The sequence below is a fragment of the Epinephelus fuscoguttatus genome, linkage group LG2 (assembly GCF_011397635.1).
Source record: "Epinephelus fuscoguttatus linkage group LG2, E.fuscoguttatus.final_Chr_v1".
NCBI classification, from domain to species: domain Eukaryota; kingdom Metazoa; phylum Chordata; class Actinopteri; order Perciformes; family Serranidae; genus Epinephelus; species Epinephelus fuscoguttatus.
Window position 1 is genome coordinate 25061459 of NC_064753.1, and position 125895 is coordinate 25187353.

Consider the following 125895-nt stretch of genomic DNA (forward strand, 5'->3'; position numbering starts at 1 on the left):
CCCCTGGTGTAGGAGAACTACAGTGGCCAATGTGAAAATGCGAATGGCCCTATTTAGAGCCTGTGTTTGATTTGTCTATGCTGGGCTACTGTAAAATATCATGGCAGAGTCCATGAGAGAGGACCCTCTTCATATGGCCATATAAATGCCTCATTCTAAGGTAATGAAAACATAACATTTTGTAGGTTCGGTGATTATTAATGAATGAAAATATAGTTATGAATATTACATACCATTTCTATCAATAGATGCCTCTAAATCCTACACACTGGACCTTTTAAAATATCGTGTGTTGTATAAAAGAAAGACGAAGGGATGGCGTGTTTGTGTTCAGTCATGATCCAGGGTCACGGATGCTTTTCTGGACAGGAGAACAAATTCAAAATTGAAGATTATTTCAGGCAAAAAAGTTACAGCACTATTCTCTCCACTCTGAGGACATCGATTAATGGAAGTTTGAATCACTTAATTTCCTCATCTTTTGGGGCTAAAACTATTCAAATGTAAACAATTCATTTAGTGTCTGAATTATCCTCTTTCCTGCAGCTATTACTGAAAGAAAGAAGATAAAACATCAGTATGAAAGGTTGTGTGTGTGTGTGTGTGTGTGTGTGTGTGTGTGTGTGTGTGTGTTAGTCAGCAGTATCTCAGTATTGATAAAAGGCAGGAGGAGGATTGGAATGCCGCTGACCACATTTCCCAACAATAACAACAACCGGCGCTCTGTTCAGTCGTTCTGGACCGACTCTCTGTCCTTGTGGTCGCTTAACTCTCTCTCTCCCTTTGATGACAATGTGAACACAGCCTCTTCCTGTGTCCACTCAGTCTGTACATCATTTTCCTTAATTTTATATCGGTCACGCTGGTCTGCCGCCGTTTATTCTCTGCTGAGGTTCAAATAAAATTCTAATTTACTTGTGATTTGGTGGTTTCATTCCAACATTTGACACAGTTGTCTTTTTGATGTGGTTGGGCGAGGTTGTTTGGTGTCTGTCCTGAAGCCCTGGGGTGTGTGAGCAGAGCTTTGGGATCAGCTGGCAGAGAGGACGCTCTGTCTGTCTGTCTGTCTGCCTGTGCATCTGTGCCATTTTGGCCACTCTGTCTGTCTGCTTTATCTGTCTTGCTGGATCCTTGCCCATTTGCCAGTGTCTTTATCTGGTCCCACTGTGTAGTAATGCTGAAGTAACAGTACAAACAGAAACATGAAAAACTCTGCTGAGGGGGTTTTGATGCAACAAGTGAATTGGCTTTTTTTAGTATCACGGATTAAATTTCAATCATTCTCATTCTCGGCAGAAAATACAGTTAGTATTTGTATTTACAAGTTGCATTATAATCTCTTACTATTGACTTGACAATACTGGATACAGTCCAACACAATGAGCAGTGCAATGATCAGCGTACTTATGCTAATCCAGTCGTGACTGATTAGATGATGTATTGAAGATGAAGGAGAAAACAGCAGAGTGCAGGGAATACAGAAAATAATGCAAAGCAAAACATCAAGAAAAAGAGTGAAGTGAGGAAACAAATTAGGAAGGGTTAAAGGAAGGAGGAAGGAAATGTATCTGGAAAGGCTGCGTGCTAACAGAAGTGAAACACTAGCTAATCTGTCAGGGATTAACATGTTAGAATGCTACCCGCCGTGGGCCACAACACACACACACACTGCACAGTAATCCCTCACTGTCCTAGTAGTGACCTAGTAGCTTCACAGTTAAACCACACATGCACTGACTCTGCAGCTTCAATGCAGCAAACACAGCTGGGCTGCTGAATCTGCAGCTCGTGCAGCACAGCACAGTGAAATGACTGAAACAGAAGCTGGCACGTTCTGTCACTCCTGTTCTCGTCCTCAGTTTCCTTTAATGTCTCTAAACAAACTCCCTCCACTCTGTTATAAACTTCATACACAATCACTGTACATCCCTTTTTTTAATTTTAGCTTTTATCTGAGTTTGAATAACCTCAAATGCCCCTCACATCTTCCAGAGTCTTCCTGAACGAGCATTCCTCAGGGAGCAAGGTGTGTGAGTCTTATACATCCATTTTCTTTGTGTTTGTGTGTGTGTGTGTTCACAGCTCTGTGAGTATGTTTCTTTGTCTTCTCTGTAAACCAACAATCAGACCTTTGACACACACACATGCACACACAAACACAGAAATGGTCACCAGTAGACTTGGCAGAGCTGAGACGCTGGTTCTTCAGGACCTACAGCGAGACGAGCTCTGGCCCTCCTCTGAAAGGACTGTTCTGTTTAATTATCAAGCAGTAGTTCTCAGGGAGCACAGGCTTTAATTTTTATTTGACAGTCCCTTATTGTCTCCAGAGATATAATGAATCAAAGATTTGAACCTCTATATGGAGTGGATCGTGGAAAAATGAGAGAACACAATGTCCTGAAACAACATTGTGGTGACAACTGTCGGATGCCGGCTTCGCTTGATCAGGGGAAAACGTTATCAATGAAGGTAATTTAATTATTGACATAGCATAATAATCTATTGGAGCTAACACTGCTTAGATTGGGATTATCTATAATGCGTCTGTAGAAAAAAGATGAGAAATATGAAGGAGACGAAGCACAAACATGTTCATAAACGTGAACTCTCGAGCTTAAAAATACTGTGTGTTGTCATTTAACATCACGCTGCAGAGACACACCTGTTAGCAGCTAACGTTTAGTACTGGGTTGTGCTATTGGTTAACTTACTGCCATATGTCACAACCTGTAGCTGGAGCAAGGTGACTAATGAAAGCTTATTGAGCCGTAGCATAAATTTAGCTGCTTGCTGGTGATCTTCACAGTGAGAGACATGCTACCAGGTGGCTAATTGTTATCGCTCTTTAATTAAGACCGATTAAAGAACAGCCGATGGAGCAGACTTTCTCTCAGCAGCAGACATTTTGATCTCCACATCTTCTTTTTGCTCTGACATTCTCCAAGGTTAAACTTAAAATCTTAAAAATCTCCTGCTGTTCCTAAAAGCTTTTTCAGCATTTTGGACACATCAGAGGAAAACAATCAGGTGTTGGTCAGGGAGTTGTGTGTGAGTGTCAGATTGACATGGCATGTTGATGGATAAATAAAGCAACATACAAATGGTTTGTAGACAAACACTAGGATTAACTTATTTAATGCTTTGGCTGAGAGAAATGACCTTCACTGTAGGAAAACTGCACCAATTACAGGATTAAGAGCAGATTCTGTGTCCTCAAATGACCAAAATACTTCATTTGAATTGTTAGGATGGAAGAAGAGTTTTAACGTGAAAACTTTCTGTGGAAACTTTAGAGACAAGATGTTTTTCTAGTGACTTTGTATAAGTGAATAAATGTAGATGACATGATTTTACATCAATATATTATTTCTCACTTCAGATCAAGTTCTATGAGAGAAACTGTGTTACTGCTCTGTAACATCTGTTTAAATAGACATACCTTCAATGCAGCCAGGCAGTCTGGGTTTTGTGTAAGCGGCACAACCCTCACTGCAAGCATGAGCACAACAAGCCCAGGCAGGCTGACAGAGAGGATGTCGAATGGTAATCTAGGTAGAAATCACAAGCAGGAGAGGTAGACAGGTACCATGACAAAACAAAAACAACCACACCTTTAAAATACGGTGAAATTTCTGGAATTCATAAATAAACATCACAGATGTTGTAGTGCATTGAGCTTCATATGAACAGCACAGATTCAGGTTTCTGTGCTGCAGTCTGTCAAACAAAACAAAAATACAAGGGGAAAAATCTGCACTAGGAACACTATCTGCTGTTCTGAGCAATCAGACATCATAGATTTGGGTTAGGCTACCTCTCTATGGGACATTTATTAGAAACACTGGAGACTTTGACAAATCGAAATTCCATTAGTGCTGCTCCAATCATTGGCAAAAATACCCATTACAGGTCAAACGTGTAGAATTTAGTGACATCTAGTGGTGAGCGTGCAGAATGCAACCAGCTGACACGTTTCCAGTACACTTAGTGTGTAGGAGAGCTACAGTGTGTGATGCAAAAATGTGAAAACATGAATGGCCCTATCTAGAGCCAGTGCTTGATTTGTCTGTTCCTGGCTACTGTAGAAACAACATGGTGGACTTAATGAAAGAGGAACTGCTCCATATTTAGATATAAACAGCTCATTCTAAGAGACCCTTTTATTGTTAGTAAACAGTATGATTTTGTTTTTGGTGGACAGGACTTAGCTGGATGCAAAACAATTCTCCACAGACATTAGCAAGTGCTTTTGGCTTATTTTAGACAGTGGAGGAAGATGATACAAGTGGTGCATTCAGAAATACCACAGGGCACTCTGGCACAAACTGGACTTTTCGTAAATTCGTAACCAACAGGACCAGACTGGCCCACCCCTATGCTCTCACTCAGTGGATGGATGATTGGGATGGCTGGCTTTGTGGTTGATTACTATACCAATCTTACAAAGGAGGACGACACGAACAGTTTCCTCCAGTTTGTTTTGCTATTGAAGCTAACGTTAGCTAATGTGCTAAAAAGTTACGGAGAAATCCAATATTATTCTTAATACTTCCCCAATTTCTGATTAGGTGATTATGATAACCCTTAATACACATAAAGTTATTCATCCCTATAACAGTAAATACTTTTTTCCCTAACCTGATATGAAGTGTGCGCTGCACACGCAAGCATTTTGATGATCGCCTCCGTCCAGTCCTTTTGGCTTATCGCATGTAGCCATAGTTATGATAGTTTTTGTAGATGGGCAGTGGCCTCTAGTATGCGATAACATTAAAGTTTTAAACTATGACTCCTTTTATTATGGCTCCCAAAAACACAACAAGGCGACATTTTAAGACTCCTATGTAGCCTACAGCTCTGTGGTGGAGAGTCATGTTTTGCCTCCAGCTTACAAACTGACGTCATTGTGATGACAGACCTAAAAGTGGTCTATAAAATGAAAACACAATAATTCTTAGTTTTAGGTGATTTAAGAATAATGAAAACATGGTGTATGAATATTACATACCATATCTGCCATTAAATGCACCTTAATCATACACAGTGGACCTTTAAGCTAAGAAAAAGGTTCCTTAAAGAAAACCAAATTAGTACCACTTTAATTTTGCCTAAACCTTTCCATAATGAATTCAGAAGTCATACTCTGTTTCAAAGCATCATCTGTACACAGTGTCTTGGAGGACTGTTCAGCAGAGTCTGAACTGAGTCCTGGCCATTCACTTTGCTGCACTGCTGCCTTTTAGATAGGGTATTAAGGTGGAATTAACTCCATGGCGGATATATTAAGTGTATAAAGGATTACAGTGCATCTGTGTCTGTGGTTGTTCGCTAGAGAGGCCAGACAACAGGCAGCTGTTGTCGTAATGATAATGACGTCACGTCTGTCTGAATGGACAGCAGAGCGAGAGAGAGGTGGAGTGGCTGTCTGATGGGTCAGCTCTCAGGATGCTGGAGTGAGTGACTGAGTGACTGAGTGAGTCTACCAGAATTTTAGAAATGCAGGTAGAGTGAACAGATCAGGCAGGTGCATTCTGTCAGTAACACTGTTCTGCAATTTCTAAGAGGTATGAAGAGAAATGACACAAGGTCAAAGCATCTGTACACTGGTCGCTATTCCAGGCACCTAGTTTACTGTCTAAGCTTTCAGTCCCACAGACCCACACAGTACAAGTAGTCTCACACACAGGGAGGTGGGATCATACATTTTTCATTAGCACACCTGAGGTGATAAAAGAAAGCCTTTTTAGGGTTCAGCACACTAAATAATATGACGAAACAATTGCTTTTAAATGTCAAAACATAGACCTTCAACCACAGAGACATTACATAAAAATGTAAACATGCCCAAGTACAAGAATAAGTAAAGATCCATGAAAGGCATTAGGCACAGATTAGGCACTGTGATTCACTGCCAGCCAACAAAGGCACTGCAGAACACCAGAGAGCCTCATGTGTTATCTGAGACAGAAAGGCCGAGCAGGGATGAAACCAGTCATGGCAAAAGGCAAAGTGAAATAATGCATTCCTTTATTACTGTAGTTCCTTGAGGGGGATTCACTCTGTTATTATGTTTTACACATTACACACACAGGCCAGAACAAGTACAAACCTATGCAGTAATGAGCGAGAGTGAGGGGGCTGCCAATGGAGGTTCTGTGTTTTGCTTAAAGGTCCAGTATGTAGAATTTAGGGAGATATATTGGCAGAAATGGAATATAATTTCATAGGTATGTTTTCTTTAGTGTATAATCACCTGAAAATAAGAACTGATGTGTTGAAGTACCTTAGAATGAGTTGTTAATAACTACACAGGGAGTGGGTCCTCATCTGCGGAGATCATTGCACCACCATGTTTCTACAGTAGCCCAGAATGGACAAACAAAACACTGGATCTGGATATGGCCATTCACATTTTTTGTGTCAGCCACTATAGTTAGTAGCTCCTCTGTGACAAGCAGCGTCAGAAAAACACTGTTTTATTCAGTTCAGTTTTAATCACCCGGTCCATTTGTTTTTGAGAGGAAAAGTCCTCTGCGGATAATTCGGCTCTCGGTAAAAATCTCCTGACCAATGAACACTGAAGGAATTCTAATCACGAGAAGTTTCAGCTGGTTAGAATGTGTAATCCTCACCGCTGGACACCACAAAATCTCCCTGAATCTCACACACAGCTCCTTCAAGGTCACCTTGGCAGTGCCCAGGAGGCAAAGTGGCACCTCGCCAGCTACCAGTCCGCACTCCGTACTGAGGCTGTTTGGCTGATAGATAGATAGATAGATAGATAGATAGATAGATAGATAACTCATTTGACCAATAACTGACACTGATATCGATATATCCACTTTTCCCCTTCCTAATTTTAGTGATCATCATCTTCTGTAGTGGAATTAACATCATATTTTGCATGAACACTCTTATTGTGATGGCCCACCAGCAGATGGAGACATGAAATACAATGATTTTCAATGTAAGTTATATTCATTCATAGATAAGAAATAAGAAAAAGCATTGTGGCCGATTCTGACAATTCATTTTAAAGTCAGTATTGGCCGATAACGATGACATGTTGATATTACTGTGCATCCCTACTTGTTTCTTCTAACCAATGGTCCAGAGCCCAACACAGTTTTAATTTGTATTTACACATTCCAGTATGTACAAACCTGCAAAGAACTCCCCTTCCATCTTCATACAGAGAGCAGACAATAAAGCCAGATGACAAACATGGTGCATATGTTCAGGTGTGGGCGACCCTGCCTGACATTCAAGTCAAGTTTGAATATAACACAGACACTGCAACAGCACCAAATACCTTCCTCCACTCCTGCCACACTTTGTCTCACAGATAACTTTGAACCCACTACTGTCACAGTCCTGAACTTTACCAGAGCTGTGTATAAAACCCCTAGAACTTCTTCAGAATCAAAGAAGCAGACGCTCGCAGCTTTCCCACTCCTTCCTGCCTTTCGAAGCCAAATGACTATTTAATTGAGAGCTTTAAAGAGCTTATGACTATGAGTCATTTTCTCACTAACACACATGGTACGGTTTGTAACTTTATAACTACCCTGAAACAGCCAGTGCTAAATTCCTCAGCAACTTACTTCCCTCTTCCTCTCTATGTCCCCCCTCCCCTCCCCCTCCCTAATTAGGCAGTCCCTCTCTTTCTCTTTCTTCCTCCTCCATCACTGAGTTTGCCTCCGAAGCGTCAGCAGGCCAGCCAATCACAAAAAAGAGGATGTGGCACTCACCCTCCCATGGCCACTCACCCTGTCCAACCAATGAGCTCAGAGATGGTGGGCAGGGTCGTGTTCTGGCCCTCCCTGCTTCTCTCTCCCTCTCACTGCCTCCTGCAGCTAGACTTGCTGTCTCACTCATGCTTCCTGGCTTCACTCACATGCTCAGAGAGGGAAGAGCTATAGAGAGTCTTAGCTGCACATGAAGAAGCTCTGTCTATTTTAAACCACACCGGATTGGACTCAGGATATTTGTATATCTCTTGCGGCGTGTGACAGATTGTATATACCAAGTACAGCCAGGGGCAGAGTTTGAGTTTCTTTGTTTTAGTTTTTTTATTTAGGATTTTTATCCATCTGACTTGAGGTGATCGTGTGTGTGACAGAGAAAGTGTGTTTGAGTCAGTCTGCATGTGTGTGTGATAGAGAAACAGGAGCAGGATGATTGCGGCCCAGCTACTAGCCTATTACTTCACTGAACTCAAGGATGATCAGGTCAAAAAGGTGAGTGATGTTCTTTACTTCTGCCTCCATTTTTTGACATTGTGATTGTGTGGATGAGAGAGACTGATGGGGAGACAAAGGAGAGGCTGAGAGGAGAGGAAAGGAGAGGAGAGGAGAGGACAGCATGTGCTGGTAGAGGTCAATGAGTTTACTCATACCGGCATCATCAGAACTTTGCTGTAAAGCTGGAGTTGTGCCGTAAAGTGTATATCAGGAAATCTTTGTTATAAGATACATCTCTTTCAGGAAATGATCAAAACGTGGAGCATGCCGGGAGAGAAGTGCGGTAGTCACCTCATGGCCACAAGGATTTGTTTTTATTGTAAGACATAAATCAGGCTGGCTTAGTGGGACGTGACAAACTGCACAGCGTAGTAAGATGTGTAGTCATGGCACATCAGTGTTGCCATGATGTAAGTTTTGGGAGGTGTGGCGAAGAAGAGAAATGAGGAAGTCAGAAGCAAAGATGAGCGGACAGATGAGCTGATGGAGGAGAAACTATAGAGCTTGACAAGAAAGAGCAAGAGTTATTTCAGGGGTCACCGGGTTTCCTTTATGTTCTCGTTAGAATGATACTTGAAACTTTAATTTCTCTCAGTCGAGCTCAACAGAGGACAAAGAGGAAAAAGAACTAAGCTGCTTTAATAAGTTAAAATATTCAGTAAATGTGCTGCCTGCCTTTCATTGTTTTATAGCAGCCTGTTAACAGCTGATCCTTTGACATGCTCATTGTGATTATAGTAAAACCAGGAATTTACTGTGTGTTTCGAGAGAAAAATCAACTAAGAAAGTGGCAGCAACACACATAGCGAAGATCCCTTATCTCCATATCTGCTTCTACCATATGTCCGTATGCTTTGGGTGCTGTCTAAAGTCTTCTGTAGCACTAATTGCTGTTTACCTAAAAGAATTAAAAGAGAACTAAAAGAGTCTTTTAGTAGGTTTTAAAGCATGATTGGATATGAAAAATTTCAAGGTGAAAGAGGGGAAGAGTGTCATGAGTTGAGCACCATGAATGTGTCTTTCATAGCTTCTCAGCTGAGCAGCCCACACCGTCAGTGTGACTGCTGGTGTAAAACTGACTGGACCAGTTTTAGTCGTCTGTAGAACTGTGTGTGTATGTGTGTGTGCTGAAGGAATTGATCTTATCCGCTCAGACAACACTGACAGTGTGAAGTACTTCCTGAGTAAATGTGTGATGAAATAATGTTGCCTGGCAACACACACAGTTCCATTCTGTAAAACTATCCCAGGTGGCCACCAGCGCTGTTAGACATTGGTTGCTGGTTGAATTAAGGTTGTGATGTAGGGCGACTAAATTCAGTGTCAGGACAACGTTTCATGCCAACATCGATTTGACACAGAATACTGACGACAGATGATGTTGATATTTTGTTGATTTCAAGTTGTGTTGTTAAGTTACCAAAATCCAGAGTCTTCCAAATGTACACAACGTGAAATTTTAACGTGAGACATTTAAAATATCGTCAATCAGATTTTCATTCCAACCTAAATTTAACCTCTGTACAAGGGGTCCAGTTGCTTTCTGACATCTCAATGACCTCCAGTGCAGGCAGGAATTGTAGTCCCATAAAGTAAAACTCAGTCAGAGGAAGTCTGTGACATCATAAATTTATTGCACCTTTTATAGAGAGCCTTTTAACTCTGTTTCCTATAGCCTGATATTTTTCATTGTTGGTGAACAATAACAACAAACTGCATTAGATATTCAACATGTCCAAGACTGCTGGACAGCAGCAGAACAACATGAGTCACGAGTAGTCAGGAAGGGCGGGCGATTACTAGAAAAGTTTCACATCCTTTATTCAGTGTATTTGAGCTGTTTCAGGCATGGTATAGGTTACCATCCCTTCAAACCACCTGGGCTGCTACCACTGTTGCACTGTTGAACAAACTGTGAACAAAAATGACTGCGAGGATGCTGCCTCTTATGATATGTAGAGCACTTTAATAATAGAGGATGAATAGGACTATAATAATGTTTGTTTATTTTAGTGCTGCTGCTGTTGTTGTTGTTGTTGTTGTTGTTAGTGTGATTATAATTGTCTCTTAATGTATCAGACAATCACTGTATGCTACATGATGACTTTCCAAAAGGACAACTAAATATCTATCTGTATTTGTCAGTATTAAATTCTTTTTCTACACCAGTGGAAATGTCTTAATTACATTTTGTTAAATTTGTATTTAATCCAAAGCCATGTCTCCACACGTGCTGTCAACATATGTTGCAGAGCCCCTTTAAGGTCGCTCCCTGATGATGTCATGTCATCACAAACTGCAGATTCTACATAAAATGCTGATCTTCTTCCTGTATAAGTGGAAAAAGTTCACAGCTGTCACGCTTCCGTCCTTCATTCCTCTGCCTGCCTGTCGCCACACTCTCAGTTCAGTTGAATTCAGCAGTCTTTATTCACTCGAGGCGATACACAGAGCTGCCATTACCAGGTGTGCCTCGTGTGCCAAAGTCAAATCAGTCTGTAAAGGTGAAATACATTTATCAGCAGCCAGGATCTGATGTAATACAACACATCTCCCTCCTTCTTTACTCCTGCTCTCTTCCTCTCCCTGCCTCCCTAAAATAGGCCAGCTTTGAGTCATGTGACCATAGGTGACAGGAGGAGAAGGCTTACACACAAATACACCCACACACACACACACTGCGCCAGGTGTGTAGCTATTGTGTATCTCTGCAAAGAGCAGGGCTTGTCTGGACCGAGACATCAGCCTCTCTTGTTGCGAAACATAGAGCTCAGGATTTAAGCAACCATGAGTGAAAGTGTGCAGATAATCTCATTACTAATGTATTTTCAGACAAACTGTGTGTAGCTGCAGCTGTCAAAGAGCTGCAATCAGCTGAGTGTGTCCTCACTTCATTCAGTCCACTGCAGTATCCTTGACTGTACTCTTTGACACACTGTGGGCTGTTAGCAGGCATCCAGAGCAGAGTGTGTTGAGGGGAAGGAGCAGGAGAGGGCAGCCAGTGTAGAGGACAGTATTTTTCCACATGGCAAGGCCGTGTGTGCACGACATCGTGCACACGTACATACACAATGGAGTCAGGTTTCAGTGCTTCCTCAAACCACCTCACGGTGACAAGGAGAACCACGCCATTGTTGAGGGGAGGAATGCAAACAGAGAGGCAAGAGAGAAGGAGAAAGAGGGGAAGAAAAGGGGTGGGAGGGAGTTTAGCTTAGCCTGAGGCACTGCCATAGAAAGCTGTGTGTCAGAGGTGTGTTTAAGGGAAAACATGGCCTTTACAGTTTCACGCATACAGACACACACCGCATAGGCCTCATGTGACCTTACTGGAAAATGTCACTTTGCTCAGCATCAGTGGAAAAACTGAAAACTCCTGTTTTGGTTAAAATACCCTAATAAATCTAATGAAGATGAATCATACTTGTTGTTCACAGTATTTGCTGTATTCATGTGAGGGGTGAGAATCCACAGCAGAGATCTGAGCTGTGATATCAGATGATGCCCTGCTTTAACAAAGTGCTTAGGCATGGTTTCTGTCTGCAGAATGCTGAGTCATAAATGCTAATTTCTTTCCTGCAGCAGGGACTGAATTTAATCTGAGTTCAGTGTGTTTCTCTTAGTCTGATGTAAAGAAATGTGGACAATGCCTGCATTTAATCCCCTTCTTTGTAACATAGCACGCCTGCTCATCCAGTAACACATTGTTATTCAAGTAGACTCTCCAAGGATGCATTCTCATTCAATTGGCTGATTAGAAATGCATTGAGAACCCAAGTTAGCTCAGTGTGTATATACTGTATATAAACTGGTTGGTTCATGTAGAATACAGTTATGTGACACTGGGATGTTCACATCATGTTGATTCATCTCAAGGCGAGGTGGTGAAAAGATCAGAATTTCTATTAAGAGTAATGAGTAGCAGCACTGGCAGGCAGCAGTGGTGTAGTAGCAGTTGGCATGAGCAGAATGGGTTGGCAGCTTAAATAAGTGTAACCTCAGTAGATCTGAGTACATCAGCTGACAGTTTGAGGGGTGCACATGACCTGCACTAAAGTAACTCGTGCTCATTCACAGACATAAATATCTGTTTTCAAGTTAATCACATTGGTGTGTACCACAGTGTCATGTAAAGTAGAATAAATCTCCACCCCCTCATATGCAATATAAACTTGTTAAATTTTATGGCTCTCAACAGGTATGCAAACACTCAGCTAATGATATGTGACATCACTTGAGGCAGTGTATTAGATTTTTATGCAGCTCCTTCTGGAGACACAAAAGGCTTCAAGCTTTTTCACATATAAAGTAGAACTCCGCATGAGCTGTTAACAGACTTAGATGTGTGAAAGAAAGTTTGGACTTTCACATCATTGGACAACTCAAGTTGCCAAATACAAGTTTTATTTTTAAAAGTTTTCTTTCAGTGATTATTAATATAATGTTGAGACATGATCTACTGTTTGACAGGCAAAGTTTGTCCTGTGGAGGTAAAAGGAAAAAGTGCTTTCCCTGATTGGTGTTAGGGTGTGGTTACTTTTGTCTCTAGCTGACCTGAGGCCTCATTTAGTGCGTTAACATGACATTAGAGAAAATTGATTTGTTGTGTTAGTTCGACTAAAATCAGACTTTTAAAATATATGATAACACGTTAGTCAGACTGAAATCATACTAAATTGAATTTCTCAAAGTTGGACTAACACACCCAGATAATGCAATCAGGAGTCGAATTACTCCTGCATGTATACAGTCAATCAAACCCAAACTGGCCAAGGCGCTTGGCGCATGTTCCACAGTTTCCGCCCCCGGCTTTGACCCAGAAGTCGAAAGCATTAAATGTGTAACAGAAGAAGAAGCTGGTAGTAATATGGTGACAGCCTTGTAAACTGTTGGCTAGTTGGTTTGTGTATGTTTCCATGACAACACATGGAGCCAACTATAAACAGGCAAGGGGCTGTTAGTCGTAAACTGCAGTAAAAATTGCAACTGAGATGCATATTTTGAATGCGCTATATACATGTGCAAAGAATGCTCCTAAAACCTGAATAGTATCGACATAACCCACATGTCTTACATGAAAAATGCTTAAATCGGAAAAAGGCCTAATTCAGGATGTACAAACAGACTACACTGTTTACATGACCTGTATCAAATTCAGAATATAGTCATATTTGGATTAATACTGTAATATTAGTGTGCATGTTAATGCTGTCAGTGTTTGTCCCTCACACACTTTAGCATTTAGCACATAGAGTTTAGAGAGAGCTGGATGAACTCAGTCACAAGGACCAGTCAAACAACACAGTGAGCTGTAGACTGCAAAGAGCTTCAGACTAGACTATTGATTCCCAATGGAATCACCAGTACTGGGAACCATTTCACATTACAGAGATGCATCACACATATCGATAAATGGAACTTTAACAAGATGCAATTTGAAGAGAAGTGCAAATGAGTCAGTACAGGATGTTGCCAAGTTTGGAGAAAGGCCAGAGCTTTCTTATCTACTCTGGATTCCTGCTCCTTATTCAGGCATAAGATTCTGTAGTGGTGAAGTTAAGTTGGGTGTGACTAGATAGATGGGTAGTTACACTCTGCTGTAAATTCCAATGGCTTTTATGGCAGTTAGGTGGGTATGCTGTAAACGGACGTTTGTGGGGTAGTAGCTCTTATTCAACTCTGCTTTCACTTCCTCAGATATGTCAGCTGACCCTGGGTCAAACAGAACACATGCAAATATATACATGTATACACACAAATACAACAGCATAAAATTGTGTGTTTGCGTTTCTAACCTGTTTGGTGCCTAAGGGGCGCAGTGTCAGGACAATAAGCAGGATGTTAGTTTACCAAGTTGACTTACAAATTCTGTGCTTGAAACAATCTTTTGTGTGTTTGACACTTTGTATTTGTCAACTCTATCCATCCAGTGTTTAACAAAACTGAAGTTGTTAAATTATTTGGTCAACCTGTTTGTTTACATATCTTGATATATGTAGATATTTCTGCAGAGTTCAGTTGTTGTCAAATAGTTCTTCTAAATACTAACATATTCTGAGTGTGTTTAGAGTGTGGTAGTAGCAGGTAGAAGGGGTAGTATTTGTGTGTAGGGAAAGTGAGAGCAGAGAGACATGTGGTTGTATTAGTGCATGACTGTAGTATAATTGAAATAACAGATGCTGAGGGTAAGCTGCAGCGTCATGAGGGGAGGGTGTCATCAAGCACCCACATGTCAGTGCTGTTTAAATGTCTCTTTTAACTGCCGACTAGACCTCAGGGTAAGACACAGCTGGGGGGGGGGGGTGTGTGTGTGGACCTGTTTGTGGTCCAGCAGGTTTACAGTCTAAATTTATTTTACTGAGCTTATGAAGGGGAAAGGTGACATTTAGTCAGCTGCCGGCTCCTGTATGACAGGGGTATGTGCTAATGAGCTTTCATCCCAGAAGCAGACTCCACATTTAGACAGAATATAGGGAATGTAACACCCACAGAGTAGTTAGCAGGTGGACAGTGCTCTTCTCATGTATGTGACCTAGCACACTCTGCGCCCGAGGAAAGCCAGGGGTAATAGAAAAATAAATAAAACAAAATAAAAATTAAATTAAAATTAAAATTAAAATTAAATGAATTAAATTGAATTGAATTAAATGTAGGGCGGCACGGTGGTGTGGTGGTTAGCACTCTTGCCTCACAGCAAGAGGGTTGCTGGTTCGATCCCGGGCGTGGGAGCCCTTCTGTGCGGAGTTTGCATGTTCTCCCCGTGTCAGCGTGGGTTCTCTCCGGGTACTCCAGCTTCCTCCCACAGTCCAAAGACATGCAGATTGGGGACTAGGTTAATTGATAACTCTAAATTGTCCATAGGTGTGAATGTGAGCGTGAATGGTTGTTTGTCTCTATGTGTCAGCCCTGCGATAGTCTGGCGACCTGTCCAGGGTGTACCCTGCCTCTCGCCCGATGTCAGCTGGGATAGCTCCAGCCCCCCCGCGACCCTCAAGAGGATGAAGCGGTTAGAAGATGAATGAATGAATGAATGAATTAAATGTATATCAAACAATGAGAGAATACTGTACAATGTAGCTTTCATTTTTTTTGTACCCTACTGCTCTGATCATGCACTCCACTCACCATTTCCCTCATCCTCAATGCTTTTTTTAATGTCCATAAAAGGGAAGACCCCCCCCCCCCCTTCCTTTAGTTAGCACCCAAGGCAACTGCCTATGTCACCTACAGGAAGATCCGCCACTTCTTGTTGACTCACAACTTTGTTTATACTATTCAAACATGAATTGTTGAACAGCATGTCATTACTCTTTGTCCACTTTAACATATGATCATTAAAGCCAAACTGACCCCTTAATATGGCAGACAAAGTCTTTTCACACTCTGTACCAACTCTTTTTTTAACTTGCTTAGACACCATTTTTTATTTCAATATGCATAATATCTGACATCAAATCCCAAATATGTACAATGAGGTAATTTTCTGCTGATTTTACCTTTCATATCAAAAACTATATTTGTCCTTTAGTGTCAGCACATATTGTCTCCAGTCTTGAGGAGAAGTTAACTTCACATTACTAGTTTAACTACAGTTTGTAATAGCTGGGTGTCAGTTTAAATATATTTAAATGTAAGCAGCTTTTTCTCTTGTTAAATACTTTGGGTCATGTAGTTAATGTAGTTAATTACAAACTACATATTCATCATATTCTCATGATATTTCTTGCCATACAGTATGATGCAACACCACAGCTCATTGGTCACAGTTGTCATGTGACAGTCACCTCCTATTTGACTCTGGTTTGCGACCACAACATCTGCCACTGAATACAAAGTATTTCACTAGAAGTTAAGCAATTTCCTGATTCCACCCACAAAACAGACCTTTTTTAAGGCATAAATTTTGACATGTGACTGTAGAAGAAGAAGCACAGATATATTAGATAGTGTGATATGAGATTTATTTTCTCTTACTTCACCCACAGCACTTTGATAGTTAATTCAGTAACTAGTAAGTTTATAGGTAAGAAATGAGACAGCTAAATTCCACTTTGGGGAAGGTCCTGGTCTTGTGCATGCTGGCCCACTGGATTAGCTGTCTGGCACACTTATTGTAACTGAGCCATCGTTAATGTCAGTCTCACCTGTGCTATTCCTACTATGACAAGCCAAAATGTTTGCCGTGAAAAAGGCCCATTGCTCCTTCTTCTCTCCTTAAAACACATCCTTACTTGGGCTGCCTAGGTGAAGATTGGCCTGCCATAGTCCCTAAATCAAACACGCCCACCCTGTCATCTCAGCTGTGGCAACATGAGATTCCAGACTCACATTGTGATCATATCCTGTAATATAGTTTGGATGTAGTTGAGTTAGTTTTTGAGAAGTTTAACTTTGACAAGCTGAAAATTTTGAGTAGAAAATATGTAGTTTAACTCCTTTTCAGTGATGAAGTAGCTAGGAGTTAGGTGAACTACAGTTTTAGTGTATTTTCCCCAACACTCATTTTCTCTACTCTAGCAGATGTGAAGTACATTCACACCCTAACTGACATTGTCCTGAACCTCTTACACCAGAGCTGTATAGGAAATACAGTTAATGTGTGACTTGTAAAACAGGAAGTCAGAACATTCCTTTCTGATGCCACTTACAATGAGTAGTACTAGTGAATTATCACACTGACGTCACAGTGCATACACGCATTGTGTATGACTCTTAAATCATGTGAGCACGTGTGTCTGATCTAGGCAGCAAAGTGTTTTGTATATTCCTCTGATTTTCTGGTAGTTATTTTTATGAAACTGATGATAATCCAGTTATGGGTTAATCCAGCTCTCTGTATTTTTAACATAAGAAGTCATTGTGAACATGACATTTAACCAGAGTAATGTGTCTGTACATTCTGTTCTTGGTGTGTAACACTTGTGAATAAAGTAGGTCTTTGCTGCATTAAAGAGTGTGATGCAACAATGGATTTCACCAGGATTGGTTAACATCCTGTTCCTGAAAGGCCAGACAGCTCAAGCTATTGTGTGCTGTATCTATGACACTTTACACAGCAGGCAGTTTCAACAGGCAGTCTGACTGGTCAAGTCATACAGTGCATGCTGATAATTGCTTCAAGGCACACCTAGCTGTGCTTTATCTGTGGATTTGGTACGACTGACGTCCTTATGGCAACCAGTCAGTTAGTGACTTTTTCCCCCTGTTAGTTATTTGTCAGACTTCTGTACTCATCATTGTCATACCCATAATAAAGTCACAAGGAACACCCTTCTGTGCAAACATGCCTTGATAACAGCTGTAAACGAGTGCCTATAGCCTACTTCCTGTTCTCACTGTGTCACGCTGATGATGCTGTACGTTTTCCTTAGATACTGACTGATAGGTGTAATCAAAGAACTGTCCAGAGTTTTATTCCATTATGTTGCAAGAAAGCAATATAATAATTTATTTTGTTTTGTGGCTCTGATTCATTTCTGGGTGAAGCAGAGTTGAGATCAGTCTGTTCATGAAGTGGGTTTTATACATGGATGACTAAAAACATTATGGGATGGTTAGTCATATTCACTGTTTCATCATGCTTACAGAATATTCTCTACCAATTCCAGTAAATCTCAGTTACTTCAGTCATAAACTAAAAGTGAACTCGCCGGGATGGACCCGGATGCACTCCGGATGGACATACCATTAAAGCTGTGTCCTTACTGCAGTGACCTGGGTTTCAGTCCGGTCCAGGGCCCTTTGCTGCATGTCCTCCTCTCCGTCCCCTTTCACATCTGTTTCTCACTAAATGCCCAAAAAATATCTTAAAAAAAAAGTGACTCAGCTAGTGTCAGAGGACAGTGGTGTGTGTATTGAAGCTTTATATTAATACTATTGTGGTGGTTACAGATTGATGACAAGAAGTTAAGATTACAAAAGATTAATGTATTTTTTTGGTCTGATGTTTACTTTCAGATCGATAAGTACCTGTACTCCATGCGTTTCTCTGATGAGACGTTAAAGGAAATCACGCAGCGTTTTCGGAGGGAGCTGGCCCAAGGACTGGGGAGGGACACTAACCCCACTGCTGTGCTGAAGATGCTGCCAACGTTCGTGCGGTCAATTCCTGATGGCTCAGGTTAGTACCTTTGAACTCATATTTTTACCATTGTTGGATGATCTGAACCCCATCGACACTTTATAGCACGAAATCAGTATCAAAGCCAGTTTGCTGTTTTTACGACTTCATAAATGAATGACAGCAAAGGTCAGGCTGCACAGTGCTTGCGTGCTCTTTTATGTTTTCTTTTTAAGTGACTATCTCAAAGATTTCAGTCCTGGTTGATTTGGAAACAGCTGTAGTTACTGGTGGTAACAGGAAATGCAGTTTAATACCATAGGTCACAGAGTTCTGGGGGCAGCAAAACCAAGTATTACTGTTTTCATAAGGAAGTCAGACAATAATTGGCCTTTGTCCATCATTCTGTAAGCAGTTATGATCTGATTTTACACTGTGCATGACATGACTCTGCAGAAACCAGAGCACAGTGAAAGAAGTTGGTTACATCCAGGCGGCAACCCCCAGGGCTGAAAAATGATGCTGAAGTGCCAAAAGCAGTTCCTCAAATGGCCACGTGAGGCTGGCTCCCAGAATGAGTCTGTCACCATTCACCCCCATGTTAAAATGCCCAACATCACAGCAGAAATAAACACCTTTACAGCCTAGTACAAAAACTGTTTTGTCTTCTGTAGCTAATTGCAACATTGATGATGACTGTTCAGGGGATAAATTTTTACATAATCCTCCTATGCACATTTTATTAAGGCTCACAGACTGTATTGCTGCAGTCTGTGAGTCAGATCCACGCCTCGCTCCTCCACAGCTCCAACCTGTCTTCCAAATATACTCACTTCTGGCTCCAAAATAACAAGATGGCTACGGCTGAAATGCCAAACTCGAGTCTTCAAAATGGGAGTCCACAAATCAATGGGTGACCTCATGGTAGCTACTTCCATTATTTTGTACAGTCTGTGGTTTGCCAGTTAAATGCTTTTAAAGTGGAGCTGCAGCAGAAAGAAATGTTCAGTGTGCATTAGCAGTAACTTAATACACCCCACACCCCGTTCATAATACTGCAAATATATATATAAATATGGCAATACTTTCATCAGTGGGCCGTAGACTCAGTCACCATTGTGTTACGTCATTCAGCAATAGATTGTGACTTAACAGAAAATTTACTGAAATAAAAATCTCTGAGATAATTACTTGAATTCCATCAATCTGCTCAGGACTGCAGATGAAAATTAGTCTGTGTGGCTAAACTGGCACATTTACACACTGCACTCAAATACTCATGTTAATTAACGTGCATTGCTCCTTCTCCTTCTTCTGTTTTATCCAAATAATAAAGATATTGACACAACAGGGACAGTAAAAACTATTTTGCCACCACTGAGGTCTGGGTAGAGGTACATTCAAAATATTTTACTATGCCCAATATTAAACTGAGCCGTGTAGTCACTAGGAAAGTGTATTGCATGAACGAGAGAGGAACAGATTGTACACATTTTTTCATAGTTGCTGTGCTCTGGCTCTGCTTTCAGAAGACAGGAAAATACCTGCGGTACCAAGTCATTCCCATTTGTGAAAAGTGTCCAAAGACCTGATTTATGCTTGTCTGATCTTGTGAACGAGATGGAAACGCAGGGCAAACAAACATGCAAGCTTTGTACACACAGTTCTGGTGCGCTTACTAAAACAGTGTTCTTAAAGGTGTGTTCAGTCAACAGTGCTAACCACCACAGTGTAGAGAGATTAGATTAGATCAGCAGAAACACTTCTAAGAGTTGATGATAACAAATAAAGCTCTTGAACAATGCAATCCAGGAAGACAAAACCATGCTGATGGTTAATGATGTTATGCAGCGCAGTGTTGTCTTGTAGGAAATGGGTGACAGAGAGTAGCATACTGCAGTTTTCACTCATCATCTGGTGCATTAATCTAACCTGAACTCAAAAGGCAAAACTACTGTCTCCTGCTACAGTGCTCTTAGACATTGTCCTGTCTCTCTACCTGTCATTATGTCATTGTCTGCTGCATGCTGACTAATCCTAATTTACTGTGGCTACTGCACCCTTGTAACTCGGAATGTGAATGTGAGTTTAAAATTAGTCCATATCTTGTACATGCTGTACTTAAGGAGGACAGCGTATGTCCACTTAAACTGAGAGACGTGTTTTATTACCTTAGTCAGCTGAATATTAATGGAGGCAAAGCTGTCTCTTTCTCTTTCTCTAAAAGAAATATATCATCCATAAAGTGACCATTTGTATATCAATAAATCATGCCGTGTCACCTTGATCTGGTGGAGAAAACTTTGTTTTTCTACACATGCCTGCATGAAAAGCAGCAAACATGTTGAGCTATTGATTGATTGGGCACCACGTCTAACAGCAGCAGAACTATATTGACACATCCATCTACAAACTCTCTCCAAACACATGCATATTCACTAAAACTTTACTATTTATCAACCGTAATCGCAGCTGTCCTGTTATTCACAGACACTAATGCAGCCATGTTTTGCTTCACTGGTTGCCTCTGCTGCATTTACATTCCTTTCAGATAAATTATCAGTCTGTCCTGACCTTGCATTCTGATCTGCACAAAAAGTTGTGGCATGAGATGGTAATAATGTGAAATTACACTGCCGGGTAAAAGTAAACCTTTGTACATTTTTTATCACTGTCTACAACCGTCATTACAATTCACAGTTTTAAAGAGGCATGTAAAGATTGACTGTTAGTAAATTAGCTGACATACGAATCAGTGGTCTCTCTACTCTGTCTGAACTCTGTCTGCTGCAGCAGCACCAATAATTTTTGTGATGTGTTGGATATCTTGTTGCTGCTTTCTAAATGGGCATTTTAGGCGGTTCGATTTGTTTGTACTGGATCAGAGAGGAATCATAGCTGGAAGGAAACACAGTAGTAAGAATGAAACAGACTGCATGTCAGTGAGGGGGCACTTCCTGCTTTATTACCTCCTATCAAAGGTCAGTAAAATCTCTTAGTCTGGTCTCTAATGAGTTATGAAAAGCAGTAAATAGCAGTTATTATAATCACAAAGCTCTGAACCAGTTATGTCCCCAATTCAGACAGAGAGAATAAACTAGAACCACTGTTTACTGCCAAGTAACCATGGACTGAATTTATTTTTCAGAAGTTCCCAGGATTCAATTAATAACAGGTCACAGACACCATCAACAGCAACGCAAGCCTGTTCTCATTCCCAGGGTGTCAAATACTAAGGCTTTGTCCCAGCCCTTGGCGTGTGATATCGATGCCAAAGACACTTTTTCACATCTTTATGCGATGGACGGGGCTTTCAAGTCACTCCAATGTGAACACATCTGTGGCAGTACTTGACACTGAGAGCAACTGGCATGGTTTAAAGAGCGAGAATTCTACCTAGGGCGAGAAGGAGACAAAACCTGACTTTCATCCAGGAGACCACTGTTGTAATACCAGAGTTAATGTCCCATGTGAAACCAAAGGTCTTTACGTATCAACTTATTTTAACCCAAATCATGATCTTTTTTATGAAGCTTACCAGATAGTTTTGTTGTCTAACCCTGACTGTTATTGCTTCTCAAAAGAAACCATGTGTAACAAGGTGTTTAAGCTGTGCATCACATAGTTTCGCTGAAAGCTAGCCTGTGCATTGCTATAAGGTGCTAAGGGGCATGTCAGGTAGGGCTGCAACTAACAATTATTTTCATTGTCGACTAATCTGTCGATTATTTCTCCGAATCATTTTATCGAAAAAATGTCTTGAAATGTTGAAAAATGTCGGTCTGTCTCTCCCAAACCCCAAAATTATGTCATCTAATGTCTTGTTCCGTACTCATGCCAAAGGGTTTTAGTTCACTGTCATGGGAGTGTGTAAAGCTGCCAATATTTGAACGTAAGAAGCTGCAGTAAGAGTATTTTGGGGTACTTTTATAGTACTTTTCTATGAAAAATGACTCAAACTGATTAGTCAACTACAAAAATAGTCACCGATTATTTTGATAGTCGATTAGTCATCGATTAGTCGACTAATCGTTGCAGCCCTAATGTCAAGATGTCTCTATTTGGGGACTGAGAATGAGTGCACACTTTCTACACAGTAGGTGTTTCCTTCTGCCACCACAACATTTGCAAACATTTCACACTGGCATCCATTTATTTATTAGACAAAATAACTGCTTCTAATGTTTAAGGCACAATGGTGAGCTGAGAAATTATCACTGCTTAAACAGAATTTTCAGTTTCAGTAAAAGAAAACAATATTTGATTGCCTTATGAAGCATCATTTCTAATAAGCTCTTAACTGGTGGTATTGTAATCATAAAGGCTCTGGTAGGGTTAGGTAATCATTAACCAATAACCATACAGGAAGTTCGTCTTGCAGAAAAGATTGAAGCAAACCCACAAGGAAGACACCAGACACACACATATGAAGACACACACAGTGTATAGATACAGTGTAAACCTTACTTTCTGTGTATTTACTCACCGTATTCGAAGGAGCTGATAGATGACAGCTTTAGCCCAAAGACAAGACATCACTTCTATCTGAAACAGCTTCATGTTGCTTATAGACGCTGCATTGTCTGACATTAATTCACTGTAGACCAATACTGAGACTGGCCGAAGGGAGACGCTCTGTTAATTCATGGCTTCCTTTCGAGTTATGTCCCAGTCCAGAGCTGTGTAATTAGATGTTTGTTCTTCAGTAATGTCAACAACTCTTTCCTTATGTAACTAACTGCAAATTGACATTTCTCCCCCCTGTCTCTTTCCTTGTTACTCTCCTCCTGTTCCTCCATCATCTCCCCACCTCTTCTGTCTCAATAGAGAAGGGAGACTTCATTGCATTGGATCTGGGAGGCAGCAACTTCAGGATCCTCCGCGTCAAAGTGAGCCATGAGAAGAAACAGACCGTTCAGATGGAGAGTCAGATCTATGACACACCAGAGGACATCATTCATGGCACTGGAACTAAAGTAGGTTATACGGAAATACAGGCACACACACACACACACACACACACAGTTGCATCAGCTCGTCCTGAACCAACCTCTCCACCTCTGTTCCAGCTGTTTGACCATGTGGCAGAGTGTCTCGGGGACTTCATGGAAAAACAGAACATCAAAGACAAGAAGCTCCCAGTTGGATTTACCTTCTCCTTCCCCTGCCAGCAGAGCAAACTAGATGAGGTGAAACTAAATTAAAAATGGATCAATCAATCAATGCAGATGTTGATGCCGCTGACGTCTGTGTAACACACGACACATTTCATGTATTATCTTTTATTCAAATATTTGAGGATTACCTTGCAACAATTTGTTGCCACAGTTGCTATGGAGACCTGTTACCCAGTAACACATGTTCCAGGCTCTGTCCAACAAAACGGCCTACGTACATATAGCATCAAATATGTCTCTGTCCTTTAACACTGTCCTCTCTCTGTTTGTTTCCAGGGCGTTCTGATAACATGGACAAAGCGTTTCAAAGCCAGCGGAGTGGAGGGAATGGACGTCGTCACGCTGCTCAACAAAGCTATTAAAAAACGAGGAGTGAGTCATTGTCTGCAGTCTAACGTTATCAACTTATTTGTTTCAATGTATTTGATTCCATTCAAACTGGGATGCAAAATGGCACGGATGAAAGCAAACCATACTTACCTATGTGTGTTTTATTTCTCTGTAGGATTATAATGCTGACATCATGGCAGTAGTGAATGACACTGTTGGAACTATGATGACCTGTGGTTTCGATGACCAGCGCTGTGAAGTCGGCATCATCATCGGTACTACAGCAACGTGCATCTGAATAGTCAAAAGAAGCAGAATAGTAACGAGATTGAACTGTACTGATGTGTATTTCTCTGTGTTTAGGTACGGGTACCAATGCTTGCTACATGGAGGAGCTGCGTCACATTGACCTGGTGGAGGGAGACGAGGGTAGGATGTGTGTGAACACTGAGTGGGGAGCTTTCGGAGACGACGGCAGGCTGGAAGACATCAGGACGGAGTTTGACAGAGAGATAGACCGAGGCTCTCTCAACCCCGGCAAACAGCTGTACGTCATACCAAAACTATTACAGACTTGTTGTTTATCCCTGAGATAATGTGAATGAGTGAATCACAGAATCAGCTGATGGTTAACTGTCTGTTACTGTACTCAACCAACTGTTGTTCATGTTTATTCATTTATAATGAAACAAAAAATACATACATTTTTCAGTAGTGATTAAAAACTTCGGGAATAGCAGTGATGTACTTCTAAACATGCTGTTTTATCTTTAGATGAATGAAGATGAGTTATGACGTTTTGCTTTAAGATCTAAGTTACCCTGCGTGCTTGTTGTTTACACAAACTGTCACACAAGTCCTGCACTCTGTTAATATGACCAGCAGGCAGCTCCTTGTTGGCTCTTGGCCCTTGTTTTTTTTCCCACATGGGAGGCAAAGTCTGCTTCTCCAAAAATGTGAGATTCTTATAGCCTCACCATGAGAAGAGCAGTGTCTGAATTAGCACATTAAAGGAGCAGTTCACCCATAAAATGATCATTTGGATATCAACTACTCACCCCTGCTACGTTGAATTGAACATCTGTTTACAAGCTCTCACACAAGCCAACTTGTGCAGTATTATCCAAGTTTCATTTATCCAGTAGTGTGCTCAGTCAGTACCTCCCAAACACAAAAGTGCATACAATTAGCATGCCTGGGCAAGCATGTGTTAAAACTCTGCTGTGAGAATATATGTGTTTAAAGTGTTTAGTATAGTGATAGTAAAGTTTTGGTGAAGGTGGTTGTGTTCAGCTGCTAAAAATACAACTAGTGGCATCTTTAGTTGTAAGAGAACATCTGTCTTCTGTTCAGGATATTTAACTAGAGGCTTTCCTCATTTTCTCTTCCACTGTGTCGCAGATTTGAGAAGATGGTCAGTGGTATGTACCTGGGGGAGCTGGTTCGTCTCATCCTGGTGAAGATGGCCAGAGAAGGTCTGCTGTTTGAGGGAAGGATCACTCCTGAGCTGCTCACTAAGGGGAAGTTTGAGACCAAACACATCTCAGCCATAGAGAAGTAAGTCGCATTTAGAGTCATTAGAGTTTGGATTTTTATTAAATTTCGTTTTGAATTTTTGTTTTCAATTCAGTTTACTTGTAGTGAGTGCCCAGAGTGGGGTTGCCTGTTTCAGTTTAGTTTTTATTGTTAAAAAATGTTTAGTTTTAGTTTGGTTTTTGTTAGTTTCAGTATTAGTTTTAGTCATTAAGATTTTTTCTTTGCCTCTGTCTTTGTTGTTTAGGAGTAAGGAGGGTTTGACCAAAGCCAAAGAGATTCTAACCAGACTTGGTGTGGAGCCCTCGACCGACGACTGCATCGCTGTGCAGCATGTGGGTATTGTTGCTGAAACAGCACTTGAATCTTGTGAATCCCTCTTTTCAGAGATGTCACTTAAATTAGGGGAAGCAACACATAGCCAAAATATATCCAAGTATTTGATGTATCTAAAGGAAATAGGAAGAACAAAATTAGATTTATGCTGCCATACATTTATGCCCACATGTCTAAGATCAAAGCTGTCGTATCTGATAAGAGTTTACATAGAATATAAAGTTTGATCATCTTATTCTGCAGTTTATTAAGTTCAGATCTGCTTCTTGACGAATTTCTCTCCTCCTTCCTCCCTCAGGTTTGTACCATTGTGTCTTTCCGCTCTGCCAACCTGATCGCTGCCACCCTGGCAGGCATCCTGCTGAGGCTAAAGGAGAACAAAGGCGTGACACGACTCCGAACCACCGTAGGCATCGATGGATCTCTGTACAAGATGCACCCACAGTGAGTGACATTAACATTAGAGATATGTTTATTTTACATGCTGTCAGCAGTTAAATGTGATATTATACATCTCAGTGCCCCTCACCTTTTCACAACGATCATTACGGACTGCTCTTGGGTGTCACTCCATTAGGTCTGACTTGTTATTTATCAGTGTTCAGCATATACTGTCAAAGTTAAGCTCTTGACTCTCTCAATGTATTTCAGATATGCTCGTCGTCTTCACAAGACAGTCCGCCGTTTGGTCCCGGACACTGATGTTCGATTCCTGTTATCAGAGAGCGGCAGTGGAAAAGGAGCAGCCATGGTGACAGCTGTGGCCTACCGACTCGCAGAGCACTCACGACAAATTGCAGAAACACTGTCCGAATTCCGTCTGACGACCGAACAACTGCTGGAGGTGAGGACAGAGATACTGTAGTGTGTGTGTGTGTGTGTGTGTGTGTGTGTCTGCATCATTCACCGTGTGTCACTGTACTATTTAAGATGTTCTTATTGTCTCCAGGTAAAGAAGCGAATGAGGGAAGAGATCCAAAATGGCCTTTCAAAGAGCACACAGGACACTGCTACTGTCAAAATGCTGCCAACCTTTGTGAAGAGCACTCCTGATGGTTCAGGTGAGACACACACACACACACACACACACACACACACTCACACACTCAGATGTATACAAACATATTCAAGCTGGCAACTTGTTCCTGCATGTGTGTGTGTGTCTGATGGAACGAGAGATCAGCTGAGGTCAATACATAACATTAGTTACTTTTCTTTGCAACTTAATAACAATAACAACAACAGGGGGTGAACTAAAGTGCAGTTGCGTATTAAGCATATGAGTGATTTGGACAGTGTATCTCCAAAATGCAGAATGTGGATTTTCACATTGACTTCCTCTATTCTTCAGTAGGTATGTGTGTGTGTGTGTGTGTGTGTTTGACATTGTTCCTGACTTATTCGTTTATTTATTTATCTGTCTGTCTCGTTATCCAGAGCATGGTGATTTCCTGGCTTTGGATTTAGGAGGAACCAACTTCAGAGTTCTGCTGGTTAAGATTCGTTCTGGCAAGCGGAGAACGGTGGAGATGCACAACAAGATCTACGCTATTCCTCTAGAAGTGATGCAGGGCACAGGAGAGGAGGTGAGATCCATCAGTCTGTGTTAGACTGACTGAAGTGATGCAGATAATGCATTCGAGTAAAAGCCAGAAGGGCGGTTGAGACTGTTTGAACTTGGTACTGTAGAGATCAGTGTAGGTCAGAGGTCGGGGATGTGACGCTCAGAGGTAAGAGGATAGGAAGACAAAGGGAAGTAGGTCGATAGGTAAGAGGTGGACAGAAATAGAGATTGATGATTTGTTGAGATTAGAATTGAGTTGACCGTAGATTTAAACTTTGAACTCTTGTGCACCAGCTGGAGCTAATCCTGTCTGTCACCTTTTGCCTTTTCATCTTCACTCTCACTCCTCCGTGTGTCTCTCTTCCTCCTGAGGTACACAGGACAAGAAAGTTAGAATAGAAATGACACAATTGTATTACAATTTTACAGGTTATTTCACTTTTTTCTTGAGGCCCAGCATATCTCTGCCTAACATCGACATGAGCAGAGGTCTAGTTAGCCAGAGTGAGTGGGTGTGCAGGGCCTCTTTAAAGTGTTATGTGACTGTGGATGCAGCCTTGTAATTTACATATTTTACAGCTTTCATTATACAGAACTGTTATATAATTTGACTGGTCTGCAGGCAGTACAGACCTGTGACAGGGAAAGGTGTTATCTGTTGATGTGTGTCACATATTTAACCAGGAGAATTAATTCAAATTTCCAGCAATGGTCTGGAAAAGTAGTTTAGTTCTCACACAGACACAGTGCTGAATGACAACTAAATTACACTAAATCACATACAGTAGGTGGAGAAAGTGCTTCTCCACTGCTCAGTATTGATTAAGCCTTCCAAGTAGGTCCCTCTCAAGCCTATTTTGCAAACTTCTTGTCACACACTCTAAAGGTTATGTCACAACAGAAATTTTGTTCTGGGCGACTAATGGAAAACACATGTTATGAGGTCACTGACTGAGGTGTGGCTGGAGAAACAACATGCTTGACTTAAATTGATGTATTGTGAAATAGTTTGAGTCCACTACATGAGGACACAATATGTACTGAAATGTTTGGTGAATACTGAACAGTTTTGGACGCAGACCAGGCCTCATATGACTGGCCACAATTTTCTAGCTAATGTGAGGATTTAATTGCCTATATGACATCAGCGTCCCTGGTGCTAATTGGCTAATCGTTAGCCCTCCCCTGGGGTGCTCATTGGTTGTTTTTATTTTAAATGAGAAATCGCTGTTTTATGTCACAATGCCAGAGCAGAATTGGTCACGTTGAACTCAGTGGAATGGGCTGATTCAAAGGTCTCGGACCCAGGCGTAGGATTTTAACCACTCTTTTAATGTGTTCTATAAAATCCATTGTGTGCCTTTTTAAAGATATACTAGGCAAGATTTTCATAATAATATAGATTCACATAGAAGTACTCCCTCTCAATCATCATTCATGACCCACTAGGAGTGTGTGGTGGTGTACTCTTTCCCAGAGACTCTGCCCTCTGCCTGTATTTTCGTATTTTCTGTGTGCAGGACGTTTATGGGCATGAACCCGCACAGCACTCACTTGAGGTCAAGGCTGTTAGAAAAGGTAGCAGCTAGGTTCCAGACTATAAGCAGCAGGCATGCAGGAGAGCGCTAAGAAAAAACAAATATAGCGAGGCAAACTGCCAAAGGAGTGAATCTGGGACTGGCTTTTACTTTCACTTTGGCTGGCGGACATCGACAAACCTGCATGGTGAACCGTTAAAGCCCAGATGGATTACATTGTGTACTGTCTGTGGTCAGTTACTTTTGTTAATACTAATCTGGCCAGTAAGAAATATTGGAGGTTGTGAGGAAAACTAGTTACTGGAGGCTCAAAATGGAGCAAAATATGTCAAATCTTTTTTAATATTATTACTGTAGTTTCACATGTTGTCATATCTTTCTTCTTCCAGTTGTTTGATCACATTGTGCAGTGTATCAGTGACTTCCTGGACTACATGGGCATGAAGAATGCTCGTCTTCCTCTGGGCTTCACCTTCTCATTCCCCTGCCGCCAGACCAGCCTGGACGCTGTGAGTGTTCTCCCTCTCTGATATAAAATGAACTGTGTCTGACTTCCCCAGAGACTCTTACATCTTAAAAACACACATATTACTAGCGATAGAGGAAACCCCAAATTTATCCAAAATAACAACTTTTGATAACAATGTTTCATGAGCCCCAAGAAAAGTTTTCTAAGCTCCGAGCAGGCCATTAAATCCTTGTATGCTCTGCAAGATGTGACAGTTTTCCCTTGTGTGTGTGTGTGTGTGAAGGGCATCCTGGTGACATGGACCAAGGGATTCAAGGCGACAGACTGTGAAGGAGAGGATGTAGTGGGTCTGCTGAGGGAGGCCATTAAGAGGAGAGAGGTAGGATATGAGGAGCAGCATCATTCAATCTGTGTGCAAAAATGTAGACTGCGACGTTGCATCACATTATGTGTTTGTTCTTTAGGAGTTTGACCTGGATGTAGTGGCAGTAGTGAACGACACAGTGGGAACCATGATGACCTGTGCGTACGAAGAACCCACCTGTGAGATTGGACTCATCGCTGGTTAGTTTACCTTTATATGGACTCTTTTTGAAATATATATTCAGTTGATTTGTTCTCTGTCCATCTAATTAATGAGTGTGATTACAGGCACTGGCAGTAACGCATGTTACATGGAGGAGATGAGGAACATCGAGATGATAGAAGGAGATGAAGGACAGATGTGTGTCAACATGGAGTGGGGGGCTTTCGGAGACAATGGATGCCTTGATGACATTAGGACGGAGTACGACCGCGCTGTGGACGACTTCTCCCTCAATCCAGGCAAACAAAGGTTAACATCCCCCTCATAAACACGCACGCACACACACACACACACACACACACACACACACACACACACACACACACACACACACACACACACACACACACACACACACACACATATTACGTGCACATTATTCAAATCAGAAACACCTAGGATAAATTAACACTTTTTTTCTTGGACTCATGTCCTTAGAAATGACTTTCAGTATGTGTGGATGCATCTGTATGTCTCTTCATGTGCATGTTTGGTTTTTGCACGTGTTTTACAGATATGAGAAAATGTGCAGCGGCATGTATCTCGGCGAGATTGTGCGAAACATCCTGATAGATATGACCAAGAGAGGATTCCTGTTCAGAGGACAGATCTCTGAAACACTGAAGACCAGAGGCATCTTTGAAACAAAGTTCCTCTCACAGATAGAGAGGTAAGATAATTAGCACTTTTTTGTGTCTGCTCGAGGAGGTGAAAAGTAATCTAGACTTTTGTGTCTCATTTTGTCAAGCTGTGAAAGTGACAACATCAGTCCCGGTAGATTGCACTTCATTAGCAGTTTATTTCCCTTCTGCTGACAAGTCAGTTTTTATGTCTCTTTCTCTCTCCAGTGACAGATTGGCTTTGCTGCAAGTGAGATCCATCCTGCAACACTTAGGGCTGGACAGCACCTGTGATGACAGTATCATAGTCAAAGAGGTAATGTATAGCGAGATACAAATGTGTGCACATAAGAGACTAGTATATAAAAATTTGTTTTTAAGATAAAAAAAAAAGAAATCAGCATACAAGCATGTTCAGTGTAATGCTCAACCCTTGATGAGACATCCAGTCTCCAGACATCTAGTAGTAGTCAGCACAAACTCTTGACCCTTATTGCACCTTAGTTGAATCGTCACCTCTCTAAAACACAAACACAACAAAAACTGAACATTATGACCTTCATGAAAGTCGGATTTATTTCAGGACTGTTGTATTGAACCACAGCACCTTTAGCTAGGTATAGGAGCCATTTTAATATGCCCATGTTCCAAGGTCACTTCCAGGTTCCTTTTTTTTTTTTGAAGACCCAAAGTACTGACATGAGGTAGGGAAAAATTACAACAAGGTTTATTTGGGATTAAAAATGGCAGATAAGCCTTTTTAAATGACCTCTCTCCAATTCCACGACCAACTTGATGTCCTTATCCTATAATCTCTCACATATTACACACTATAACACTGCGTAACATGGTCCAAAACTGCCTATGATCCAAACCTATGCAGTCATGTCATTGTCTTTTTAACACCATGCTGTACCAGTCTTTTTTTGTCATGTGCAATAGCAGTGAGGCAGGGTATGGGACAGTGGGTTTTTGTCTGATTTCAATAAACAAAATTTTGGCTTTTAGGATATTAAAACCTCTTAAAACCCACTGGGAGCCCACCACCAACTAGTCTGAGCAGAATGTGTGTCCATTTCTCCATTATTTATATTCCTTTCGTCCGTAAGCATTCACCGATCAAAGGAATAGCCACAGTTTTTTGTAGAAATTGTGAATAAAGTCATGTGGAGGCCATTGCTAACTGTAAGCTAACTTATTTCGTCGGACAACAGGGCTACTGACATAAACAGTAGTTTCTTGTCTTCCTTCACAGTGTGGTCGGATTTGCTTTGAAGATACAGACTTACAACACTGCCGTCTTCTTTAGTCACAATTTAAAAAAAACTTTGCGACTAAAGTCCCAAATGCACGAGCCAGGTGACGCCCATAATGCGTACAGAACAGTCTTACTGCATCATGCCTGGCGTAAATAACTTACACCTGTATTCTTACACTGAAATAACAGTAACATAACTTAAGCATACTACTATGCACTTTTCAAAATTTACAGAAACTGTTGTGTAATTGTAAATAATACCACAACCCATGTAATATGTCATACCAACACAGACACTTTTACCAAATATAAATATGTGCGTAAGTTTCTTTTATTATACTAGGTGTACCTGATAAATGACAACTGAGTGTGAATAGTTGAATCTGAGCCCCACAATATGTTGTTATCACACTTGTCTTGTGAAAGATGCAGGCATCTGTGACTGTACAAGAGCTGACAGAATCAGACGTGTTAGGTTATATTTATTTTCACTGTTTGTGGAGTGATATGATGTTGTTTGATATCTCTGGCTCAGCAAAGCGTGGCGAATACAGTCTGCCAAGTGTTGCAATAATGATAATGGTTCTCATTGTTATGCAGGTATGTGGTGTGGTGTCCCATCGTGCAGCTCAGATATGCGGGGCAGGAATGGCGGCTGTGGTTGATAAGATCAGAGAGAACAGAGGCATGGAACATCTGGACATCACTGTTGGAGTGGACGGGACGCTCTACAAACTACATCCACAGTGAGTCAGATTTATCATAACTATTCACTGTCTACTCAGGTGCCTACAAAACAAAGATAGGATGACCAGGCCATTTCTTCATGTGGTATACTGACAGGTTTTTAAAGGGCTTGTTGATGTTCCAGTACATCTAATTACAGCTTTACCTTATTCATATGACAACAGTATTTGCCATCCCTGGGGTGGGACTCACTCTGCACAAGAGAAGCAAATGCAGACAAAGGCAGGTTCAACCAGTTGTAGACCAGTTGTGGCTTCAGGCCATTATAGCTCAGCAAATTTGTGTTTACTCCTTTTTAAAATCCTGTCCTGGCAGTTTTCTCTCTCAGGCACCTCATGATTCATGTAACATGTGTCAGTGTTGTTCTTGTTGAGTCTCCCAAAGCATTTGGCAGAAAATCACTCCTGCTGGTGTCAGCTGTTGTGGCTACCTGCTTGTCTAAATCTAAAAAGAGAAACCGCAGTATCAAAGGAAGGAATCTGGCTGTATCTCACTGGGTTTGTTTTCTCTACGGCTATATATTGTTGTATTTTGCCAAGTGATAACGGGATGGGTATTAATATACACCAAGACTCTGTGCAGCCCCTGTTATATCTTGCTTGTGCATTTATGTTTGCCATCTTCATACTTCATGCGCGTAGAGAAAAAGTTCTAATCTCAGATGCTGATCACATGCACTGGTCTGATGTGCTAATTTAATGTCATGTCAGTTAATGTAACAACGAGTAAATGTAAATGTTCAGAAACTGATTATCCAGTAAGTGCTAATGTGCTAATGGCATGTAGTGTGTCTCGTATTATTGGGTGCAGATCATGAGTCATGATTACTTTATGAACTAATTATGTATGAGATGTGTTGACAGTTGCTCAACACAATAGAGATACCTGTGGTTAAATAAAATCTCTTAGTCCACCTCCTTTCTTTTATGCAAGCGACAGTTAAGATCTCTATTAAACGTCCAGTGTGTAGGATTTAGGGAAATATACTGTCAGAAATGGAACGTAATATGATAAGAATATTTCCTTTTAGGGCAGTAGTTCCCAACTGATCCAGTGTTGTATGAGTTTTTAGCATTTATTCCTTTTGTACAGCACTTCACTCAACACAAATGTGCTTTATAAATAGATCTGAGTTGAGTTGAGTTGAGATTGCTCCTTTAGTCATTGGTTCAAGGTCCACACAGTTCAATATATTTAGCATCGTACTTGCGTTTGGCCATATCGTCGAGCTTATTTGCTGTCTCTTAAGTAGCTGTCCGTTAGTCACTCACACTACAGCAGGAAACAGCACTTCAAAATAAAAGCTCTGAGCCAGAAATTCACTGTTAACTTAAAAATAAAGTGTGTTTTTTTACAAACTTGACTCTTGACCCACCACTTGGGGACCACTGCTTTAGTGTATAATTACCTGAAAATAAGAATTGTGTATCTACATAGGGAGTAGGTCCTTGTCAATGGCATCCACCATGTTGCAGCTCCATGTTTCTACAGTAGCCCAGAATGGACAAACCAAAGACGGACTCTAGAAAGGGCCATTCATGTTGTTATATCGACCACCGTAGTTAGTAGCCTCTCCGTGATGAGTAGCGTCAGAAAAACATTCATTTTTTAATGTGAGACTGCTTAATTCAGTTTTTTCACTGGTTTGAATCACTGGGTCTGTTTGTTTTGGAGAGTAGAGACCTCTGTGGATAATTCAGCTCACAGTAAAAACTTTGTTAACGTCTGGAGCTGAAGTTATCAGAGAAAAAAGGCGAGCACTCATTAGCAGGTGCTGGACGAGAAGCCTGTCTGCGATAAGATGAACAGCATCAGAGAAACATTGATTTGTAACATGAAACTGCTTTGTTCGGTGTTTTTACTGGTTTTAATCACCTGATCTGTTTGTTTTTGAGAGGAAGAACCCTCTGCTGATAATTCGGCTCCCTCTCAAAACTTCCTGAACATCTAGATCTTAAGTTTTAACAACGAACACTGAAGGAATTCTAACTGGGAGTTCATGCTTGGCATATGGGAGAAGTTGCCACTTAAGTTGCCACTAAATCCTACACACTGCTCCTTTAACAGAACCTTTATCAGAAGAACATTACTGTTCATGTCAACTGCAAACTGCCTAATCCTGTCATTTTACTACCACCTGTGATATCATCCATGCTGAGCTGACACACCCAGAGGAGCCTGTGGTTTTATGCACATAGTTCTTACAGGCTCTCTGGGACCTGCAGGCTGTTGTTAAACTTGTCAAACATGTAACAGATGTTTTCACTGCTTAACGCCAAATCTTTTGTCTTTGCCTAGTTTCTCTGGAGTCATGCACCAGACGGTAAAAGAACTGGCTCCCAAGTGTAACGTCAACTTCCTGCTGTCAGAGGATGGCAGTGGGAAAGGAGCTGCACTCATCACAGCTGTGGGCTGCCGGCTGAGACAAGAGCTGAACAATAAATAGAACACATTTCTTCTGTCTTGCTGGTATCTCCCTACATTTCTGTGCTCCCCCTCTCCTCTTTTCTGTTCTTTCCCTTTGTCCCATGTCCTCCTGAAGCCAACCAGTCCAGTCAACACTCCTGTAGCTGCTTTAGCCCGTCTGCGTGACAGAGGGAGGAGATAGCCTTCTCTGCTGTGTTAGGTAGCAGAAAGTCAGGCACTGTGTTGTAGTTAGATTATGTCTGATTAACCAATGTAACAATACCCAGACTCTTAAGGTTTTTGTGATTTCTGAGGTTGAATTTATCTATAGAGATAAAACACGCACATTCAACTCCTGCAAGAAATGTGCAGGGCAGAAAAAAAAAGAGTCCGCACACTCCTGTAATGCTCCCATGAGCTGTGTATCATCGCCATCTGCAGGACTCCTCTGATAACTGCAGTCTGTTACAGTATACCAAGTGCAACAGTTGCAAGACAAGAAGCATAGTAGAAAAATGTTCATCCTTGCAACATGTCGAGTGAATGCAGGGACATGAAAACACTGTTTTAAACCAAAGTTTCCAAAGTGTGTCTGCTGTCTGCTGTAGGCTCCTCGCTGTCCCTACAACCAGAGATATGAGGTGATATATAAACGTGTAATGAGATGAAAGGGAATATTTTTGCTTTAAAATTTTTAATATCTTACCCAGATATGATACAATATGTTATACATACATTGTTGCTATTTATTTTATTTTTGTATCGGGCGATGTTGAAAAATATTGCTGTTGCAATAATGAGGCGTACAGATGAAGCCCCTCAGCCGGTACCTGTCCTGTAGTGGATTTAATAAAGTATGTCAGGGCAGAAAAGTAACAAAAGTGGGACTTTCACCGTGATCTGCAGGAGATGTCACATGCTTGCTAAATGTGCAGATTTGGTCTAATTTATGACAGCAATCCCACTCTATTCTGATGTGCTCTATACTGTAAAATATGTCTCAAGAGCACTAGTATTTTACTAAGTAGAAATCCTTTTAGTTCTCATCTCTGCTGCTGCTAAGTTGTCGTCGTTGTCTTAAGAGGTGCTGGCTACCCTCATCATCACAGTGAGACTTATCAGTTACTTAGTAACAGCCATGAAACAGGAATGCGGTGCTAACATAGATGCCAGTGGAACAACAACGGCCAAATGATCTATAAGAAGAATATTACAGTAGCTGAAACTTTAAGTGGAATTTAAACATGTTGGAAACAAAGCTTCTCCCTATACTCACACACTGTACTCCATATGCTCCCATAGACTCAGAGGGGTGTTTGAGTGAACTACTGTCTGGCTCATTCATAGTACAATTCATGGAAAGTCCTATTTATTTTTCTCTGTAACAAAATCCCAAAAAATTTATTATTGCTGTTAATAATACTCATTAAAAGACTGGTGAATTTATCCACTGGTGTTTATATTTTCTTTGTAAATCCTACACTATAAGAGGACAAAGCTTTTCAAATAATGGCAGTGTAACTGTAACAGGTCATTGTGGTACAAGGAAGGATCTGTGAGATGCTACAGTACAATATACGGCCATATTTGTTAAGCACAGTTTAAATTCAAATCCACAACTGATAGTTAAAAAAAAGAAGAAAGAAACAGCAATGGCATTGCAAGTTGAATTTCCTACTTAATACTCACACTGCCAGAATATAGAGGTCAGCATCTCCAGCAGGTCCTGAGCTGCCTTCAGATGATCCCCAAAGCAGTAGAAAAGTCTAAAAGCCAGCCCCACGTCACACAGACACTTTAATCTCTTTGCTTCTGTTCACAAAACCCAGACTGTATCTGTCCAACACTGTCAAACAATCAGTCACTAAATAAAGAAAAGACAAACCTGTGTCAGTCCAGTGTTGTTTTCTTTGCACCAGAGATTTTGCACTTATGTACAAATTGTGTTTAGTGATGGTGTTAGCGTGTTCAGAGGATGGTAGTGCTGTAGTCAAGACCATCCACGTCAACACAAAGTGTATCGAGACAGAGACAAGACCAAGACTTTAAGGGGTTAAGTCATGACCAGTCCCACACTGCATGACACACTTACCATAAAATGTAAAACATGCAAACCATAGACGCGCCTTAAAGCGATGTGAAAGATCCACATTCCCATAAAAACTACAGAGGATTTTCCTTGGATCCTGCCATTCATGTGGGTGCCACTTGACACGCACCACCCTCCCAAACACCATTACAGACCAATACACCCCCCTATTGGCAACAGCACTCCCTGACGGAAGTGCGCCCCCTCAGGCAGGACAATGCACCATGCCACACCACAAACACTGCTCAGGAATGGCCTGGGGTACGTGAATAAGAGCTCAAGGCGTCAAAGTGGCCTCCAATTTCCCCAGATCCCAATCTAATTGAACATCCACTGGGCATGCCCGTACCTTACCTCGCACCCCACAGGACTCAAAGGGTCTGTCAACAACGCCTTGGTGCCAGACAACACAGGACACTCCCAGAGGCCTCGTCTCCTTGCCTCGACAGGTCAGAGGCTCCACCGTCGATCAGACCTGGCTCTGGCCTGTCACGGCTCAGACAAAGAACCTCTTCGGTACCAGTTGGTCTCACAGATACTTGATCATGTTGGGATCTGGGGAATTTGAATGCTAGGTCGATGCCTTGAGCTCTTTGTCACATTGCTTGGGCCATTCCTGACCATTTTTTACGGTGTAACATGGTGGACTGGGGGGGGTACTGTTGCAATGACTGGGGGTACTTGGTCTATAACAATGTTCAGATGAGTGGAGTGCGATAAGTGGCATCCACATGACTGCGCTGACCCAAGGTTTCCCAGCAGAACATTGCATTGAAATGAAAAGATCAATGTTATTCACTTCACCTGTCAGTTTTGACTGACCGGTGTATGGCTCCTTTTTTGCACTTGCTAATCAGTGATATCCCCATAGTTGTGGTCTTTAAATAAAATACTATTTTCTTATAGTCTTTGTCTGAGACTGAGGCAAGACCAAGTGAAAATGTGGTCAAGTCCAAGATGAGACTAAGACTGACCGATCTGGGTCGCTGTTCAGTAAGAACATAAAGTTCTGTCAGCCTCGGGCCATCTGAAGTGTCCTTCGGCAAAACACTTAGCAGCAAAGAATGTGTAGTATTCAACTGAGGGACCACTGCACACACTTACATATGCTGTCACATTTATTAAACACATTATCAGCTTTAATTTAGGCCACAAACAAATACCCTGCTGTTTTGTGTAGACAACAAACACAGATGTTTTCACTTTGTCACCATGAGTATTTCAAAAGTTAAAAAGTTTCTGCAGGGATTCAAAATATTTTCTTCTACATTCTGACATGTTAACGCCAACAGGCTATTTACAACATCATGATCCTGCTGCGTGATCACAACCAACGCACAGGGCCCATATTTACATTTACACCTCATAAACATCTCACATTAATATACTCAATAGATTACATTTTACATCACATTCTTCTATGTAGCAGCACTTAAACATCTTTGTCTGAGCTCTATGTACACTGTTAAAAAATTACAGTAGTGAAGTCAAAATCTACAAGGAACAAAACGTATGAATGCACACTGTGACCGATATGTTAAAGGAACTACTGTACAGTAACATACATGATGACCTTTTAATTCAGGAGATACAGTGAAGTCTAAAGTAAATTCAAGGCTGGTTTTCCTTCTAAAATGCCATCACCTGCACCAAGTTATAAGCACTGAGTGCTGTGCACGGGACATGTGCTCTTGAATGAGTTCATTTATTTTATTTCAGTTCTAACTGCTGACTTTATACCACAGAGTTCATCTGACAGCTGATTAACTGCTGTGTTGCTGCAGCACATAAGAGGAACATCTATATGGCCGACCCCACACTAACTACAGGAGCTGACCTGCACTTTGGTGTTAATTTCAAATACTGGCAAAGCTAAAAAGTCTTTTTTTTTTTTTTCAATTAAACTGAGTGACCAATAAATGACTTCAATTATCACGTTGTGTCTTATGATGGGTGAAGTGAAACAGAAAATGTCCCTGTGAGAAAAAGCCAATTTCTTTGAAAGAAGTCTGTGGCAATAAAAAGAAGGAAACACACAAAAACAACATTATTAAGGCTTGGTGCTCATGCCAGCGGACTGTTCATCCATTCTCTGCTGGAGAAAAGCAGCGACCACACAAACACTCTACGGTTACACAAAAATATATCCACAGTTCACAGCAGAAAGAAGCGACAGACGAAAGGAATGGAGGAGGAAAGTAACGTTTATAAAATGCCAAAAAATATTGTGAAAAATGCTCATTACTATTTCCCAGAGCCCAAAGTGACATCTTTAAATGTCCAAGCAACCCACGGACTCTTCATTTTCTGTCATAAATTACAAAGAAAAGCAACAAATTCTCACATTTAAGAAGCTGGAATCAGCAAATGTTTGGCATTTTTGCTTGAAAAATGACACAATTAATCAATTACAAGAGTTGCTGAATAACTTTTTTTTTTTTTTGATCAAATAATCACTTAATCGACTTATTATTGGAGCTACAGCTGGCCTTAACAATCAAAGAATAAAGCTCTCTTGTTGTCCAGTATCCAGGTGTAGTGTCTTCATATATAACTGTATTTTCACAGGCTTATACGTCCACTTTTCATCCATCAGCTTGGCAGTTGCATTCGTTTATGCTCTTTAAAAAAATGTAATTGGTCCCAAGTCAGGTTCACTGAACAACTCCTCACACACATTGGTGTATACTCAGCTCTGTTTGGCACTCGACAGGCTCTCCTCTGTCTTTACTGGCCGCAGTCTGTTTATTTTCAGCGTTGTTGCTGTTAAAAAAAAAACCCTGTTGCCTTTCCATGGAGAATGTCCTCTGCATGATTTGTCTCAGTAGTCACTTTTGTGCTGCAAAAGTCTGGCAGCTGGTGATTTTATATCATCTGGCCTCATCACCACACGTGTGTTGTTTGTGCTGTGTGCTTTCGGCGGCGTCTGCTTTTTAGGCTGCATGCAAGCATCTCTCTCTGTGTTGAGCTCAGCGCTGGCAGCCATGTTAATGTCAAAGGTGTTGTTTGTTTTAATGGAGGTGTGTGTGCTGTCATTGCGGTGGCTGCGCGTCATGGTGACTCTGAAGGTGTGCGTGTGCTGCAGCTCCATCCTGTCCTCCTCTGACACTTTGATGAAGGGACACCAGGAGAAAGCATGACGGAAACCAGCACGAAACCTGCAGAAGGAGAGAGAATTTTATTTTCTGACTCGTTTTTGTGGGATACTTGATCTTGAGGAGTTGAATATGTTTTTACCTTTGGTTTAGACAGCAGTAGATGATAGGATTGTACATGGTCGAACTCATCGCCAACCAGAATATTGCCAGATACACCTGACAAAGGAAGGAAACATGATGCCCAGTAAATAAATAAATAATTCAGTCTAAAGAGAAATGAGTAGCAGACATAAAGGCGGCTGCTAACCTGTTGAATGTACTGTTTTTTATAAATGTCTCTGTTAAACGATCCCAGTATGAAATAGATGTGGTAGGGCAACCAGCACAGGGCGAAGGTCACCACCACTACAACCATCATCTTCACCACCTGTTAGAAATTACAGAGAGGAAAAGTAAGCCAAGATTGTGATATTTTAAACTCCCATATCACTCAGGTCAGTTCAACTATGCCTGAGTTATCTGAGCATTTTGATAATATTGACAGTGACACGTCAAAACTTCAGACAAAATAAAAGTGGGTGACCTTTCGCTTGGCTGTGATTTGGCTGTGGTAATGTTCCGTCGCCTCTCCAGGGATGCGCCCACCCCACAACGATCGGCCAACTAAACTGTAGGTCACCAGCATCACCAGCAGAGGGAGCAGGTAAATGAGCAATATCACTGCATACTGGTAACTGCAGAGGGGGAAAGAGAGAAAAAAGCTCATGTTTAATGGGTTCAGACATCATGAACCAGCCCTTTGGTTGATCTCTGTCAACATAACTTTCTTTACCTCTAAACCAACACCATTTGCTGCCTATAGAAGTCAATCAAGCCCGCAATTAGAGGTGTCAGGAGTCTTCAGTAACTAGTTTTTGGTCCAGATGTTTCTCACGGTTTAAAACCTTAGGAGCTTAAGACAAACCAGAGGACACAAAACGTCCATACACACCAAAATGCAGACTTCTTTTTTGGTTTGTTTACATTCAAAAAATGCAATATAAGGGAATTGGAGTGGACTGTGTGTGGAGAATATTAAAGAGAGAGAAAATGAAATAGGAATGGCCATCTGGTCACCATCAGTACAAAAACTGATTGTTTGGATTGTTTGTGTTGATTTCTCATTAGCTCTTGTTCTTCTAAACACAATAATAATAATGGTAACAACAACAATGATAATAACAATACAAAAAACTACAAAAAAAAAATATGATTTTAACCATCCCCACTCTCTAACACTGCACTACACCATGAAATATGATGATTATAATCCTTTAGAGATCATATATATGTATGTATGAACAGCTAGAGGAAGTGGCTGACACTTGATCATGGCAGCACAAGAACAGGCCCTGAGCACCAGATGTATAGAGGCAGGGGTCCACCATAGCAGACAGGACCCCTGCTGCAGGCTGTGCAAAGATGCGCCTGCAACAGATCAGCACATAGTAGCAGGATGTAAGATGCAAGCTGGGACAGTGTTCACCGAGAGGCAAAACCAAGTGGCAGAGATACAGGAACATCAGTGCCGAGTTTGGACTAGAAGTCATCAAGTCCTGATAGGACACACCACTGAAAGCGGTTGAGAACAGCAGGGCTAAGATCCTGACATTCAGCTACTAGTTAACCAACCAGACACAGTGGTGGTGACAAGGAGCAGAGGAGGGCAGTAGTAGAAGATAAAAAGACTGAGAAGTACCAGGGGCTGAAGGAACAACTGGAAAAGATGTGGATAGCCTATATATGGTGCTAATTGTTCTTGTTCTGTTAGCATTAATGTTATGTGGCTACGTTTCAGTTTATAGTACAGATCACTCTGTGTTTTTTTATCACAGTTATCTTGTTCTTTCACCTTAGCTGATGTGTTCCCCCATAATCATCCGGCCAGTCGACCATGCACACAGTTCTGGGGTAGTAAAATATTGTCACACTGTAGTAGCACTGAGGGAATGCCAGTAAGATTGCTACAATCCAAATCAGGGCGATCACAACCTTAGTGGAGGTGGAGGAGAGACGGGGCTTCAGAGGGTGGATGATGGCCATGTACCTGAAGGAAGACAAAAAGGTTTAGTCATACATATCATGACATGGAAATGTGATGTTTAATTCACAGGAACAGGTGGAAGGAAACCAGACTGATTCTGTAAGGGGTGTGTCGACATCTGTACTGCAGATGGTGCAAAGTCAAGCTGTCTCTTCATGAGAAAACCCACACACTCATCCATCAAACCATTAGCTGTGAGATAATGATTTCAAATCTCTTCACTTGAGGTAATTAAAAAGATGTTGTCGGGTGTTCTTCTATGACAGCCTCGATCAAAATCCTTTATCAATACCCACAGTTTATATCGAATTACATTTTCTTATTTGTTTGTTTCCTCTGTGTTTTCTTACCTTTTCATCCATCATCCTGAACACTTAACTCTTAACCTAAAAAGCTTTGTGAGCTCAATATCCTGTAATTCAAACTGATCATGAAAAGTCGTGTCAACAAAAGAAGAATAATGATGATGAATACAAACAACTGGTTGTGGCAATCAGTTGTGAATCCTGCAATGTAGTTATATTTATTTATACTCATTTGGTTCACAACATTACTCAGTTGCAGTCAAATGATTGAACTATGACAATAAATCACTCATTTGAATTATCCAGGACCGACAGCATGAATATATTTGAATGGCTTCTGCCCCTTTTTCTCATTTTTAGCCTGATGGATAAAAACTGTGTGATCTTGCATGAAATTATTTGCATTAAATGAATACTTCAACCACAAAACCATTTGTAAATCAATTAGTTATGCTGGCTTTTCTTGAATTAGGGAAGAAAACTTTGATTTTCTGGCAAACCCTGGTTTCATAACTGACTGTGGACCACGTTTAACAGCAGCAAAACTATGCTGAAACAACCAGTCATATGCTCAGTACTTTCCAAAAACTTAGTAAAGATATGTTTCACTTTCAGATCAGTTTTGAATAGTTATGTTTTAGATAAAGTGCATGTGTTTGGAAAGTACTGAGCATACGGATGGATGAATGAGACTTGGATTATACTGCAAGAGTTATGTGAGAGTTAGTAAATGGATGTTTTCATTTTGCTGTTGATAAATGTGGACACCTAACAATCAGTAAATCAATATGTGTGCTGTTTTCTGTGGATTCGAGCAAAACAAAGTTATCCTCATGTTTTTAAGGTAACACATCATGACTTATTTATATAGAGATGGTCATTTTGTGGGTGTCGTATTCCTTGAAAGATGCAATTTCAGTGCTGTTTTTTTATTTTATTATGTTGTATGTAATAAGGTTAGTGGAGCATAAATAAAAAGGAAATATGTTAACTTATCATCATAAATCATGTAAGTGAACTCTTAAGTGTAGGCAGAAACGACAAACCATAAATAACACAAATGTTCTGTCAATAAGAGAAGGTTATATCATGGCTCTCTTGTGTAAATCCCCCCACCCTTAGGCCTTCGATTTGGTTTTATATCAGATTTAACTCTCACTTCTCATTTAAATTCTCTGCAGTTCACTCTTAAACAGAGCTGCAATAATTTGTAGTTGTCAACTAATTAATCAACTAATATGATAACCCAATTAATCAGTTTGAGTGATTAAAAAGGTCAATTTCTCTGACTCCAGCTACTTAAATCTTTGGGTTGTGGACAAACAAGACATTTGAGGATACAATCTTGGGCTTCTGGAAACACTGGTCGACATTTTTTCACCATTTTTTACATTTTATAGACCAAACAACTAGTTATTAGCTAAAAAAATCAACAGATAATCAACAGTGAATGTAAACATTAGTTGTAGCCCTCCCTACTGCTGATCTGATTGGCACCAGTTCCACCTGTAAAGGATAAGGAGAACGTTCAGGGTTGTTGCTGCGATATGTTGAATCATTCTATGAATGCAGATTATGTTTCATATCTATTCATATCTATTTAATATGTGATTGTTTTGTGCTTGCTGCTGCAAGTAATGATACCGAGGAAAACTGATGGTTTTATAAATTGGAAACTAATGAGGAGTTATCGAGTTTCAAGCAGATGCTACACTTGGTCTGATCTTAGCAGCTCATTTATCACGGCGTCCATCCTGAGCCACAGAGAGCCATGTATCATATATGTCATGAGAGAAATAATGAAATGTTCCAATGAAACTGATTTGGAACACCTGTATTGCAGTGTACATACAGGTATGAGGTTATTGGGGGCACCTGTGCTATCAAATGCAGTCTAATACAACAGCACTGCGATAAATTCTGCCTTTGTAATGTCCATAATTTTCCTTTTTTTTTGACACTGTGTTAGAAAGGTGTGGATTTAACATCATAGCCTTTTAATCGCTGATGGTGTTTATTCCACTGAATTACACTAACATTCCTCATAAATCGAAATGGGGTGGACAAACATTAGAAACACCAGCATCAGCACAATGCCATCTAACGTACCACATCTCCCCATAGCAGCCTTAAGAATGAACATAAGCTTCATTAATAATACAGTGTTAATTGCAGGGCATATCATATGTTAAGCACAGTTTCAGAGAGAGAACAGACTGACCATTCATGCTCCAACACGCATTAATGACAGCTGTATCTCTGCTGCGTGTTGACCCATATCTCCTTCATGCAGCATTTTCCTCCGTACTGCTGCCGCTGATATCAAGAGATGCACATACATGTGAATGCATGCTGACTTAGCAGGGAGCTTCTCTTTAAGTGCAGTCGACAAAAACCCTGACTGACAAAGGAACTCAGATGTGAGTGAACAATTAACTGATGAAAACTACTGCAATCTGTATCAAATACATAGTTGTACAAGTAATTTTCAAGATAATTGGTACTTAAAGATGGCTACATACACCATAATTAAAACCCATACAGACAGAAACATTAACATGTCACAGACAGTGTAGCAATGTAGCACTTAAGTGGGTTATTTGCATATACAACTGCTGAGTTGCTGTTTCAGTAAGTGGTCATCCACCCATTTCTGACTGTTTGCATAATGCAGCTTGTAAATGGGGTGCTGCAGGAGATGAGGATAAGTCCTCCATTAGTGTCCGCTTTCTAGTACAGTGTCTCTGTTCTGGTTTAGTTCATGTAAATCCAAATGCAATAAATGTACAGATTACACAGCAAAGGAACACAAGGAAAATGCCCTTGTGTGCCTGACACCAGACGCATCACCACAGACATCCAGCACTGGTGGAAATTTTAAAGACTAATCCTCAGCTATTGGGGTTTGAATTTCCCTGAAACAGATGGTATTATTGTCAATAACCATATTCACCAGGGCAGTCTCCTGCTCAGCTATAAAAAGTCTCTGCCTTCCCTCCATAGATGGATGCCTCTCAGTTACCTTTGGTCATCCATTACTGTGGTAAAACTACACTGAGAGTGGAGTCTGAATGCACCACAACATTACATGTATCACAGTAACAACAAGGTAAATGACCTGTTTTCCCCTAGGAAAGCACGTACAATGGATAAAACCATATAATAGCCGAGGCTGAGTTGCACACTGGCTGTCCAGCTTCTCTCATAGTCCTCCCATGCATGAGCACATAATGATCTGGAGGTGGCACCAAGTAACAATTACTTATCTTTGTTGTTGGTGGTGTCTTCCCCGTCCTCTCTGTTGTCTTGTAAATTCCGCATTGCATATATGTTTATAATCTATGTATCATTTTGCTATATGGATTGTCTTTCTGTACACGCAACATTTATTGCACGTCCTCAGAGAGAGCTCTCGTCACAGTTTCTCCGCCTGATGTTTCTTCTATATTGTACCCATTACAGTAAAGGGTGTTTTGGGGGTCGTTTTACCTTATACGCTTCAAGGGTATAAGGACAGAGGGTGCCATATGCTGTTCAGATTGTAAAGCCCCCTAAGGCAAGCTGTGATTTGTGATTTTGGGCTGTATACATAACACTGAACTGACCTGACATCATTAGGATCCATCATTCCAGAGCACATAGAAAGAGTTTTGAATATTTAAACATGTGTGGAAACAGATGAATGGAGTTTAAAGCCTTAAGAAATGGGTGTTTGTTTTTGTGGATGGCATCATAGTTTGGGATGTTTAAATATGCTCGGTTATACGTGAAAGAAGAAAAACTGTAATATGATACGAGGAAAGTTTTCTCACCTGTCGACTGCGATGGCAGCCATGGAGTATATTGATGAAAACATGGCCGTGATGGGGAAGAAGTTCTGAAACCGGCAGTAGCCCAGGCCAAAGTACCAGTCATTGTGAAGGGCATAGACAAAGTTGAAAAGGGTGTTGAAGGTTGCCATGGAAACGTCAGAGAAGGCCAGGTTTACAATGAAGTAGTTGGTGACAGTCCTCATGCGTCTGTGAGCCAGAATAATCCAGATCACTGTGACATTACCAGTGATGGACACCAGGATGATGAGGGAGTAGGCTATGGCCCAGAGAGCCACCTGAGAGATAAGAGGAAGAGGAGAGGAGTGAAGAAGAAAGGTAAGAAGACGAAGAGCAAATAGGAGAGGTGAAGGGGAGACAAGAGTAGAGAAAGAGGAAAGGAGAGGGGAGGAGAAGAGAGGAGAGGAAGCAAGATAAGAGAGGGGAAGAAAGACGAGGAAGAGGAAATGAGAGTAGAGAGCAGGAGAGGAAATGAGGAAGAGGAGAGGAGATATAGAGAGATGAGGAGAGAAAACAAGAGGAAGAGGAACGAAAAGGAGATGAGAGGAGAGGAGAGGAAAAGAGAAGAGAGAGGTGGGGATGACAGAAGAGAGGAAGACAAGAGGAGTGAGGAACCAAGTTCAGAAGAGAGGGGAGAGGAGAAAGATGGATTGCAAGAGGAGAGGAGATGAGAGGAGTGTAGAGGAAAAGAAAGAGAAGGAAGAGGAAATGAGTGGAGGAGCGGAAACAAGAGGACGAGGACAGGAGAGGAGAGAGATGGAGATGAGAGAAGAGAAAGAGAGGGAGAGGAAAGAGGAATGAGGAAACAAGATGAGAGGGGAGAGGAGGAAGATGAAATAAGAGAAGAAGACAAGATGAAAGAGAGGAGGGATAGGAATTGAGAGGAGACGATAGGAGAGGAGAGGAAGATACAAAAAGAGAGAGGAGGAAACAAGAGTAGAGAGCAGGAGAGGAAACAAGGAAAAGGAGGGGATATGATGAGAGACAAGGAGGGAAAACAAGAGGAAGAGGAAAGAAGGGAGGAGGAGGGAGAGGAAATAAGGGGGGAAAGATGAGATAGATGGGGATGAGAGAAGAGAAATGAGGAAATGAGATGAGAGGGAAGAAGAGGAAGATGGATTGTGAGAAGAGAGGAGGCAAGATGAGTGGAGAGGGAAAGAAAGAGGAGGAATAAAGGACTGTAAAAATAAATGTACTGTACTGTACTGTAAGTGTAACCACAGTGAGCAGCTCAATGATGATATAAGTGGACAATCAAAATAAAGAGCACAGATATATACTGAAAAATGAATAGACCTACATAATATCCAGCCCCAGCAATAGACTCCATTTGTGCACTCGGTTTAATTTGATGAATTACATTTATTTGTCAGGGATCATACAAAGCACTAATTTAATTCTAAGAGGAGAGATGTATTGTGCCAGATTTAGCTGCTGAATAATGTCCATGTGCAGGTACACACATACTAACACTACCAGTGCCCTCTTTAATTCATTTGGTCTCATCTGATCACAGTTTCCTCTAAAAGCTCCCAGGCTCTCCCCTAATGAGAAAGAGCTGGCTGTGACTTCAACCTGTTTCATCTCTCATCCCTGCTCTCCCACCTGCCAGTCGGGCTGCTGGAACTGATTCCCAATCGTCTCATTTCCGTCCTCCAGCCAGTCGGTGGTCACTGCAAACGGCAGTGAAGTGGCCTCCATGTCTCGTTCAACATGTCGAATAAGACTCTCGGCGTCCATAGTTTCCTTCCCGTTCACCTGGTGACATAAACTTCATATATAACTCTATGTGCGTCATTCGAGTCATAATGAGAGACTCAGTCGCCCAGAATATAACTTGATTTGGAAAAAAGAAAATCTCAGGCAGTTCATAAAAGCTGTTGCACAATCCAATCTGATTTAAATATGCTCCATTTAAAACATATTGAAATCTGAAACATCCATGCATCTCAGATTTCAGGCAATCACGTCAAGTGTGAAATTTCTCTGTGAGAGCATTTGGGTCTCTGAACATCAGCGGAGTCGCCTTAGTTAATAATCATACATCATATCACCATTATGGCAAGTTCCCCAGCCTGCTGATATGAGCCTAATCTCACAGCAGCACATGTTAGTTTTAATAAACCATTTCCTTGAGCGTTGAATAAAGCTGCACTTTGTTTCAGCCCACATTTGATTGAAAATACGCTTTGATAACTGTTTCTAACACAAATACGTCCATCAGCCAACGTCCATTACGCGCATTTGGCACACGCACACTATAACAGGTTTCTTTGGCTGCGGTACGCGCAACGAGTGATGAATGAATGCACTGGACGGCACCAGTGGAAAAAGTTCTGTATAGAAATGAGACAAAATCTCAGTCAGATTAACACTTACCTCTCTGGTTTGTCAGTTTTAACATCAGTTTGTCCAATCCATGGTTAACAAGGTCCGAAAATTAAACTCCCGTCTGCGTAATGGACAACCAGATCCATCCAATAATCCACCAGGACATCTCTACTCACTCTCCCTCAGACACACATAGACACACTCTTCCTCTCTCCTGGAATGTGTACCTAGCTGATTACGGGGCAAGCTGCTGAGAGCGACTGAGACGCACTGACAGGCAGGCACGCGTCTGTGCGCATGGAGCTGCGCCAACTACACATACAAAGGCAGAGAGACGGAGGGAGGGAGGTGGAGAGAGAGGGAGATGAATGAAAAGCCGAAAAAAGGCAACTCTGGCTGTGATTTTCTGCATCTTTTGTATGTTTGGAAAAATAAGAAAACTGAAGAAATGACACACTGATATTATATATTGAAAAAGAGACACAGGAGGAGTGGCATTAATTGAGGGCATGTGTTGGCTGTGCATGACTCAATCTAAAACAAGATGAGTATGAATGAAACAGAGACCACATCAGCAGGGGAGGGGGACGGACAACTTGGATGGGAGATGAATTTCTACAGCTATCAATTTTCAGCTCCCCTGAAAAAGCTAAAGCCCCCTTTGTGGTGTTTTCCCGTGAAATTGCCTATAAACTATTCATTATCTATCCTCTTCTGCGGTGCAGCGTGGAGTGAAGGAGACACAGAGAGGAGTGATATGCAACATGTGCAGGGATCGTGTCTCCTGGTCCTCTGTGAGCAGAGGGAGAGTTCTTTTGGAACTTTGACTGTTCATTTTCATTATGTGCGGATGTAGATTGTGTACTGTACGGTACAGACCAAAATGAAATCTCCACTTCCTTAGAAAAATGTTTCTTTAATGGAGTTCACATAAAGTTCCATGAATAACATATAGAAGAATATTAGATTTTTAGTGAACCCCAGCCATATTGCACCATGAAACTATTCAGTCATGCTGGTTTGCACATTACCATATACCTTCATTCCCACTACTGTTTTGCACTGTAGCTTGCAAATTACGCTGATATTGCATATACTGTGCTTATTGTTTTGTGTGTATATGCACATACTGTATATCTTCTGTGAACATGATTAAGTTTTCCTTTAATTTAATTCCTTTAATGCTATTTTTATAAACTTTGTTCTATTGAATCTCCTAATGATGTTGTTTTATTCTGTTCTATTTTAAATATTCAAACATCTGTTTATACACTGCTCAAAAAATATTAAGGGAACACTTAATCATCACAGTTTAACACCAAGTCAGTTTAACTTTGGGGATATCAATCTGTCCATTTAGGAAGCACAAGTGATTGTGAATCAGTTTCACCCACTTTGGTGCAAATGAAAGTGACAACAGGTGCAATGGAGAGGCAAAAGGAAGACAACCCCCAAAAAGGAAATGGATCTGACCTTAATCCAGTTGAGCACCTATGGGACGTTATGTAACGGTGCATCCAAGTACCGCCACAGACTGTCCAGGAGCTCATTAATGCCCTGATCCAGGTCTGGGAGGAGATCCCCCAGGACACCATCCACTGACTCATCAGGAGCATGCACAGACATTGTCAGGAGTGTTGTCAGGAGGTGATGTGATAAGATTCATGCAAGTTGGATCAGCCTGTGATTTCAGTTTTCGCTGACTGTTATCTCATTTTGTTCTCTACAAATTATACAATGTACATCAGTAAAGCTTTCAATTTGAATAATTTGTCCATCAAAGTCTGATGTGTGATCTAAGTGTTTGCTTAATTTTTCTGAGCAGTGTATTTTGTGTGTACCGTGAAGGAGGCTCAACGATTACATTTCATTGTGCAGTCCTGCACTGTGTAATAACAATAAAGGTGAACGTTGAACCAAAGCTTTTGGGGTCCATTCAGGAGGGTCCATTCTTGCTGTGATTCTGTTCAATGCACACCTCCATTATGCTGCAACCCACAATCATCTGTCATCACTCGGGATTCGGTGGGATTATCCTCCTGAGGGGTCTGCTCTGTGGGAGTTGACATTATCTGAAGAGGTCAAACTTCATTACAGTGTTGGTATGGATTTTTTGTGCCTTAGGTGGGAGATTAATTCTTGATGGGGAGTCTTTCCATTCTTTGCTGCCACTCCCACAAGATCTCTGCTGCTCCATATTGTGAGAGTATTTATGATGTATTCAGATCTATAAGCTACTCACAGTCATGGGGTCCAGACCAAATATGGTACCACTGGGCACTGCTGAGATGCCCCTGAGCCAAGCACTGAACCCCAACTGCTCCGGCGCCTGTTGATGAGGACCCTCTCATTCTGACATCTCTCCATGTAATGTATAAGTCTTGTTTGTGCATGTGTGTGTATTTCAGGTCTGTGTCTGTATATAACAGAGTGAATAAAATTTCCCCTCAGGGATTAATAAAGTATATCTTCTTCGATCTTCTTCTTCATTTATATGCTGAGGGGCTCCTCCTACAGTTTAAAGACATGCAGGTTAGGTTACACTTTGACTATAAATTGCCCCGAAGTGTGAAGGTGAGAGTGAATGGCTGTCAGTGTGTCAGCTCCGTAATAGTCTGGTGTGATCACACACATTTAACAAGCTCTGATTTCAGAGCTCCACTGAGTGATCTTTTTGCTATCCGAACTAACTGCACTGCTCCCCACAGCTTGAGAATGTGTTTCAGATGAACTGAGGGCGTTGCAGAGTTGAAAATTGAGTTTATAATCAATACCGAAGTACTTGCGAAGTACAACTCTGTGTCTGCAGTTATTGGCAGTCACACATTTGGAAAATCTGCGTCTAGTTAAAGCTGTGGCGTCTGAAACATGACAAAACACTTAAGGCCAAAACACACCGGCGGCGTCATTGACGCGAGTCAAGTGCCGCCCCCAACACACACAAAAAGCGTCGCGCTGCGGGGCATCAACCGGATTTCTATTGCACACTCCAGTCCGCTAGGCTGGGAAGTACAAAATAGCGCTTTTTCATGGGCGGCGACGCTGGAAAAATAGGAAAATAGCGTAACGCGCGTCGAGCCGCCGCCGGTGTGTTTTGGCCTTTAAACGTCTCCCTAGAGATCGTATGAGTCATGCTGGTTTCAAAATTTGAACATAGGCCTAGATAAACTTGTGTAAAAAAAGGATCTGCACACTTGGATCGATGCAAGTATCTTTAATTAACCAAACTTTCGGTCAGAGGACCTTCATCAGGGTGACAATCAGCACATGAGTACAATGAACAGTATTATGTGATTCATCAAGGCAATCACCAACACCTGTGCTGCACCACTCCTGCTCAGATCGGAGATGTAGTTCAAAAGCAGAGTGTGTAGTCCTCTCTGCACAGCAATAGATTTCAAGTCAAGGAAACATTATAGAAACACTCCACAAGAACCATGCGCAGACAAAAACAACCAGACAATAGAGAAAAATATATATAAATATATACACAATATGACAAGTAGGAGATTGACTTGCCACTAAATAAAGGGTGTGGACACTGCATAAACATCAGGCAAACCGTCATAAAATGCAGTGCCTAAAACCCTAAGAGATGAGTCTAAGACAGATCTAATCAACATTTAAGCCCTTTGGGTGTAGAGAGTCTAATGTGTGTATCCAAACGAGTTCTTTTTGACATAATATTTTGGCAATGTCTCCTCCTCTTGGCAATTGTACATGCTCGATTCCCTGAAAACGGAGGGAAGAGATGGGATGAGAAAGAGCATTAAAATAACTGGCAACAGGATAGTTAGGATCGGCACGTGTGATGGAACTTTTATGTTCACTGATTCTCTGCTTCAGACTACGTATAGTTTTACATACACCATGTCACAGGGGCATTTGAGTATGTAGATCACATGTTTAGTGTTACATGTAATGAAACCTCTCACCGGATAACTTCTTCCAGATCTGGGATGTTTAAAGTCAAAAGATTTATGAGTATTATTACACTGGGCACAATTGCCGCATGGATAATTGCCATTTCTCAGAGGTGCCAAGAGGGTCTGACTTGGAGCTGTTTGTATACTAGCCCTGACCACCCTATTACGGAGGTTAGGCCCCCCCGTCTATACACAAACAAAGGTGGGTCTTTGAATTTATTACTAAGTGAAGGGTCATTTGAGATTAAATGCCAGTATTTCATGATGGTATTTTTAATCACATAGGCTTTTGGGGTATAGGTAGTGATACATGAAACAGAAAACTTTTTATCCTTTTTAACACTCTTTTTTAATAGTTCAGAGCGTGGTGTAGAGAGTGCAGTGCTGTAGGCCTCATTAATACTTTCAGGACAGTAGGAGTTAGGATCAGTCTCCTTCTGGTAAAGAGAGGTGAGAAGTTTTCCATCTTCTAAAATGACCCACATATCGAGGAAATGCACACGTTTAAAGTCAGACTCTGCTGAAAACTTTAAATCAGGGCTCATGGTATTGAGATAAGTGGAAAAATCTCTAAACTCTGTTTGAGACCCTTTAAAGATGCATAGAATATCATCAAGGTACCTGAAATATTTTATGATATTGTGATAGAAGGGATTTCTGTTCTCATTAAAGATAAACAGTTGCTCAACATAACCAACATAAAGATTGGCATAACTTGGAGCAAAATTGCTCCCCATACTTGTACCTTTGACTTGCAAGAAATACTCTCCCTGGTGGAAAGAAAAGGAATAAAGTTTGAGAATGAGTGATGCTAAATCACAAATGAAAGAACTTGGAGGGCAACAATTTTCATGTCGGTCTTGTAAATAATATGCAAGTGCTACAATACCCCTCTCATGAGAAATGTTGTATATATAATGTATATAAACTTTCCACATCAAAAGTAGCTAAAATAGTATCAGGAGGGAGTTCTTGCAGTTCAGAGATTTTGTTTGTCACATCAGTAGAGTCTCTCACAAAGGCAGGAAGCTTCTGAACACATGGTTTAATGTAGTGATCAACAAAATTGGATAACGGTTCCAATAATGACTCACTACTAGCCACTATAGGTCTACCCTTGGGGTTAGTCAGACTTTTATGAATTTTTGGGAGCATGTAAAAGACAGGGGTCACGGGGTGTTTCCTATTCAAATACTCAAATTCATGTTTAGTTATCCAGTTTTGTTCTAGGGCTCGAGTAGTGAGATCACTGATAATCTTTTGGAAGTCAGCAGTGGGATTATTCTTTAATTTTCTATAGAATTGGTCATCGTTCAACTGGCGATATGCCTCTGCTATATAGTCAGTGTTGTTGAGAATGACTATGGCTCCGCCCTTATCCGCAGGTTTTATAACAATATCAGTATCACATGCAAGCTCTTTAATAGCATTTCTTTCTTCCTGGCTAAGGTTACTTCGAGTGTGGTGATTTGCTCCTTGTTTTTACAACATAGGCCAAGATAAAAGTTTTTAAAATGTGAGTGCATGCAAATACACACAGGGCTCAAAGTCTTCAAACATGTGCACTGCATCAATGCATGTGTGTTTAAAAGGAGATATACAGTATAAATATGTACTCTTTAACCGGTCACTTATCACCAACCATAGGTGCCGTTAAGGGCACTCATGTTGCTGTACTTTTACAATGCTCATGTTTCTACAAAGTCCTATGGTGATGTTTGGTCATTGCAGAAACTTTCTACAATGCGTGCAACAGGTAGTCTGTGATAAACATGGTGCTTTCAATGTGAAATGGCATCTCTTTTGTTGCATCTTTTCTTGTGCTTTCTGTTGCTTTTATTCTCCGTGACAGCGACGACCCCTTTGCTGTTTGTTATTTCCCACATTGTGCTCTTTTTGTGTCGCTCCTCTCCCCCCTGCTCTGTGTGTCTGTCCCTGCCTCTCAGGGGAAATCTACTCTATGTGTTCGCATGTGTTTGTACAGAAAAAATGGGTGGTGAAGCCTGCTACTTTTATCTGAACTCATTCTGTCTTTTCCCAGTTGTGTGTGTGTACAGTTTGCACTGCATGTGCGTACTTTCACATGCTCACAAATCCTCACTGGCCAGCAGAGCGTGGTGAAGGGCACTTTGAAGGGTACAGGCAGGGGAATGAAAACTTTTCTACCGAGGTGGTGTAAGTGTACATAACGTGCGGTCTCCTCAGTGGCTCTGAGCCCGAGGCACTGTAGAGTGAGGAATAACAGTGGTGGCTAACCAGGGTCTAAAACTAATGAGGATGGGATGAAACACACCCTGTCTACCCTGAACTGGCACAAACAAAGACAGATGACTGCATCGACTCACGCTGCCTCACATCTTCTGTTAAATGTTGCACCTGAACTCATATCAAAGACCACATCTGACCGCTGACATGCCTGAACATTTTACACAGACTAATTATAGTCTCTGTTCCTGGTCCAGAAAAACATCACAGAAAAACTAACAAAAACAAACATTTTCATACCAAAGTTAATTTCATTAAACTGTTATATTCTCAGAATACAAATTAAGAGTGTATGATAAAATCTGAAACTGCTCAGATTTGCTTTATTTTACTTTGCACTGGTGTGGTCAGCCAAATGTCTTTTGCTTGTGAAAGAAAATAAGAAAAGATGGAGGTGATAAATAAGAAATAACCAAACTAACAGGATTCACTTAACTGAAAAGCCACTCAGACAGCACCCTCTCACCAAATCAATGCACTTTGCAAGACACACTTTAAACACAAAGGTGCTTGCCTGTTGTTTTGGTGTATCAGGTCTACAGCTGTTTATTCATAGATTCTGCTTATATGCAGTCTTATAATTTAAAATCTTCTGAAAAACATAATTTTTATGGTGATATATGGAGTGTCCATTTCTGTTTTCAGTGCGATGTATGCTTTGTGATTTTTAAGTCTTTAACTGATTGATTTAACAGCTCAAGGATTAACTTTACATCTCTAATGTGTGTGTCGTGATTAGTGTATGAAGCTTTAATACAGGCACTACACTGAGCAGTGGTACATTTGGTAGTCCTCATTCAGAGGCTCCAAAGTCCTCATTAGGCCAATGGACTCCTCTAAAAACTTGGTATTTCACCCAGGGCCAGTGCCTTACATCCTGCATTTCACGAGTGTTTGTGTCTGATGTGCATTCTAGTCAGCTCACACTGGGTTGTCTCTTAACTTTTTGGATAAAGTAGCAAAACCGTAACCTCAAAAGTTGCTTATTTACCTTATCTTTTCCTTAACGCCAAGATTAAACCCACAGAAGATCTCATGCCTAGCTCAGTTTCCATATATACAGGTGTGAGACCAAATAAACATATGATAGGAAACCATGAACAATATACTCTGTATGCCTTCAAAATTCAGTCTAGTTTGCCTAATTCTCCAAATTTTAGAAATGAAACCAGCCCATACTTTACTACTTTGTCCAACTTTCCATTTTCATCAAGCCAAAACAGTTCAGAACCTTGTTCTTACATGCAGGTCACATGAAGCACATTAAGTGTGAACACACACTCAGAACACTGGCTTAGATGGTCACATAGATTGCCCTGTCGTGCACTGCATGTCCTGTAAAAATACTCATCCAGATAGAATACCAAGTTTAAGGGGAGTATGTGGGCAATTTCTCTAAAGGATTTAAGGACCAGGCTCTTGAGATAACCCAGTCCCTGACTCAACACAGTAGGGTGTCCAATACTGTAGGGTCTTTCTGCTGTACTTCACCACTAGGGGGCAAAGTTAGTTTTAAGTTTTAAGTTACATTACAATACATAATGTGCTGCTTAGTTGCTATATTAAACCAAAGACACACTGTGCTTAATGAAGCAGAGGTAAAATTGTGGTTGTTTGTTTGCTTTTTATGTCTCTAACATTATTACACCCTTATCAACTGAGGCTCAAGCATTTTTAAAAATTAAAGTATCATCGTCTCATAGATATTCACTGGCATCACAATTCTGTTGATATTTGTTTGTATAAAGACATTTTCATCACTAATTTGTGTCTATGCGCAACAATATAGGGCAGCCTTTTTTAAAAGTGTGCTTAGAATTTATCATTTTATGACAAAATCCTGAGTAGACAGGTTAATACTCTAGAGGTTAGGCAATTCATGTAGGCATTGTGGGAATCATAGGCTGCAGAGGGGGGAGGGAAGTCAGTGTCATATTGCTTTGTAGCCTATTGTCATACAGTTGTCTTGGCCAAACCTTTCTTAAAATGAGGTAATGAATCCCAAAAGAAGACGTTTATTTTCCAAAATAAAGGAAATAAGGGAGCACAGTGAGCCCATAATCCCTGGATACGCCCCTGTTTGAAGGGGGTTTGAGACATTTTGATCAAATTTGTTGCTCGGCGGTCAAAAACGATTTTATTTAAGCTATTAATTGATCGAAAAACGACATATCGGCTACATATTTACGCTGTAACCGCGTAAAGCTCCTCATTATTTTATTTTTTCCTACACTGTATAACCGCCTGTCCATCCATCTATCACTCCCGCGTGCGCCCACAGGTGTGGTGACGATGACAACGCGGAAGTGTGTTGTCAACAGCGTAGCGAGCCGCTGGAGTCAACTGTCCTCAGTCAGACACCATGTCCAACAAAGAAGATACCAGATACTGTCACCGCTTCTCCTACCTTTTAATCAAATTCATCCTGTTCGCCTATGCCATCGGCTGGTGGGTGAGTAACGTCATGGCTACTGTTTGTTAAAAGGGGAGCGCGCGCTGTGTTTGCTCAGAAAGCCCCGGCTTGTGGGGACAGAAAGACAGACAGACAGACAGGCAGGATGTGTGTGTGTTTATGTATGGTGTTGGCTGTGGCTGTGTGTGCTGTTCAGCTCCGGAGAAATACAGATGTTTTTATTGAGAGGAAACGACCGATATGTGTTTTATCCCATTTTTAAATGACAGCCTTCAGTGGAGTCATCTCCAGTTGTGAAGCGACAGGTGTTGTACCTGTGGAGTAATGTTATTCTGCTGGCTCTGACTTTGATAACCGTCTTGTGTGCCTCTATGTGGCCGCACCCTCCCCTGTGAACCTTTACCCTGCTCTTACCTGGCTGATCTGTGCTGGGTAAACACAGCCAGGGTGCAAATAAAGACAAAAGGAAAAGAGGAACAGTACATTGAGGCTTTCTGTGTTTCTGGTAGACTCCACACACTGCTGGTGCACATTTTGTCATGTCCTGCTGTGGTCAGACATGAGTCATGTGTGGGCAACCGGATGACAGATCAGACAGCAACAAGGCTTTCAGTGCTCTAAATGACAGAGTTGGTCTAGTAATGGTAGTGTTCAGATGCCAACCAGCATATTCTGCATGGTAGTCTTTTAAAAAAGTGTAGCAAGTGAAATGGCTCTTTGCTTCTGGTTATTTACTTATTTAATCATTTGATAGGGCTGTACTGTCATCTCAGACCATGACAGGAGTATACTACAGGCTCACAGTACACACCCACTTACTCCACAATAGGGTAAACCATATCCTGCTAAGCGCTTGATAACACTATGACAACATGTTTTTTTATGGAACATAAATAACTGCCGTTGAAAAGCACCCATCAACAGATTTGGAACTCATCAGTGATAATGATCCAAGCATGATTCAGTGCGAGAGTACGCTAAAGATAAAAGTAAATAAAGCCTGAATGACTGAGAGCTGGGCGTTATCTTTATTTGCATCTGATCTAAGTAAGCAACACCCTCATTTTTCAACATCTGAATGTTTTTGGCCTGAGTGACATGCTCTGCAGTTTTTGTATACAGCAAAACCATATTTCACAGACTGCTTATTAGGGCCGGGAATCAGTACTTGATACCTTTAAGGTATTATAAGTTAGCTACATCATTGCAGCAGCTATTCGTCCTGAGGTCCACAACTTTACATTTGTGACAGTGCACAAAACAACTCACATACAGTACAACATTTAACAAAATAACAGGACTGGACTAAAACACTGACACAGACAGACAAGACAGCTCCTAGTAATTCAGCAATTAAGATATATACTTTTTTCATGATTTCATTTGGTAAGTAACCACCAGTTTGGGGCTAAATTTTCCCTGATGATGCTCCATTATTTTAATATTAGACCAAGTATTTACATCATACTATACATTCATATTTGCATGTTCCTATACACACATTACATGTGCATTAAAAGGAATATTTTTTACCATGCATGAAGTTCATAACAGTGTATGAATCACTTTTGTCTGTAATCTCATTTGGAAAACATGAAACTATGATTAGCATACTAACAGAAAACCATCTCTAACTAAATGTCCCTGCACCACAAACAAAGACAGACCCTTCACATCCTGAGACATATGGCACAATGAAACTTATCTTTGATATTAATAAATTAGGCTTTGGCAACTATACTTTTGTCTGTTTTATGGATTACCAAATTAAACCAGTGCCAAGTAGTATGGAAACATCTCCAGTCAAATGATACCTGAATTTGATCCTTTTTTGCATCGGGGGTCTGATCCCAGACTGTCTCGACTTCCCGCTGAATCAGCAAACTTTCTGCTGCTGCCGTCTCCAGATCCGCTCTGCTGCTGGTCAGTTTAACATCTGCCTGGTTAGGACCAGCAAACACAGCAGCAGCCACCAACACTGAGCTGGTAAACGGAACAAACTCACACAGACCTGAAATAACCGTTGGGTAACGTTAGCCATGTGATACCAACACATTTTGCTCTGTTACTGTGTGTGTGTGCAGCCGGGTGGACTCTCACAACTGTCCGTAGCATGGAGCTCACACTCCCCCAGCTGCAGCTGTTTGAGTTAGCAGTTCAGCGTGCCACCAAGACATTTTAATACATGGCAATACTGCATGCCTCTCCATTCACATTATGGGTATCACATAAAATAGTCTACTTTATTGGGTTTCGTTACTTAAGAGTATTAGTATCTTAATTTTTTAAACGAGACCAATACAAGATATTAATGACTGTGAAGGGATCTGCTGATGGACAAGAGGTGCTTCTGCAGGTCTGGAATATTCACAGACACCAGATGTCCGGGGGACTGTCCAAGGCCCCCAAAAAACGCAACCAGGTTATTTAGCTACATCCTCCTCATGTGTAACAAGCTTTGCAAACATGCATCAAATCCAAAGTCCCTGGGAAAGCTATAACAGAAATACAAAGCACAATAATAATAATAATAATAAGAGTATTTTATTATTTAATTCATTAAAGCGGCTATAATCAATATTTTTTTCACAACAAATGTATCAAATCACAATGTGAAGACGATGTGACTGTGTGAAAGGTGTTGTTTGTAATGATGAACCTACCGAATTATCACCTGCATCTGCAACTCTTCTGGGGCTTTACTGAGCTTTGTGGAGAGTTTCAGCTCATTGTGTCCGACTCTCATAGTGTCCATTTCAGCTGCAGCAGGCATCAGGGAAAAAGTTCTAAAAACCCATCATACCCGACCTGCTCAGCACCAAACAGCAGACAGACACATTTAGAGAGTAGCTGGTGAACACAGTGGAGCACTTAGCAGCTTAAGAACCAGATATTTCACTTTTAGGAGCTGATGGAGACTGAAAAGATGAAAGACGGTGAATATTTAATTGACATTCAACAGCTGGACATAAATATAACTCCACATGAATGATAATGTTGCTCCATAACTGCCGGATGTATAAATAAGCAACTGTTTGCCATATCTACAAAAAAGCTGTGGTTGTTAACTTTAACAAAACAATAACCTTTTCATATTTGCTAACACTGTCACTATATTCACACAGCACTAAATGAGACAAATAATCTGTGAAATAAATCGTACTCTTCTACCTACTCTATTGCTTTGTAGCATTTCTAATGGTGTTACTACATGAACGAAAACATCGAATCAGACCAAAGGAGTCTCTCAAGCAGCTCATCAATCACTGCTCGTGAACCACAGTCAAACTGTCAAACTAGGCAGCGCTGATCGAATGTGAATCAAGATTCTGTTACTGCGTTGTCTATTTCTCACCTCAAATGTTTTCAGAAACATATTTTAGCGCAAGTTTTTCAGGCTAAGGACCTCTTAGCTCAAAGAGATACAGAGCAAGGCCCCTCCCACTAAATATATTGTACATAACTGGATTGCACTTCAGGTAATTCTCTGATTATTATCAGGTCTTCTTTTGTTTGTGTTTGCCTGTAGCTGTTAAGTCAGCATCAGTTGTAGCGTGGCTCAGTGCATCAGCCTCACCCGCTGCACTTTTGTAGGTGGTTTCTGAGGTGGAAGGAATGTCAGAATGTCTCGCTTGAAAAGGTACAAAATCATCCATTGTGGCTCACAGGAATGTCCGAACACTTGGAATATTAATACAGCTAATTGGCCAATATGTTTCGATAGTGCGTAAGTGTTAGCTAACTAGTTCACATGATGTTATATGGATAAGAGTCGCACAATGATTTAGCATTAGCTAGCTTCATTGCTATATTCATTTGTAAACATTAGTGTTGTGTACTGTAAGTTATATGGGTTTGTTTTATGAAAAGGTTGATTTATCTTTGCAAATAATATGTTGTATTCACGTTGATGTGTATTTTTAGCTTTTGAAAATAGAAATCAAATTATCAAACAATAATTTAGAGGCCCCCTGCAATATCCTTGAGGACTCCCCAGGCGTCACAGACCCCTGTTGAAGACCCAGATAGTTTACTGTTTAGCTGTAAAATGAGAGAGGTGGTCTGGCTGCTGGTTGCGATGCTCTGTACTAGGGTCAGTTAAATCCAATATGGCAGCCGAGTACTTCCTCATTTTACAGCTAAACAGTACATTGAAATATGTTTTGGAAACATATGGGGTGAAAAATAGGCAATACATTAACAGAATCTTGATTCACATTTGATCAGCGCCGTCTAGTTTGGCAGTTTGACTGCAGTTCACGATTTATGACTGACAGCTGCACCAGAGACTCATTGGCTCTGATTGGTTGTTGCTTACCATTCTGAGTCGATTCCAGGGAATGCCATAAGGAGCAGTAGGAGGAGGAGGAAGGACATTATATTTTTTTATTACAAACTATTAGTCTCATGTGCTTCTTTCAGAGCCTGCGTTATCAACAGGGGGTCTGACACCCCTAGGGAGTCCTTAGAGTTACTGCCGTGGGTTCTGCCAAATTATTGTTTGATAATTTTTTGAAAGTTTATTTTTGTCTTTTCAAAAATTAAAATGTCTGAAAATACACATTAATATTAATCCAGCATATTATGTGTTTTGCAACAATGTATCTGTGTGAAAGTGGAGTTTCCTGAAATACAAATACAGATCAAGACTGCAGCCTGAGGCTGATATGACCCGCTGCCTGCCAGCCTCCATCCGCCTGGTTTAATGTGCCATGCAACTTTATCGGGTTCCATGCTCCATCTCTTTCAGCTAAGGGGTCCTTGGCCTGAAAAACAGAGAAGACCCCTGTTTTAGAGTATAGTGACAGTTTCAACCAATATGACATAAAGATATTTTCATAAAAGTTACCACCTGTAGCTTTTAAAGTGTTGTCTGAAGAGCACTCTTTGTCCAACCTTACTTGTCAGATGAATATAAACAAACATTATCTTAGCAGTAGGGGCAACTTAATATCAATAACTTATTGTTGTCAGGTCTAAATTTGATTGGTAAAAGAGACAGTTTGCGTCATAACAGTCGCACATCTTCAGCTGCAAGGAATCATTGTTGAAGTCTTTGTCCAATTTAAGTGGTTTAGTGCTTGAATTTGTTCTAAGATGCTGCTCTTTGTCCACAACAAGGGGGAAATGCCTTAATGATAATAATTAAAATTTCCATTTTTATTTTTATAGCCATAACTTAAAGCCATTCATCTTCTGGTTATGACACTTTTCTCCATAAGTATCTTGGATTAACTGATAGAACTGAAACAATATTCTCTGATGGCTTACATTATGTCAACTTTTTTTCTTTCTTTTTTTTTCCATAGGAATAAAGGTTTTTGTGCACCATATCTAAACCCTGCAGCTGCTGCCTCTCACCGACAACATGACAGATTGTATATTTGTGCACACAGATGGCTGATTGACACAACACTTACCGTACAAAGAAAATCACTTGTTTGTTTCCTCTGTGAGACATTTCTGAAACGTTTATTCATGAGGAGAGAGTGCAGGAGAGAGTGGGATGGTGAGGCAGAGGGAGTCTGTAATGGGTTTATTATGGAGAATGAATGCTGCCTTGATAGAGGAGAGGTGAAACAGATTAATGAGTTATATTTACTTTGCTCCCGCAGCTTGTTGATTCAGTCATGCTAAAGAGACTTCTCACCACATGCTATCTCTGAGGAATGTGGTTTATCTCAGCGTGATGTGATACCGTTCAGAATAAAGAGCAGTTTGGGTCATATTGTCACATCCTCTGAAACACATTGACAGTAGCTAATGTTCACACTCTCAGCATTAGAATGGCTGCTGTTTTTATTGATATCCGCACCAACGGTATGTCTCATAGTACTGGTGTGTGAAATTAAACATATTTTTAATTGACTGCATGTTGTTCCAACATTTCTTGCAATTAGTGACACATGCTGATACAACAAGCAGCTTAATTGGCAGCATTGGTCAAGTTCTTTGGTAGTGAGCTTGTGTCGCCTGAACACATTCTTGCGGCATGTTAACAACCTCAGACCTTTGCTCTCTTGTAGATTAACAGATTTTTTAAACTGCCTAAAAAGGAAACTGTAAGAGTATTATTGGCTTTCAATGTCTTGCTCTCAGTTTCATTATGCCCAGTGTAAGCCTGGAGGGGATCATACATTTGGTCATGTGTGAGTGCATGTGTATATCTGCCTGTCTGCAACCAATGTGGCAAACTACTTTACCAATCACCCTCATATTCTATACATTTATGACGGTATGGTCAAGGGTCTCTCATGGTGATTCACAACAGTTGTTTTGTTCAGTCACTGGCCGCTGACTGCTCCTCTTAACTGGCCAGAAATGGGCTCGGCTAAAAACAACAAGCATTACTGTCTGTTTCAGGCCACATTTTGGCCTCAAAAACTGGCATGCATAGAAAAGTTTGGTCTCATTTTGAACCAGAGTATCTGCAGATTAACTCCACTTATCCGAAGCTGGGTCGCGTGGGCAGCAGGCTGAGCAAAGTATTCCGGACACCCCTCTCCCCAGCAATCTTTTCCAGCTCCTACTAGGGGACCCCGAGGTATTCCTAAATCAGACAAAATATGTAATCCCCCCCGGCGTGTTCTGGGTCTGCCCTGGGGCCTCCTACCAGTTGGACATGCCAGGAACACCTCTAAATAGAGGTGCTGTAATGTGAAGTTAGGCACGTTCCAATATAAATTAGTCCCTTTTTTGTTATCTTCATCACCATTTTGACTAAGGCAGTGGGGAGGGACAATTCCACTGGGGGCACCAGACTCGGTTTTGTTCTGTCTGTCGCACGGCGTCATACCAAACAGTGAGCATTTCAGAAGCGGAGCATTTTGCCTGCATGATTTTGTAGACTTGTAGATTTTGTTAATTTGGTCATTTTTCCTTGATGTTTGTGCTTCTACCAAAAGTAAGTAAGCAGGCTATGTATTTAATTGTCCCCTTTTTTTAGATGACTGGTTGCTCTGTATGAAACTTAGATCAAAACCTTGTGTCTGGTGCTCATGGTAAACAGGAAACAACAAGATACACAGGAAGGCAAATAGGCACTCCAAAAATAAAGAAAACCAGGAAAGAAATGTTAAAAAACCTGTAATATTGTGGCTAAATAAAAATTGTTTCATTATTTTGTATTTGTCTCACCTGTCATGTCATTATCTGGGTCACATGATGGCCTCCTATTGGTTCCTGCTAATAGAGGAGTGGCCATACCTTTAAAAGCCCCGACAAAGACCTGCAGTGGTCAAAAGACATTTGGCTCTTTTAATGATTAAGCCATTACTACAACAAAGGCTTTTTAATATTTCCTTCCTTGTTTTCTACATTTTTGGAGTACCTGGATTTCCGTCCTGTGCTTTCTTTTCTAATCTATTTTGATTGTGTTTATAGTTGTTATTTTGTTGTACTGTAGCATACAGAAAAACTGTCCAAAGTCCAGTTATTAATGAATTCAAATAAAACACAAGAAGCTTGTGCTCTAGAGAAAGGATCAACACTCAGTGAAAAACCTAAGCCCTATGATAAGCTAATATGGCAAGACTTAACTATACAAACCAATGAGCAGTGATAACTAGCATGTCTTTGGGGTCATCGGGTGGGAACCTCCTTTCACCAGTGTTTCGTCTAGTTGGTCCCACGACACCTCCAGGAGGCTAGACAGTGATCTCTGGCGTCCCAGAGACACTCCCCTAATGCCAGGTCTCACTGCTCTCCACACTAACCTAATCAACCTCCTTTACCTTACTTACACATGGCTTTCTCAGCCCAAACAGCACTGCCACCTTCAACCAAACCCAGGCTCCGTACATGCGAGCTCCAGGTAGAAGCAGGGCTGATGCTACCTTTCCTAGCACATTCACCATACTCTATTTCACATGATACTACCTTTCCTAGCACATTCAGCATACTCTATTTCACATGCTACATAGCATAACTCCAATATAAGCTAAAGTTAAAGGAGCTAAATAAACTTACAGGATCAGCAAACACACTCACCATGCCGCATGGCCTCAAACAAAATGGATTCAAATAGGCCACTCCCACACTTAAATACCCTTCCTCTTCCTGGACTTCCTCCTTACTTACACACATGGCTTTCTCAGCCCAAGCAGCACTGCCATCTTCAACCAAGCCCAGGCTCTGTACATGCGAGCTCTAAGTAGAAGCAGGGCTGACACTACCTTTCCTAACACATTCACCATACTCTATTTCACATGATACTACCTTTCCTAGCACATTCAACATACTCTATTTCACATGCTACATAGCATAACTCCAATATAAGATAAAGTTAAAGGAGCTAAATGAACTTACAAGATCAGCAAACACACTCACCATGCCGCATGGCCTCAAACAAAATGGATTCAAATAGGCCACTCCCACACTTAAATACCCTTCCTCTTCCTGGACTTCCTCCTTACTTACACACATGGCTTTCTCAGCCCACACATGGCTTTCTCAGCCCAAGCAGCACTGCCATCTTCAACCAAGCCCAGGCTCTGTACATGCGAGCTCTAAGTAGAAGCAGGGCTGACACTACCTTTCCTAACACATTCACCATACTCTATTTCACATGATACTACCTTTCCTAGCACATTCAACATACTCTATTTCACATGCTACATAGCATAACTCCAATATAAGATAAAGTTAAAGGAGCTAAATGAACTTACAAGATCAGCAAACACACTCACCTTGCCACATGGCCTCAAACAAAATGGATTCAAATAGGCCACTCCCACACTTAAATACCCTTCCTCTTCCTGGACTTCCTCCTTACTTACACACATGGCTTTCTCAGCCCACACATGGCTTTCTCAGCCCAAGCAGCACTGCCATCTTCAACCAAGCCCAGGCTCTGTACATGCGAGCTCTAAGTAGAAGCAGGGCTGACACTACCTTTCCTAACACATTCACCATACTCTATTTCACATGATACTACCTTTCCTAGCACATTCAACATACTCTATTTCACATGCTACATAGCATAACTCCAATATAAGATAAAGTTAAAGGAGCTAAATGAACTTACAAGATCAGCAAACACACTCACCTTGCCACATGGCCTCAAACAAAATGGATTCAAATAGGCCACTCCCACACTTAAATACTTCCTCTTCCTGGATTTCTCGTGAGAGGAAGTGGATCTCTCCACCTGATCTCAAGGGGTTATGTGCCCTGTTTAGTAGTTCCCCCTGTTGGCCCCCAAGTGGCATTACTTCTTCTCTTATAGATAAACTGGCTACATTTAATTGCTTCATCTGACATTTCCCTCACTGTCTTCCTCAAACTCTGTCCCCGCACTCCAAGTTCCCCCAGGAGTGAGACAGCTGATCTTGCTATGAATCCCCTACACCCCACTTCCACTGGACAAATCCTAGTCTTCCATCCTCGCTGCTCAGCTTCTGCTCCTAAGTCTGCATATCTAAGCTTTTTTCTTTCATAGGTTTCTTCCACTGAGTCTTCCCAAGGAACTGTCAGCTCAATGAAATAAACTATCCGTTGACTCACTGACCACAACACTAAGTCAGGCCTCTGCCTGGTACAAACTATTTCCTGGGGAACAACAAGCTTTCCCCCTAGATCTACTTGCATTTCCCAATCACAAGCACCTTCTAGGCGGCCACACCCTTGCTTCCTCACTAACTTATCTCGTCTACATTTCTCTCCCTCACAGACAAACTGAATGACTAAACTCCTATCCTTAACACCTTCTGAATTCACCTGTCTTCGTTTCCCTTCGATGCCTGCAGCTAAACATTTCAACACCTGATTATGTCGCCATGTATATCGGCCTTGTGACAAGCTAACTTTACAGCTTGACAAAATATGCTTTAAGGTTGCAGTATGTGAACACAATGGGCATGATGGGTCCCCATTTACCCACAGTTTTAGGTTCTGGGGGGTTGGTAACACATCGTATGTAGCCCCTACCAGGAATCTAATATGATTCTCCTCCATACTCCACAGGTCCCTCTAACTGAGCTTCCTCTTCTCTACATTTTCCCAATTCAACCACTGTCCCTGTTTAGCCTGGGCCACTACTTTTGCACCCCTTAGCATCTCTTCCTGTCTACGTATCTGTTCTACAACCAGCTTTCTTTTATCTTTGAGACCTGCTTTATTCCATACCGGTTTGCCTGAGCCAAGCCCCAGGCCTCCCCGGCCAAACTGAACATTACCTACAATCTCTGCATGTCTAAGAGCTGCCTCTGCCTCCTGAACTGCCGATTTTGGGTTCCACTTCCTCCCCTTGGTTGGATTTGGAGCCACACTCCTAACTACCACGTCCTTACTCCCAGATAGCAAGAGCTCCGTCCTGACCTTGGTACATTTAAATTCCTCTGTTAAACTAGATACTGGCAGCTGAAGTATCCCTTTTCCATACAGTGCAACACTACTTAGGCACCTTGGAGCGCCCAACCACTTCCTAATATAGGAGCTAACCGACCTTTCAATTCTCTCCACTACAGATATTGGAATTTCATAAATTGACAATGGCCACATTAACCTAGGATATAGCCCAAATTGCAAACACCACAACTTCAACTTTCCTGGAAGTTCAGATTTCTCTATTCTATCCAATCCTTCTGCCACATCTTTCCTAAATTTCACCACCTGTTCCTCATCATTCAACTCCACATTGTACCACCTACCTAAGCTCTTCACTGGCTTTTCCCTAATTGTTGGGATTTCCTCATCATCTATGACAAACTTCCTATCACTTAACTTCCCTCTACATATCGAGATGCTTCTAGATTTACTAGGCTTGATCTTCATACTGGCCCACTTGAGGTTCTTATTTACCTTCTCTAGTAGCCTCTTTGTACATGGCATTGTTGTGGTCACCAGTGTCATGTCATCCATGTAAGCCCTAACTGGTGGAAAACGCAACCCATTCTGCCGTCTCTCTCCACCTACCACCCACTTAGAAGCCCTGATGATTACTTCCATCGCCATAGTAAATGCTAATGGAGAAATTGTACACCCTGCCATGATGCCTATTTCTAGCCTCTGCCAACCTGTTGTGAAACCTGCTGTACTTAGACACAACCTAATATCCTGAAAATATGCTTTCACTAAGTTAACAACTACCTTTGGCACTCTGAAGTAGTCAAATGCACTCCAAATGAGGCTGTGCGGTACTGAACCAAACGCATTTGCAAGATCTAAAAATACTACATGCAGGTCCCTTTTCTTAATCTTTGCTGCCTGAATCTGGTGCCAGATCATGCTAGTATGCTCTAAACACCCCGAAAAACCTGGTATTCCTGCCTTCTGCATCATGGTATCTATTAAGCTATTCCTTTCTAAGTAGCTAGCTAATCTCTGCGCAACTACACTAAAGAAAATCTTCCTCTCTACATTCAAGAGAGAAATCATCCGGAACTGACTAAGGTCCACAGACTCCTTCTCCTTAGGAATGAGGACACCCCCTGCCCTACGCCATGCTCTTGGTATAACTTGCTTCTCCCAAACTATTCTTAGCTGTTTCCATAAAAATTTAAGGGTATCAGGCGCACTTTTATAAACCCGGTAGGGGACTCCATTAGGCCCTGGGGCCGAAGAAGCCTTTGCACGCCTGACCACCTCCTGAACTTCCTTCCACCTAGGTGGTCTGACATCCATCTCATGTTCTATCCCTTCTAATGGGGGGATATCGGGTGGGAAACCTACTATCCTATTCTTCTCTAAATCTGAATATGTATTTCTCAAATATTCTTCAACCTCTAGCCTTTCTGCTTTGAGCTGCCCTCCCTTTTCCTGGCTGAACAATCCTTTAACAAACTTAAAAGGGTCCCTGAAAAAACCTGTCCTTACATGTTCCTTCTTCCTCCTCTTTTTCCTGAGATACTCTGCCCTTCTAAGAACTGCTAGCCTGCTTTTCAACTCCTCTTGCAACACATTAATTCCCTCCCTTTCTTCTTCTGTAGCCTTTCTCCACACCTTTCTTAACTGTCTCCTTTCCTTGACTAGCTCCTCTATTTCTCTTTGCCGCCTAGATTTACCTGACTGTACCCTCTCACTCCTCTTTCTCTCATGCAACCCAAACCTCTCTACACCATATGGGTAAATTATATCTCCCATCTTTTCTAACCTTTCTATTGCATTTCCTCTAAGCCTACTCAGGATTACTGACAAATCTCTATTAACTATCTCCCATTCTTTACTGTCATTTGCCCTAGGCCATCTAACTCTAACCTTTTGCTCTATGGTTCTCTCTCTGACTGGCACACTGGCCTCATTGTCACCTGCATCCTCTCTTACCCCCCTCTCCTCCTCCTCCTCCTCAGTGGCAGCGTTACTGATATCCTGCGAACTGTGGTTTTCTACCTGCCACTGGACTTCATCCGACTGACTCGACTGACTTCTTAGGAAGTACTGATCAATGCGGCTACTCTGCCCTTTCTTTGCCACACACAATGACATGGATGAAAGGTTTATGGCTGTGTTTTGATAGTTAAAAATACGTTCATCCCTATAATTATATCTGTAGGCTATTTCACATAAAGCACTTGCTAGTAGGAAAACTTGATCTGCTCTATAAAAGGCACCATGGCTCTGTCAAAATTGGACAAGATACATAGTTTTGTTAGCTCTTGTGGTGGTTCTGAATCATGCTGCAGCATGTCTGCTGACATTACAAGAAGTGCTTAGAATGGCCGTCATCAGCGTGGGCATCCACCTGGCAGAGATCTGCATTCTACTGAGTGCACTCTTGCAGTTTATTGTTCCTTTATTTCAATGACCTGTCCCTTACATTGACTCAGTGTCCCACAGGAAAGGATGTCCGTCTGCTGGAAATCAGCTGCTGAGACTGCAAACAGCCAAGCGAAATGGCATATGCTGGAGAAACAATGTACAGGAGGAATTTCCTGTTTACTTTGTAAAATAAATGAAGTCATCCTTGGACAGCGTCATACTGTATGACCACAAGTGTTACAGCTAGTGAAGAGTGAAACCAAAACTAAAGCAAAGTATGAAAGAGTAAGATGATAATTCATGTTCAAAGGTCACGTTTTATCACCTTTGAATGTCATTCTGAGTTGTTGTTGTTGTGCCAGTGTGTGTATAACCATAGACTGTAAAAATAATGGATGTAGCTCACTGGTTTGCAGACTCCCGTTTTGAAGCCCTGAGTTCGGCATTCTGACCATCGCCACCTTGGTATTTTGTAGCCAGAGAGGCTGGGGCTGTGGCCTAGCGAGGCGTGGATATGACTGAGAAGCTAAGGACACCCAAAGTGGTCCTCCTTTAATTATGTGTAACTTTAAGCTCTAATAAAACACAAGCACCTGGAATAGATGAAAATTCCCCCCCGTGCAGTTGTCATGAATGTTGAAATTAGCTGTAGAGGCCAACACTGTTTTTTGTTCCAGCCTGTAAACATGTTTATTTATGCTGAAAAGTTGGGCATTTTAATATGGGGATCTTTGGGGATTGACCGGCTTCTGGAGCCAGCCTCAAGTAGCCATTCGAAGAACTGCAGTTTTTGGGCCTTGATTTCATTTGTTAGTCCTGGAGCTTGACTCTTGGTCGTGGCATAATGCAAACAGTGCATTTGGTAGGCAAAGCAGTTGGTTAACAGTGGCTCTGACACACTGAAACACATGCACACATTGGGACTTCTCAGGTCTTTGACTTTTGACCTGTCAACAGTTGTATTTGCATTGTAATTTGGGACTTTGTGCCTCACTGACTGAACGGTAACTCTTGTTGCGTGAGGGAGTAACCTCAAAATCAGTCATCTACATTCAGGCAACTTGTAGAATGTCCATCAAATAAACATGTCCCTGTTTGCTTCATGTGAAAATCATAAGGTTACAGGGTGTCTTAGAATGTCTTTAAATTCAATTTTAATAAAGAATATTAGACCTCAAAAGTCATTAAATAGTATTGCATTTGAATTTATGAAATTGCCACAAATATTTCATCTAATGTTGTTTGTCTATCTTTTAATTTATTTTAGTCAAAATGAGTCAAGGTCTTTGTATGAAATTCCACATTTCTGATGTTACAGATCTTTTAACCTATCACTGAACCTAATGCTGTCTTTTACCTAATACCTGTGCTTACCTGTCGGTAAAATGTAGATTCACCTAACTCACTCTGATAAATATATCCCCACATAAAACCTACCTCAACGCAGGGCCACACACACACACACACACACACACACACACACACATATATATATATATATATATATATATATATACACGCACTTATCTGCAATGTTTGAATGAGAAAAAAGTGTTTTGTCCAAAAATCTGTGTTAAATTTGGTTAAAATTATTTTGAAAAAGGTCTTATAAAACATTAAATTTAGGGGTCTGATACCTGTACACAGCCTGCACTTTAACTGTCCTCATAACGGTCTAAAATCAAAGATACAGTGATGTCCTCCTAGGACATGCATTAAGACAACCTCCTCTGTTACTCTCTGTGTAAACTCACACCAGTGTTATGTCTCCTTCGATGTTTGATCACATTTATTAATTGGATGATTAAACCTGAGACAAGACTAAAGTGATTCAGAGAATCCAATTAAAGAAAATGTGTCCTTTAATGTCATTTAATTTATTCATTTGCAATAAAATTCACTTATCTGTCACTGCAGTCCATCCAGTCTGATTAAACTGCAGGTTATAATTAGACTTTAAAGAGGCTGTACGATTTCAGTAGCAGCAGTATCATACTCTGGAGGTATTAGAGATTCAACTGAATTAAGAGATGTAATATGACGTGAAAAAGCATTTTTCAAAACCAATCTGCGAATTTATTTCATCTTTCTTTTTCTTTTTTTTTGATTTAAAGAAGAAATCATGAGACATGTATTTTCAGCCCATGATTTCAATGCATATTTAATTGATTACTTCTAATTAATTGCAGTTATTCTAGGTTACCACTGACGCCCTGAGGACAAAGTCACAGTCCTGCAGTGAGTCCTTGTATAAGTGCATGTCTGCAGCTTGTAGCCTGGTTGGTTTCATAGCCTCATCTGAATTTCGGCACTGTGCTGTAATGCCCCCAAGCACACTAATAGCACTGTGAAATTGTTTTGGCACAGTGTACAAGGTTATATAATACAACTTAACCTTGGCCTAATGCCCTGATATTGTCACTAAGTCATCTGCAGCTAAGTGCACGCTGATAAACACAGAACTGCCTGTGTTATTATATTATCTCAGCTATTTTAGTTAAGATGTGTTAACACAAACCAACAGGACTCTCTGTAAAGATAATCACTCATGATCATCTTTACAAAAAAGAAATTAGAGTCGCTCTGTGTATGGCTCTAAGTGCCTCCCTCTGCTCTTGGCTGAATTGAAGTGAGTCCAGGGTGGGCCTGCGACTAGCCAGCAGCAAGATACCCTAACAATCAGCAAGCAGGGACATGTAAGGAAAAGACATGATGGTGTATTATAAACAGTGCTCGGACCTCCGGAACTCACAGACGATTACTAATGCAAAAAAACTTATTTTCCTTCCTTCCTTCGTCCTTTCCTCTTGTCTGTCTTAATTTGGAAAGGCTGAAGATAAATCATGGCGAGGCAGACAGCAATTAGCAACAAACATGTCAGAGAAAGAGGTGTTTGCAGTAGCAACATGCTGAGATCTGACGTCTGACGCTAAGCTCTGTGTGTGTTTGTGTGTGCGTGCGTGCGTGTGTGTGTTTTCTTGGAAGTCATCTGTGCTTCAGGGAAACTAAAACTGAATTAAAAAGGTCGACTCCACCTTTTTAATTGTTTTCCGTTGAGTGACTGCTGGCGTGAAGTGACAACCAACACTGCTACAAATGTGAAGACAACAAGGCTGTTTGTTTACTATAAAGTTACTTCTTGTGTTTAGTGCAGCTCAGCAAATGTCAGCGTGCCAACATGCTTAACTAAAATGGTGAGCATGATAAACGTTAGCATAAATTTGGTTAGTCTTGTTAAAAACCTCATCGTGGTTGTGTGTCCACCAAAGCCTTTCTTTACCAGTGCGAAATGGCAGTTGTTGTTCAGCGCCCTGTAATGTAAACATAGCCTAAGTATCCTGGTAAGCTGTAACTGAGCCTAAAACTGAAGCAGCTAAATGGAATTCAGCCATCATTCATTTTATTATTTACACCTGAGTGTTTCCTGTCTCAGATAATCAAACGCATACACGGTCGTTTAAACGTTTGTTTAAAAATCTGACCGCTCATGCCTGTTGCTCTTTGGTCTGATTTGATCTCAGTAATTACTTTCATGCATACAATGTTATCATAAAAAAATTCTCAGTGAAAATAAGATAAAGATAAACTGCAGTTTTCACTTGAAGTGCTTTTCTGTGTGTGTGTGTGTGTGTGTGTGTGTGTGTGTGTGTGTGTGTGTGTGTTTGTGTGTCTGCGTGCGCGTGTGTATTAGTGCTGTATTGTGTTTGGCAGCTTCAAGTTAGCATACTCTCTTGACTCTCTCTCTGGATACATAAAAAAATAATTGAAGCCATTTTAAATGGGTCGTTGGTGTTTGGCCAGTCACTGCTTCAGCTGCCTGATCACATTACAGTCCTACATTTGCCATTTGGCTGTAATTGAATCTGTGTAAGTTGCCCTCTTAATTTTAGATTTGCCTGGAGCTCATTGCAGGGACAGGTTTAGTGTTTAAACTTTGTTGTTGTGTATTCTGTGAATTAATTTTCTACTTAAATGTACAACAGTACACATTAACAAGGAGGAAAAAAAGCTGCTGCAAACTGCTTCACCAGAATCCTTCTTCATGTCCATTTGGCCTGCACGTCTCATTTAAAGGGATACTTAACTGATTTTCAACCAGTTGTGCATCATAATAAAGTGAGTAGAACATGGAGGTAAAATATGGGGAACTTTCCTCGATCTTACCAGCGCCCAGATCTCATATCTCAGCTGAAATCAGCTGTATGGTCAGGCTGTTGCTTGGACCACAGACTGTACTTCCGCATTTTCGTATGCCTGCCACCACAGAAACAAAGAGGCAGATGGTGACAGAAACCCACCCCCACCTCAGTCGCTCTTGCTCAAACTCAGATCAGTCAGTAAAACTAAGCACTGCTGATAAAGTATAAACTAAGATCCTGTTACGAAGTTGCCTATTTCCTAAAATACTTTAGCTTATTGTTCAATTGTTACTTGAGATCGAGGTCCTGTCTGAAATTACTCACTACTCACTATCTAGTCCACTATATAGTGAGGTCGCCATGTCGTGATGTCCAAATGTGTAGTTGTAATTTTTATACCCTATGTAGTGGACTCAAAGTATCCTACAATGCCTTGTGAAAAGTAGTGTGCAACCGATGGTCACTCACCAAGCACTGTATGCCATCATGCAGTGTGCCAAAGGAACGTACAGACACTGAGATGGACAAAAGGAGAGAGAGCCACTCGATTACAATCCGCTGAACACGTTTAAGCTATAATAACATGTTGACGTTTGTTTTACCTGTTTGTTTGCCATGTAATAAACTGTCAATTTAGTTTGTCGTCGTCAGTCCCTGAAGCTGTTGATATGGCATGTTTTAATTGTGCGATAGAAATGACATCATTAACAATGCCAAGAAAATGACCTGAGTAGTTTCCGAAAGTGTTTCTTCATGTTGCAGAAGAGCTCACTATATAGTCCTGTACATAGCACTCCCTACATAGTGAGTAGCCTGAGTGTTCCTAGCTGACCACCATACTATTTCCTGTGTCAAAATGGACAAGCTTGCATTACGCTATCCACCAGCACAAGCGTTTATTGATGCGGTGCAGCGCAATGCATTCTGGTAGTTGTAGATTTTCTGCCTCTTGAGCAAAAGCAAATGTCACAGCCCTTTCCCTCCGTTTACTCTGGTCATGTAGCACCAATTCTGTAAGTATTTGCGTCTTTCTACTGTATAGACAGCCCACATTCATGAAAAGACAAATTTTCCTGCAGTGAAATACTTCTCTAAGATCAAGAATAAGAGTTGTAACACAGTCAACTTCAACCATGCATGATGAAGCAAACTTTCATGAGACTTCAGTGCATGAGTGCAAGGCCTGCTGCTTCACAAACAATTTGTCCTTGCATTTCAGCAGACTCCATGTCACTGTTTACTGCCGTGCTGATGATGGATGGACTGTTTTATCAAGGATTCATCAGGTGTTTGGATTATACTGAGCAACTAGGACATAGTTTACAATGCTGTGAGCACCACAAATTAAAAACACTGTTATTGTTTAAGGTTGGCAGCAAATATCATACACAGATACTTCAGACAAACTCTCTGCATGGTTAATATCAGGGCTGAGTGGAAGAATAAGTTTTCTTTTTTTTTGTAATGTGGGTGAACTGACCCTTTAAGCTTTTGGTCACTCTCATTATGTCCCTCGTGGGCAGTGGCAGTCGCTGAGTCTGATTACATAATTAGCTGCTTCCAGATGCTAATTTAATGCAGATTACAGATGCAGTTTTGATGTATATTAATGTGGCGCTGAAGACGAGGCAAGTGTGGCACGAAACACTGAAGTAGATAGTTTACAAATTATTTTTGAAGGAAGAGTCAAGCGGCTGTCTCAGACAGTTGTTTATCTGGCTTTGTGCAGTGAGCTCAGGTCCGTCTACACTCTCGTCAGTGTTAACAAGTTCAGTGTGAAACAATTATAACATTTGCCAGATGGTGGTCTGTAAATTAAGGGGTTTATTATAATCTAATCAAACCGGCCTTTTGAGAAAGAATTTAATTATTAATTTAATTTCTATGCAAATGAACCTTGATGTAATGAAGCCTTCAGTAGAGAGCAGAGGTATGTGCCTGCTCCATAGCAGTTTAAAGGGTTTTCCTCACGTTTTTAGTAGCACCACACAGCTGAGGCTTTTGCAACAAACCAACACTCTTATCAAATGAGACTTTAAAGGTGGAGTCTGTGTTTCTGGAGAAAGATTGTTGATATTTAAACTCAACACTGGAAGAAATAAGTCATGTGCCGGATCTACCTTACCTCTCTGCTCCCACTTCTTTTTGTCTTTATACATCCATAGCCTTTCCCCTTTCCTGTGCACAAGAATGAACGCCCCCTGTTGCTGATTGCTTGAAATAGTGTTTTGAGGCTCAGTGCCAGAGCTGTGTATGAACGCCAGATTTATTTTCAGCACACACACACACACACACACACAGAGCAGACAGCTAGCGGACCGTGAGGAGATCTTTGCTGAACTGGACTTAAGTGTTTTGGATTAGAGTCGCTAACTCCACCTTTACTGTTCAGTCACTTGTGGCTGACCTGTTTGCATATATTTGAGAAAGCCTGCAATTAAGATCCATTAGCAGATATAGAGTACGTGTTGAGACTGCTTTTAAACCTGAAGCACAAAGCCAAATAAGGCGGTTGATCAGTGTGCACTGGTATTTGAACACCAGAAAAGCCATGCCACCATCATTATAGGGATGATCTTACTGTATATTTTAATTGTCAAAGATCTCAATTTTCAGAACATTAAACTTAATTGTGTCCGAATTATAATTGCATTCTTTAAGTGGAGGTTTGTTGACCTTTTCTTAAAACTTCTTAGTCGTTCTTTCTAGTTTTGTTGGAAAAAAATGGTGATGCTATTTGAATTCAGAAGTAGCAGAGGACGTATAGTTTTGACACAGTTACACATTTACACCAGAAATTGATGCAGAAAAGTCACAAATTGGTGCATAAAAATTCAGCTGAGTGCAGGACATGAAGTCTTTGATGCTCAGAGTTTTCTGGCATTTTCTGACCCCCAAACATTCGTGTGTCCCTCAGTGTTGAAACAAAACCTACACTCTTGTGTTTGTGTGTGTGTGTGTGTGTGTGTGTGTGTGTGTGTGTGTGTGTGTGTGTGTGTGTGTGTGTGTGTGTCAGACAAACAGCACCCATTGTTCGCAGTAAATTCACTCTGTATCCCAAACTAAAGTGCTTTAGAGAACCTAATTTAAGAAAGCTGTAATTTAAGATGACAACACTGAATTATCTGCAGCCCACTCCAGTCTGGAGAAAATGCAGATTATATTTAGACTCTAATTAAGATGTATGATGTCAGTAGCGGAGTTTCATACTCTCAAGGCTCTAGAGGTCCATTCAGACAGGCCGATAATGCGTAGGGAGTTTACAGATCCACTGACGATCAAACAAAACTGAAAGTCTACAGAGGGATTCTCAGCTTGCTTTCTGGGGGCCACATTTACAAAATGACAGGAGGCCAAGGGCCAGTAAATAAACAAAGATTAATATGTATAAATATTAACCTGGACCACTGTCAGTGTGGGATTTTGGGATTTTTTTGTGCAGTCTGGCACCTTATTTATATTCAGATTACCAAAAAAAAAAGTCACAGTGTGAATCTGTTTGTTTTCATGGTGAATTAGAAAATTGACAGGCCAACCGGCACCCTACTGCAGGGCAGATTTAGCGGTACTTAGCATCTCTTTTAACTAAATGACAATGCTAACATGCCCACACTAAAAATGCTAACATGCTGATGCTAAGCATGTGCAGGTGTAATGTTTACATGTTTGCTATCTTAGCAACTACTAATTAGCACAAAACTTAAAGTACAGCTGATGCTGCTGGGAATATTGTTAGTTTAGCATGTATTTTGAATGTCTATTGAAATTCTTGGCATCTAATAGTCTAATATCTAATAGTTCCTTCACATAATTGTTGAGATATTTTCCTGTGGATCCAAGCGATGGACAGACAAACACAACAAACAGTATGATTTTATAATGCTATAAAATAAATTCCTATCATTTAAATTGTCAAACTTGTCAGAACAACTCTCCTGGACGTAACTGAAATAAAGATTCATCTTCAGTCAAAGACCTCTCATTAAGGATGGGGTAATCTTACCTTTGGAAGATTACTTTCCACCAGTGTCCAACTGGTTAGTATTATCTTACACCATAGTATCATCTTCTGTTATAAAATATTATTATACAATAAATCTAATTTTAACCCTCTGTCCAAACCCTCCCATACAGGATGGATAACCTTTGGAAGATTAATTTCTACCAATGTCCAATTAGTTAGTGTTATCTTACAGTATATTACCTTTTGTTGGCATCATTAAAAAAAATCTTATTTTTAGATTTCTAGTCCAAAACCCTTCAGTAAGGATGCAGTAGCCTTGTCTTTGGAAGATCAGTTTCCATAAAGTGGGTTACTGGTTATATTTCTCTCACACGTGCGGAGATGGTGGGTCTTCTTCTTACATCCTCAGAGGACTGTCAGCTTGTGTCTCTGTATGTAACTGTCACATGATGACTCAACACAGTAAAATCTAATAACAGTATGCACTTACAGCAACTTAACACCGCCTGTGCCGAAGTCTGGGGTATCATGAATCAAGCGATTCCACTCACCATCTTCTGCCCCTGCGCTGCTCAGACATGGTAGTACCCTGCTGAATGTTGCTCAAGGATGGAACGACAGAAAATACTCTCATTGTACTCATTCCCACTGACTGGCCTGACCTTATCATGGTCCGGCTGCTATTCAGATCTGTTTTTGAACAGCGTCTTTCTTTCTATGTTCTGACTAGAGCTGCAGCTTCTCATTGACATTTAAGTACTATACAAGACGGGTGGCAATCCTTACTGCCAGTAGTGCTGCAACTAACAATTCATTTCATTGTCAGTTATTTTCTCGATTAATCAGTTAGTAGTCTCGGCACCAGACAATCAAAGATCTCCACCTTCTGATGGCTAGTTTAGTTAAGTCTTTAAGTCTACAGACTGACTTGTGAGTCTAATCAGTTAGTGGTTTGGTGTATAAAATAGAGGCAGCTGTGGCTCAGAGGTAGAGTGGGTTCAGTCCCCGGCTCCTCCACTCCTTCTGAACCCAAAATTGCTCCCAATGGCTGCTCTATCGGTGTGTGAGTGCTTGTGAATAGTTACTGAGTAGCAGGTGGCACCACGTATGGTAACCTCAGCCACCAGTGTGTGAATGGGTGAATGTGACGTTGTGTAAAAGTGCTTTGAGTGGTCGGAAGACTAGAAAGGTGCTATAAAAGTGCAGTCCATCTACCATTTACCATTCAAATATAAAATGGTGAAAATTACAATGTTTCCCAAAGCCAAAGATGATGTCATCAGAAATATTTTGTGTACGGTCACGTTACTGATTAAAGCAGTGGTTCTGAACTTGTGGGGAGGCATCAAGCGACTGCAGATGGAAGATGGATGACCAGGGAAAAAATATGGAGTGAAACAAAGCTGAATTAATATGATTTATGTCAGTAAAATAAATAAGAGTTTGCTGATGTTATCATTCTGACTTTTATCTCACCAAATGTAACATTGATGCTTTTTCCTTAGTTTCTCCCGCAATTATTGTTGATGATTGATTTTTAAAAATGTGGGTCAGCGGCTTCTTAATTAGTGTCATGACAGAAAAAGTCTTAAAACCTTTGGATTAAAGAAACCACAAAATAGCCATATTTAAGAGGTTGGAATCAAAGTATGCCTTTTTTCAATTATTTCAAATGACTTATACCGTCAGATTAGTTTGCAATTAATTTAATAGTTGACAACTAATCGATTAATAGTTGCGGCTCTAACTGCTAGTAGGTAATGTCATATAATTGATTGCCAGTAAGACAAAAAGTTAAACATTTGCACCATTTCTTATATGTACATTATTCAGTATACTAGTATTTCTGCTAAGGAGTCAATGTTTTTGAAGGGTTGTAGATCTAATGAATCTCTTGCTGTAAAAAAAAGTAGTTTGAGATACTGTTGACTTTTTTTTATTAATAACACATGTCCATAGAATTCAGGTCATCATCCAGCTGTAGAGCAGCTATACACAGAGAAGTGTAACTAGAGTTTTAGTCAATCTTTTAAGTTCTACTTAAATAAATAAAGTAACTGAAAACTCTTTTATTCTAAATGCCTAAACCTAATAGCTAATGTAAGGGATCTGAAAATGATTCAGATTTAATAAACCAGCTGTTAAAGCCCAGTTTACAAATGCCTGATCGCGTTTGCACATATCATATACTGTGTATCGAAACCTGATGATTCCAAGACTTTTTTCTGCCAGCACCTCCTCTACATATAGACTGACTTGTTTCTCCAGCTCAGTGGTGGCTGTGTAAGCAACATGTAAATGAAGAAATCATGAAGCTTTGGTTTTATTTCGCTGACACCTGCTTGTTTCCCGTCATGTTCAAGCTGATGACTAACTCGTCCTAACTGCTCCTTGTGTTTCCAGTTGATAGGCGGCTTCATCCTGGCCATTGGCATCTATGCTGAGGTGGAGAGACAACGCTACAAGACGCTGGAGGGAGTGTTTCTGGCCCCGGCTATAATCCTGATCCTCCTGGGAATCATCATGTTTATTGTTTCACTCATTGGAGTCTTGGGCTCACTGAGGGATAATCTAGTCCTGCTGAAAGTGGTGAGTGATGTGCTGAGAGCTGAGTAATTTATCTTTTTGAGCAACAAAGTGGCTTCTAGGGTAGGATGTGAATGTAAATGCTCTATTTATTCTTTGTTATTGTGAGTGACACTCTCTAAGAAAACTGCATGCTTTCACTGTGTTAATTTTCTTATTTACAAAGCAGCAGTGGTTATGAAGCAGTATTTGAATATTAACCTCTATTTTTACGGATAAAGTCATTTTAAACACTAGAAAACCTGTGAAAAAGATAAAGGTGTAGCAGTTTTCATCTTAAACTGTGCAGAATGAATTGGCAGTAGTGGTTCTTCAGACACTGCTTCACTATAAAGCAAGGTGTGAAAGTATTGTTAGGTGGGAAAAGGCTGATAACATGAAGATGAAGAACTGATTCCTATACAGACCATTTCACTGTTGCAAACACAGATATGCTAAATGGGTTAATTTCCTGTTGTGTAGCTGGATAATAGCAGTACTAGAGAGAAAATGAGAAGCTGTTTCATGGCAACACAGTTATAATAAAACAGTATATTAGTTGTTGAAGACAGAGGGTGACTGGGCATGAGATGTTTCAGATGTTGTTGCAGATTATGTAGATGGCCATACTGTAGCGTCCCAGGAGCTTGGCATGTAGAGACAGCCCAGAAGAAATGAAGACAGACAGTACTGCAAATACAGAACTTAGAGACTAGAGTTAAAGCTTGATCCAGAAAAACAAGCAACCTTTTATGACCTTAAAATGAAGCGCATCCCTGGATGAGGAATGTTAGAAAATGTTATATGCCTGAGACGCAAGTCGTCCTATATATACACAATATATTTAGAAAAGAACACTGGTGCCTGAGTTTAAGACCAGTTGCTGTTTCGTTGAGAAAAGCTATCAGTGGAAGAACATTATGCACACCCTAACTGTGCCTCTAAGTGAAAACACAATACGCATCCAAACTATTAAGAGATACAGCTTTAAGGCCGTGACAACCCTAATTTCATGGTATCGAAGTTCACTGATAACTTCAACAAGACAAAAAACATTATAAAAAAAGATGAATGTTAAAATTTGAACTGTATAATGTCTAAGTGTGTAATGAGAAGAATTCCTCTTTGTTGTCACAGTTCATGTACACCCTGGCTGTGTGTCTGATCCTGGAGCTGCTGGGGGGAATATTAGCGCTGGTGTTCCGCAACCAGGTGAGCTGTCTGAGGTGTTGATTTATAACCTGACATTCAGAAACACACAGCAGGCTGACATGTATCCAACACTGCATGTCCCTTCTACATACACAATGTAGTATGAATGAATAAATGAACCATGACCAACTACTGTACATTACATCACACTTAAAGGAACAGTGTGTAAGATTTAGGGGGATTTAGTGGCATCTAGCAGTGAGGACTGCAGATTGAAACCAGCTGAAAATTCTCCTGGTTAGATTTCCTTCAGTGTTCAGGAGCCATGTTAGCCTCAGCGGTGTCCTCCTCTCCAAAACAAATGGACCTGGTAATTTAAACCAGTAAGAACACTGAATGAAGCCGTTTTCAAGTAAGAAATAAGTGTTTCTACTACAGACAACTGTCCCTTGCCTACAGTCAAGTATAGTGGTGGCAGCATCATGGTTTGGGGCTGCATGAGTGCTGGTGGCTCTGAGGAGCTCGGTTCATTTAGGGAAACATGAATTCCAAGCAGAGCATGATCGCCCCTCTTCGGAAACTGAGCTGCAATACAATTTTCCAACATGATAGTGACCCAAAACACACCTAGAAGATGACAACTGCCTTGCTGAGGAAGCTGAAGGTGAAGGTGAGGGACTGGCCAAGTATGTATCCAGCCCTAAACTCACCTGTGCACCTGTGGGCCATCCTCAAGCTGAAGGTGGGGTAGTGCAAGGTGTCTTCACATCCATCTGCTCCATGATGTCATCATGGAGGAGTGGGAGAGGATTCCTGAAGCAACCTGTGAGCTCTGGTGAATTCCATGCCCAAAAGGGTTAAGGCAGTGCTAGATAATAATGGTTGGCGCACAAAATATTGACACTTAAGGCACAATTTGAACATGTTCACTGTGGGGTGTACTCACTTATGTTGCCAGCTGTTTAGATGTTGATGATTGTGTTTTGAGTAATTTTCAGAGGAAGGTAAATCTATACTACTGTACAAGCTGTACACTGACTACTTTAAGTTAAATCAAAGTGTCATTTCTATAGTGTTGTCCCATGACAAGATGTAATGAAATATTTGCAAAAATGGGAGGGGTGTACTCACTTATGTGAGATACTGTATTTTCAAATTCAGACTTTCAGGAGGTTTTTATCTGTGACACTGCACACTTTCAACATTTTCATATTGCCCACCACACCTTCACCCATGCCACCACCACGGAATATAAACCAAGATTATGTTGCTGCACTGCTTAAAATGTTTTCACATTCAACATATTTTAGTTCACTGTTTAGCTGTAATAGTGAGAGTTTGTGAACAGCAAGTGGGCGCCATACTGTTTCCTGCATAGTGAAAATGGTGGTTGAAAAACCTGAGATGAAACAGTAAAACTAAGCAGTACTGATCAAATCTAAACCAAGATTATGTTACTGTGTTGCCTATTTCTACCATAAAATGATTCAGAATCATGTTTTAGCTTACTGTTAATCTGTATTATGACATCATTTGTTACCAGCCAGGCCCTATTGTGTCAAGCGGACAAATTTGCGTTACCCACCTGGACCCATTGGTCCAGTATGATCCAGTGCATTCTGGTAGTTGTAGGTTTTTTACCTCTTGAGCAAAAGCAAATGCTGAAGCCCTTTTCCTCTGCTTTCTCTGGTCATGTTGCACCAATTTTAAGTATTTGTGGGGTTTTTTTTCTTTTTTTTTAAAGACCATGTTTCCAGCAGAGAAATACTTCTTTAAGGAAGAAAGGCAAGCTATCTACCGGCTGTGATTGGTTGTTCCGTGTCACATAACATGGGGTGCACGTTGCTGCATTTCAGAAGTTACACTTTGTTCATCTCAGGGTGCAGTTGTCAAGCCCTGAAAAAAAAATGGCCTTGAAAACGCTTTTGTGCTGCTCTCGCTTTTGAATGCACCTATCCAGCATCTTAATTGGAAACAGTGGAAACCAAAGAAGGCTGGTGACAGTGTTAATTCATCCGTCATCAAAGAGATCAAAACATGGACATTTCTCTGTGCTTCTTTTGGTAGAGGATTGGTTTTAGATTTTAGAAGGAATGAAAGAATAAAGAGGAAGCCATTATTTAGATGAACAGCTACAGGCGACAGAAGCATTTTGCAGTTTGAGTTAATGTACAACAGGTCATCAAAGTAAACACATTTAACTGTGCCGACTCTGAGCCTGGTGGAGAACCCCCTTGTTCCATGGCCAGAAATTCAGCATGTTGGGGATATATCAGGCAAGTCATGAAAATTTCATAAAATACTTTTCCCCAAAGTAATTTAACTTTTAATGCAAAGCAAACAGATGTTTTATTGACTTCAACTTACTGTCAAGTCCTTTTTTGTTATTATTTAATTTATTATTATTTAATTTTGTGACGACTCTAAATTGGCCGTAGGTGTAAATGTGAGTGTCAATGGTTGTTTGTCTCTATGTGTCAGCCCTGCGATAGTCTGGCGACCTGTCCAGGGTGTACCCTGCCTCTCGCCCGATGTAGCTGGGATAGGCTCCAGCCCCCCCGCGACCCTCAAGAGGATGAAGCGGTTAGAAGATGAATGAATGAATGAATGAATTTTGTGACTAGATTTCTGAAATCATCATTTCAGTCCCAGCTATTACAGAATGTGACTTTAGTAGATTCTCTGTAAGAGTGAATAAGGTACTTGTTTCCTCTCATGATTCTCGAACAAACACAGCTGCAGTAAACGTCTATAAATTTGCATCCAAACTAGCAGAGGAGCCAAAGTACTCTTCATGACTAAAGATAAACTTTTCATCAGATAAATGTCTGCTGCAGGTTGGAGTTAGTATACTGTTGAACTTACTGTGAACTTTTTCTTGTTTTGTTTTTGCATCAGTGCGACTTTATGGAAGTCATTAGTAGAAGTAGCGAACATTAAAAAAAAAAAACAGAGACGAATTTTGCAATATGTCTTTTTTTAAATGTTTTTTTATCTCCATCTTATTTGCATGATGATCATGTTACAACCAACGATGCGTGAGGCATTAAAGTGCCTCATGCTATTTGTGACAGATGACAAGCTTTTATGTATACAAAGTCAACAGTTTAGGAACTAAAAGGTGTTTCGATTCACGGTTATTACAGTCATAGAATAAATTGGTCGGGTCATTAGACTTCACACGGAAGAAAAATGACACCTCGAGAGTTGAGGAAGTACTAATGTGGTGATAGGACCATGATCCATGATTACAGAGCCAAATGATTATGACAGTCTTTTAGGGAGATATTCATTACATCAATTTTCTTGATAAAATCTCTCATTCATGAGTTTCTTAATGTGGCTCTGAGGGGGAAAGCTCAATTATCAGGCTCTGATTTCTCCTCTTTTTAATGCTTTCAATCATCTCATTTGCATGACTGTTACATTAAGCATAATAATGGCCTGTCTTAGAGTAACTTTATTCAGCAACACTGTGGTGCATTTAAATGCCTATATGTGTTTGTCAAAAGAAAATCTCAATTGTCAACATAATGTCTGTACATTTCAGTGTGTTAACGGCAGCTTTATTTAAGTATATAGAGCTACAGATGTCATATCTTTATTTTGCTGTTGTCCTATTTACACTGAGATTAAAAAGATATGGCGGTGCATTTAAACAAGATTTCATTTTCTAGTAGATTTTTAGATGGATTGCTTTTTCCCTCCAGCATCTAATTACCATGAACACATTTAAGATGATAATGCAATGTGAGCCTACAGTGAGCTCTTTAATAATGGTCCAATGCCTTCTCTCTCAAAAGGAAACGCCTCAGTAGACTAACTCCAAGTCTATAAATTTGCCCTTTATAATGTGGTATAAATGTGGCTGCCCTGCTCCTATAGATTCACCGTGAAGACCTGATGTGTTCAGGGACCGAAGAAAGGAAATTAAATAAAAGGCTCAGTCCCTTTAATCTCAGTGACTCTCATGAGGGGAGTGGTATTCTGTCTTTATTGTCTGTGGTTGAAAGAGAAATGACGGAGCATCGACAGCCTGGATGGGGTAAAAAGTCAAATGCTTTGTTGCCCCCATCTACAGTGAAGTATAAATAAGGTAGTGTATCCGAAACAAAGAGTGAAGTGGAGTGACATTAGTGGAATATACGAGTAGATCATCGAGTAAAATGCTCTACGTGAATGTACTCAGTGGAGTTTCAAGAGTTCAAAGTAGCAAATATTTATTCCTGGTCTCTGGATAGATTAATGCATTAACTGATGTGACCTCGCTGCACCAGATTGTGACTAACAGATGTGAGCTGTCCAACTGTCACATTTTAATATTTTGCAGTTCAATGGATCAGTCACCTTGACTAATGAGAGCATTTCCTCTGCAGAGCTGCCGGTCTGACACATTGATTGTAGATTAGCTGTGTCATGGAAACAAAACACATGCGCTCACATGACGTCCTTTATCCCATTAACACACAGACTGTTTGTCTTTTGTATTTCCTTCTCCTGCAGACGGTGGAGTTACTGAACAAGAACATCCGAAAAGGAATAGTGAACTACTATGATGACCTCGACTTCAAAAACATCATGGACTTTGTACAGAAGAAGGTACAGTATAACATTATGTCACTCCCTGTTTTCTGTCTTTTGAATGTTCCTGTTGAACAGGCGACAGGATTGAAAGGTCCATATGAGCTTTTCAAATATGTTGTATAATGCAACACATAGTATATACACAACAAACTTGTTGAGCATTATTAGGCTGGAGTCAGGATTTGAAGTGATCTCAGATGATCACGGCAAGTTGTATCCAGAATAGTCAGAGAACTGTGCAGAGCTCTCACACTGCACCTGCTTCCGGAGGACGTCATGCTGTCACACAGCCTGAGCGGAAGATCGTATTACCAAATTTCTCAAGCACATGGGGATGCAGTGTCTGACTCACGAGATGAGATGAGACAGTGAAACGGAGGTTTAGGCATCTTCAGCTTCTGTACTGTGATGTATTTTCTGGTGAAACTGAATATTTTAGGGGTGCACAGTTACAGGATGAATTTATATCAAATCCTTTGCATTTGACTGAACCGTTAAAAAGGGGGCAGACTTAGGGTTCAGTGTGATACAAAGCCACAGCAGAGCGGACTGTTGGCTCCACACACACCTCCCTCGTTGTAGATCAGGAGGAAGACAAGGGCGAGATGAATGACTTAAATGTCCGCCACATTGTTTTGTAATTGGAAAAAAAAAAGGTTTTGCCCACTGATATCCAAACACAAATCTCTTCCTACCTCTCTCCACAGTGCTGTTTTGGCTAGCGGCTAGTACAACCCACAAGCGGGGAAGTGTTATTTGACAAGTGTTGCTACTTAGTTGCCCAATCAAAGTCTGATTTGATTGGATAAAATTGTATAAACGACCCTGAGTGTAGCATGAGGCATCAACCATCTGAGACTGTTACACAGGAGGAGATAAGACAGGGATTTTGATGTAAAATACTCTGCTACTGATTTGTTTACATATATTTGACATATAATGAGATAAATGATTCATTTAACCAGGGACACAGGATTAAATGTTTTCACTGGGTCTTTAAAGGAGCTATAATCAGCATTATTATAACAACAATGTATGAAATGACAATATGAAAACAACATGATAAGGGTCACATCACATGTAGCGAAGAACTAGAGAATTATCAGCTGCAGTTTCCCTCAGCTGCTACCTTTACTGAACTTTCTAAAGTTTTAGCTCATTGTTTAGCCTTCAAGCCCACAATGTTACTGTTTTGGTTCACCCTAAGCGCTATCATACTGCTGATGGCGTGCTCATCACCAAACAGCAGACTGACATAGTTAGAGACTAGCTGAAGAACGCAGTGAGACATTTAGCAGCTGAAGAGTCGAACATTTCCCGCACGAGGTGGTGGAGACTAAAACAGAGCTAAAAGAGTGTTAATACTGAGCTTAAATTTGCAAGGCAGACGTAAACATGACTACAAATTAATGGTAAAGTTGCTACGTAGCTGCTGAATGTGCAATTAAGCAACTGTTTGCTGAAGGTCACTAGATCGACTGAAAAGGTGATGACAAGTCAAAGCTGTGGGCTAAACATAATTTATAGCATAAATAATTGATTTTGTTTTTTTCTGGTTTTGTTTGTCTGTTTTTTCAAACAACAACTATGATTGTTGCACATTTAGTCATGAATATTTGTTTTTAAAGAGAAATAAGGTATGGAGCCAAGTCGGGGCTGCTGTGATCAGTATTCATTTATGAATATCTTCGTTGATCAAGAGACTCCACCATCTGTGTCAGCCGCTTCAGTGCTGCCAGGAGTTTTAAGTCAAAAAGTGACTTTGCCAATTTATTTTGGCATCCCATCCAGTCCACATTCTCATCAGCTTTGGCAAACTTGTAGGTGTTTATTACCGTCAAAGGGAGTTCCACTTCATCATTACTCCAAACAAAAGAAGGCCAGCTTGCTTCGGAGCAGATTTTTAATGCTTATCCTGTGATGTGATTTCTTGAAGATCTTAACTCACCAGCACTCTGATCTGCCTCCTCTGATAACAACAAACAGCGCCTCTGTAATGGTAGAAAGCCATTTGGCAGCTGCGGCCTAAAGCTTCTTCCACAGTATATTTTTCCTGTCATGGTGGAAAGCTGCTGGTTGGCTCAAGTGTCCTGCTCAAAGAGAGATTTAAGTGTTTTCCTCAAGGACTTGGGACGAAAAAACAATCAGAAAACCTTAGCTGTTTCCACATGTAAATGGACTTTGTGGATTGATCTGCGTTTGTGAGGACAGTGGCCTGAATGTGGCCGCGGTCATGTGTTGGTGTTGAGTAAATGAGTCGACGGTGACACATGTTTTCTTGGTTGTGACTAAAAGATGGGAAAAAACTCTTTGTTGTGTGTGGGCTAGTGACTGTGTCATGTGTCATGATGTGACACTTGGTGTGTACTAACAGTGGTTTGTGTCCCTGTTCTTTTTAGTGTGATGTGATGTCATGTTGTAATTGTAATGTGTTATGTGATGTGATGCTGTTAGTTGTTTACACCTCAAGATCAAATGAATGCATGTCTCACATATACACACGCACGCACACACACATACACACTTTCGACGTCAGAGTTGTTGGGGCTAAGTTTGACTATTTTTGTAAATAAGGTCAAGGGCACTTAATTCCTACTAAGCCTTTCAGCTATACCAGCTTCTGGCAGAAAGGATTTCCACACACTTACATCTGTGCAGTGTCTCACTTTATACTTGAGCGTTCGGCCTATTAAACCTTCATCAGGGCATACACGAATCAACAATGGACAGACAGGTAAAAGTAACCAATCTTAGTCTAATCATTGGCAGTATGCAACACACCTCTGCTCAACTCTGATGGAAGAAGCCCCACCTCCAGGAGTTGTAGTTTTTAAGTATTAAGTGGAGAACTGTGGGGCAAACAAATGAGAGCCATACTTGTCATGCAATATTGTATCCAAAATACAAAAAAGGGTGGAACACAGTGAACACAGAAAAACATATACAATCACAAAGCACCTTATAACAGTATATATATGCTTTTCTACAAATTTGGACCGATTAATGTTTCCAGCATCTTGCCAAGGCTAAACTGGGTGCAACATTGGCTATATCAGCTGAAAGGCCACAACATAAGCTGACACTCTTGGTTAACACCAAAAAGAAAAGGATTGGGCACCCAGTAGCACTGTGGGTAGAGCAGGCATCCCATATCCAAAGGCAATGTCCCTGCCACAGCGGCCATGCCACACACAACACCCATTAATCAAAGGCAAAAAGCCCCAAAAAATATCTTTAATAAAAAAAAAAAAAAGGATTCTGGCTTAAATGAAAAATTGGTCAGCTCAACAAAGGGAAAGGACAAAGGAGCATGCAACTGGAGCATTCCATAGTAAACTGTGAAAAGCTGTGTGTAAGCAATTCAGAAAAAAGGCATTGTCGTCTTCAGCAGGGAAAGCCAAATAAAAGCTTCAGATGATGGTGGTAAGAGCAAGTTTAATGATGAAATTATGAAAATGTGCATGTGGCAGTAAAGTGGCATTGAAAAGCAGCCCGCCAAGAACAGCTCAGCGCCCTGATGTTCTCTGAACGCCCCCTGGGGGGTCGATACTGCTCCTGTTGAGAAAGGCTAATTTAGACGAACAAACAGGCTCAGACATAAAATGAATAAAAATATTGCAGGGATGAGGGTTACCATCTCTTACGTCTCATCAATAATGAACATGAAAATCTGTGTTCTGACTGGCAGCCGAGGTGACAACCTGTGACCGAGACGCTTTCCCAAATTGACAAACCGACAAGCTCCTCCGTTTGATGCAGCGATTGGTCCGGTGTGCAGAGGTGCAAAAATAGGATTTCAACTTTCCTCTTGAGCTCAGTTGTTTTATTCTTCACACAACGGCTTTCATCATTTTTCATGTGTCCCAGTAAGTGTGACACCCTGAATGCCTTCAAAGACCAGCTGTCTGAAGGTGTGTGCGCGTCTCATCACTCTCTATGATGACAGGTTTCTCTGCCCGCCTTTGAGTGCAGCATTTCAGAGCAGGTATGAACCTTTGTGCCTTTTAGATGCATTTGAGACGCTGTGCCAAGCATACTAAACATGCAGTTTTTCTCAGTTGTCAAAGCCCACCTATGCTGTTTGTTCCAGCTGTAAAATTGTGTAGCCCTAAATTTTATCAGGTGTGCAACAACAGGAAATGAGAAAAAATCTTATCCTGGAGCAATAATTCTGTGGATTAGTGGCAGGCCATATTAGATCTTCATTTCAAGATGACCTTTTAATCCACTACGCCTCTGTATTCTAACAGGAATGTGACATTTATTCCACCAGCAATGGCTGGTGAGGGCATTTTTTGTGGTCAAAATTACATAGTTAATCAAAAAAATAATCATCATATTATCTACTGCGGTGTTTCATTGCAAGAAGCTACCATTTTTCATTTCCCTCATCAGAGCGAATCCAAGCAACCACAAGTGATGCCAGCACACATAAATGCCACGCAGCTCAAATATCTGAGCCCATTTTTTATCAGACTTTACACAGCAGGCACAGCGTTCAGTGTTGTCACAGCCATTGCATCAGGATTTTTGTGATTTATATTAAGACGTCTCACAGCAGCGCAAACAACAAAGCCATTCAGTCATTTTGGGCAGACACTAACTTCACTTCCTCAGCGCTGTGTGGCTGTTTGATACAAAAGTGATCATGCATATTTATAAGTTCATTTTGGATTCATCACAGGAGGCATTGGTGGCATTTACGCAAAGCAAGGCAACATAATTGTATTTACAGAACACATTTTATGACGTAAACTCAATGCTCTGATATTATTCATATTATGATGAATAATATCAGAGAGAGTGCAATAACAACAAACAGAAGAAAGATGTAGACAAACACTGAAAACACATTAATAAACCCAACACACACACACACACACACACACACACACACACACACACACACACAGTACCGAGGTTTTTAAATGTGAACACAGTTGTGATAGGCCTGAGAGGTCTGAATACTAAATACTTTATGTTTTATATCCTTAAAGATTTTATAAACTGAATTTATTACAGATCTTGATTTTGTAATGTATTTGAGCTACTCTGTCAGCAGGTTTTATTGGGACTATTTCTTCAGCAGGAAGTAGGTCCAGTGACAACATGTTTTCATACGAATCATTCAGAGTAACAGGCCATTTTTTGACAGATGCTAAGAAAATTGGGACTCATTCAACAATATCTTTTTCAGTTTTTTCTTTAATTTGTTTCTGAGAAAGGTCCTCAGAAAGTCTGTCAGATTGGTAGTGTGCTCTTCAACTGCAGAATTGTTTGCACTTGTGTTTGTATAATGATGAATCCCCTTGAAAGCAGACAGTTGATCATGCCTTTTGTCATATGCGCATTTGTCTGTCCATAGCCAATCTCATAAACTACTGGACTAATCACTGTAATATTTAGTGTGATATACACGTTTTTACGATCCTGTTTTATAGACTGTAACTTCCCGTCATTGTCTGCTGACTCCTCTCGCCACTAAGGCAGCTGCAAGTTTTCTGGAAATCATCTCAGCAAGGAACAACAAGCTTTACCACCTGTTGCGGGCCACATTTTGGCCTTTGTCATGGCTCATAAACCGACATCCATAGAAAAGTTAATCTAATTTTGAATCGGAGCATCTGCATTATGATCCACTAACATTAGGCGTGATGTGACATCAATGAATCCCCCGCCATCTTGACTATAAGGGTGGCAGCTCTCCGCGGTCGGCCTGTGACACAGTTTTGTTTCATCCGCCGTAGAGTGTCGTAGTGTTTTTGAAGTAGAGGCTTTTGCCTGCCCAATTTTGCAGACTTGCAGATGTTGTTAACTTGGTCAATTTCTCGTGATATTTCTACTTCTACGTTAAATTTTATATTTTTATTTTTTTGTCTATTTTAATTATGTGTAGTGTAGTAAATATGCCATTGTGCGAGTAGACATAGGATGCAGAAATAGGCCTGCTTTGGGCCTATAAATAGTGTGATCCATCACTAATTGTTGGATAGCATCTTTCCTAATTAACATAATTGTTACTGGGTGACCTGTAGTTCACCTGATAAGAATGTGCCCCATATAGGCTGAGTCCTCTGCAACAGCCCGGGTGTGATTCCAACCTGTTTAATCACCTGACTGACGTATGACCATTCAACAGGAACTTATGTAACAATGTAACCAGAGATATTTAAAGGTGAAACCAGCATAGTGAATATAATCAGTGTGTGGTGTTACTATTGAAGATATTTTAAATGGATAGGTCAACGTTGCCCTCTCAGAACAACAAATCAGTCACTTTGCTCGTCTGTTATTGATACCTGACTTGCTCTATTACACCCACAGAGGCCCTGATTGATCGGTTTGGTCTTTAAAGTGTGTCCATCCATCAGATAGGAGGCTGGCTTAACACTGTCCAGTCCATCATCCATGTGATATAGATTGTTTGGTCAGGTTGTATTACAATAGATTCTCTGTAGCTGCTTGTATTCTTCACAAGAGCTTGTTTTCACTAAAATTACAGGCCATTATCCTCACATATCTACACATAGAACATTAGATGTAGGGGGAGATTATGTTAAGGACATCTTTATTTTATTGGAGTTTACAGTGGAAAAAACACCATACCTGTTAAAGTGCACTGATGTATACTCACTGTTGCATCATCATGTTTGGCATTCATCAAATATGTGGACTGTCATGTGTTGAAATCACCTAGACTTTTACTGTAGGCGTCTAAAAACCTTCTGAAGACTTCTTAGTTCAAATCAAACAAATGTGTACAGTATGAGTGCACAAGATTCAGATGTGTGAAAATAAATCTCTTCATAAAGTGTGGTAAATTTTTGGTCAAGTATATGCTCCCAATACGTGAATATACTTCCTTGTAATAACATCAGCATTACAAGCATCTTTTTTATTTATTAAAGTTATCAACATGATGTAAATCTGTTTTTCACTGACTACTACAAAGTGCTGCTTTTTTTGTTCTTACTTGTAGAAATATTGTTTTGTTTAGGTTTGTTTTGTTTTATCAGTAAATACTCTGTCTCAGGTGTAACATCCTTCTTTACCAGCATAGATACTGCGATCTCAAACCCATGTGTATTGGAGCTGGTGTCAGCTGTTGCCGTATATTTACTGGCAAAATTGTTTATTTATATGCGTTATGTTTTTTTAAAGCTATCTGCAGGACAGTTAAGATATGCACAAACATCAGCATGTTCAACTACTTTTCATAACCTTTAGATTGTTTCATTTCACAGGATCATTTTGGGGGTTTCGAGGTGCTGAACTCTTTATATGTGTGAGCAATAAGGCCGGGGAAATGGGATACACAACTCCTGGAAATAGGAGAGGGTCAGAACATGAAACTAAGGGAAGGAAATTAAACTGTGTGGAGGAATGTCCGCAGAGATAGATGGAATGTGTTTTTGCCTATAGTCCAGATGGATGGAGATTTGGAGGAAATTCTGTGAACGCTGCAGGTATTTTCTGCTGAGGGAAACACTCTCCTGCGTCCACCAAACAGTGGATCTTTGTTTTGCAGAATGTTGACATTTTTGTAGCATCTGATGCATAAAACTTCTGTGCTATAAAATGCAGCAGCCATTCTCTCTAAGGTATTTGTAACCAGGACCTGCAATTACCTGCACAGTTTCCATCTTCAATTAACTGATGTTGCAGTGATAGCAGATATCTGTGGGGGGTGAGACCCTTTTGTTTCTGCTGGTTTATTATTCCTTTGCTCCCTTGTCTTCTGTCTCTCTGTAGATAGAGAAAAGACATTTGGCAGAATGATGGTGATTAGTATGGAACTGATTATTTTAGATGGAACATTAGCAGTGGCGGTTAAAAGTGCAGGTAATCGGGTTATTAAAGAACCTATTGATCAGTGATTGGCTCCATTTTGTGTAAATAATGGGAGACACAGTATCACTGACTGTAGTGCTGTCCTTATATGTCTACCTACGTCTCTCTGTTTAGGATTTAAAAGAAAAAGGGTAAGCGGTCAATGTCAGTCAATGTCGAGCCGTCGGTCAGCATCCGTTGCTACAGTTTTCGTGGTATGTCCCACACTGTTGGTGCTATTCGGCCCTTGTCGGCTGTTTTTCGGCTTATTCAGCATGTTGAATCAGTGTCAGACCCGGCAGATCCTTTCAGTTAGTTAAAGCTCTCTGATCGGCAGCTCAGCTCAGTGCATGTGAAGAGGAAAAGGAGGTGAGAAAAAAATTGACTTAAGTCCAGAGGGAATGAGTTCGAAATAAACTCGTTGTACCAGGTAAAATAAAAGTATTTGCTATTGAGCTCTTTAACAGAAACAGTTCTTAAAGGGAAATTTCGGTTTATTTCAGCCTGTCTCCTATCGTCCTAAATTTGTTTCAAGTCACTCATGACATAGAAATAATAGTTAGCATGTTAGCCGTTAGCCTAGATACAGCCGTAGCGTCAGACCTGTTACAACGTAATTGAACGGGCATCCTTTCAAGTGCAAAGTTAGTCCACTAAACAAGCTTTTTCTCCACAAAGACCGCCTCATATCGTTAGGATAAATGTCAGAGAACATATAGAAAACGACATGTAAACGCGTTGTCTTACCTTACCAGTGTGGTGCCATTTGTTTGTTGTTTACCATTTAGCTAAGGCTGCAACTGGTCCCATTCCTTGCAACAGAGGTATTCCTCTTCTGTGGACATTGGGGTACAGCATTCACAGGTAACGTTACACCACCAATCTCCAGAGCTAAAGCCTTCCAGCAACCATTCCTCCTCTGTCGTCCTCTACCTGTTGTGCCTCTCTCTCTCTCCTCCTCCGTTCTTCAATTCCATGAAGCTTTTCGTCAGTGTATTCTGGCTCAAATAAATAAGGGCGGTGCAAGCAAAAGTCCTAGGGGGACAAAGCCTTCTCTATCGCTGCTCCGACCCTCTGGAACTTACTCCCCAAACCCATCTGAGACTCCCCCTCTCTCTCCATATTACAAAAATTATTCAAGACTCACCTGTTCAACGCTGCATACAGTCACTGGCAGTTTCTTGTGAGCCCTTCTGTGTGGAGCTTGCATGTTCTCCTTGTGTCAGAATGGGCCGGGTACTCCAGCTTCCTTCCACAGTCCAAAGACATACACATTAGGTTAATTGGTGACTCTAATTTGACTGTAGGTATGAATGGTGAATGGTTGTCTGTCTCTAGCCCTGCGATAGTCTGGTGACCCATCCAGGGTGAACCCCACCTCTCGCCCAATGTCAGCTGGGATGGGCTCCAGCACACCTGCAACCCCCAACAGAATTAGCGGTTATGGAAAATGAATGAATGAGTAACACTATAAGTGGTTTGCTTTTCAGCCTGAGTGTGTTTTGAAGGAAAGAAGACAGCCCTCAGCATAACTTCAGAGGGCATCAGCTATTTGTTCAAAGATTTACTTTGGAAAAGCAAAACGCAGAAATTAGAGGCTGAGAATAAAGGAGCCAAGGCCTTGATACACTTCAGTGTCTTTTACCATTATAAACAAGTTAATGTGGAGCGGTAGTAAATGAGAAGTTTGCCAAAACTGCCTTGAAACCCTTTTTTATGCTAACCTCTAATCATGCATGAAAGATCTGTCACAACACTGCTGCATGAATTCCGTGTAATAATGAAGGCAGGGAGCGCATGATTGGCTGACTTCTGTCTTGCAACCCACACTGTGAGAAGTCAGCTGGCCAATTAGCCACCCAGTTAGTCACTCAGTCAGCCAGTCTGCCAGTGAACAGCCGGTCATCAGTCAGTCAGACAGTTGGCTACAAAATCATTCTCTCCCTCAGCAATTATTTCATACTCAGAGACACGACTGACTCTTAGGACTGTCTCCAAGTAATTGGTCTCTGATAAATGGTTGTCACCCAGCAGTGACAGAGACAATACAAAACCACAGGAAAAAATGAAAAAGAAAATGGTAAAGAAAGGTTCATTTGTGACACCAGCAGAGCCAGAAACAACAGTATTTGATTGAAACAGAGATGAGGTTGAAGGAAAAAGCATGAAATTGATTTGTGTTGTATTTTACCATAACTGTAGTAAACAAATGGGTGTGTAGTCCGATCGTAATTCTGAAAGTGACAGGGTGAGTCTCTGTGGTCTCTTCCCTCGTCTCCTGCAATCTCACTGGTGTTGACAGATGTTTTGAGAGATTGGTCCTTCAGGTTTGTCTCGTGAGGATTTAAAACCCCCTGAACCAAAGTCGACATCAATCTTTCTAAAGATCAGACTTACTGCAGGACTGTTGGATTCCATTATACTGCACAGAGGCACCTGCTAAACTCGTAACTCAGTGTGATGTTGTCATATTTTTGGACTTACACCCAACACTTGCAGACATTAATTGCATCATAATTGTTGTGCCTTCCTGTGACCATTCTTTGGGTCCTGACCCAGTGCTGGATAAATCGTGCTGTGTGGAGTCACGCCAACGAGAGGAGGGAGTAACTTCCTGGCACACCGGCATCATGTCAGCATACTGATAACACAGCCTGGCGAAGAGCAGCTTCATATATATTCATTTATTCATCCCCTCTTTATCTCTTGTGTCGTCCTCTCTCTCTGTCTGACTCATTGTCCGATAGAGTTCTGCAGGAATGAGGCCTGAAACACAGAAATGAGTTGGCAGGTTTGCACTTATGGTTCCCTTATCCCTAAACTGATGTTTTTGTTTGTTTGTTTTTTTTATTAGTTTTTGGATAGAAGCTTGAAATAAAGTTGTGTTTGACACAAGCTTAAGAGACTTTCAAGTTTTGTTCTACAACATTAAATATATCAGTTAATCCCCCAATCATAACTTTTGAAGCTTTTACATGTCTTAAAAAAGGTTGAAGCTAACAAGTGGCTAACTGAGACTACAGAGGTTGTCGGGGCATTAAATGTCATCTACTTACTAGTTCCCCTTTCTATCATGGCCTTTACAGCCCTGTTGTGTTGTGTTAAACTGGCATTCTTGCAAACTAGTTTAATTCAAACTTTTCACCTTGTAGATTTGTCACTTTATAGTATTTTTGAATTGAAATTAAGTTGGAAGCTTAGTGGTGTTGACGGTGTTGATGTCTTGCGACCACGGTGTAGTTCGTTTATAGCCTATCGTGAGCTTTTTACTTCTCGCAATTGCATTTACGCTTCAAAAATCTTAAAAGTTGTATTCATTTGTGGGGATTAACTCGCTAAAGAGAACGTGTAAATATCATCAACTGTTTGCAACAGAGCTCATTTTCTGCAATAATCCAAAATCCAATAGAAAAATCTAATAGAATTGTTGGCTGTTTTTTGAGGGCGATGTTACCCAACTGGCACCAGACATCAGTATGACGGTGTGTATGGCAATATTTTAAATGTCTAACATTGTAATTTCATTTTGTGTGGATGTGACATGTGATTGGGCATTGTTCCCCATACCTTCTGACTAAACGTTGTTATTCTACATCAAAGTGACATTTGCATGAGACGTTTGGAAGACACTGGATTCACAGCTTTAAACTGATGAAACATCACCGTCATCTGTTGTCAGTATTATACATCAAAATGACATTGGCATTAGATGTTGTCCTTACAATACATTTTAGTGACCTGACATCAAAACATAGATTTAACCCAATATCAGTTTGACAACATTGGTGGCCAGGAGTAGGAGTTCTTGCAAATGGACACAAACACACATTAACAGGTTTATTGCAGGAGTTACTGAGAAAAGAGATCACCAAGGTGAGTGAATGGAGGAAGCAGAGGGAATGAGTTGGCAGGTGGGCGAGCAGGATTCCTGAAGCACAGGGAACAAACAAGCATAAGGCGATAACAAAATACACAAGTCACAAGATTGGTGCCCTAAACGTAGCTACCAGAGAGACTGGAGCAGTATGGCAATGAGTAAAAGGAAAGCTGGGGCTGATGGACTGATTGTAGCTTGATGTGTGGTAAACCTGGAGAGGGAGGGGAAGAGCTGATTGCCAGCAGGTGTGTTGGTAGGCTGGGTCCAGGTCAGCGTCAGCGCAATGAGATTCGCATACACACACACAGACAAACCTGGGACATGGAAGATAAGAGGAGTGAGGAACAAAGTGAAACACAAGGGAGACACAGGAGCGGTACTGTGGCGGTGACAGATAATGAAGTCGTCTAAAGCAGCCTTTTGTCAATGTGACTCAGAAGCTCTCAGCCAAAACCAATAATAATTAACGTCCTCTAGATAGCTTATCAAAGCTTGTTTGTTTTCCCCGGTGAAGTAATAAAATTTTTCTCTCCAGGGTTTTGTCAGTAATGGCTGATATAGAGGGCAATAAAAAATAATTGGTTGGTGTCACAGTATTTTGTGCAGGTATCAATTTGTTGATTTGTGCTGCAAGTGTTATTGATTCAGGAGCAAACTGTGTGTGAGGCTGCTGATTTCAGACGCTGGCTGAGTGTGGAGAATACAGCAGGGGATTTTTTACCAGAAAAATGTTTAATCCATAGTAATAATTGTTTTCTGACATTAGTTGGAGGACAAATAGAGCTTTAGGTTCCTTGAATTGCAAAGGTTTTGATTTGTTTGCGAGTAATCCGGATAATAACTTTTGAAAGCAGGTTTTTTGGATGTATTGTTGCTTCTGTTGTCCAAATTTATGATTCATTTCAGTCACTTTTTGTCATGTGATAATTTTGTGATTGATTTGCCGACTTTGATCTTTATATTAATGTCACAAAAAAGTTAGAATATTGTATTACAACAGTGTATTTTAATATAATACTGTTGATTTTAACCATATCACCCAGCACAGCTACCACCTGTACACTGATTTTGGCAAAGCAGTAGAGAAAGCAACGCACACACACAAACACACACACAAACATAAAACAGACTCATAATTACATGTAAATTATTCTTAATTACGGCTCATTTCATTCTAAAATGTTATTGGCGTTATGCCAGCACAGTGGAAAATGTTGTTTATCAAGTTGTTTACTTTCGTTTTATCCCTCCGCTCTCTCTCATCCCTGCCTCCCACCTCTCCGTGTCTGCCTCACCTTACATATCCTCCCCCATCACTCGCTCAATCTTTTTTTTGTCTTTTCTTCTCCTTCTAATTTCTGCTCTTGTCTCTACTCCCCCATGTCTCTCATCTCTTGCAGTTTAAGTGTTGTGGAGGTCAGGAGTATACAGACTGGTCAGTCAACATGTACCACAGTTGTTCCGCACCTGGTCCGTTGGCCTGCGGAGTCCCTTATACCTGCTGCATTACTACTAAGGTAGGTCTACCTGTTAGCATTACTGTAAGTATCATCATATAAAGTTCTATTCCACCTGCTGTAACTGTTATACAGTGACATATACTGGCTGTCTGTTGGGTTTCCTGTTGTATCAGGTAAAGTGGCCACCATTGCTACACCTCTCTGCACTAAACTGCTAATGGCACAAAAACAAAAAACGATCAGAGCCGAGGAGTCTCTAATCCAGCTATTAATCATTATTGCTCATGAACTGTGATCAAACTGTCAGACTAGGCAGAGCTGATCAAATGTGAATCAAGATTCTGTTACTGCATTGCCTATTCCTCACCTCAGATGTTTTCAGAAACATATTTTTAGTGTACTGTTTAGCTGTGAAATGAGAAGACTGGTGACTTGGCCGCCATGTTGAAAACAGTTGAGCCAAAAGGAAGCACCACACACCAGCCGGAGCACACTTCCATTTTACAGCTAAACAGTACAGCAGTTGGAATGAGAGCCAACACCTCCAAGTCTCCAAGTTGCTGCCCCAAGTGAAGGAGTTCAAGTATCTTGGAGTATTGCTCACCAGTGAGAGTTAGGCAGTTTGGCATGGCATCAGCAGCGATGCAGGTGCTGCGCTAGACTGTCGTGGTAACGAGGGAGCTGATCCTGAAGGCAAAGCTTCCAATTTACTGGTCCATCTACGTCCCAACCGTCATTGATGGTCATGAGCTCTGGGTAGAGACAGAAAGAATGAGATAGCGCATACAAGGGGCTAAAATGATTTTCCTCCATAGGGTGGCTGGGCTCAGCCTTAGAGATAGGATGGTGAGTTCAGACATCTGGAGGGAGTGCTCCTTCACATCAAAAGGGGCAGTTGTGGTAGTTAAGGTATCTGATCAGGATGCCTCCTGGGCACCTCCTATAAGAGGTTTTCCAGACACATCTAATTGGTAGGGGGCCCCAGGGCAGACCCAGAACCTGCTTGAGTGATCATATATTTCGCTGCCGCTGGATCCCCCAGGAGGAGCTGGAAAACAATGCTGGGGAGAGGGACATGTGGAGTACTTTTCTCAACCTGCTGCCCCTGCGACCCTGCAGCGGATAAGCAGATTTGGATGGATGGATGGATGGATGGATGGATGGATGGATGGAGTGCACAAAATATGTTTCTGAAAACATTTGCAGCAATAAGAGAGTGAGTTTGACTGTAGTTCATGAGTTGTGGTAGACATGATTTACAGCTGCATGCAGACTCCTCTGCACTGATTGGTTGTTGTCATTCACTTGGGGTTAGGCCCTTATGAGTAATACAAGAAGGAGGAATATGAATTTTTTCTTGGACTATCCGTCTCATGTACTACTACAGTTTCAGCAAATTTGACAAAAGTTGATTTTATAAAAAATAACTATAGCTATACACTGTAACAAGTTTTGAAGATCAGTGTTAGATACTATGTAACTTTACCTAATGAGCTTGGAAAAAGCAAATATTTCAATCTTTTTGGCTCTGTTCATTTAAAATGACCCTGAAGTCTTTAACATGGGGTTCATTTTGCATGTAATTAACGTAATAACTGTAATAGTGTGGAGTTACGTTTAAAAAACATCTCATCATCCTTATGATGGTGATTAAGCCTTTGCCATGCCAGACACACTCACGGGCAATTTTCTCCCACACAAAACAGCATGTGTGCTGCCTTTAATTTATACACCTACCTACGCTCCCCAGAGTTTAGAGAGAACGAGAGCAAACAAACAAAAACTTTTTAGCGAGACAAGAAAGAGTTTGATGACAGTGTCAACTCTGTCTGATAGCTGGGCTCAGGAAACCACAACTCTGTTATCCTCCTTTATTATTTATCTTTTTCTCAATATGAAATTCAGTTACAATAGTATCACTATTAAAAATTCTGTGGCCTGCATTTCACATTATTAACTACAACACAGTCCCTGATTGGTGCTTACATCTTCAGCTATGGTGTCCATATTGTATTTTGTATACACAGAGTAAAACAGAATGTTGAGCTCACGTCATCAGGATCGTCTTACCAGGCTACTATGATTCATCATCTCTCTATATTATGTAACGAAAATTCTCATATTTGAGATATTGTGGTTCACAAATTTCCTTATGAATGAATAAATTAAATATGAAATACGTTAGGTGAAGGATGAGAAAAACTGACAAAATACATCACAGCGTATCCCAGAGACAGAGACTTATGGTAGGCGACAGGAGCTCCTGACGCAAAACATATGACTTGTTGGACCTGACTGACAACTGTTGCCCTTCAAACAGACTCGTCTTGGCTAACAAACAAGAAATGCACAGATTTAGAGATTTATTTGTGCACTTTTTCCTCAGAAGTATTAAAAATACACTAAGCAGGATTTTCCTCCTTTGTCACCTATGACTCACTAGAAGTGTATGGCGGTGTATTTTTCTGCAGAGACTTTGACCTCAGCCTGTGTGTTTTTATTTTCCTATTCTTTTCTGTGTTTGGAAAGTTTATGGGTGTGTTTCAGTAAGCAGGTGAGGTCGGAGCTTTCTACAAAGGTAGTGAAAACGGTGTCAGACCATGAGCAGCAGGCATCCAAGAGACACAGCCCCGGTAAAAACCCAAATAATGCAAGGCGAAATGCCAAACGAGAGTGAATCTGGAGTTGGCTTTCACTTCCACTTTCACTGGAAAGTGTGTTTATAAACAGTGCCCAACAATCGTATGCATTTAAAGGTTTAGTGTGTACGTATAGTGGCATGTAGCAGTGAGGCTGCGGAACTGAAACTTCTCCCCTGTGCCAAGAGAAGAACATGTAAAAGGCCCTGTCTAGAGCTAGTGTTTGATTTGTCCATTCTGGGATACTGTAAAGTAACATTTTGGACTCTGTGGTAGTGGTCCTACTCCATATTTGATTTTAAATGTCTCATTTTAGGGTAATGAAAACACAGTAATTCAAATTTTCAGGTGATTATTCACAAATGAAAAGAATGGTTATGAATATTAAATACCATTTCTGGCAATAGATGCCCAAAAATCCTACACACTGGACCTTCAAGTGCCAGGTGCCAAGAACAGCGGGAGTCTGCACATATCACCATTAAAAATCTATAAGAATACATTATAATATATAACAAAGGACATTTCCTGCACTCCACTACACATACACTAAAAGTGATGTCTTTCTTGTCCAACAATTGTGTAGTTAACATCTCAGATAATCTGGATTATATTTAGATAATACATTATGTTCGCATCCATGCATTGTGCATTATAAATGACTCATCAGTACTGGCTTTAATGACTGGTCAAAGTCGAGCGATGATAGCTCAAGAGTTCAGTTTTCTATTTTAATCTTTGTAATTATCTTTGTAATTGCAGGCCTGTGTGTTCATATTAACACAAAGCAACAATTAACTCCACTTGATGGAACGTCGCGTTTTAAGTTTTACCACTTGATTCCTTGAAATGTGTAACAGCACCTGCAGTCAAACTCGTACTTGTACACTGATTTCAGCTGTTGCCGTTTAAGTTACATTACAGTCAATTATAGAAGAGTGTATCAAAGACAGTCACTTTGCAGAATCATGAGCAACAACTGATGACAGTGTGGTGTTGAGTAAATTACCATCCCATTCTTACTTCAAGTCATATTACCATGATAATGTTTAAAAAATCTAAAACAAATGTGATTAATAAAGCCAATAAACTGTGTAAAGTGACTTTAAGTGGGTGATCACTCCTCCCCTCCTCCTCTTCCTCTGCCAGACTGCTGAGAGCAGTTTGTCTCCTCTTATTTGAATATATGAATACATTTTAATATTTGAATATGGAAACTCACAAGCTCAAAGTCATAAGGCACATTTACACAAACACACACACACACACACACACACACACACACACACACACACACACACACACAGTTCCTCTGGTGGTGTCTTCAGCAGTCTTGTGGTTCAGGACTGTCATTTGTGTGTGCGCATGAGAGAGGCTGTGAGTCAGTGTGTGCATTCCTCTGGTGGTCTATTTGATGTTTTCAGTTAAATTCCAACTAAAAACTCACCTTCTTCTTTCTGCTGTTGATTCCTCTCAAGGCTAAAAGCTTTTCACAGACTTCTGTTTTTTTGTTCCTACATCATAGTAACTGTATCTCTTCCCTCTGCCTCTCTCCCCTCCAGCCTAATGAAGTGGCCAACACTCTGTGTGGGTACAAAGTGATGGAAAAAACGGTAAGACACTAAAGACTGACTCATATGACTGAATACGGAAAAGCCTGATGGCTCATTAAATCAGATCCTCTCCTTTAATGTGGTTTTGAACATTTTGCCTGCTTTGACAGACAGACCAGTTTTTAAGGGGCCCTGTGATGCTCGATTTCAGGTTCATACATGTATTTAAGGTCTTTAAAAGAACATGTTTACATACTGTAATGTTCAAAGAACAAATTTTTTTCTCATACTGTCTGTGGAGGGACACCTGTATTCACCCTTTGTCTGAGACACTATATTTTCGTGACCGTCTCTTTATGCCCCCCTCCAAGAAACACTCAGTCTGATCTGATTGGTCAGCGTTTCATATATATAGTATATCTGCAGCGTCATTGCGGCTGGGGAATGACTGTAACACAGAATAGCGGTACTTTCTACCATAAAAAAATCACCAATAAAAGTTTCTAAACACAAACGCACATGTTCCAGCAGGAATATGATGTGAAATCAGGGGAGAAAATGAAAAACATCAGCAACCAGTGACTGTAGTGACTGAATAGAAATCAGGCCCTGCAGATCCAGGATGTCACTGGGACTTGATCATTTGCATTTTAGTTATTTTATAAAGCGAATAAAGTGTTTGTTTGTTTGTTTTTATGTAACATTACTTGGGCAGAGTGTTGGATGGTGTGCTGCTGGTCTTAGATAATTCATTTATTTAAAAGACAGCATAATGCCTCAACTGTAACCACCAACTGTAAAAACTGAAGCTACATTAAAAAGCAGTTTGTGTTTTGCAGCGTTTGGAGTTGATTGAGGTCATCCATATCAGAGGCTGCACTGATGCTTTCTTCATCTGGCTTATGGACAACTATAAGATTATGGCTGGACTGCTTTTAGGGATCCTATTGCCTCAGGTACACACACACACACACACACAAACACACACTTGTCACAAGCCCTTAAACTTGTCACAAACTGTCATTCAAAGGGACTGTTCACACCAAAATCAAAAATTTCAGGCATACCTACATTTGAACTTCTCTGGAATATAGCTGAACTAAATGACACTCAGCTTGTGGTGCTCAAAACACCAAAATAACACATTTAAAAAAACTTAACAGCAGTGTCTCTTTCCAAAAATCATGACCTGGTTACTCAAGAAAAAATCAGATCTTGATGGATCAATCATTCAAGTTGACAGTCTTTACTGATGTATACTGTATAATTTGTTGAGAACAAAATTACTTAACAACAGTCAATGGAGACCAAAACCATCAACCCACTGAGGGCCTGATTCAAAATCACCCTGATAATCAAAGTAATAAACTGAAATCACAGGCTGATCTAACTTGTGTGAGTTTTATCACGACAACTCATAATGTGACTCAGTAGTGTGTACGGTCCCCGTGTGCCTGTTAGCACTCCTGACAACATCTAGACATGCTCCTGATGAGTCAGCAGATGGTGTCCCGGGGATCTCCTCCCAGACCTGGATCAGGGCATCAGTGAGCTCCTGCACAGTCTGTGGCGGCACTTGGTGGTGACGGATGCACCGTTATATAACGTCTCATAGGTGCTCAGTTGGATTCTGGTAAGAGGAACAAGAGGGCCAGTCAGTGGCATTAATGCCTTCATCATCCAGTAACTGCCTACACACTCTGGCCACATGAGAACAATTTTATGCAAATTGTGCCCACTAGTTCTGAAAAAACAAGACCGAAAGTCAGCCACTTTGGCAACAAGCAGTCTTGGGGAGATATCTGTGGGTGAATAATGACCACAAGATTATTATTATTATTATTATCATTCTTTTTTAATGGAAGAAATGAATGTAAACTACCCTGAAGACTTGGTTTAACTACTGTATAGCCATGACCACAACATGCTTAGCCCCAACTCCTTTCCGTGTAGTTTGTCCTCATCCAAAAGTAACCTTATCCTTAGTCTTAATTGAATGATTTCTTTTGTGAGGAATTGCATTTGTCCCCAAAAGGGAGGTGAGTCCCCACAATGTGCCCGTGTTAGCAGATTTATGTCCCCACAACACAGACTTAGATGGCCCACTTGTTCCACAAATGTATTGATATCATTGCACAGCATGTGTCATGTAAATCTGACTTTTATCAACCTTTAACTAAACTTTTTGCGGTACTTGAAAGGTAGAGATGTCATTTATACCTGTGACTTTCACAGAACAACTTTTGTACTACATCTGTAGAATTTTTGTCAAAAAAAAAATAAAATACAGCTGGCAGAGATTTAACAGGTGAAGCTTTAATTTCAGTGTGTCCGGGAATATCAGAAGCGCACTGAAATAAAACTAAGTTGGGGAAAATGTAAATCACTTCACCTTGGCTACATCTGTCAAACCAGCAGTAAAAAATATGCAGTTCACTTTTCACAAAATGCTTTACATGCTGGAACATTTAATTGAGGTATGCTGTACATTTTGTTACATCAACCTATCAGGAAGAAAAGTAATTTATAATAAAAGGTTTTGGAACCTGTCCGACTGGTAATTTCTTTCAACATTAAAAAAAACATTATATGAAAGATACCATGACGCTTCAACCCACATATACTCACATAATACAGTCACATTATACATCTGTCACTTTTCATTTATATCCAGCTTTTTTCTAAATGATCCATTAGAGGATGTGAGCGTGACAGACACAGAAGTGTCATTACTGTGCCATTTCTGCTCTCCTGCATTTCATTTGAACTTGTGTTATACATCAAACTCATGAGACACACACAGACACCCACTGACAGCCATGAATATAGAGTGTGCTTGCCGTTAATAAGCATGTTGGACTCCACTGAACTGTGAATTCAGGAAGGGAGAGCAGAGGCTGTCGTCCAATTCCTATGTGAGGTGCTTTGCACTCTCTTTGTGTGGAAATCGATCCGGGCTGCCTGACAGCTGCGGGGCGAGGAGGCTGTCTGGAGGAGAATCGAGAGAGAATATCAAAACCTTAGATTTTATTTGAGGTCTGAATTACTATTTAGTAAACATATTGAATCTGTGTTAACTGTAGGTCTGATTAATAAATTAAAAAAAGCATAAAACTTTCAGAAATCTTCAAAAAAAAATTCTTTTAATTTTCAGTCTTTTATCATGAATAACATTATATCAGGGGTCTTTTGTGTTTCAGCTGTAAAACATTTTAATTAAATAACTGGATAAGACTTCTTGTGTGTCAGAAAGTGTATTTTGACTTGAGTTATGTTAAGCAGTATCTTTACAAACTGTAGTTTTACGGATTTGTTTGCAATATAAATACAGAATACAAGTTTTTAATGATTGTGCAGATGCTTGTGATCAACTGTTTATTGAAGTCAATACATGGAGACACATTCACTTTTATCAAGCTGGAGCACATCACTACATCACAGCACACCATCATATTGCATTACATTATCCATTTAAGTGTGATTGCAGCTGCGGCAGGGTGTTCCTCTTATGCAAGACAGGGGCCGCCAGGTAGACCATTGGTATAGGGAGGACAGGAATGTCAAGTAGCCACTGACCACCTTGTGTCTATGTTTTCTTTGATTTCTTGCCCAGTTACTTCACTGACTGTTCATGAAGTCAGTGGCTGTGCATTTTATTTTCAGTGTGTTTTGTCAAAATCGTAAAGGAGCTCTTAACGATATCTAGAGCATATTTATGATTCAGAGGTTGTCTGTACACCGTTCTCAGCATGGAGGTTGGTGAGCTTGCAGCTAGTAGCTAATGGCGTTAACAGCGCGACAGTGTAATAGAAAACAAGTGTCCCACAGTCTTGCTCCATATGCATTTCTGTTATTTTGACGATGATGTTTCGGTCTTTGGGCCTTCTTCAACATCAACAATCACACTGAGACACAGGTGCACTGATCTGTAATACAGGCTGCACCGTAGTCACACAGATCTGATGGTGGGAACTGGAAGGTGGGCACTACATTTCTGTGATGGTGCTGTGCCTCTAAACTGTTCCTGTGCCTGCATAAAACAATGATCCCGATGGTGTCATCAGTCTATAAATCAAACGGTTTTATAGCACCTTTCAAGCAAACCAATGCGCTTTGAAGTGCTTTGCAGAGTGCTCATATTCGACAGGAACACCCCACCATGGTTGCATTCACATCTATCTATCACATTATGTGTGCAGATATCAAGGTTTGCAGGGCTATTAACGCCTACAGAAGGACAGGTGATCCTATAAAAAGACATCTCATTCCTCTAAAAGTGGTCCCCTTCCGTCACTCTATTCCCAGTCTCTAACATGGGAGACATTAAGACACAAGGATAAGACCCAAGTGAGGGAAGCAAGGAGACATTTAAGACAAATGAGATGCACCCATGGTGACCTCCCTTACTTAACTTACTTTCCCTCTCTCTTTCTGTCTCCAGTTCTTTGGTGTGTTAGTCAGCTGGCTGTACATCACTCGTGTCGAAGACGCCATCAGTGAGTACGGTCACTATATGGACCTACTGGACTCAAGCGCACAAACAAGACAAGCCAAGAGGCAGGGACACATGGCCAAATGGTTTAAATGTATGCCAGAGATGGACTGATGGAGGCAAAAACAGCAGCGAATGGACTCGAGCCAACACTCACAGTTGGTTAAATTACTCCAGTGGATCCAGATACAGCTGCAGCCGCCTGCCTTTGAACTGCAGGTTTTCTACACGCTCCCTCCACTGTGGAGGAATAAATGTATTGATGTTATGTTTTTTAAGAAGGAAATGAAACCAGATTATTGCGAGTTTGATATTCAAGTGTTCCTTTTTCAGTTTTATTGTTAACTTACTGTTTGTATCCAACACAAAAACATTCGCAGGACCCACTTTGGTTAATTATTAATGACTGTGTTAACATGCAGTGTACTAATGCATTAGTGGGTTCATTTGGATAGGTGCTTTTAGCTGCATAGTGCCTAAGAGAGTCTCAGGGATAAACGCAGACACCAGTACAACCACTCTAGCTCCTTGTTTTATAATATAACGTGAAATTAATCTGTTTAGTTCCATCACATAGCCAGAATATACAGCACTGACTTTTCTTACTTTTATACCTGTATTCATTCATTGTTTGTTTTTTAAAACCAATAAAAGCATTGCTCAGCTCTTCCATACAACCACTGATGAAGCCGGTCCATTATCCAACCACTACTGTTGCCATAAACTATGATGCAGGCTATTGTTAGCGAAGACACTATTTAGGTCATCTGGAAGCAGGACATGTTTGCCTTATTTGTATGTAGTGACTAGAAATACTCAAAGGTTTGAGACTGAAATGAATTTATATGTAAGTTTGTAGTAGTAGTGCTCACATTTGTTTTATCAGAGACTTAACTTTGACTTTTCAAAATGCATTTCCTGTTCATCTTCACTCAGTTTACTGATACAATGAGGAGAAAAGGCTGACCTGGCACTGTAGGGCCTGATGGTATGTTCCATTTTCACTGGGAATTCGGAATTGCAGAAATTTGTACTCGAACGCTCACTTAGGTCAGATTTCTGACTCGTTAAGTCATATAAGTTGGATGAACCTCACCAACCCTGACTACTAGGTTGGCTGCAGCTGGAGCAGCCACATGCCTTACCCACCTGGAGAAAATGCAAAGTTAGGGTTTAGCTAGCTGTGAAGTATTGGGTTAAAATAGAGGTGGTTATTGCTAAAGGAATACTTCAACCACCAGATGACCATTTGTATATCAATTACTCAGGTTTAAGATAAGTTATTAAGTTTTAATTTGTGAAGAAAACCCAGTGGCATTCATTTAAATACAGCAACCATGTCTCCTTTAAAGTTATTTGCTAGTAACCTTCAAAAACAAATCAATCTGTGAGACATGTATTCCACCTGAATTTCATTTTTCAGCATCAAGGCAAAATATTTTTAAGGAACAAATCCGAACAAGTCACAAAATGTTTACACGGAATGTACCTGAAGTCTTGTGCTTTGCAGGTCCTTTATCCACCCTGACCACTCTCCTGCAAATTATCCTATTATGTTTAATAAATGTTGCCACTGAACAAAATCCAGGCAATGATTACATTATCTAAAAAATCAGCAAAATGAATCAAAAGTGTGATTTCCAGGAGACGTGTTGCCTATAAAAATACCAAAATTGGCTCTCCAAGAATTACTGTAGATAAAATTACCTTAGAACATCCACAACAGATAATCCAGTGTGATTTTCAGTTTTACAGTTCTACCCTCATCATAAGTGAAAAATGTGAATTTAATGTGAAACTGAACTTTGTTTGGTTTGATGTGAAGTTGGAAACTGAGACCAAATACGTACCTTTTTGAAGTAGATTCTTTTTAATTCACATTACCCTTCCTTTGTGTTTTTAAGTGACTTCACTCTACATTCTCACTGATACAGTATTATAGTATACTGTACTGTACTTACATCACTGCCAAAACATGTTTGCAAGCATTTCTAGTTGATTCTACTCAGTTACATTTTGTATTCATTAGGATACAAGGTTAAACAGGTTACCATGTTAGCCCTATTTGCACTGCAGGGTCAAATAGAGGTTGCCAGAACTTTATCCTTGTACGTATGATTACATATCAGGGCCAAATATCTCCTTCCAAATTAAAATAATTCAGCTTTTGTACATGTTTCTGTAGAAAAGAATTAAATTTGATTTAAATGTTATTACATGTTGCGTTGTCTCCAGTCTCTGAACCCATCACCTGTCAGTCTGACAGTGAATAAGCCCATGGGGACACCTGCCAGCAGATGGCCTGGATATCCATTATCCAGACAAGACTTCCTCTTCTGTGCACCATTTTGGCTAATCTCTATAAACTGATATCTACATTTGAATGCAGATTTTTAAAAGAAACAAAAAAAAAAACAGGCTAATCTAAAGCTATGTCATGGTCAGACAAAAGCTAATGGGTTCAGAGAGTGCATCTTGGTCAATGTGTTTTGCCTCTTTTGCTCTCCACACAGAGTTTTTCCTACCTGTAATTCAAACATGATTGGTCACTACTACTCAGACTACAAACCAGACCGCTTCAGATACCAAACTCTTGTCCCTCACCCTGATTTGTTCTGTCAGGCCTCAGTTATAAGAATCCTTTTAGTGCTTAACTGTAACATTATCGGCTGGTGAGTTGAAGGTAAAAGTTATTTGTATGTAATTAAATAATTGAGGCTTTATTTAATATGTGCCACACTTACTACCTACATTTTGCTGTATGGGCTGTGTTGTTTTATGATGTAATGGCTTGGAAGTTAAGACTTTTTTTGGGGGTTTCCACCCAGGTCACTTCATTTGTCAGCCTCAGTAAATCAGGTGTATCTAATGATAATGAGTTAAAAGGAGCGTCTTGGCTAATTAACAACACATCACACATTTGAAAGCCTCACTGGTCAGTCCAGAACATCAGGGGAATTGGCAGTCTAAAACTATTTGGATATGACTACAGAATGATGACACCATCTGCATTCAGATTGGCTCCCTAAAAGCGTAGTTTTCACTGTGCAATCCTGTCTGCCTGCGGGTACGGTCTCCTGGGAAAATATAGCGCCTTTCTTTTCCCCGCTAGCTAGCAGTAACTATTCCCAGTTACCAAAGAGGATCAGTGTACGTTCTTTGCAGGGACTATCCCCCATAACAGAAATGCTGAACAGTGAAACAACAGGAATACGTGTGGAATCTGAACCCTGTAAAAGAAAAAGAGCCCCTTGCTAGGCTCTGAAGAAAACGAAGGGTGATCTGGTTGCCTCTACTTACAACTTGGAAACACCTTGTGAAGCCTAAGCATACTGTGCAATTTATAACCAAAGAACGTGTACAGCATTTAAGATGTTTTTTAAGTATGCCACATAATATAAAGTAATGATGAACTTTCTGTAAATATCATCACTGTTTTCTACAATTACAATATGTACCAAAGTGCCAGTGTAGTCCCTTTATAGGAATAGGATGGTCCTATTAGTTCAATAGTTATAAAGACATCCAGCACACCACCCTTCAGTATGCCATGTACTGTGTGCACATCATCTGTCATGTGCTGTATACAAGGAGTGCATACATTCAGTCTGTGGGTGGCCTCACTGGGAGTTGCATCATCTGTCCTTAAAACTTATCGTCACCGTCAGTTCATTAAAATGCCTGAAACTGCACTAATTGAAAAAGTGTGTTGTCAAGTTGTTTTGCCTGGTTGAGGGTGGAGAATAAAATTAATTAGAACTGTTCTGTTGTTTATCTTTGAGTGGACTGTAACACTGAATAAATCTTCCTGTACAGAGATATTTGGAGGTTTGGCTCTTGTTAAATAAATGATGATACAGTATCATGCTGTGTATGTACGAGTCACAAGCAGTGTCTAAATATTTCATGCAAAGGTACGCACACATGTATGTGTACAGCTCTAGGTATGAATCTAATATAGATGGAAATATAGTGCAGACCTTGTCAGAGGACTTCAAAGATTTTTTTCTACTTCTATATTTTAAATAAAGCATATGATTTCAATCGAATTACTTGGATGTGAAACTTTAAATGTCATAAATTGTGGAGCATGCAGTATACTACATAAGCAGTAATAATCATTATTTAATATTCAGCACATACTTAATTTGGTTGAATATTAAGTGAACAATTCAGAAAAAGGCTAGTATCATCCCAGAAATATGGCACACTCTGGAGGTCTTTACAGGTCCAAAATGACAGAACCAGAAACTTAAATCAACCCAGAAAATTCATCCAATTGGACCCAATGAAAAATAAAGTTTAAAAAAAAAAAAGCCCATTTGTGCCTGAGATATAACAGACTCGACTAGGTCTTGGATCTCTCTAGCCTTAGTCATGTACCGGGTCGGGTCCTGTCTGGGTCTCAGTTTTTGGGTCTATTTTATGGACCCCATAAACCCAGTAATTAAGATTTCTACTAAAATGTTTTACTGCTAAAACACTGTGTCATGTAAAACACAACATAGTGTTCTATCCCATCTCACTGTATATAATATGTAATGATGTTTCTGATGTCTTTTTTTCCCCCTTTACTTTTTATTCTCTTGCGACACTTATTCTGTTGTTGTTGTTGTGAGCTGCACTTGCCCACCAGCAACCAGTTTACTTTAATTATTAGTGGCTTAATTAGATTGGGTGATGTGAAAATACCTGGGGGGGACAGCTACTCCTCACATCATATGGTTATTAAAAAACAACGAAAAAGTCACATACAAATGAGACAAACACAACTGTTTCATCTTTTTTTATAAAGATATTTGGGGGGGGCGCAGCCAAGGGCCACAGGCTGGAGTCAAACCCGGGCCGCTGCGGCAACAATAGCCTTGTACATGGGGCACCTGCTCTACCACTAAGCCACTAGCGCCCCAACAACTGTTTCATCTTTTAATGAAAAAGTATTCAACTTTCCACTGTTCCTGAAAGCTCCAGCCCAAAATGTCGGCTTAATGCTTTTTTGCTGTGACCATATCTGCTACCTCGCAGGAAATGTTAGGTAATTACAAACAGTCCATATTAAGGTCTGTTTGTGAAAACACAGTTGTGCCTGCAAAGTTTCTACTTGATGCATGTCTCCAGACTGTATGATAGTCCTGCCATCATGACGTGGAGGAATAAAATGTAAAGTCATCTTGCTTGATTAATCAGTACTGTGTGTGGCAGGCCACATTTATTTTGAAAGACAAGCTGCGGGCTATTTAAAATCGGTCCATGGGCCACCATTGGCCCCCAGGCCAGACTTTGGACATGCCTTGGTTATATTCTCCTCAATTCAACTGTTCAGTTGATTTTACAGAAACCTTGAGCACCAAAGTGTAACTTTGTATGGCATGGTTAACAAGAGAGACAAAAAATGGTGACTCCCAACATTTGAAGTGATCATTAAGTCTGAATATGTGTCCATTCCCTGAGTATTTATAGTCCTTTAGCCTGTACGAGTGTAGCTATTGATCAATAAAATCAAGGGTGTTTCATACAATTAATTTGTGGCTCACTCTCCATTTCTCCTCCACACCACCTCCAGCTCATTGACGCTGTTGTGCCAGTTGGCGCAGTGAGTTGCTCTTGTAATCTGATCCTAAGTCAACTTAATCATCATGCAAGTTACATACACAGCACTTGTGTTTTTCTCTCATGATCGGGTCTGATCACAAGTCTTCTCGGATCCACTCAGGTATTTCACATAATGATAAACAGACCCACAGTAACAGAATGGGACCCAGACCAGTACTCTGGACACTTGCCACTAGGTTTAAATTGGAACAAAATGTAATTGTTGCTTCACATTAAGAACATAAGTGAATAGATGTTTAATCAGCACGTTCAGATTGGAACTTTCACTTGAATTAAGACAGGATTAAGCTGCCGTAAGATTCTTTGAGAAACATTACCATGCAAAACATTCACTTTTCACATCTCAGCGTTCTTGGCAGTGGTTAAAATGACGTCAGCTCCTTTACACATTAGAGGAGCTCGTGTGGAAACTGTTGCAAAGGAGTATACAGAGGGATTTGGTGTTTGTTTGTTGTATTCTCTTTCTCCCTCTTTCTCCTGTTTCTCCTGCTGCTTCGAGGACTTCCTGCTGGATGGAACCTATTAATATTTTACTCCTACCACCACCACAGAGGAGAAAATTATTTCCCCGCCTTATCAACAACAAAGGAAGGAGCTGTTGTGAATGGTCTGGGAGGAGTGGTCGTGTTGTTCTGCTCCACCAACACACAGCTTAAAATAACTTGTTTGGTTTCTTCCCACCTGCTCATATTCTCTACAACTCCACAACCATTATTAATGATAGCCGCGGTCTCAGGCTTGAGTTCAAAGTACAGTCACAGCTGTGCAAGGCCAGTCCTCCAATTATTTTTTGCTGAGGATTGGATGTACCATGTGTCTAAATGAAATCTTGATCATATTGTAAGCTACGTCTTACGTCAGATATCAGAATAAATTGGCATATGACACATGCAGCGTGTGATGTGCAGGGAGTGTTGTCACGGATGTCACAAGATTCACTTAATGGTGTGATCATGTAGCTCAGTATGTGAGAGCAATGTTTGCATGAGATTATTCGACCCTTAAATACACTGAAAACATTCTTCAATATTTATTCAACACTGCCCCACTCCGGAAACACCCATGAGAGTCAGAAATATTTGTATTACTGTCAGCAAATACTCACTGAGATGACATTTAAATTCTTACCAAGAAGTATCTGCATCTATAAGTGTTGGAAGATTATATAACGCGCTGTGTGTGCACATATGAGATTGGTCACAGTGGTTCTGCTGCAGTATGAAGCGTCACTGACCTTGCTGACAGTGTTTGTTTCCCTTCTGTCTCTCCTGTGAGAAACTTTGAGTCGATGTGTGTGACTGTCGGTCATCTCTGCCCGTCTCACTCTCAATCTGTCTATCCCTCGACTTTCACTTCTCCTCTTCAGCTGTTCACACCGAGCGACATGAGCAGGCAGATGTACAGACAGCAGAGGAGAGTGAGGGCTGTGCTCCGGCTTACATCACTGTGGGGACAGAAGCAGACAGTATGTTCTAGGTGTCTTTTATAGCAGATGCTATTTGCAGTCATGTATCTGGAGCCAACAATGCTATTGGTACTCAGGGTGTAAATAGCATCATGACAAAGGCAAGCACCCAGGTACCTCTAGCCAGCAAGCAACCGGTCTATTTAGCTGTTCTGCTAAAGTTCATGTACACAGTGTGCACTAATCAGCTTTATACTTCCTAAAGACTCAGAATGATAAGTCAACTAAGGTTAAATAAAGATGTCAACCCACACAAGACTCAAACCCGTCTCCTCAGACCATTCTCATTCCCAGGGCATCACATACCACCATTTTGTTATGCCCCTCAGCATGTGATATCAGCAATGAAGGCAATTTTTGGTGGCTTTATGAGATGCAACAGGCTTTTAACTGTCTTCTGTAATACTTGATGCTGTGAGCAACTGACATAGTGAAAAGAGTGAGAAAGTTGATACCAGATTTTCATCCTGGACGCCACGGTTCGTGTCCAGTGTGAAACGGGAAGTCAGTATTGTTTTGATGTTACAATTTAAACATGATCGTCACACACTGATGTCAGTCACATGACGTATTTATGTGATGATACATTATAAACATACGTATTTTAACCAAAAAGCATTTTTGGTCAAGGACTTTTTGAGTTATTCACAAAAACATTTGAATCGGTTAGTAGCGCCACCTATGGACGAATCATGGGCATTCTTTCTGGTATAGTTACCTCCGCCAAGGAGGTTATGTTTTTGCCGGCGTTGGTCTGTTTGTCTGTTTGTCTGCAAAATAACAAAAAAAGTTTTGAATAGATTTTGATGAAATTTTCAGGAAAAGTTGATAATGGCGCAAGGAACAGATGATAAAATTTTGGTGGTGATCAGTTGAAGCGAAGTGGGTAAAAGTGGATAAAATAATAAAATGGCGGGAAATCCAAGCTGCTTGGCGGAGGTCTGCACTCTCCAAGTGCTGTAGTTACTCATGGTCTCTAGTTGCAGTATGCAAATTTTGAGCATTTTTGGTCAAGGACTTTTTGAGTTATTCACGAAAAGCTTTGTGGACCGACCGACCAACAGAGTGACCTATAGACCTATAGAGCTGTAGATCGCTGCTAAAAAGAAAAAAAGTATTTTCTGTATTTGAAAATACAAAATACATGTATTTTATTTTGATACATTTTGTGGCACCAGTATTTTGTATTTTATTTTGATACATTTATTTGAGGGGTATTTTGTATTTTGTATCAAAATACATTTTGATGTATTTTTGCCCATCTCTGGCCACGCCCCCCTCATCAAGCCCACTCCACTCACCTGTGCACACAGCTGCTTCTCATCAGCACTCCCTGCTTATAAGCAGCTGCTGGCTTCATTCCCCAGTACCCATCCTGCCTGTTCTTGGCCCTGGCCCTGGCCCTGGCCCTGGCCCTGGCCCTGGCCCTGGCCCTGGCCCTGGCCCTGGCCCGGTACTAACCTCAGCCGTTTGTCTCCAATTCCTGCCTGGTTCTCATCTGCTCAGCTCTGTGGCTGCACATTGCTACATCAATCTTTCCTCCCTCAGCTCTCCTGGTTTGGCTCATTACTTCAGTCTTCACTCCACTAACAGCCTCATGAGAAACCCACCTGCACTCAAGGTCCAGTCCCCAGAGTGTCGGCTGCCTGCTCTTGTCTCACTCACTCACTGCAGAGACTACAAGAAAGCTGAACTCAAAGACCGCAGAACTGTTGTATATTGGTGTGTGCATTAAAGCTAATAACCAACTGTCTGCCTGCCTCAGTGTGCTGCATTTGGTCTGCACTTAACCCCTGACAACAAGGTGTTTTAGCTCTGCAGCCTTTGTGTCATTATTAGACGTCGAGGGCAGTGACAGTTCATCTGTATTTGGTGACCTGGGATGAGAACAGGTTGGTTTCCTATGTGAAAGTCCTGTGTTTAACCCATTCATCTGCCACATCTTAATATCTTCGTTGACTGTGTCGCTCTTTTTACTGCATCACGACTTTCCTCACTTACTTTTGTGCACATTTTTTTGTGTAAATTTTTCAATCTTCAAGAATATGTGAAATTGGCTAGTGGCCCTAACCATGACCTTTATGCACTAATCCTTAACACCTCCAACCTTGGTGGGTCAATGTGGTATATAAGAGCCAATCACAGTACGCAGTGGGGCCCATAATAACGCGTCATTGGGATTGATGGGATTGTTTGAATAGCCTAACAGCAGCAGCGTGATTGTTCTCACTTGGGTGCAGAATAATCGCTGGTGTTGATTTTGATATATTATTTGTAGTCATACAGTATAGTGGACTACGTCCGATTTTTGATTTACCAGCAGTAGAGATTCTTTGAGAGTCTATAATCTTCCCACTCAGTAATACAAAACATATTTTTCGACTAAAAGGATGCCCGTTGACTGTGGCTCAGCTACGACCAACAGTTTAAATCCTGCAGTGAAATATAAATCAGTTCTCTCTCCAAAGATCCGTACAGCAGCATAACACACTGACACAAAGGCATAAATCTACCTTTGGCTCGTCAGGGCAGCTTACAAGATTTCACTCCACCAGCTTATAACTACAAATTCAGTTCTTATGTGTTGTCTTTTATCTCGTCAACTGTCCTGAGTCAAAGCTCATTTTTTAGTTGAAGTTGCATCCAGAGCTTTCACTGTGTTATCAGTACACAGATGAGTTTATTTGCTGTTTGGTTTTTATCTAATTATCTAATAGAAGAGCGCTGAAAGCTAAAAGTACATCAGCAAATACCTTGTAGACAAACTAATGTTCCAGTACAGATGATTTAAAGCTCTCTGATGGCTCGTAGGCAGCGCTGCTGCAGTGTTATTATTACTGTCAAACTTAAACACAACATACAGAGACCAGAGCTGTGACACAAGCTATATTTCCCACTCCTCTGGGAACATTTGGGCCCACCAAGCTGGCAAACACACACACCTACACACACACACAGAGTCTCCTCCCACCCATTCAACCTCAGCTAATGGACTGCTTGCATAAAGTTAATGGCCCCAGCGCAACTAGCAAATTGTTAAATTAAAAACATGCTCTGGTTGACAATACCAATAAGCTCAATTGAAATCTGAGTCAGTGGAGTGGGAGTGAAGCACTGTACACCATATGTGATAAATCAAAATTGAGCATAAGCTCTGTAGTTGTCAGTACACACACACACACACACACACACACACAGTGAAATGGGCCAAAAACACATAGTTCAGTAATATCACAACTTATGACTGTGAAAGCTTCACTTAAATGTTTGAGGTTTGAGTCAAGAAGAAGAAGCAGTTGTGTGCCTCTGCGAACCAGTGGTTAGCATTTACATCCGTGTCTGTTCAGACTCATGTATAGCCATGACAGTAGATGCTTTAAGTAAGGGATAATGTATAGTGAGCCGGTGACTATTGAAAAATAACTCCCGTCAGGGGAATGGGTTCCATTCAAGGGAGTTATTTTTCAGCAGTCACCGGCTCACTATACATTATCCCGCTTAGAACATGGCTTACTACTAAAACATTCAGAAATGTTAAAAGTTAAGCGTTTTGTCCTCTCCAAAATGTTAAAAGTGATGTCCTGAAAATTCTGCATTTTGCCACTCCGATCCTATTTGGCCTGTGTGGACTAATGTTAACTGATTTTGATGCTCCTCAGTCTAAGGCCGTTGCTATGGCGTCCCTAGCAACGGAGCAACGGAGCAGCAGAGCAGCGGTGATACCTCAAGAAATAAACACTGCAGGATTTTGTTGATTCACCAATCAGAATCAAGTTTTTAAGAGTGCCATGTTCTAAATATGGATGTTGCTGCAAAGAAGCAACATTCTAAATTCTAAAATGTTAATGCTTCACACACGTCTTCAACCCAGCAGCACCAAAGATCTGTACGGTCAGTACGGAGTTTCAAGCTGGACACCCAAGATTAGTGTCACCAATTCAGTGTCTGACCAGATTTCTCCCCTTCTGTTCCTGAAATATGGTGTTGAACAATGGCAAGAAAAGTATTTTTGCAGAACTTCATTGTGTCACGGTGAGGATGACCTTTGACCTTTTAGATATGAAATGTCATCACTTCATTATTATATCCTTTTACACATTTGTGTGGGAAAATTGTCATAATTAGCATATGAATTCTTGAGTTATGGCCAAAAACATGTTTTGACAGGTCATAGTGACCTTTGACCATTAAAATCTAATCAGTTCATTGTTGAGTCCAAGTTCCCTCAAGGTGTTCTTGAGATATTGCATTCACAAGAATGGAACAGATCAGGGGTCAGCAACTTTTATGACTAACAGAGCCATTGCTGACCAGAAACAATATTTAAAAAAGTCTGCTTGGAGCCATAAAACATATTTGAGGCTGTTCATGATTATTTTGTACTTTCACTTTGCAGCGTTGGCGGTGATAGCAAATCAATCTGGCCACACACTATTACATTTTGTAATTTGTTTGTTTGTTTGTAATTTTGAATAGTCACTGCTATTGAGATTTGGCAAAATTTAGAAGAAAAGGCGCCGGGCTGTAAAAGTACATTTTAATTGACGAAATGTTAAAACATTTTTATTTAGTGTATAGGCTCACATTTTTACCACTGGAGAATGGGATTCTTTCTTTCGGCCCACAACAATGATAAATGACAATTAGAATGTACAAAATATGAATAAATAAATATTGTCAATTTCCATGTATTTTTTGTCAAATCCACATGTAGCCACTGAAGAGGGGCTAAAGAGCAGCAAGTGGCTCCGGAGGTGCAGGTTGCCTATCCCTGGGACAGATAGACAAACTGAAAACATAATGCCTCTGGCCGCAGCTATCGCCAGCGTAGAGGCGTAAAAAAAAATATGAAAAAATGATCACTTAAATGTCCAGTGTGACGGATTTGGGGGCGTCTACTGGCAGAATAGTATATAATATAAATAACACTGTTTTTATTAGTTTATCATCACCTGAAAGTTAGAGCCATTGTGTTTTTGTTACCTTAGAATGAGCCATTTATTGCTAAAACAGAGCAGGTCCTCCTCCACAGATTCCACTATGTTGTTTCTACAGTAGCCCAGAATGGACAAATCAAATACTGTCTCTAGATAGGGACATTCACGTTTTTCCATAGGCCACTGGTAGACATTTCAGATCTGCAACCCTCATACAAATAAATCCTACACACTGGACTTTAAATGCAATAATATGAACACAATTTGGCAACTGTTTGTCCAAAATAGGCAAAGCAACATTTATTTCAATGCAGCCAAATTCATCAATATGAAGGAAAAATAAGCCTGAGCAACACACAAAGTAATGCAACACATCTTTATTTTTATATAACACACTCATTTTTTTTTATGTTATTAATGTGCATCACAAAACAAAAATGTGCAACGTTATTCTGTGAACACATAGCATGAAGTTACTTTCACTTTGCACAAATGTAAATTATTATCTTTCCAAAGACAGATCTGAATTTGGCTGCCTGCCCACCAACAGTGCAACAGAAAGTCTTTCATGTGCATTTAAATTCCATTTAACAGCTTAGCGTAGATAATGGGTTGTTTGCTATTAGCTTGTGTCTGTGAAGTTCAATCAGAGAACTAATGAAGACATAAAAGAATGACACATCTTTTTATCATCTAATTAATTTGGCTGACAGCAAAGGATTTTTTTCAACAAACTATATTCGACAAAAATTGTAACTTCTAAGAGAATAACTGAAGAAGTTAACCTGAGAAGCTGTTCAAGTGGACTCGTGTTAACTTTTTTGCCTCTCTTTTTTCCAACTTTAAACACACACACACTCACACACACTACCTCACACGCACGCTGACACTGTGTCACTGTGTCCAATAATGTGTGGGAGGGTGCTGGTCATTTATTAGTCTGGTAGATAGCCTGGTGTCTGGTCTAATGCTGACATTTAGCTGCACACAACATAACAAAGTGAGCTAATCAGTTAGTGAGGACAGCAGCAGGAACACAGATGGAGAGCTGTGTCTTCAGAGCCACGTGGCTTTTCACAGACTTACAGAGTGGAACTATAACTAACTGGTTCATGATGCCACTTGTTTCTCACAGATCAGCTCCAACACGTGTATGTACACATACCACATCAGAGACATGTCTAGACGTCATATCTTCATGCATATAATCCTCTCTCACTGTGACTGGGTACAGATGAGATGTTTATCTCTCTGAGCAGATACACTGTTTTGAATGTATCAACCAAATGACCACACCATGACAACCAATATTATGTAAGACTCATTTATTGCTCTGGTAATCAGTCTGATCTGATGCTGGCATTTACCACTGATGACAGCACTCAATAGACTAACAACAGAGATAGACTGAGTCTGAAAAGCAATGACAAACACAACATGCTCTGAGCCAGCCACAATCAAAGATCCAATTATCCAGATAACATGAAACAAATTATATTTTGGATATTTCCCCACAGCTGCTAATATATGAAGTCAACACTTGTCTAGTCTGCGATCTTTAATGCACGTACACCACCTCTGTTCCTCCGTCTGCACAGTAATTGAAGTGGTCCTGCAGTAAGGGAAACTGAAAATAAAGAGTATGTTTTTTTGTAGTGAAAGAGGGCCCCAGGTGACAAATATTTTTACTCTGTTTGGGTTTCAAGTTGTTCAGAGATCATGAGCCAGTGAGCCTGAAAATTAAAAGGTCAGCTAGAGAGACAGAATCTAAAGGAACAAAGATTGAATATTTATAATTAAGTGTGTACCGAATACCAGTGGCAATCCATGTTACAGTTGTGGAGGCATTTCACTCAAAAAGCAAAAATGTCAATCTCATGGTGACACTAGAGGAAAGGTCAGAGCATTACCAGAGTTATATGGATTCATCCTCCAGGTGCCATGACTGCCTGTCACAAATGTTGAGTAATGCAGTAAGCACTTGAGCTGTTTAGGTCTGGACCACAGTGATGGACTGACTATTGCCATACTTATAGCCATGCTGTTAGCATGGCCACAACACATTTCACAAATTTAGATATAGAACACCCACTGACGGGGGTGTAAATATAGACAGTGCAGGTAGGGTGGTTGGACTGGGGCCCATGAGATGCGGGGGCCCATAGAGAGAACAGGCCCTCCAAGGCTGAATCCAAATGTCCACCCTCTGGACTTGCAGACTGAGCCCTCATGGACTTCAGACGTATGTAATGTGACGTCTTCACCGTCATCATGTAAAGTCTGCAAGCGCGGGTGACTGCAGCATTATAAAAAGAGCTAATAGACAGGCTTGGAGTCTGTTTCACTCGTTTCCGTGGGAACATTTGAGAGACTATCATGTATACAGTGATCACTGCAGCATTCGCCTACATGGTCGTTCTACTCCTTACAAGATACCAGAGGTCGAGGGTTGTTTTACCCGACCCAGTTATCCAGGCGTTTGCTCTGCAAGACAAACAGGTGAGTTTGGCAGTGACTGTGAAAAGTTACTATGATGACGTTTGTGGTAGCCTATGACTGTTGGGGTCTCACAGATGGTGATGATGTTAATAAGAAGAAGAAGAAGAAGAAGAAGAAGAAGAAAAAGAAGAAGAATTTGTATTACAAAATCAATTTTAAAGCTTTATATTAGCTGGTAATTTGGGTATTTCTTTTTCTCTTGTTGCAGACAAGGGCCCCTTACACAACTTTAAACACAAACACAATGTACAGTGACAATATTACAATTTATGATAAGTTTATGTGGTTTTGTGTGTATTTTTCTTTTCTGTCAGCAATTTGGAAAAATTATAACGTCACGTCTGTATTGCAATGAATTGTGGGTAATTAATGTAGTGAAGTCTGTTGAAGTCTGCACTCCAAGCAGACTCTCTGGAAGTCTGCAGAAAGTCTGCTTGAGGCCCCTTGTGGACTGAATGAATTGTGGATTTGGACAGCCCTAAGCACTCCTGGACTTCCTGTGAACGCGCATGCAAAGTCCGTGAGTCTGCAAGTGCGGTGAAGTGCGGACATTTGGACTGGGGCCTTGTGGGTAATTCCAATTGCCACCTTAAATATATTCCTGTCCAAAAAGACAAAAAACCTCACACTAAATAAAAAAATTTAAAAAAAATCTATGACAAAATATGTTATAGAATAAATGCTTATTTACGTAAACTATAAATAAGCTATAAGCTAGTCTTCCTTCAGTCTCGTTTGTCCCTCCCTGATCCCTCCCTGATCCCAAAAAGAGAGAGAGAGAGATAGATATATAGATATATACCTGTGTGTTTCCCTTTGTTCTTAGTCAGTTCATCTGACTTCATACATGTTCATCCCTGTGTTCTTGGTGTCGTTCCCTGCCTGGTATCTTGTGTTCTGTTTGGATTTATTTAACCTGAGTTCATCATGTTATCCTGGTTGGTTTTCAGTTAGTTTTGGTTCTTCTGTTATTTGGACTTTTTGTGACCTGCCTCTTCTGGATGTTTTTCACGAGCTTTATTAAAGCTCGCTTTTTGTTAAACCTCAAACCTGGCTGTTGCTCTGCATTTAGGTCTTGAACTGATATTTGACAAATTCCTTATTTTCTTTGGTATTTTTGTCATACATGTATATGCGATTATCAATTCTGGGTTACATGTATGTTGGTGTTATACAATTTCAGTTCTCCATTTGGTCATGGTCATGAGCTCTGGGTAGTGACCGAAAGAATGAGATTGCGGATACAAAGGACCGAAATGAGTTTCCTCCGTGGGGTGGCTGGGCTCAGCCTTAGAGATAGGGCGAGGAGCTCGGATATCTGGAGGGAGCTCAGAGTAGAGCCGCTGCTCCTTCACGTCGTAAGGGGTCAGTTGAGGTGGTTCGGGCTTCTGACTAGGATGCCTCCTGGGCGCCTCCTACTGGTGGTGTCCCGGGCATGTCCCACTGGTAGGAGGCCCCAGGGCAGACCCAGAATATGCTGGAGGGATTACATATCTTGTCTGGCCTGGGAACACCTTGGAGTCCCCCAGGAGGACCTGGAAAGAGGGATGTCTGGGGTGCTTTGCTCGGCCTGCTGCCCCCACAACCCAACCCTGGATAAGCGGATGAAAATGGATGGATGGATGGATGGATGGATGGATGGATGGATGGATGGATGGAAGTCTCCATTTGATCATGTGATGAGATGATGTACACAGTAACTAGATTAGGCATATAAATAGTAGCGTGCAGCGGGGCCTGCTGTAATTACCTCATGCCACTGCCCCCTGACATCACTCTGAGCTTGAAATTGTATCTGTACATAATGCCATCAGATGTTTTTACCTTATTTTGTTTTTGGACCTAGCCTACATCATCCACCAGCACAGCTCCTTGTGTCTAAAGAAGTGAAGTAGTTCTGATGGCAGGGGGATGTAGGTTACTTGTGCTGTTTGAGACTGTAGTTATGTACAAGATCAAAAGGAGAAACACCACAATGATCTATTATCTTTGCAGGTTTACTGAAAATGCTGAAGTGTGAGATGAAAGAACAGTGACATGTGGGATTCATCACACTGTGTCTGAGCAATCCGCACAAATGTTTGACAGTGTAGACAAAACCGTTCATCAGCTCCGATAGCAGCAGCTGCTCACTTGTTGATAGTGTTATGTTTTTGTTGCGTTACTGTGCTTTGTACTTTGGGGCCAACACAGTAAATGCCTCCTACTGTATTAGAGTGTATTCCACTTATCTCTGTGACTTCTGCTCCAGATTTATGAACTGATCTGAAAATCTCTTACACCATCTCACTGGTGTAATATAGGCTACTTAAGAGGAAATATTGGCTGCTATGACTGCAAAGGCAATATTCTTGAGGTCACTGCAAGCCATTACTGTGAAATGCTGTGACAACCACTTTTATTCAGTACATTTGAAATGTCCCAGCTGAGTGAGTCTCTCTCTCTCTCTCTCTCTGCTCCTGAAGCTATTGGAAGCATCATTTTTATGACAGCCTAAAAACACTGAAAAACAAACAAACAGGAACATGAATTCCCTCACACCATTATGATGTAATCTACCACTGTATATTTCCTTGTAACCTTCAGTGTGTGTTATTTGGCTGCATTTTATGATTTTTTTAATTTACTGAGTTCTGTGTGTGATCATGTGCTCCAGTGCACGCTTCATGGCATCGCTGTGGTTTGAAAATCTGACTTGCTATTAAAATCACCTCTCATCTCAGTTTTATGAAAACAATACAAACTCACACACTTTTGCTGCTGAAGCTGATTTTATGGGTATATTTATTTCTGCTGGGAGGTGGAGGAGCGGTGGTGCAGGTTGCATTGATTGCACAGTAGCATTCCATTAAAATTTGATGACAGGGTTGTTATCACACAACAGTTTCATAAAGTGGATCCCATTTTCAGCATCACGTTGCTCGGCGCGGTTACTGTGACACACAGCGGGGATTACTAGGTCAGGTACATGGCAAAGATCACAGGTATCATGGTGCACAGCAACAGTTCATGAATACTGGAGCAGCAAATCTTTAGTGTTGGACATAATGATAAAGAAGAAGAGGAAAGACCTGTGACTTTGCCAGTTCACATTGATGAATGAACCCTTGCCTGCCTTAATACCTTTTGTCCAGGTGCCCTTGAAAAATGCTGTCACCTTCGGTCTGTTCTGGTGGAGCTGCTCAATGAGCAACAGTCACGGTCCAGTGGTTGTGGTTGTACT

At 40.8% G+C, this 125895-nt stretch overlaps 3 protein-coding genes across 6 annotated transcripts; 2 read left to right on the forward strand and 1 right to left on the reverse strand.

Moving 5' to 3' along the window:
• Positions 1 to 7866: 7866 nt before the first annotated feature.
• Positions 7867 to 36755, forward strand: LOC125881861 (hexokinase-1). The gene is made up of 21 exons (XM_049565266.1): positions 7867 to 8243; positions 18201 to 18363; positions 23131 to 23279; positions 23373 to 23492; positions 23757 to 23852; positions 23986 to 24085; positions 24174 to 24357; positions 25212 to 25367; positions 25591 to 25678; positions 25978 to 26123; positions 26331 to 26523; positions 26629 to 26740; positions 27117 to 27265; positions 29171 to 29290; positions 29534 to 29629; positions 29715 to 29814; positions 29902 to 30085; positions 30351 to 30506; positions 30685 to 30772; positions 32315 to 32460; positions 34760 to 36755. Exons 1-21 carry the CDS (start codon positions 8181 to 8183, stop codon positions 34905 to 34907), a joined length of 2757 nt encoding a protein of 918 aa, XP_049421223.1. The 5' UTR covers positions 7867 to 8180; the 3' UTR covers positions 34908 to 36755.
• Positions 36756 to 39542: 2787 nt separating this feature from the next.
• On the reverse strand, positions 39543 to 48844 carry tacr2 (tachykinin receptor 2). Of its 3 annotated transcripts, XM_049565592.1 has the most exons (8): positions 48652 to 48844; positions 47878 to 48030; positions 46255 to 46550; positions 41946 to 42140; positions 40638 to 40788; positions 40362 to 40481; positions 40194 to 40270; positions 39543 to 40114 (listed from the first exon to the last, which is right to left on the reverse strand). In XM_049565592.1, the coding sequence occupies exons 2-8, from the start codon at positions 48010 to 48012 to the stop codon at positions 39778 to 39780; spliced, it is 1311 nt and encodes a 436-aa protein (XP_049421549.1). In that variant the 5' UTR covers positions 48013 to 48030; positions 48652 to 48844; the 3' UTR covers positions 39543 to 39777. The 3 variants fall into 3 exon arrangements, with proteins under 3 accessions (XP_049421549.1, XP_049421557.1, XP_049421565.1); XM_049565600.1 differs by lacking the exon at positions 48652 to 48844 and having other exon boundaries at positions 47878 to 48264; XM_049565608.1 differs by lacking the exon at positions 39543 to 40114 and having other exon boundaries at positions 40190 to 40270.
• Positions 48845 to 56935: 8091 nt separating this feature from the next.
• tspan15 (tetraspanin 15) lies at positions 56936 to 112150 on the forward strand. 2 transcript variants are annotated; one of them, XM_049565745.1, is made up of 8 exons: positions 56936 to 57242; positions 80410 to 80595; positions 81709 to 81783; positions 86227 to 86322; positions 99415 to 99531; positions 103676 to 103726; positions 104506 to 104622; positions 108108 to 112150. In XM_049565745.1, the coding sequence occupies exons 1-8, from the start codon at positions 57087 to 57089 to the stop codon at positions 108270 to 108272; spliced, it is 963 nt and encodes a 320-aa protein (XP_049421702.1). In that variant the 5' UTR covers positions 56936 to 57086; the 3' UTR covers positions 108273 to 112150. The 2 variants fall into 2 exon arrangements, with proteins under 2 accessions (XP_049421702.1, XP_049421711.1); XM_049565754.1 differs by having other exon boundaries at positions 57078 to 57246; positions 108108 to 112149.
• Positions 112151 to 125895: the final 13745 nt, after the last annotated feature.

Coding starts and splice junctions, on each gene's coding strand:
- LOC125881861 (XM_049565266.1), top strand. CDS start 8,181: ATGATTGCGGCCCAGCTACTAGCCTATTACTTCACTGAACTCAAGGAT. Junction 29,291..29,533: donor GCCAGACCAGCCTGGACGCT/GTGAGTGTTCTC, acceptor GTGTGTGTGAAG/GGCATCCTGGTGACATGGAC. Junction 29,630..29,714: donor AGGCCATTAAGAGGAGAGAG/GTAGGATATGAG, acceptor TTTGTTCTTTAG/GAGTTTGACCTGGATGTAGT.
- tspan15 (XM_049565745.1), top strand. CDS start 57,087: ATGACAACGCGGAAGTGTGTTGTCAACAGCGTAGCGAGCCGCTGGAGT. Junction 57,243..80,409: donor TTCGCCTATGCCATCGGCTG/GTGGGTGAGTAA, acceptor TTGTGTTTCCAG/TTGATAGGCGGCTTCATCCT. Junction 80,596..81,708: donor ATCTAGTCCTGCTGAAAGTG/GTGAGTGATGTG, acceptor TTGTTGTCACAG/TTCATGTACACCCTGGCTGT.
- tacr2 (XM_049565592.1), bottom strand. CDS start 48,012: ATGGACGCCGAGAGTCTTATTCGACATGTTGAACGAGACATGGAGGCC. Junction 40,789..41,945: donor GGGGGAACACATCAGCTAAG/GTGAAAGAACAA, acceptor CCCCCTCTGCAG/TTACCAGTATGCAGTGATAT. Junction 40,482..40,637: donor AAATCACAGCCAAGCGAAAG/GTCACCCACTTT, acceptor AATTTCTAACAG/GTGGTGAAGATGATGGTTGT.